Below are 144179 nucleotides of genomic sequence, written 5' to 3' on the forward strand. Positions count from 1 at the left end.
ATTATTCAAATTTTATTTTATTTTAAATAATTCCTTAATATTATTTAAATAATTAAAATAATTTCTTTAAATAAATTAGTTTAAAAAAATTATTATTTTAATTATAAAAAAATCTGATATAATTATAAAATATATATATATATATAATATTATAATTATGAAAGACATATAGGAGGAAAGAGAATCTCTCTGTAATTAAATCAAAATCACTGGAATGAGTGAAACTCATCTAGTACAAAAACTAATACAAAGCATCCTAAATTTTGTTTTATCTCATAAAATTTATTTTATTTAATTTTATTTATTAACTCTTAAAAATTATTCTTAAGGGACCAAAAGTTACTAATTCAATTCTTAGTCTAAGAGCAAAATGAAATTAATGACTTAAAAAAAATTTATTAATTTAATTAATATTTTGTTTTTCCAAAATATTTATAGTGTGATATTTTGGTCAAATTTTGTGAACGTATTTGTAGTCAAACAATAAAGATATTTTTATTTTAACTCATACAACAAAATTATTTAACTTTAATTATAGTTTTATACTTTTTGTTATCCAAATTAAGTTGATGATTAATAAAAGAAAAAAAATGACATTACTTTTTAACTTTGAATTAAGTCCAGTAAATGATTTGGAGACAAACTATTGATCTCTCAAATATTTAATTCAATAATTGTTCTAAGTCTTAATTTTTCTAATATAAGTGTTTGAAGGTTAATTACTAGCTAAGTTACTAATGAAAGGAATGTACTTCAGAATATTTGTAAAGTAAGCATGTTTGTACTTTAGAATATTTGTAAGGTGTGATAAAAAAAATTGAGATTGAATTTTAAAAGTCTTATTTATTCATTTCAGATATGGGATAATTTCAATTTTTTTTGAGTGAAAGAAAGTATAACTTGTTATAAATTTTCAAACTAAATCACTTGGATAACTTTCATATTGTTTAATTTAACTTTTATTATAATAATAAAAAAAGTAATGTATTTATGTAGCATATTAAATATTAATCTCCTTTATCATTGTGTTATGTTATTATTGTTAATGTATCTGTTGAAATCAACAGATAGAAGTGACCCAATTTATGTAAAAAAAAAAAGTATATATCAATGTTCTTATCTAAACAATGTTAGTTGAATAAAGATCATATATTTACATATTTTATATTTAATTATTTTTGTTATCTTATATAAAAATATTATATATTTATTTTCTTATTCAAAATTTGTAGATTACAATATATGAAAATTGTCAATTTATATATTATCAAGATACCTGACATGATTTTTATTTGTACTATGATATCAACATTTATTTGTGAAACTCTGAAAAACTTTTGTCTCGGAAAAATTTGAGATTCGAAAAATTTTAACATCGATTTACGTGTCAGAAATCTTTTAATAATGAAATATTATTTTAAAAGATTTTAAACATATTCATAATTTTAAAATTAATTATAATAACAATTAATCTGGGTTAAAGTTTAAATAATCTTAAAACTTGTTATAATCAAACTAAAATTTGATTTTTTTTTTTATATTTGTACTTAAATTAATTAAAAATATTATTATTTTTAAAGAGAGTCGTCAATTGATTTTTAAAATTAATAAAAGGTGTATGTGTACAAACGTATTTTTTACCAGAATTTTGTTTAGTTCGAAGTTTGTTGATACTTAGGAAACTGCTTTCGCGCTTCATTCTCCGAACCCGTTTTAAAACGGTCTCTACTTTATAAAAGTTTTGGTTTTTGAAAATTAGTTGTATAACGTTTTATTTAACCAATTTTTCTTTCGTCCTAGTCATGTACATATTTTTGTGTATTTAAAAATTGTAACAACAATATTTAAATGTTGGTACCTATCACCTATGGCTAATGACAATGACTAAAGAGAAAAATACTTAAAGAATACCAGTATTTAAAAGCATTAGGGTTTGAAATAAATCTCAAATGAATCTTTATCAAATTATTTTTATGGAAAATATTCCAAAAATATTTTGAAATCATTTTCTATTTTTTTTTGGATTTTTAGAAAATGGTTTGAAGTCCTAAAATTACAAGTAATTTTGGAAATTGAAAAATGCAACCAAACATAGCCTAGGACTAGTGTCCTTGGTCATGGGTGCATTTTCATCGGTTGAGGATTAAGACCCTCGGTCCTTTATCGGGAGTCCCTCGGTTGGGGTCAAGACTCTCGGTTGGGGTGCGGAAATCCCTCGGTCGAGGTGCGGAATCCACCGGTCTTGGGTTCGGGAGTTCTCGGTCGGGTGCAAGACTCCTCAGTCTCAAGTTCAATTTCTTGGTCAGAAGAAAAAAATCTCAGTTGGACCTCTCGGTTCTGGTTGAAAAACCTTAGTCGGACCTCTCGGTCTTGGTTGAAAAGCCTCGGTCGAACTTTTCAGTTTTGGTCGGACCTCCCGATCCTCAAGAACATCAAAATTACAGGTTTTGCAACTTTGAATGAGGCTTCGATTATTTGATCTAAGGGTTTAGGTAGCTTCACAAAGCTCCAAAGAACATTATGAACATCATCTCAAGGTTTGATTAAACCTAGATGATGTTCGATTTAATCATAACAGTTTAGGAACCAAAATCGGGTTTTTAGTTTTTAAGTTGTAATGAAGTGTAAGGAGCTTATCAATAGCCCCCTAGGATCCTCTGCTACCAATGTAGCATGCAACTCTGTGCCTTCTCACAAGTAGAGGGGCAGTATTGTAAATAAAAGAAGAGGTCTTCTTTTATTTACAATACTGCCCCTCTACTTGTGAGAAGGCATAGAGGTAGCATGCTACATTGGTAGCAGATGATCCTGTCTCATCAATAGCATTCTTATACTTCATATGATTTGTCAGAATATTATAAAGAGATTGTATTGAATGTTATATTTTAATTACATAGGTTATATCTATTATATAGACATTACATTGAATTTATAAAGAAATTAATATAATATATAATAATGATGATATAATATAATATACTAATGATATTATCACAATTTATATAATGTTGTGATAATATCTTATATATATTATCTTAAATTCTAACATGATTGATTGATACCAAAACATGAATATTAAATGTTCGTTTTATCAATTCAAGAACTAAATTTATTTATTTATTTTGATCAAACATGATCGGGATGGATCAAACACGGTCTAAATAGGAGCCCAACATCATTAGAAACATGTTGGGAAACTTTATGGGTTGTTGTTATTAAGGATTAGCTCAAGAACAGAATAGCCAATTTTGATTTTTCCAAATTTAAATTTGAGTTTTTTTGTTGTGATCGGACGGTAGTATAAGTTACACCATTTTTTTTTTTAATTATATATATGTATAATTAATTAATACTTATTTATTACAAAGATAAAAGTCTTTTTTTATATTTTTTTAATAAATAATTTTACTTGTATTAATAATTTTATGATTTTTATTATATATTGATATAATAATTTATTTAAAAATGAATTCGTAATATATTTAAATAAAAATAAATAAATTTGTTTGATTAATAGTCTATTTTTTATCTGATTTTTTAATAAATAATATATATATATATTAATAATTTTATTTGTATTAATTATTTTAAAATTATTAAAATTATATATATATAAAAACTTTTTTAAAAATTTATTCATATTAAATATTTAAATAAAAATAAATTAATTTATTTGATTAGTTGACTTTTTTATGAGTTTTTTAATAAATAATTATATATATATTAATTAATTTAAAATTATTATAATTATATATATAATAATCTATTTAAAAATTAATTCATATGATATATTTAAAGTAAAAATAATTAATTAATTTAAAATTATGAGTTTATATACGAAAAATATATATATATAAAAATTGAATTAAAGTGTTCCCATTCAATTTGAGATTAAGATTCAAGTCTCAAAGTTGATGCTGATGCAAATTTTAAAGGATATTATAAATATTAAAATGATAATAATTGTAGTTTGAGGAATGAAGAGAATGATTAGATTTTAGAAGATTATTATAAATATTAAAATAACAATGATAATGATAATATATATGGGTGCAAATTTAAACAACTAAAATAAGGGTATAATAGGACCAATAATGACATATCAGTTAAATATGTGAGTATAATTTTAGAGATTAAGAGGATGATGGTTCAAATTGGAGCAAAATGTCCAAAGTGAAAATGTGGAAAGTGAAGATAAATATGATTAATAATGTTTGAAATGATAGTAAGTGTGGTGAGTGATTAAGCGTGGTGAGTGATTAAATATCTCCGAATTATTTTTAAATATTAGATCAAAATAATGAATATATTTAAATGATATTATTAGTTCAGTTTATAGTATAAAATTCATAGTTTTAGTTTTCATAATAATAAATTTATTTGTATTAATAATTTTATAATTTATATAATTATATATTATATATATATAATATTTAAAAATTAATTTGCCATTTATTTAAATAAAAATAAATAAATTTGTTTGTTTAATTATTTGTCTTAGCTCAATATTTTTTTATTTAGATTGTTTTTTTATATTTATTAGATAACGTCACTATTTTAATTTAATTTTTTTCTAAAATCTTATATTTTTTTCTTTACTTGAATTTGTTTTAATAAATATAGTTATATATATATATCAATAATTTTATAATGTAGTTAATATTAAATTTTAAAAATATTTTTATGGTACTCTCTAATTAAATTTTTTAAATAATTTTTATACTTTTATCTCTACAAAATTAAAAATTGAATTTAATCATCGCAAATGGTATAATGATTAAAGTGTTCACATTTCAAATTTAAGACTAGAGTTTGTGTCTTAGTATTCAAAAAATTTATTATCTACTCATTTTTATGTTATAATTGTACTGTATTTAAATATCTCTTTCTCTTACTTTTGAAGGGGACTTTATTTGAAAATAATTTCAATTTTAAATAATAATTATTTTTATTTATTAAAAGAATTAATTTTTTAAAATATTTCATTTCAATATTGATTTAAATAAAATGATGGTCTAAAATATACTTAATTATATATATATATAGATAGATTCTTAAAAATTAAGCAATTTAATTAATAATTTATTTATAAATTTAATTTTAATTTGTTTGAAATTCATTAAATAATTTAAAAACATATGATATTGATTATTAATTTCAAAATGTCATTTTAAACTATAAGGTAAATAATCGATATTTAGTTGGTATTTGATTAGGACAATTATAGTGACGTGATTTCTTATTGTCTTACTCTTCATCCTAATATATATAGTTTTGCAATTTAAGCAATGTATCTATCTATGTTAGTTATTAATTTTATATATAAAATAAGATTTTGTCTTAAGATTATTTTTAACCTAAAAACTTATTTTCAAACTTAAAATGCAGTAAATGTCACATTAAATAATAATTTATTTTCAACCCAATATCAATAATTAATGTTCAAACTTAAAAGAATATTTTAAAAATATTTTCTTTTTATATTATTTTTTTAAAATTTTTTTAATAACTAGCTATATATTTATTAACTTACAAATTAAACCTAAATATTTTTTCAAATTCACTCCATTAAAAACAATTATGATAAAATTAATTATAAATTACAAATTATTTATATTCTATTTTTAATTATTGTGGAAACATAATTTTTAATTTTACGAATTTAGTTTAGTAATCTAAATATTTTTTCAATTTTGTAACTTCTAATGGATTATTATTTTTTAATTTTTATATTTTTGTGTTTTAATAAATTATTTTATTATTTTTTAGTTTCTTTATTAATATGGTTCATTATTATGAATTTATAAATTTATAATATTTAAAAGTTATTAATAAAAAAGTATATGATAAAAACAAAAAAAATAAACATAAAAAATTATATAAAATATCTAAATATATAAAATTAAGATATATGATAAATTGGCGGATCAATTTATAATTTTAAAATTATTTTGAATAGATGAAAAGTGAAACCTAAATATGGGTTTATAGGGGAGGAGGTTTAGTGTTGGAGTGAAAATACATTTTGGGGTCGATTTGGGTGTGAGTTGGAAATGTTAGGGTTTAACTTATCATTATATATATTTATAAATAAATAAAATTTAATGTCACTAAATTAATTATCGAATTTGAGTGAATTAAGAGTTTTTACTACATTCATTTCGCTGAAATTCGGTAATTAAATTAGTGACACAAATTTTTTATTTATTTGTTTATTTATAAATGTCACATAGATAATAAGTTAATGACGTTTAAAATCGTTAAGACAAAAATCACGTTTTTATAAGGTTAATAATAATAAACTCAAAAAGAGATCATTCAATTTGACAATTTAGTCTTTTATTATAAGTAGATTTGACTATAAATAAATGGTAATCATTTGTATATATTTATGTTTTTTTTTAAACTAAAAGATAACTTAAAAGACAGTCTACGACGTTTTCGTTTAAACTCAAATCGCTTTTAGATAAAATTGAACTCGTGACATTTTTGTCTCTTAAATCGATTTTTATCACTGAATTACCTTATAAATAGTTTCATATATTTCATAATTTCAAATAAAAATTTATAATAAAATATAAATAACTTGACATATTAAAAAAATTATTTTGATTTAAATTTACTCTAAAAAAAGTATTGATATGAGATTGCATTGCGGGGCTTAGATTAAGACTTAATAAAGTTCAAATTTATTAACTAAGGTCAAGAATACTTTCATGACTAATATTTCTGTTGTCTAAAATTCAATCTTATTTTTTGAATTTTATACTTTATTAATTTACTAATAAGAAAATTAATTTATATGTTTTAAAATGAAGAAATTTTAAGAATTTAAGATATTGATTAAGATAGATAAAAAATATATATATATATATATATATATCTAACGCAGCTCAAAAGTAAAATGGTGAACCTTCAAAATCATAGTTAGCACAAAAATAAATACATTTTAAATTTTATTTTTGACAATGACGAGTAATGTGAGATTTATATTTTCATGAAAATGTTATAAATTAAATATTTGCTTTTTTCTTAGTGTTACCTTATTTATTATTTTTTTATTTCTCCTAACTTTACCTAATTTTTTCATTTAATATAATCTCATCTAACAACAGTACTGGCTTTGTTTGGATATACACTTCAAATTTTGGCCACTAATTTTAGTTATTTTTTTGATATTTTTTTCGTTTTCTTGAAAATCAAGTTTATTTCCGAAGAAAGTTAACACTATCGACACCAAATTAAACTTATTTATTCTTGAATTCAATATTTATTGACAGAAAATTATTATTTGCTATACAGACTATTTTGGAGAACTTTATTTAATACAAAACTGTCAAGATAGGCTGCCTATCCCATAACTAATATCTTCATGATATATTTAATATTATTGTCGACATTCAACTACCAACATCTTTAAAGTACTAAATTAAATAGTCTCACTTTTCCCATGATTCATTTTATAAATCATTTTAGTTAAACATAATTATTTGTAACACAAATTTGATTTAATGAATCAATCACATTACTACTAATTAAGTTATGAGTTTTTTTTTAAAACATATGGGTTGAACAAAGAGATTAAGATTTCTAAGATTGTCCCAAACTAAGTTTCTATTAACAATAAATAAGTTATTTGTAATTAACACTAAACTAAAGAAATTTTGAGTAACAATCTATCCTTAAATCATTTAGACCATTCATCAAATTATTAAAATATGTTTAAAAATAATTTTGGATGAAGACAATTGGAATTTTAATAATTTTATTAGTTGCATCATTTAAATAATTGATTAAATTATGTTTTAAAACTTGATGAAGTGAACTGAAATTTTCATATCTATTTTTAATTATATAATTGGAGAAAATCATATAATTATAATTTTAAACTAGAATAATGAAATTTACACTTAACCTAAAAACATACATTTATTCCTATTAAAATTATACTTGCAAACTTTTATTTTAAGTCGCAAACAAAAAATAAAGAAAATTGCTTTACAATTAGATTACTCCTGCGATTTCAATATAATTTGTCTGGTTTGATTTATTTTTTGGTTTAACTAGTAGTTGACTTTTGATAGTAGTTATGTCTCTCGTCTCAAATACTAATAAGCATAATTAAATATATAACATTAACCATATAATATATATATATATATATATATATATATATATATTATATTTTATAAGAATTTTAAATTTATTATGATGCACTTATGCATTTACCATCATGTGTTGTTTTACTTCGGGAATAATATTTACTACCTTATTGTCTCGTTTGGTTTCAGAAAATTCTCGCGGGACACGGTTTATAATATATTTCTAAAAAAATAAAAAATTATATTATAAAATTATTTAAACGATTTTTTAAATATAATATATATAGTAATATATTAACAACTCATATTATTATTAAAAAAATAAACTTAAAACTAAATAAATATATTAGTGATTTTATACATTTAATTGTGTTTAGAGTGTTTAGGGTGAGATCAAAGCGGAGTAAGGATTGGTGACACAAATTCTATCATTGCCTCATCTCGATCAATTACGATCAAATCGAAAAAAACTCGCCCTTAACCAGACAATTTGGATCAAAAGCCACGGAGCAAATTATAATTGACACCCTTAACAACATTATCAGACATGGATTCCTAAACCGAATGGATGAGAATAATAGTAAAACAAATTATCCGAATTAGAATGAATCGAGATGGTCTCATTAACATTCATAATTTTGATTTCTAATTTCAATTTTAATTGCCTAAAACAATCAAACCTAACAATTTTAAATGATTTAAATATTTAATATAAGAAGACATAATAAATAAATAAAACAAAACAAAACAAAGGGTATTATAGAAAATTCAAACTCCATGTCTCTCTATATATTTCACTATCCATCCTTCACATTTACACAAACACTTCACAAGCAATCAATTACTCTTCTCGCCGGAAAATCAAAGATGTCGATTCAGACCGCCAATAACCACCGCGAGAACGCCGAGATTATCACCGGCGACTCTCTCCTCTGCAAGCAAAAATCAAAAGAAATCTTGGAGAAGATTCACATGCCGAAAGGTCTCCTACCTTTAGACGACATCGAAGAAATGGGTTACAATGAGACGACCGGATACGTCTGGTTAAGACAGAAGAAAGGAAAGGAACACAAATTTAAGATGATCGGAAAACAGGTCTGGTACGATACAGAAGTTACGGCATTCGTGGAGAATCAACGTTTGGGACGGCTGAAGGGAGTGAAGAGCAAGGGATTGTTGATTTGGATTACGATTAATGAGATCTATATCGATGCTAAAGATCCGGAGAAGATTACTTTTGGTACTTCGGCTGGAATTTCTAAATCTTTTCCGACCAAGGCGTTTGAGGAGGAGTGAAACAAAATGACGAAGACACGGTTATATCGATATTTTCGTTATAGATATATCGAAAATTCCGTACTATATAATATTTATAAATTAAAAATATATATTATAAAGATATGAATAATGAATAATAAAATTATAAATAACTATTTATTTATGTAGAATTAGAGATTCTTGCACTATATTATAATTTTATTTTATTTTAACAGATTTAGGATTCAACTCTCACTCTATCAATTCTTTTTTTACAATTTTTTTACTGACGATTTTATCCGATTATATTTTCGGTATGAATGGTTTAATTTTAATCCAGTACACAAATTTTGACAATAACTATTACGGTAAATTTGGAGGAGTGAAATTGACATTGAAATTTTAATTTCAATTTTATGAGAATTAATATTAAGTTATAATTCAACTTTTATTTAGAAAAAACTATAAAATTGTAATTCAATATTAATGATAAAATAATTAATTTTTTTTAATATATATTATTTATTTTATTTAAATATTGGTTTGACACAAACAATTAAAATAGCTCAAGCTCAATGTTCAATTTTTCTTTTCATTTTAATTTTTATTAAAAAAATAACAGTTTAACTTCTTAAATTAGAAAAAACAATAACATGTTAATTTCTTAAATTAAATTAATATATATATTAATTCAAAATGTTAATTTACTACACTAAAAAAAGACCTAATTCGATATTTTAACCTCCAAAATTTCAAAAAAATATTATCGTCGAAAACATTAATCATGTTTTAAATGAAAAAAGAATAAGTTATTTTGTTTGTAAAAATATAAAAAATAATAAAATTTGTAATTACAATTTAAACCTAAAAAGAATGAAATTGAGAACTTTAAAATTATACTAAATTGAATTTAATTTGAATTCTAATTCTAATTTAAATTCCAATTCTTAATATTAAATGGTCTACCAAACTTAAAAATTATAATTGGACCTTTCAATTTCAATTCAATAATAATTTCAGGGTTATCAAATACACTCTTATAAAAAATCAAGTTGTATGGATTTGGAACTTGGGAAAAAAAAATAATTGCTGGAGATGATCCCATTATGAATGATATCTTAGATTTTATTTCTTAGAGTGAAGCAATATTTCATGTCATGTCCATACCTTTAATAGAATTTGCTAGTATTGATAGGTTTAAAAAAATATTGAGAAATGATGAATAAACGTGAACTTTTGTTTTTTTCTAGGTGTGACATGAGCCCTTTAATAGATTCGTCCATAAATCTCGATAAAGCGTAATATAATTTTTTTTCTATATAAAAAGTTTCGATAAATATATAATACTGATCCATTCTAACTATATGTTTTAAATGAAAAATTGTAGCAAAGTAAAAGCTGTACTTGTATAATGATTCACACAAATAATTTAATAAGAAATTAAGTAAAAGTTTATATTATAATTTGAATCATATTAGAAAATAATTTAAATCACGAAATAAAAAAAGAATTAATATAAAATATAGTACTTTACAATCTGGCGGTTTTTTTGGTAGCCTGTGAGACTTTTTTTTTCTTTTCTAAAACTGTACAAAATAAAAAAATAAAATAAAATTTATAATGAGTAGAAAACAAGATTTTTGCATTTTGTAGCATTTTCTAGAAAAATATGGGATTGTCTAGATAATGTTTGGATATTGTTTTCAAATTTGGCTATTGTTACATTTTATGTGCACTCATTATAATTTTTGAATTTTTAAAGTTATGATCATTTTTAATCCTCACATTATTATTGTATGTTCCTAATGATTATTAGTCTACTTTTTGTCACCTGCTATCAAACTGTAGAAGCATGATTTAAAATTGGAATTAGGCCCTTTAAGTTATACGAGGAGTTGATTTTATTTCAAACATACTTCGATTTTCTTCAAATAAAGTGGTGTAAGCAGCATCTCTAAAACTAGCAATTTTGGAGTAGAATTCGAACGGTAGTACAAACACTACACCGATGTCATTCCCGCATGTAACTAATTATTTCTCGTTGTTTTCTAATTTAAATTGCTTTTCACAGAATAACATTTGCTACTATATTGTACTGACACGTACGGTTAGAGTTGCTAACAATGTTCGTCATCGTTCTGTTTTATGATTCAATATTATTTCATCGATTTACAAACGGTGAAGCCTTCAGAGTCGGCAGTAATAGAGTTCCCTTGTTTGTAAAATAATATTGTCGCACTAACGAATCATAAACAATATCATGTAATTTTTGATTAGTTTGTTCTTGAGATTTATTTCTTCTTTTAGTCCATTTAAGTATCCCTTAATCGAATACTCTTCAGTAAGATGTGGCGGTTTATATATAATATTGAGATACTTTTTACCGAAATCTTTAATTATTGTCATTTACTTCAGATCCTTCCATTCGTCCAGTGGATCATCCAATTTGCTTTTACCGAAATCCTTCAAGACTACTGCTTTTGCTCCATATTATAACTCGTCCTAGAAGTCTGTGTTGTAAAAATATTAACTGAAGCAGCAACACACTCGATTCTTCTAATGTTCAGTCTATTTGAAAAAACAACAACTTAATTCCATAAATCTAATTATCCACTTCTTCACCATTAAACTTTGAGAAATCCATTTTCGATAGTCTAGTTGGAAGTTGATACCTTTGTTCTCGTTGTTCATACTCTTCGTTATGAAATCCTCGATATCTGACATCTTCGCTTCGCCTACGATCACTAGAAATGATAATAGAAACCTGTATACTCGATACCCGTGGGTGCCCAATGATTGGGGTTGAAGTCGTGGATGAGGAGTGAAGAGGATCAACTAGTCAGGTTCTAGGACGGGGATGGGGAATGTGCGATACCCGGACCCGATATACGAAATGTTAATATTAAAAAATATATATTTGTTAAAGCTTAAAATGACTTTTCATATTCCACATCATTACAAATTTACAATAAGAGTAATTATATGTAACGCGAATATGTTAAAGTTTAAATATATTATCTATTTTACTTATACTTACACGCCAACATTATTTTAATTTCTCTTTTCCGTGACACTTAATATTCACTTTCTTTAATAACAAAATGTTTTTCTCTCTAATAATTCCTTACTTTTTATCTTCAAATTCAACATTACTTTAACTTACTCTCTAGTTTTTGTTGAAATCTAAATATGTAATAACAACAAAATTGTTATATTTTTAAAATTTTACAGTATAAATATGTAATCAAATAATATTTGCATTTATATTTTTTAATATTTAGTATATTTAGAAAATAATAAATTTATATTTATATTTTAATCGTGTAATGGGGTACCCGTCAGACCGGGTATCCCATGAATCAGAGATGAGATACAAATAGAGATATTTATGGGTTCAGGTTAAGTAGTAAAATGAAAATCAGGTGTAGGGATGAATACTTTATTACGTGACAGGTAGTGTACTCATTGTCATTCCTACGCATATAAGCATGAAAATTTGACATACCTTAATTTTATAATAATATTAAAATAATATATTGAATTTTTTAATTCAAAATATCTAAAAAGGAGATTAAGAGTAAATTTGGGTTAATTATTGTGATAATTAAACCATAATTAGTGGTAGATAGTCGCGTCTCCTAGAAGATCTTGGCATTAAAGATCTGCGCTTTCCCGAGTGCACTTTCTTTTTGTTGAGCTTATAATATTATATTTATTTTACTCAAATTAAGCCTAAAAAGGATTGAAATTATTTAATTATGATTTTAAACATAAGTTATGTATAATTTATGGATTAAAAACAATAAAATAAATATCTCAAAATATTCAAAAATATCCAAACATAAAATTAATAAACATAATTTTTATTATGTTTCTAAATATATTTTGTGTTTTATTTGGTGAAGAAAAACACAAGAAGTGGTTAAAAATTCAATTTCAAATAACTCTTTTATTAAGAATATAAACTGATAATCTTATGTGTCATAAATATATTTAAATTTTACAGTAGGATCTAGAGTAATTGGATCAGTGCGGGATGAAGCGCCCATGAACACGCCACACATCCAGCTGTAACAGAAATAGTGCACGCCCGGGTCCACACAAGATTGACTAACGGGATCGCTAACCTCGTTAGCCCAAACGCCCAGAAGCCAGACGAAACGTGAGGCGACGGACAGAACATCAATGACGCGTTTAAATAAACAAAACGATGTCATTTTATTCGTCTCCTTCTTGAACTTCGGAAGCCCGCGCTCGACGCCCACGAGTTTCTAGAAGGTCTATCTACGCCTTTACTCATCCTTATTCCTCCATTATTTTACCAACGTGCACGTGTCTACCTCACCTTCAATTCCCTTAGGATCAATAGTCAAAATCTATACCCTAACTAGGCTGCCAAAGACGAAAAAGAATTCAAATGATAGGATTTTATAAGAGAAGTTGAAGTGAATTCGTCTATGATAACCGACCTAGTTGAGTATAAATACTGCCTAGGTGTTAAGCTTCCAATCCATCAAACAAAATCCTAATATCACAACTTGATTGAAGATCTACCAAAAATTTTGGTGACTAATTTTTTGAAAAGATTCTGCTCCGGCGATCTAGACTTCGATCTAGGGCTTAGGAAAACTTCATACATATCATTTGAGTGTTCTCCAATCAATTGTAAGCTTCTAGACCTGCTATAATAAAAGTTGGGATTTGAAATTGGATTTTTCCAAGTTTGATCGAGTTGATCTTTGTTTAGGGCAATTTTGTGTTTTCTTTGTTTGGAATTATTCCCTAGAAAATCTAAATTTTTTTGAATTTTGTGTTTTTGAACTTTAAGCTTGAACTTTTGATTCAAATAGTTGTCAAACATGTTATTAAACATGTTAAGATGATTTCAAAAACATAAAATTAATAACTCGGTCATGTTTGATCAAACTGAAATTATTAAAATATAATTTTGAACTTCAGTTTTAAAAATTGTTATAGAGCTTGATTGATATTCTTGTTTTGGTTGTGTTCGACTATAAACGTCATTTAAAAGATGTTGGAACAAGAATTAGGTCATGAGATGGCCTAAATTAAAAGTTCTCAATTCTTTCCCTATAAATCGGGTTGAGAAATTGATGATCTTAGAGCTCGATTGATCGAGTTTAGGGTTAGGGATTATGATAGCTATATCCATATGAGTTGTTTGCAACTTACAGATTATGATTTCATGATCTTTATCAAAAGTTATAAACCTAAAATTTTTCATACCAATTGAAGAACATTCAATCATCGACGACCGAGTCCTTTAGGACCGGGAAAGAGAAGTAGGACAGAGAACTCTTTGTCCTGATCGAGACTAAGGACCAAGAAAATTGACCTAGGACCGAGACCAATGACTGGTGTTCTTGAGTTAGGACCGAGCCCGATGACCGGTGTTCTTGAGCAATGACCAATGAATCTGACCGAGGATTCTAACCTATGACCAAGAGGTCTGACCTGGGACCGAGACTCCCAGACCTAGGACCGAACAACTTGAGTTCAGGACTAGGCCTTTTGAACTCCAAGGCTGAACCGACTGGTCCCTTAACCGAGTGTCCCGAGCCCCGATCTAGACCACCCTCGGTCTAGATCGAGTCCGTCCGACCCCAAATTGGTGTAAATGAAACCAAGCCCTATGACTCTAGTCCTAAGACCTGTTTGATTCCTCTTTCCAAAATTCAAAATTATTTTTGTAATTTTGGAACTTAGATCCATTTTCAAATATTCCCGAGAGGTCAAAAAATGTTATTTAAATATTTTCGGAATATTTTCAAACAAATATTTTGATTAAGGCCATGTTTGGAATTTATTTTTAAACTCCTAATACTTTTCTAATATTTTCAAGGTTTTTACTCAATCTTATATCAACACAATTGTAGGTACGCCCTTCTAAATATATTTTTACATTTATTTACGTAATCTAAATTTATCCTTGTTTAGGACCCCCGAACTACTAATTAAAAGAAATAAATATAATAAATAAAAATAAAACTATTTTCAACCGGCGTAGAGGACATGGCGCGAAAACTTTTCTCGAGTCTAACCAAATAATGAACCACTTATGGAAACTTTGGTATAAATTACATTAATGTGCGTACATTTTACTGATTTTTCTAAAATTATTTGGCGATTTTATTTTCAAATAAATAATCTCTGTACTAATTATGTTTGATTAATTTAAATTGGATTTCAATCAAATTATTATTTGATTACAACAAATTCTTAAATTATTAAAATTTGAATAAAATTAATTATTTTTACATAGTTAATTTCAAAAGCTTCCAAGTACTTTCAAATTCTTTCAAAATAATGTTTCATTTTAAAAAGATATCTGACACGTAAATCAATGTTAAAACGCATCGAATCTCGAGCCACCCCGGGATTCTCCCTGTATTTCCACGCGTCCCTCGACACGTGCTAAGTTATAGGGACGCCTCAAAAGAGGAACTATTTTTTCGGGGGTTACAACGTTGATTATCACCTTGGAGGTTTAAACCATCATTTCGTTGTTTGTGGTTATTAATTCTAGTTGTTCGACTTAATCGATGGATCGCGTCTTTCATTGAACCTCTATCCTCTCAAATTGAGCCTCTTGAGTGACTACGGCTACGAGTTTCATTCAACTCCCAATCGATACGTATTTCACCATATTTCTAATAACGTCTATCAATGATATAGCTCGAACAAGATTTTAACTTATAACCTAGTTAGAAAGTGAAAAGTAGATTGATTTTATGGTAAATAGTAGAATAGAATGGAGGTTAAGAAGATTCACAATTGCAAATGAAGTGAATGACGTAAGGAATGACGATTAAGGAAGAAGAAGATATAGAAATTAACCTTTGAGAGAATTATGAAAATAATGTCTTGTCTTCTTTACATATTTTTTTCTATTTCTTATATACTTGACATTTGTCATAACTAATTTCTTAGCAAAATAGCATTGCACTTTTGAGTAAGAACCATTTTTTAGCCAACATCAACTACCCAAGATATTGACTAACTATTTTATTAACAATTATTTATTGTGATGAATTGAAAAGTAATTGTCGGCCTTATTTAAGTTGTGATGAATTGAAAAGTAATTGTCGGCCTTTTTAAGTCTACCCATCCGCTTATGGGTTAGGAAACCTAACACTAACGATCACTCATATCACATTTTTTTTCATCACTAAGGTTTGAGTTGGTGTTGTATTTTGTTCGGTTTAACATCTTGTTTTATCGGATCGATTTTTCGTCTCGAAATTTTATAATCTGAGTAATACTCTCAATTGTTGGTGGGTTGTTTGTTGTTCATACCATCTGATTGTGTTGGTGATAATTTTCAATTCCATGTCAGTCCTCTTCTGAGGCGAAATAATCGAATTTGGAGTTATTTTTCATTTTTCAATAAAGATTTAGTGGATTTGATTTTCATATGAAGAACCTTTTCTAAATATCCTCTTATTATTTGTATGAATTTCTCGTTATTTACGCCATAAATGTACGGGTCAATTATCATTTGGTAAGACCTTTTACAGCGTTATTTATCTACCACCATTTAAAGAAACTTTTAACCGTCGCTTAGAATATTTGGTAGAAATTATTCTGATATTGTTTTAATGGTTCGTTCAACTTTCTCTATTTCAATATTTATCGTTTAGGAACTTAAAAGAGTTTGTCTTTGAAGAAAGCCTTAACAAATTGAATGATCGTTGAATCTTTTTCATTGAGAATTTTATTTTATAAATTATTTATATAATACGATATATAAACCATCAATTATTTATTTTAATTTGTTATTTTTATTATTTTAATTAATTTTTTATATTTAATTACAATTGAATTGAATGAGAATTAATTATTACTCAAAAAATTCTCAATATTAATTAAAAAAATTTAAAATATAAAATAAATAAGGATAACTATAATTAAATATTTGTATAGAACATTGAGTTTTCATCTTCTTATTCGAAGTCCAACTAACTCACGCGAGTTAAGTACATAGTTCGCAATCACACTTAACAAATTAATTAGCATGTGTTGTCTGATGGGTTTGAACCAGGAGCTTAGAGCCATTAAGGAAATGCACATCTTTTTAACATTAGACTAGAAATGGAGATACTACAATTAAATTTTATTCTGTATGCTTTTGGGAAAGGGGTTCGCTATTGTAGATTTTTTACGACATTTATTTTTCTAATTTTTAACCCTTTTTAAAAATAATATAAAGATATAAAATATTTTAACGTTAAAATTAATAAAAGAAAATTATAATTAATTTAATTTAAGTTAGAAAAGTGTAATGTATTCTATTTCTTTTGATTAATAAACTTTAAAAAAATGGTATTATAATTAGTATTTGAATGGTTTTTAATTAAGAAATAATTGATAATTAAATTATAAAATATTTAATCTCAAATAACTTAAATCAAAGCATGATTGATGTTAATTTCAAATAAAAGTTCATAATAAAATATAAAAATTTGAATATATTAAAAGATTAAGGGGGTGCTTGGTTCAAATAAAGGAATGAGAATAGGATTGAGATTGATAGATGTGTGGAATGAGATTGGGTATGATCGATAGAAGTGTAGTGTTTGGTTAAAAGTTTTAATCATTCTCATTCCATTGATAACGTTTAGATTTATAAGAAAAAAATTATAAATATAATTTTGTTATTAAAATTATGATTAATTTTAATTTTATTTTATTAAATTAAAAATATAAAATATTTTTATTTTTATAACATAATTGTTTAAAATCTATAAAATATTTAAGCCACATAATTTAATAAAATATAAACATTTAATATTTTTTCATATTAATTATATTTTTTTCAAAATAAAAATAAAAATACCAAACGTTGAATGTTTCAATTTTTTACTAATTATAAATAAATAATTATTTATTAAATATAAATAATATAAGACAAAGTCTTTCAAATATTATATATTTTAAATTAAATATAATATTTTATTTAATAATATATTATAACATGGTATAATTTTTTTAATAATAATTTTTATTAAAATATTTCATATTTAATTTTTTAATATTTTTTATATAAAATTTTTATTTTATTTTTAGTTTTATATTTTAATTAATTTATTTTAATTTTATTATTAATATATAATATTTAAATTTAATTATATAAAATTAGTTAATATAATTATTACTAAAATTTTATTTTAAATGATTCCTTAATATTATTTAAATAATTGAAATTATTTATTCATAAATAAAAAAAATATTATTATTATGTTAATTATAAAATAACGTATAATATAATTATAAAATATATATAATATTATAATTATAATTATGATTGAGAAAATAGGAGAGTGGAGATAATGGGAGAGAAAGTGTATGGCTACGGAATGGGATTCATTCCTCCCAATTTAGAGAGGATTGGATGATTCCTGAGTATTCGGGAATCAAATCAATATCCTGGAATCAAAATCACCAACCAAACATTTCATTTCATTCCCTTTCCAATTCATGAGTACAAAAACCACGTACCAAGCATCGTAAAGATCAATTTTTACTTGAGGTCATATTAGTCCTAATAATAATAAGCATAGTTCAAATTTTGTTTTGGAAATCATAGGCAATGTGAGATTTATATTTTTATCAAAATGTTATAAAATAAAATTTACTGTGCCACATTGTTTTCTTATTTATTGTTTTCTTCTACTCCTAACTTTACTTAATTTTCCATTTAATATAATCTTATCTACCAACTGGCCTTGTTTGGATGTACACTTCAAAATTTTGGCTATTGATCGGGTTATTTCTAAGTGACAACTCAGGTCGGGTTTGGGCTGACAATTTAGATTGACGGTTTAGTACGATACTAATATAAATCTTGCATGTTTAGTATTTGAGTTAAAATCTCTAACTTGAACCTAACATATTTATCTGTAATTGACTCGAACCTCACCTCACCTGATTGACTCAATTCGAATTCAACCCGATTTAACCTGATGTTATTAATATCACATCTTTTATTTCATATTAAAATGAGATAATAATAATAATAAAGTTCAATTATAAATCCGCTAATATAAAATAGGAAAAAACAAACCTAAAATCTTCCAACATAAATTTATAAACGGGTTGGCGGATGAATTATTTCAAGTCAACTCGATTTTAATTTGTTTATTAATCAGGTTAAACGAGTTGACATGAGAACATAAAATTAAATTATCATGATATTTTTTACGTGTTCGGTTTAATTTGTGTTTTCATGTCTAGATAGAAATGGTTGACCCAATTTATTTAGGTAATTAATTGTGATTGTGAAGATGGATGGATGGAGGGATTACATGTCAAATTAATCCAATTTTACTTCTCTGAACTTTTTTTTCCTTTTCTTTAAAATCAAGCTTATTTTGAAGAAAGTTAATATTATATATAGACACCAAATTAAGCATATTTATCCTTGAATTGAATTTTTATTGACACCAAATTAGTATTAATAGGCTATTTTGGAAAACTTTATTTAATACAAAACTATCATATAAAATTACATTTAAATGGTAAACTATGGCTGCCTATCCCATAACCAATATCCTCATGATGATACATTTAATATATCTGTAACCATTCAACTACTTTAAAGTACTACATTAAATAGGCTCTACACTTTTCCCATGATTCATTTTAGTTAAATATAATTTTTTAACACGAATTTGATTTATTGAACCAATGACATTAATACTCAGTTATGTGTTTTCCTTTTTCTATTTTCTTTTTTTTTGAAACATTTGGGTTGAACGAAAGAGATTAAGATTGCTAAGATTGTCCCAAACTAATATAAATTCTATTTAACAATAAATAAGTTATTTGTAATAAACACTAAATATATAATTTTTTGCACAAATATATAATTTTTTGCTAATCAATCTATCCTTACATCATTTAGATCATTCATCAAACTTGTAAAATAGTTTTGGAAGAAAATAATTGAAATTTTAATATATAATTCATTCATTCACATCATTTAAATAATTTATTAAATTATGTTTTAAATCTTGGATGGAGTGAAATGAAAATTTCACATCTAAATTTAGTTTTAGTTCTACAATTGGAGAAAATGTAATTTTAAAGTATAAATAATGAAATTGACACTTAACCTAAAAACTGAGTACATTCATCCCTACATCCCTAATAGAATTAGAATTTCTAATTTTCATTTTAATATATATATCCCTAATAGAATTAGAATTTCTAATTTTCATTTTAATATATATATATATATATATATATATATATATATATATATATATATATATATATATATATATATAATTTTGCCTTACAATTATATTATATTATATCACGCGATTTTCATCCGAATTTTCTTGTTTGAACAATTTTTCTTTATTTTGATCGGTAATGGAATGATGATAATATTTGTGTCTCTCACCCTAATAAATATATAATATTGTCAATATCTTTTTTATTTTTCATATCTTATAAGAATTTTATATTTATTTCTTTAGAATAAAATGAATTTAATAAATTACATAAAAAATTAAATAATTTTATCATGTAATTTTTTATTATTCTTTTATAAAAAAATATGATGTTTAAAAATGAATATGAGAGACATTATTCTAAACCCGGTTATGAATAAAGGAGGAGATAGAAGAATGGATTGCCAAACCACTCGAATAAAGCCCTCATCTTCTGGCTTCATTCAACCTAGAATTTAGGATTTGCTTTCGAGTTCATTTGAATTTTGTCGAATTAGAACCAATCATCACTACTTTGTGCTCAACAAATTCAGTGTTTCCCTAATATCTCGAATAACTGTCCCAAATTCAAATTAATTGTATTTTGCCTTTTTTTTCATGGCAAATCTTTTCAATGAGAGAAAAAAATGTGTTAAGAGATCCTCCTGGCTCCGCCTTAGACGACTGTCTAGTCCGATCGTTTAACAACTCTTTCTAAGAGACGAGAATGTAAATAAGTATACGTCTAGTAATTTCATATTTAACAATAAGTGTATGGGCGTATGAAAGACTTTGTCGAGTTAACCGTCCCATGTGAACCTTTTTAGGTCGTCTGCTAATACCCGTAGGCTGATGAGCAAAAGGAGTAATTCATCCGAATAGAGGCTCGCATTTACCGTCCACTTTAATAATAAGGGAAAGAAAGTCTCAGCCAGAACCACCCTATTGTTGACTCAAATTTCCCAAAATTGAACCGTACAAGAATTGTAATAAACACATTCCTAATCCGATCCGTCTTATTGTTATCCCTAATTTTGAGTTTTAATTTCAATTCAATTTCACCCAAACCAAACCAAACCAAACCAAACCAAACCAAAATGGATTTAAATTATATAAATATTTAATAAGGAAACATAATAAATAAATAAATAAAAACAAAACCAAGGGTATTATAGTAAATTCAAACTCCATGTCTAAGGCCACAAAGTTCCCTATCTCTCTATATATGTCAACTATCCATCTTCATCCTCATTTACACAAACACCTCACAAGCAATCAAATACTCTTCTCGCCGGAAAATCAAAGATGTCGATTCAGACCGCCATTAACCACCGCGAGAACGCCGAGATTATCACCGGCGACTCTCTCCTCTGCAAGCAGAAATCAAAAGAACTCTTGGAGAAGATTCACATGCCAAAAGGTCTCCTTCCTTTAGACGATATCGAAGAAGTGGGTTACAATGAGAAGACCGGATTCGTCTGGCTAAGGCAGAAGAAAGGAAAGGAACACAAGTTTAAGAAGATCGGAAAACAGGTGTGGTACGATACAGAGGTTACGGCATTTGTGGAGAATCAACGTATGCGAAAGCTGAAAGGAGTGAAGAGCAAGGAATTGTTGATCTGGATTACGATCAATGAGATCTATATTGATGCTGAAGATCCGGAGAAGATTACTTTTGGTACTCCGACTGGAATTTCTAGATCTTTTCCGGCCACGGCGTTTGCGGAAGGGGAGTGAAATTAAATGATGGTGGTGCAGAGTTCATGGATGGGCATCTTTTCTTTCTCTTTTTCTTTAATTAATGGTTTCGATAAAATGTATTATCTATATGTTTACTATTCGGGGGGGGGACGAGAGACGGTTTTAAATTGTAATCCTGATGAAAATTATCTATTTTTTCGCTATATTAAAAATGAATCTGATCTGTATGGGATGTTCTTAATTTCGATTGACCTATCTTTATCAGAATTTTAATCGTTTAAATATGAATTTTTTAAATAGATTTAACGTACTATTTTTTTTGTCTTTTAATTAATTTGTAACAATTTTAAATGAAATAATATTTAAAAATATTTTGACATATTTTTTAAAAATTAAGTATTATTTTTGAAATTGAAATTTATATATTCTAATTTGTGTAAGTTGGGTAAGGTTATTAAAAAAAAGTGTAATTTAATAAAATTTTTGAATATAAATAAAAAAATTATTTATTTTTTAAAAAGTTTTGTAATGACATAACTTCTTTAACTTTGTGTATAATCTCCTTGACGTATTTATATTTTAAATTGTGTATTTTTTTTTTTGAGATATACACGTTAGAAGTAATATAGTTTGAAGGGTTTAAAAAATTTATTAGTTTGTGAAAAAACTTAAATAACTAAAATTGTGATAATTTTAACATGACATGACATGACACCGTTTAAAACAGAGTCTCAATAATAATAATAATAATAATAATAATAAAAGCAAGTTGGAGCTTCAAATAGAAATTGAGTTTCATTTCTAATTTTTCGGAAATTAATTAATGCACCCTATCATATTCATTTTATTTTGTAAAAAGTTTCAAGGCTGAATTCAATATATTCATGGTTCTCTTACAATTTTTGTACCATTTTGTTCTAGGACGATTTTATTCCAACTGAATATTTTTGGTATCAACGGTATAATATTAATACCGTACTGTATACCGTAAATATTCGGTATGATCGATAAGTTACTTATATAATATCAAACTTTTAGTAGGATGTCAAGTTTACTTGTACCGAAATTTATGATATAATACAACAATTTAGATTAGAAAATATGTATACACTACAAGCTCACAACAGACCAGCTATATATTTTAAATTGATAATAATAAAGAAGTAGAAGCAGTCCTTGTATAAATGACTCAACAAATAATTTAATAAGAAATTAAATAAAATTTTATATTATAATTTGAATAGTATTAAAATATAATTCAAATAAAAAAATCATTATTTTACGTTACAATCTGGCTTGAGAGATGAGATTTTGTTTGGTAGTTTGGAGAATTTTTTTTTTTTATATCATAAAAGAATAAATAAATTAAATAATAATATTAATAATAAATTAACATTTATAATGAGTAGGAAACAAGATATTTGCATTTTGTAGCATTTTCTAGAAAGATATTGGGATTTTTAGATAATGTTAGAGATATTGTTTTCAAAATTTTCTTTTAGCTTTTTAATGGGAGAATGATTATTACATTTTAACCGTCAAATTATTAAACTAACATAATTGATTGTCCGTTTATATTTAAACTTTAATTTTGTTATGATCTTATAATTTATGATTAAGAATATTTTGTGTTTTAGTTTTAAATTCAATAAATAGGGTAGAATAGTAAAATAGTAATTAAAAGTTTAAACTACCAAATTCAGATTCTCTTTATAATCAATTTTAATTATAATAAATAGGATAGAAAAATTAAAATGATTTCAATATTTAATTCCCCGTCGGATATAAAATCATAATAAAAATCAATATATTAGGATCAAATATAAAATTTATTCAAATATGAGATATGAATAAAAAAATTAGACTTTTTATTGTTCATGAAAATTGTAATTAAATGTTATATTTGTTTATTAATTTAATTAATTTTATTCAATCGAGTGCTATATTTTTTTAGTTATTTTTTATTGTTTTTATGTTCATTTAGCATAATTTATTTATTTATAAATTTGATATTTGCATCAATATTTAATAAGAATTTAAAATGTTATTATGATTATATTTTTATATTGAATATAAATTATTAAATGTATAAGAGAATATAGAATCTTATAAAGCTAAATTTAAATTTATTAAAAAATATGGATCCAACTTAATTATTCAAAATAGTATTTCAAAATAGTATTTCCCTAAAGAATAGGAATGGCATAAGATGTCAATACTCTACTCTAAATCTAACTATAACCTATCAAGAAGAAAATAAAATGTTATTAGTTGACTTTTAATAATAAAACAAAAATAATTAATGAAATGAATTTATAATCTTGAATATTTATATGGATTATTGAATCCACGTGTATCATTCGAACATAATAAAGTTTCTTCTGCCGACTGGTAGATAACCTACAACTTGAGCTATTAATTAATAGCATGTACCAAAATGAATAACAACCACATCTTACACATGTTCAACCACAAGGTTAGCATATGAACTTCATAATTATGTAAATTTTTAATAACAATCAACATTTTTTTTTATTCGAGTTAATCACGTAAACTAATAACAATAGAGAAAACAAAAAGAGAGAACACGAGATATAACGTGACCAAACTGCTTACGTCCTCGGGAGTATCGTCAAATATATTATTTCACTCTTAGAGTTAAAACCATATATTACATGGTATTTATAGAGTAATACATTAAGTCACAAAGGATAAACTATTCTAGACACAACACATTACTCTAAACTTAATTAACATGTGTATATAAGTCACATACACAATCATCTCCATCTTGACGAATATTCCATCTCGTACGAGATAAATCACATACCTCCATTTTCGAGAAACTCAAGCATTCTTAGAAGATAAGAATAAAGAGTTTTAGACACTCCAAGTGGATTGGCCTACCACCATTCCTTTAACAACTTGAGACATTCAACAAACTCAAACAATGTCTGAACTTGTCGGTAGTAACTGGCTTTGTCAATATATCAACTGCATTTTCACTAATATAAACTTTCTGTAAAGTATCTCACCAATTTCGATCAACTCTTTGATCTTGTGAAATATCACATTAATATGCTTCGTTCTAGAATTGTACACCTGATTCTTTGCTAAAGTAATTGAACACCGCATTGCTCAATATCCATTTCCTTTACTAGCTCATTAAGTCATAACACCTCTTTAAGAACTTCAACTATTGCCATATATTCTGTTTCAGTTGTTGATAATGCTATAGTAGACTGAAGTATTAATTTCCAATATATAGGTCCCCACAAAGAGTAAATTCAAACCCAATAGTAGACCTTATGTCATCTATATCACTAGTATAGTCTAAATCCACATATCCAGCAACTACAAAAACGACTCATTGACCACCAAAAATAATACTATAACTTGAAGTGCCCTTCAGATACTTGAAGATTCATTTGATTTCTTCCCAATATTTCTTACCCAATTTTGTCATAAACTTACTAACTTGACTCACAATTTGAGCCAAATCCGGTGTGCACAAACCATCACATACATCAAACAACCAATTGCACTTGCATATGGAACATTTGTCATGTCTTCAATATCCTTGTCCGTCTTCGAACATTGTTTAGAAGAAAGCTTAAAATGATTTGCCAAAGTATTTGAACACTAGATTCGAATTTCTCATCCCAAATATGTCTATTACTTTCGCAACATAGTCCCGTTGAGATTACCACAATTTTCTTGAGCTTCTATACCTGTGAATTTCCATTTCAAGAATTCTCTTCGCGGTACCTAAGTCTTTCATATCAAACTTCTAGTCCAATAAAGTTTTTAAGCTAACAATATCATGCATATATTGTGCAACAATCAACATATCATCCACATAAAATAACAGAAAAATAAAATACCCATCATCAAGGCTTTTGACATAAACACAACAATCATACTCGTGTCGCCTATAACCAATATTAATCATGTAGCAATCAAACCGTTTGTACCACTATCTTGGAGACTATTTTAACTTGTACAATGATTTCTTTAACATGCACACTAGATGTTCACGATCAAGTTGAGTGAACTCTTTTGGTTTCTTCATATAAATTTGCTCCTACAAATCACTATGCAAAAACGTAATTTTTGCATTGATCTGCTTTAAATGTAAATCACAATTGTCTACTAACGTAAGCACGACATTAAATTATGTATAACCACCAGAGAAAAGATTTCATCATTATCTATCTCATTCTATTGCGAAAACTCTTTTGTAACAAGTCGAGCCTTAAATTTTTCTATTTTTTATGATACTATTAATTTATTCTTATAGATCCATTTGCACCCAATCATCTTCTTAACCTTAGAAAGCTCAACTAGCTCCCACGTATTGTTCTTCTACAAAGACTTCATCTCATCAACCATCGTACCCATCCATTTATCTTTCACCTGACTCGTAATAGTTTACTGGAAGCTTATCGGATCATCATCATTGATAATTAGTGCGGACGAGACCATGTCTTCAAAATCAAATCTATTATGAGACTTCATAGTAGTGTATATTTGTCTATCTTTAACTAGATTATCTTTAACTAGATTGTATTCTTTTAAACTATTTGTATCACGATATTCAGAAGCTGAATTTAAACTCTCACCCCTATCAGATTTCACTAAAGGTTGTTCTAAATTCATCTCAACCTTATTAGATTCTACCAAAGGTTCTTCTGAATTCATTTGTACTGCATCTGAAACAGAATAAGTTTTCACAATGTTGTCTTTTCTCTTCTGCAACATAGATTGTTCATCAAATATCGCATCTCTGTTGATCACAGTTATCACTACAGTTGGATCCCAAAACTTGTATCCTTTAATCCCTTTCTTATAACCTTGAAAGATGCATTTCTTGGACTTTAGATTAAGTTTTGATCTTTCATCACCAAGTACAAGAAAATAAGTTGGAGAACAAAATATCTTTAAATTATTAAAGTCAATAAAATTAACTGTCCAAACATCTTCAACAACTTTACATCCCAAGGATGTCCGTGATGATCTATTAATGAAGTAACTCGCCATATTCACAACTTCTGTCCATAAACTTTTATGAAGCCCCACATCCAGTCTCAAGCACCCTGCCTTCTCATCAATGAATTTGTTCATCATTTCCGCCACACCATTTTTTGTGGTGTCTAACATACGGTAAAATATCTTTGAATACCATGCTCCTCACAAAGTTTCTTAACTTGTGTATTTATGTACTTTATACCATTATCAGACCTCAGATACTTAATTTTTCTACTTGTCTGGTTCTCTACCTCTATTTCCATAGTTAGAATTTGGCCAAGACTTTGAATTTTTGTTTTAAGAAATAAACCGAGACCTTTCTAGAATAGTCATCAATAAAAGTCAGGTAGTACAAAACTCAATAATGATTCTCTTGTAGGACCCATACGTTGGAATGCACATAATCAATAATTCCTTATGTAGCATGCTTACCAGTTACAAAGCTAACTTTATTAAGTTTTTCAAGAACACATATTTGCAAAAGTCTAACTTACAACTCTTTACACCTTTCAACAAAGCTCTTTTATCCATTTCAATCATTCCACGCTCGCTCATATGCCCAAGACGCTATGCCATTATTTTGTGCTATCAATATTTGACTCAACATAATGGACTCCACCTACAATTATACTCCCCAATAATGTGTAGATATTCTCTTTGGTTCACTTTCCTTTCATAATAATCAATGCACATTTATGAGTTTTAATTATTTCTCAATCCTCATTCGTTGTATGAGAATACCCAGTTTCATGTAAAGTACCTAACGAGATTGGATTCTTCTTCACTTCAGGTATATGTCTAACATTATAAATAATTCTAACAGTGACATCAGACATCTTAATATGTACTTTACCCATACCAATAATATTAAAACACTTATTTTCACCTAAGTGAACATAACCAAAATTATCTGACTTATATGAACTGAATCATTCTTTGTTATGCGTTATGTGATGAGAACATCTCGAATTAAGAATATGTGCATCCTTGAATTAACTTTTTGTAATTAAAATTACATCACTATAATTTTGTTTTGAGTCTTCTTTTTAGAAAACATTCACCGACTTGGAAGATTAAACTCATTAATCTTCTTTGGACAATTTTTCTTTATATGTCCCGACTTTTTGTAATTATAAAAACAAAATGTATTTTTGTTCATTGACTTGGTTATGGATTTTCCTCTTTCAAAACACTCTTTTTCTTGCATTCTTTCACGACCTTGATTTCCCGTAATATATAAACTGTCGGATTTAAAATTTTCTCCTACATTATGCTTCTATAAATTTTAGGCCAACAATGCTTGCATAATTTCTTCAACTTTGATAGTTTTTCCCATATGTCAGAATAGTCACTATGTGTTCATAAGAAGATGGTAATGAGCATAAAATAATCATTTCTCTATCTTTATCATCAATATTTGCATCAAGCTTTGCTAGATCCGTAATTATCTAATTGAAGACATTCACATGATGAGTCAAATTTAAACCATCGTGCATCTTCAGTCCATATAACATCTAATTCAAATACAACTTGGTTGTCAACAATTTGGACATAAACTGACCTTCTAACTTTTCCATATTTTAATTGGAGATTGTAGATTCATCACATGATACATAATTTCATCTGCCAAACAAAGTCGTATGGTCCCCGATACCCGTTGTTGCAACTCTTCACAATATCCGTCCTCCATTCCTGTTCATTTTGCTAGTCTAGGACCGATAGGATTTTACACCTAGACTGGTAATTTTAGTCAAGGACTGGGAGTCCTTGGCACCCTAACTTAGGGACTCCATGTTGAAGTGTTCCTTGCCATTGCGGGTGGTTTTAAATTCCGAGTAAACAAGTCAGGGTTTTCTGTTATGAAAATGGGTTAGAGTATAATATTTTTTTATGTATTTTTCTCATAACACAGTAAGGTTGTGAGAGAGTGAACAGATCTAGGTTTTCTGGTTTCCTTCTTGTTCTTTGGCTGATTTAGAGAGAAAGATTGGGGGAGCTTTTGATTGTGGAGTATTCTAATCATTCCTAATGTAATCACTTATTTCATTTGAGAGTAGGGCATGTAAGTTTCTACTATTGATATTTCTTTGATCTAGTAAAACTTATCCCTCCTGTGGACGTAAGTCAATTTTGACTGAACCACGTATAGTGTGTTGTCATTTATTTTGTGTTATTTCAATTCTTGGTAAATTGTTTGTTCGTCATAGACGATTTGGAAACTGATTTGTTACGGGTTTGATTTTTAAGAAGATCTATAGTTTTGTTGTTGCAAAACCTAACAGTGATATTAGAGCAATATTGATTGGTTATCTGTTTTAACATTGGAGCACAGTGCTCTCCTAGTTACTCGACAAAATTCAAAGAGGAGATCAACTAGTTTCTTTGGTGGGGTTTTTGTCAGTTGTTAAGGCAATAATAATGGAGAAATCTAAACCTGATATGGTGAGTCTGAATGGTACAAACTATAGGCAATAGAAACTGATGATTAATGATCTATTAGTTTCAGATGATTTGAATGAAGCAATTGAAAATAAGGCTTAGAGTACAAAAGAAGCTGATTAGAAAAAGATAGATAGAAAGGCGTGTAACTTTATTCGTTGCTGAGTTGGTGTAAATGGTGTACACCATATTGAGAACGAGACTACGACGTATGGTGTGTGGAGTAAACTTGAAGCTCTTGACGCTGGAAGGTCAGCAAGGAATAAAGCAGCACTGGTACAAAGCTCGTGAATCTAAAGTACATTGATAATAAATCAATTGTTGAGCACTTGAATGAATTTCAAAATATTTTGAATCAGCTGAGTAATATGAAGATAAACTTTGATGATGAGGTGCAAACACTTTTAGTACTTTGATCTTTGCCTACAAGTTGGGAGACACTTATTATTACTCTTAGCAACTCAACACCAAATGGTCAAGTCAACATAGCATTTGTCACCAGTTCCTTATTTGATGAGGAGAATTGAAAGGGGGATAAACCCTCTAAGTCTGATATGTTGGTGACTGATAGAGGAAGATCAAGAGATAATAGAATTGGTTCGAGTAGGGGAAAGTCTAGAAGAAAATCTAGAGCTCCAAAGAAGGATTGTGCTGGTCATTACTATGGCAAAATGGGTCATTGGAAAAACGAGTGCTGAAAATTTAAAAATAATAATGCGAAGGGTACGGTGAAGCCTAGAGAAAAGAAAGAACAAAGTGTAAATACATCTACTTATGCTTCAGATGGTGAACTGATATATGCTTCTAACTGTCAAAACTCATGTCTTAGCACATCTTCAAATGAAACATCATGAATTGTTGACACAGGTGCCTCATTCCATATTACTCCACATAAAGGTTACTTCTAGTCCTACAAAGCCGATGATTATGGTGAGATTCGCATGGGTAACAGTGGTGTGTCCAATATAGTTGGTCTTGATGATGTTAGAATCGAGACAAGCATGGGTTGTTTCCTGACATTGAGAGATGTAAGACATGTTCCTGATTTGAGAATTAATTTGATTTCAGTAGGTAAGCTCGACAATGAAGGCTACCATAATGTTTTCAGTGGTGGAGCATGAAAGCTAAACAAGGGTTCTTTGGTTTTTGCACGAGGTAAGAAATGTTGTTACTTATACAAGACAAATTTGAAAATTGTCTATGATGCAGCCTATTCTGTTGTGATGGAGTCATCCTCTGGTCCATACAGATGTTTTTGGTCCTATGAAGATTAAATACATAGGTGTGCTTCTTATTTTGTAACCTTTATAGACGACACATCTAGGATGGTTTGAGCATGTGCTATAAAGTCCAAGGATGAGGTTGCAACAATGTTTGAGGTCTTTCACAAGCTGGTTGAAAGAGAGACAAGAAGAAAACGTATGAGGGTGCAGTTAGATAATAAGAGAGAGTACATAAGCTCATTTGGTGATTATTGCAAAGAATAGGGTATTCGACATGAACAAATTGTACCCAAGACTCCACAACAAAATAGAGTGGTAGAAAGGATGAACAGAACAATGTTAGAACGGATGAGGAGTATGCTCTCCCATGCTAAGTTGGCTAAGCATTTCTGGGTTGAAGCCATGAGCACTACAGTGTATGTGATCAACTGTTCTCCCTCCAAGGCATTGAATAATAAGTGTGTAGAAAGCGTATGGTTAGGTAAAGATGTTAATTATGACTATTTACGTGTTTTTGGTTGCAGAGCTTTTGTTAATGTTCCAAAAGATGAGAGGTTTAAGTTAGATGCAAAAACCAGGCAATGCATATTTTTGGGTTATGGTGATAAAAAGTGGGGATACATGTGTTATGACCCAATTGACAAGAAGGTTTTGAGAAGTCGAGATGTGGTATTCCTTGAAGATCAGGCTATTGAGAATTTTGAAGATGGTGAAAAGCTTAATGCATACATATGTGATCTTTCTCGTCTTGAGTTGTCTCATGATGTTGAGGAGACAAGGCCGCATATAGCTTCAGACTCAGATTGATGATGATGTTCCTCAGGGTCAAATTGTAGGCCATGGAAATGATACAAAAACTGACCTTGGTGATAATATTGAGGCTAATTTTGAAGTTCAACAAGAAGATAGAAATCAACAGAATCAACAAACAGAGGTACTTAGGAGGTCTACTAGGAAGAAAAGATCAAGTTCTAAGTATCCTACTATAGAGTATGTCCTTCTAACTGATTGTGGGGAGCCTATATGCTATAAGGAGACTCTAAAGGATGCTCATAAAGAAGAATGGCTAGCTGTCATGGATGAAGAGATGAAGTCATTGCTGAAAAATGGCACATATGAACTAGTTGAAAGACCAAAGAATAGAAAAGTATTACAAAATAAATGGGTGTACAAGATCAAGCAAGAAGGTGATGATAGCAAGCCAAGATACAAGGTTAGGCTGGTTGTCAAGGTTTTGGCCAGAGGCATGGAATCGATTATGATGAGATTTTCTCACTAGTAGTGAAGATGACTTTCATCCGGGTCGTGTTAGGTCTAGTTGTTTGTATGGATCTTGAGGTTGAAAAGCTTGATGTCAAGACTGCATTTCTCCACAGTGATTTGGGTGAAGATGTTTATATGGAGCAACCTAAAGGTTACAATAAGAAAGGTGATGAAAGCAAGGTGTGCAAACTTGTTAAAAGTCTGTACGGTTTGAATCAAGCACCAAAGCAGTGGTATCTTACGTTTGAGTCATTCATGATCATCCATGGGTACATGAAGACATCTACAAATCATTATCTTTATGAAAAAATTTACATCTAATAATTTTATTATACTTCTCCTATATGTTGATGACATGTTGATTATTGGGAGAGACAAACTCAAGATTGCCAAGTTGAAAAAAGATTTTGCTAAGTCTTTTGAGATGAAAGACTTGGGTCAAGCAAGACAAATTCTTGGAATGCATGTCATTCGTGATCGGGTGAAGAAAAGTCTATAGTTGTCTCAAGAAAGATATATTGAGAAGATTTAAAACGATTTTGTATGGACAAGGTAAAGTAGTTGCTTGTCCATTGGCTACACACTTGAAAATAAACAAGTCAATGTCTCCCAAGGATGAAGAGGAAAGACAAGAAATGTACAGTGTTCCATATGCTTCAGTAGTAGGCAGTTTGATGTATGCATTGGTCTGTACAAGACCGGATATAGCTCATGCGGTTGGAGTAGTTAGTCGTTTCCTTTCAAATCTCAGTAAGACACACTGGGAAGCGGTTAAGTGGCTAATGAGATATCTTCGAGGGACCTCCAAATACGTTTTGTATTATGGTAATTGGTGATATTGACATAATGAGATCAACTTTAGGGTATTTGTTAAAATGACAGTCTCGTCTACAAAAATGTGTTGCTTTGTCTACTACAGAAGCTGAATATATTGTCATTACTGAATGTTGTAAGGAAATAAGATGGATGAAAGAATTGTTGAAAAAAATAGGCATTGCACAAGACAAGTTTGTGGTGTTTAATGACTCACAAAGTGCTATACATGTGAGCAAGAATCCAATTTTTCATTCACGTTCAAAACACATCTAAAGAAGGTACCATTGGATCTGTGAAGTGCTCGAGAAGAAGGAGTTATACTTAGAGAAAATGCATACAAATGAGAACGGATCAAATATGATGACAAAGGGTTTGCCAAGAAACAAGCATGAGATATGTTGTGCCAAAGCCGGAATGGTTCTGGAAGGAGCGTCATGATGATGAATGTTTATAGCAACATTCTCACATGGCTCGGAAGGGGGAGAATTATTGAGGTGTTCCATGCCATTGCGGGCGGGTTTTAAATTCCGGGTAAATGGGTCATGGTTTTCTGTAATGAAAACGTGTTAGAGTATAAATATTTTTTGGGTATTTTTCTCATAACACAGTAAGGTTGAGAGAGAGTGAACATATTTATGATTTTTTGCTTTCCTTCTTGTTATATAGTTGATCGAGAGAGAAAGATTGTGGGAGCTTTTGATTGTGGAGTATTCCAATCATTCTTAATGTAATCACTTATTTCATTTGAGAGTAGGGCATGTAAGTTTCTACTATTGATATTTATTTGATTTAGTAAAACTTATCCCTCCCGTGGATGTAGGTCAATTTTGACCGAACCACGTATATTGTGTTGCCATTTATTTTGTGCTGTTTCAGTTCTTGGTAAATCTGTTGTTCGTCATAAACGATTTAGAAACTGATTTGTTAGAGGTTTGATTTCTAATTAGATCCGTAGTTTTTCTGTTGCAAAACCCAACACTCTAGTCCTTCGACGAGTATCCCGAACCCTGATCGAGAACTCCCTCGGTTTAGACCGAGTCTCTCCGGTCCCAAACTGACAAAACCAGACCTAACTCTTAGGACTCCGATCCTAAGGCCTATTTGGTTCCACTTTTCAAACCCAATTTTTTTTTGTAATTTTGGAACCCCAATCCATTTTCAAATAATCCCGAGAGGTCAGAAAATGATTTCAAAATATTTTCGGGGATATTTTCCATACAAATATTTCGACTAAGACTCTATTTGGAGTTTATTTTTAAATTATAATACTTTCTTGATATTTTTCAAGTCTTGTACCCAATCTTTCATAACCGCAATCGCAGGTACGCACTTCTAAATAATTTTATTCAATTATTTATGTAATCTAATTTATCTTTGTTTATGACCTCCAAACTAATAATTAAAGGAAATAAATGTTATAAATAAATCTTTTGATAGTCATACTTTAAAAAAATAAAATTGTTTTCAAACGGGCGCGGAGGACATAGCGCGAAAGTCCTTTCCTGAGCGTAACTAAATAATGAATCCTTTATGAAAACTCTAGTATAAACTACGTTTACACACGTATATTTTATTGATTTTTCTAAAATCAATTGCCCACTATGTTTTTCAAATAAATAATTTTTTTCTTAAATTAATTATACTTGATTAATTTAAATCTGATTTCAAATCAAATTGTCATTTGGTTACAACAAATCTCCATATTATTAAAATTTAAATAATATTAATTATTTTTACATAATTAATTTTAAAACTTGATAGATACTGTCAAAATCTTTAAAAATAATGTTTTTATTAAAAAAAGATGTCTGACACATAAACCAAGGTTGAAACCATTGAACTTCGAGCCACCTCGAATCTCCCCGTATTGTCACGTGTCATCCGACACGTATTAAGCTACATACTAGAAATTTCCCGAGGTTACAATAAGGTATTTTGAATTAATTAATTGAGTGATATAATAAAAAAAAAAGAGTGAAATAATATTTTTTGAATTTGGGTTACTTAAATAATAAGACAAACCGAACTAGGCCACTATTTTAATAATAATTATGCGTGTGATCGAACAAAATTTCATTTATTTATTTATTTATTTCTTTTTTTTTATTTTTTTTTTACAAATCAAAAAATGCTATTGAGCCAATACTTTATATTTTCATTTCTTATTCACTATTTCATATTCCCATGAACAACCCACCATAAAAAAAATGTGAAATATTTTTGAAATAAATAAGATAATGTCGTAATGATGTATAAAAGTCCGAAAGTGAGGGTGGTAATTACATTAAAAAAAATCTTCTATTAAAGTTATGTTTCTAGTATGAACCGTTCTTTCTTGTTTTATGGTCAGAATTACAAAAGTATTTTTTATATTTTTATTTGAATAATGATAATTCAAATTAATTTAATAGGTTATCTGAATTAGTAATTCGAATTCAACGAAGAAACTAACTTCCTAGTATGAACCATTCTTGTTTTAGGGTAAATTTTGAACTTTTAAATATTTAATTTAAACTATTAAAGTTTTAATTAGGTTTTTGTTTCTCATATTTAGATTAGAGTTTATTTTAATTAATAAACTTATTGTGTCTCCAAATCAAATTATATTCGTTCTCACTAAATGGATACACGTCATTTTGGTGTAAGTATTCTTGTTTAGTGGACCAATTCAAACATATTACGAGTTTAATTTGTATTACGGTATCATATTTTATATTTCGTAATCTCTATCGTATTATTCATATTTTAAATATATGACTATCGAACATTTTACTTTTCTCTAACATCAATATTCTTTATTTCTTAGAGATTGTTTTTGGGGCACAACACAAATACACCATATCTAAATATGGAGGACATGAACGAGTAACATTCTCGTTGTCACATTAGTCTGTAATATCGTTGTCTGTAAATGAAACAGAATAAATGCGTCATCATTTGAGAATGAAATTAAAAAGTCATCTCAAGACGAATGTAAAAACTGTCCGTAATAAGAATTAGAAAAATAAATATATTACGTATAAGAGTAATTTATGCATATTTTAATACAAATTAATGATTTTATAACATTTTAAATGGTTTTAAATATTTAGGTAATAAATTTAAATAAAAATAAATATATAAGGAATTTTTCAAACAAAAATAAATGTATAAAGAGTAATTTTTAAAAAATATATAAAAAATAATTTATAATGATATTTCAAATTTAATTAAATGTATAAAAATCTTATTTCCAAATAAATATGTATAAATATTGATAATGATTTTTATATTACATATTAATGATTACTTATAGGTTTTTTTAAATTCTGAATATGGAAATGATTAATGTGTATACATAATATTTCATTTCATATTAGTTAGTTATGTTTAAATTTTCCGTGCTTAATTTTTAACCCGTTTTATTATAAATTAAAACGTTTTTAAAGTGAAAATCAAATTTAAGATCTTTGATATTTTAAGTGAGATTTTTGACATTGAGCTATTCGAATAAATTTGATATATATAACATAATTAGAGATAAATTTATCAAAGTTTACTCATTACATTAAAAAAAAAGTGTTTAAAAATGGGCATCCACAAGTATTTTGATAAAAAGGTGAAAGTCTTGCTGGTTACACATGATAATGGATTTATCATTGCCCACTTCAGCACAAACCATGTTCTTTTCAAGAATTACCTCTCCAAAAGGAGACTATTTCATGGCCTAGTTGAATATGAATATGATTTCACATTGAAAAATGATATTTGAAAATGAATGTTCTTAAGAACATGGACCCACGAAGTGTCACCCAATGAATTAAGGATCCATCATATCCATTTAACTAATTATGAAATATTCAAAGCTTTAAACTCATTGAACCCTAAACTAATTATTATTTTTCATCAACCATTTCAAAGCTTCACATTTTGATCTTCCTATTACAAAACAACACAATATATGCATAGCTAGGCTAATCATTCCCATGGCATTTGCATTTGTTAAGAAAGGGATGTCTAATGATCAATGGACTGTTTTTTAAAGAATGACATATATCTATGGGCAATCTATCTGTTTTTATTATAAGGAGGGAATTTGGGAGAGTGAATGAGAAAGGAAATGACGTGTTCCTATATAACTTGCTGGAAAAAGAATAAAGAGTGATGAGAGAATATGGAGAAATTTCATTATTTTTTCAGCCAATTAGATTGCGCGAATTACGTCAATCTTTCCCAAATTTTCTCCTCCAATCATTTTTTTTTATTATATTCATATTAAATTTTTAAAAAAAAGTAATCCATTTGTAATTCAGATCATCTTATTGATTACTATCTAATATGGGTATGATAATTAACGAATTTTATATGATTTGGACAAGTGAATAAAAATGGTGTGATAATATTAAGATATTGAATGGATATGATCCTATCTAATTAGGATCAAAATAATTAATTTTCTTTTTTTTTGTTCTTACTAAATAAAATAAGAGGAATGTGATGAGGTAAAACTGAATTTGAATTAATATTGAAATTATAATATTCTATCATAATTAATTATAATTGAAATTTTAAAATTCCCATATTTACTTCCAAATGTTCTAATTTTCTAAAAATAATAGATATAAATTTATTAAAATGTTTAAAAATAACATATTATACAAAAAAAAAAATAGACATTATTTATTTTTATAAATTTAAATAGTTTAATGAATAGTTTAAAAAATAAATCATATATAGTTATTGTGGGAAAAATCTATTTTTAAATAATTATTGATTTAATTAATGTGGTGTGTTTGCCAATAACTTGAAGAAAGCATTTATATTAAAAAAAAAGTTTTTTTATTTGAATAATGATAATTCAATTTAATTTAATAGCTTATCTGATTTAGTAATTTGAATTCAATTTCATTTAAATTGCAGAAATTCCTTCAATACACTAAGCCTTTTTAATTAGATAACAATAATTCAAAAAACAAAATCTTCCTAAAAAAAGGAAGATAATTGATTTGTCCTTGCAAGTTTAATATCCTCAATATAGACCACATTTTTTTTTTCTAAGCTCTCATTTTTCTCATAATATTTAATATATGAGATGATTGATCTTCTCATCATATATAAGCATATAGTATTACATAAAAGTTATAAAAAAAACATTATTATTTTCACCACCAATAAATAATAATGGACCAATTCTTAGAATTAATATTCAAATTATTGACCTAAACTTTTTTTTCTCACACTTAATGAATTATACAAAACTATTGACATGATCAATTATCTATTAATATGGATTAGGATTATAAAATCCATTAATTAACTCAACCCACTTATCATATGCCTTGTTCTTGTAGTAATATATATTATTAATATAAAAGTTTTTCAAATGTAATTTAAAAATAAATACTAAATATTCTTAAGATAATAATCTCACACTTCAATTTAATGATTTTTTAGTGCCAATTCTACCTAGTCATCACTAGCTCATAATATGAATTGAAATAATAAAAAAAAAACTTTGATTGACTATAATTCATATGCTAATAAATAAAAAGTTATAATTATCAAGAAAAAAACGCCCCATGATATATGGAAACTAATTAAAACTATGATCCTAAATAATTATATGCTAAAACATATATATTTTCTTTCTTTTATTCATTGCAAATATATTAATATTCATATAAGTTAAATGGTATAAAAATTGGAGTTCAATCCTAAATTTTCTGTCTCTCTTTATTGTTAGAGTTATATTAAACGAAGTTTTATCTTAACAATTTTAAACGTCGTTAATTTATTATGTACATGATATTTATAGATAAATAAATAAAAGATTAATTCTGTTGACTACCATTTTTTTAGTCAAAAATCTAAATTTCGATAATTAAATTAATGATATAAATTTATTTATTTATAAATATCATTTTTATAATAAGTTAACAACGTTTGAAATCGTTAAAACAAAATATTGTCTAGTATAATTTTAACATTAAAAAGACCCAAATTGTGAGATTGAAAGAAGGGTTCCGAAATCTAAATCGACCTCAATAAGAAGTCTCAATTTGACATTTTCACCATTAATATGAAAGTGTAAATTGTAAAATAAGTTAAAAATAAATTAAAAAAATGTAATTCAAAATTATTATAACCAAACAAGGCCTAAGATGAATTGAACAGTTTTAGTTTTGTATTTTTTTTTCTTCTCTATATTGTCTTTGTTGTCTTGATTATAAATAAACCGGCCCTAAGAAATTGACAGAAGAGAGAGCAGGAAGAGAAATGAAGGCGGGAAGGGTTTAGGCATTCTTCTCCGACGAACCTCCTTTCTCTCTCCTCTCTCCTCCGTTACCATCCTCTCTCATGGAGGTCGAGGATCATCTTCTACTTGTTGCCGATACCACTTCCTTTCCCACACCCACCTCTCCTTTTCCCGATCCCGATCCATCACCACCTCACGGTTCTCCTGAGGTAACAGAGATCGTCTTGGAAGATGAGGAGGAGGAGGAAGAAGAAGACGAAGTTGGGTTGTCTCCAAATGATCACCAACCTTCTCAAATCTCTGTTCTAACAGATGAAATCCGCAATAAAATCATTAAGCAGGCATTCTTCAATCTTCAATCTTCAATCTTCATTCTTTATCCACCAATCTATCTTTTTTTTGTGTATACAAATCAAAAAATATGAAAATAATGTATTTTATTCTTGCTTGAGATGCACCCACATTTTAATTTTTGAAAAATGGATCATTGATTGATTGTTTTCCTAATCAAAGATGACATTTTTACTCTCATAGAGTGTAGGGATAGAAACAATGGAAGGGTTCTTATAGGTTAAGTATTAAACTCTTATTGGTTAGTAGCTAGATTGAGAACAAGCCTTACTGTTTTTTCTGTCATGTGTTACAATACATTTCTTTGTTTTTAATCAGTTTTAGTGAAACTAATGGAGAGAATGTATTCTATGGATTGTTGTAGGACTAGTGCAAGAATGATGTTTGTATAGTTTCATTCTTGTGATTATGCTGCACAATGTCTGTGCAGATTCTTTTCTCAAATTTTAGTTTCAAATCTATTGGTACACTTTAGTTTTGCAGGTCTTAGCTTTTTTGTGCTTGCCAATATAACCTTTTACATGGACATTCATGTAAGAACTGTATTTGCAAATGGTTGTTATGGTAGTATCCCTCTATCCTATTTTCTTAACAATCATGGGTTTTTTTGAAGAGTCTTAGTCTAAAGTAAATTAAGAGTTTGTGTGACCAACTATTGCCTTTTGGATTGAGTGTATGGATATTGTGGGGGTTTTTAGATATACACTTAAACTAAGAATGTACTTTATGTATTTAGCTTTACAGACATTAATAGTGATTTTGTCCATAGGTAAAATTAACATAACACAAATGGAGTTTTTGTTCAAAAGTTGAGTTCAATGTCTTCTGTGTTATAAAATCAATAGTTAATGAAGCCATTATGCAAGATGTCACTCTTCAATTTTTTTTCTCTAGAGCTAAAAGCTCTCAAATATTAATATCAGATTGTAGCCCCTTTCAAATTGGGTGATTAGCTGATAGAATACAAGATGGAAGAAAAGATATATTCTCAAACTACTACTATAATTGAGTATTTATTATTACTTTTCACAATGGCAATGAAGAATACAATACCTTGTCAGCTGAGTATGTATGAAACTCAAAAGCTTCTTAGACTTGTGATAACAATAGCATGTTCTCTGATCTAGCATGTCTATATCCATGTAGGTTTGTTAAAATGAAAACATACTTCAGAAAAGTGGACAGTCCACAAGACTGACTTTTTTTAGAGGTTGTTAGGATAATGTCAGCAGTCAGATACATCTGGTAGATCATATCTACTCATGTATTATGTGTAATTCCCTCTATAGCTAGAGCTGGAAGTCTGAAATATGTGATCATTTATGGTTTTGAATGTGTATGTATGAATCCATCTAGCACTAAGTCATTGATCAAAGTTCTGTGAACTTTGTTTTGTCTTATAAATTTTGGAGAGAAGAGGTGCACCCCCTTTAGCATATCTATTGATCTTTCTAAACAATAATGAAGTGAGAGGAGCCTTATGGTATGGGAGGCTTCCTCACTTTTTAATTCTGAAACAGCTTGGAACTTTAGTGAAGGAAAAGTATATATACTTTATATTGAGATAGCCTCTGGTGTACAACATTACTTTTTTTCTAAATAAAAAATCGCCCTTATCTTGATTGCTGTCATAATTCATTAATATGTTTTCCTAGACTATATTTTCTCCAGAATAAGAGACTATTCTTTTGACTAAAACCACAAATCTTAGATCCAAACTATGTTTTTGTGAAGACAAAAATATAATTAATATGTAAAATGGAGATTACACACAGAGTTTAAATTTGTGTGTGCATTTAATAATATGCCATCTAGCTATCTCGACAGTTTTCATATTCTGTTTAGATCGACAGTTGCCATCCTCATATTATGGTCTCTACAAGATGGTGTATCATTTTTATTATATGTACTAAGCTTGAGATCTAGGCCTCCAAGCCATATTGGCAGATAAACAATAAAAGAATTGAGCAGTAGATCCCTGAATTGAATTGTTTTTTGAGCTGGTTGAATTTGTTCTGCAGTAAATTGATTTGGATTTATTTTATTACATATCCTACTCTTTTATGATGCTGCATAGATTCAAGTTCCTGTATGTCACATCATAATTTGGTTTATTTACGGTTTTGGTGTTATGCAGGTGGAGTACTATTTCAGTGACGAGAATCTCCCGAATGACAAATTTCTTTTGAAATATGTGACTAAAGATAAGGATGGATATGGTAAGCTTACTCCCCTTCCTTTTCCTATATAATTTACTATAATTTATTCTCTTAGCATTTTACTAGAATTACTTTCCGCATTGATTCATTTATATTAAGATACATTAGCAGTTAACTTGAAATGATTGTTGATATTCTCTGGTAACTAACATGTATTGTTAAAAAACTTTTTTTTTAATTGTTGGAGATATTCCTATTGATAAAAAAGACGAGGTACACTGATTTTGAGCTAATGGTGCACATATACAGGATTTTGAGTTGAATAGAGGCTATTGAATAAATCCTTGGTGACTTTTGTTGTAACTCTTTGTTCAGATTTGAATCTGCATTGGTGTCTATTTCATTTTTGTAGCTTTAGGGTGTTAGACAGATGGGTCTATATGTATCTATGAAATATGAAATACAGAATAGGAGTTTTATTTCAGATGTATGATGGTGTATATCATATCAAGTAAAGTTCAATGGACTTACCTTGTTCTTGTGGTCTATTCTTGTCTTAATTTTCATAGGAACTAGGGTTTTTACTTTCATTTATTTGTTAGCTTCCTGTTAAGTTGTTTTCTACGTTAGTTACAGAAAGACTTGGAATGAAAAAAGTGGCTTGTTTTTTTACAGTTCCAGTTGGAGTTATTGCTTCGTTTAGGAAAATGAAAAAACTTACGACAGAACGGTCATGGATTGTAACTGCACTCAAGGAATCCTCATTTTTGGTAAGTTGCAGAATTGCCTTAAAAGCTCTAGTCTTCTTTTATCGCCTGATCGAATGTGTTCTGTTTAATTTTGCCTGAACCATATATTTAATTTTGTTCTTAGGTTTTAAGCTCAAATGGGAAAAGGGTTAGGAGGCTTCAGCCACTGCCAGTTGCAGGTGCTGCTAAGGATGCACAGGTATCTATTTAAGTGAAACTTTTATGATTAACTCTCTTTTTGTCTTAGAGCTTGTTTGATCTTGTGTAATTTCAAAAAAATATCTTTATCACATTACCTATCATTTCAACCATCAAATCACTTAATTCATCAATCAAAATACCCTTACTTTACTCTTTTAAAATTTTAAATAAAATGGACATTTTAGTAAATTAACCTATATAATCCCAAAAAACTCACTTTTCATCAATCAAGATTTTCAATTCATAACCTAGACTTTGTTTCCAATTAACTCCACATCAAACAAGCTCTTGTTTAAAGATTGTGATATCTAAGTGGTGAGGTTCAGTCATACCTCGTTGTAGCTGAAAATTTACCAGAAGATCATTCAGTGGAGAATATTCAAAGAATTTTTGGTGAAGCTGGAAAGTAAGTTTTTTTTACTTTCCTCTAATTACCACACTCTCTTTGTCTGCTTTATCATCTTCTCCTGGGTATCATTATTGCTGCCTAACAAGCGTTGAAATTCTAGGATAAAGAATGTTTCTATTAATGATCCACATGATGCAAAAGGATCAAAGAAGCTCACAATTGCTGAAAAGCTGCTAAGTAACAAGGTTACTAACCTCTTTCTACATTATAAGAATTTTGACCATATCTTGCACAGAATTGCTTCTTACATTTATCTCATTTATTTACGTAACAAGCGAATAAGAAATTGCAAATCTAAACTCAAATAACCGTTTTTCTGTTGTTTTAGTATTTGAATTTATATTTAAAAATTGTAATAATATATTTGGTTGGTTTCTGTTTTTAGCTACATGCCGTTGTGGAGTATGAAACCATAGAGGATGCTGAGAAAGCCGTGAGTTTTATTTTTTTCCTTGGAATTATACTGGTCAATGTTCAAATTGCTTATGATACTTGACGGGATGATATCACGATCTCTTTTTTTTATCAGGTGACTATGTTAAACAATGAACAAGATTGGAGGTTTGGCATGAGGGTCAAACTTGTTAAGCGAGTGGTAATCACCTGCGAAAATGCATCATATATTTTGTCCTTCCACAACTTTATTAGAAACGCTTTTTTCTGTCAAATATGTTATCTGGATGTGGATCTTGATGAGATTACGTTGGAAAACACAAATTGAGATGATTTCTCATATAGATTCGGATTCAAACCCACATCTAGAAATTCTTTTCAAATGAGCCCATAGTATCTATTATTTAATGTTTGTTGTATCTTTTATATGATATAGGAGAAACAGACGCAAAAAAAGAAGGCATGGAAAGAGGCGGAAACAGAGAGTCACAACAATACTAACCGAGCATCTGGTCTACTGCCAATACCAGCAGTAGTCCATGAAGATAACCATAGTGATCACCTTGATGGCACACATCATGAGGAGGAGATTAATAATGTAAATAAAATTAAAATACTCCGCACTCTCATTTTCTTGTCAAATTCTGTTATTTTTTTTATACAACGAGGCCTGTCAATTTGTGATTATAGGATCAGGAGCACTCTTCAAAGGAGAAGAATGAGCATAAAGGGCCAAACCGAAGGCGAGGAAGGGGCCAGAAATACCGTGGGGCGAATGGGCATGGTACTTTTTTCTTTTTTTGTATACTATTTTTTTAGGGTAATATCGTTTTTAAAATGATGGGGTTTTTTTCTAGGTCATGGAACAGTTTCATCATCATCAATCCATGTGAATGAACCATCAAAGCCACCACCTGGCCCGAAAATGCCAGATGGGACAAAAGGGTTTACTATGGGAAGAGGTCGTCCACTCCCTCTAAATTAGTTGAAGTTTGATGTTTGTTTCTCCACGATGAAAAGAATATCGACGTTCTTTTGTCGTTGCTACTCCTTTTCATCTAAAAACAACGATATTTTGAAATGCTTCCAAAGTCATGTGAGCTATGCATATCACTTTCCAATTGAATTGTGAGAGGGTATATGTATGTAAAGTTTGATGTTGTGTGGAGTAACTTTATTTATTAGTTAGGGTTTTAAACATGCGTTATGTTGTATACTTTTGGATCGAGTCCTCTGGGCACTATTTATGTGGATATTTTTTAAACTTTATCTATTTTGAACTTAGAACATAAGATGTGAAATTCTTAGCTTTTTATACTAGCTTGTTTGTATATCAAATCATTCTTTATCTAATTTTTAAAACATGCTTAGGGGATTTCCATATTTTGTGCTCATATTGTTTGATTTTATTGACAAACTTAAACAATAAGTAATAGTTTCAATTCATGTGTTCATAACTTTGATTGTTACAATATTACAACAAATTATTTTTATTTTTCATGATTCTTAAAGCACAACAGAGTTCTAATGATTAGAGGTTGGAGTGTTTTTCTTGTTAATTTATTATTCTTATGCTTGATGGTTTTGTTCTCATTCATTCATGGGAATATTGTACTTGTCATTAGATATTCAAGGCAAGTTCTATTTTGAATTGCCATTTGCTTCTGTAATGACAATTGGAGTTTTTTATGGAGCCTAACTTAGTGGATTATGTTAGGTTTTGATTGACTTAATTAGATTCATGTGTTTGTTTTAATAGACTTTTATTTGATTGTAAAAGGATAGCCAAATTTTCAATGGTTGTAATGATCATTGCAATCATCATAATAAAAAAAAAACAAATCGACTCTGCTGGGGATCGAACCCAGAATCTCTGGTTTCGTAGACCAGCGCCTTATCCATTGGGCCACAGAGTCAATTGACTGTGTAACTTTAGTTCAAGTAAATCACAAATATATAAAATTCAAAATCCACAAATATTTGTATGTTTCATTTTTTTCATTGATGTTTTTAGAGGAAACAAACATAAGAATTATATTTTTCATGATTGAAAATAATAATAAATCATATGTAGGTGTGATTGTCAAATTGCTCACCTATTTAAAAAAAAAACATGACAATCCAATTGAATGAATTTGTGAAATTAAAATGTGTTAAATACCAAGGGATTGTGGACCTTTTTTTGGATTTTGAGTAGCATAGACCATGAAATGTGGTTCCTAGAGCTCGTCAAGACATACAACTTAACAAATAATTATATAAAAATAATGGGTGAGAGAAGTATATTCCATTTAAATTATATTAAATAGTTAGCATAAAATAAAAATAAATAAATATACTATAATGATACTACATGTGTATTTAATCTTTCATTTTTAATGGGAGACATGAAATTCTCCACTTGAATATATTTGGATTTATTATATATTTTAGGGGCACATTAACACCTAAAGATCCACTATTCCACTACATACATTTTCTTTATAAATTGTAAAAAAGCATGTTGTATAACTTGAAAAGGAGATAAATGGTGAAATGAAGGAAGTTCTAGAATACTGAAGAATCAAAATTTGAAAATTGCCAATGAAATAAGGAATAAAGTCGAAAGCTTGAGTGCTATTAAAACAACTTAATTAAAAAGGAAGATTGTAACATAGAACTTGAGGAGAGGCAACAATGGTCGGAGCTTGTTGGGTTATTTTAAAAAAACAATATTTTTTTATTATTTGAAAATATAAAGCTTTTGGTTACTCACTCCCTAGTGGGTTTCTTCAAGACATTATGAAAAATATTAGAAAATTGATACAAATCAATAACAAAATAAATTATGGTATAAATTGTCCTAAGTTAATAAAAATAAAAAAAATAAAAAAAATTCATGTCAAGATGACTCTTATTAGAAGAGTTGAAATCAAAGATGTCTTATTTTCAAGCTTATATTTATATTGTGAAAATATTTTTTTATATTTAAATTTCATAAAAAAAAATGTATGAGTATTTAATATTTTAATCAATAATAGAATATTAAAATAATAGAATATAAAAAACAAACTATAATTTGATGAGTAGTTTGTCAGTCATACTTCAATATTAATTTGGAAAAATATGGGGGAAAACATGGCTATTTGGAGTATGAATTATTGAACTAAATTAGTCAAAATCAATATGAACCTTTTTTGATTTCATGAATAAGATGTTTAACTTGGTTGAGATAGAATAAGTTGGTGTTAAATCAAATGAATTAAAGTTGGTGTTCGATTTTGACAAATAAATTAAGAAAAATATTAAATAAATGATAGTGGTTAAGTATATGAAATACTCCAATATAAATAAGCTAATTAAATTGGAAGAAAGCTATATTACATCATTTAAAGACAATTTTATTATACTACTGTAAAATTATTCAAGAATAATTAAAAATAGTTTATATCACTCTTTCTATCTTTTAATTACACTAGTTTGATAGATTTATTTTGTTTTATTAAATCTTTTTAAAAATCCAAATTAGATTGAATTTAATTAGGAGCATCCAAATTATCCCAACATTAACCTTTTTTCAGTTTCTTTTACTATATTATACATCACTATCTTATATAAAAAAAATACTTTTCTTTTTGCCTCACTTAAAAATTTAAATAAAATATTTTATTAATTGTATTATTTTTAACAAAAATAAATAAATAAATACTTATTATTGGACAAATAAAAAATAATTTATTAACTTCATCATCTTATAATTATTATAAACAAAAATAATTAACAACAATTTTATTATTATTGAATAAGTGATCTATAATAATAAAAATAAGAAGAAGAACATATTTAACATCAATTATAAAACAAAAAATGATAAAAATAATAATAAGCAAATGAGATTAAAATTGGATTATCTAAATCATAACCCAATCCATGTAATATGTATTAATAATATAATGACTTAGATTACAATTGGATAAGAATGAGTATGGTACATAGATCAAGTAAAACCTAGACCAGTATCCATATCTATCACTCTATAGTTTAAATTTTAAGTAAGAATAAAATCGATAACCTTTATTCTATTAGACAATGGAGGATCTATATCCAACCCGAATATTTCAAAATAGTTTGAATGTAAATAATAATAACAACAACACGAAAATACAGTCGTTATTAATAATTTTTAAAAATAAATTAAATATATTTTGTTTGTTGGTATTATTATTATTTAGCCGGGTAAATTTTAAGTAATAGTTCTATCATTGCTCTTAAACACAGAAATTAATTCATGAAGACCCATTAACTCATAAGAACCAAACCATAAACACTGGAAACCTTATAACTAGAATATAATAACTTCAATTAAATCCCTCTTCTAGTGTGGCACTAACAAAAATCGGATATATCGTTAGTCTCCTTGAAGGTTCTAGGTTCGAGCCCATTCGACGTCAAATTTTGCGTTTAGTTAAATGATTAAAAGTGTTTGCGGGGATTAGTCGCACTCGAAATGCGAACCCAATAAAAAAAACTCAATTGAACTAGGCCCATAGTTTTACTTGTGGAAAGTGAAGAAGATCCTATAAATTTAAAGAGAGGGAGTGTTGTTAGTTTCATCCTCATAATTTCAAACCTCTAAGAATGGCAATTAAGAAGATCTAGGATGGGTATAACCGCTCCTTCCCCAAAACCTTTTTCATCCTCATAATTACAGCCGACATAGCCTCCATTCCCTTTCATCCCTTCAATTTCTCTTTTTTCACAAAATTTCTCTTTCTCTCTCTGTATATAGAATTCATACTTCCTAATCCAATCACTGTTCGTAATGCAATTGCATTACGATCAACCGGTCCCTTCCATTTGATTTTTCATCTTCTTCTTCGTTTCCCTCCTTTCTTCTTTCTAGATCCATCCATGCATGTATCTAGAAAGTTGAGTCCAATCTTTCGTCTTCTATTTTGTGGTTTTTTCTTTTCCTTTCGATCTCCTTGTTGGGTTTTCTTTTGGGTAATTTGATCACCATCATCATCATCATGCCTCCTCCTCCATGGAAGAAGGCCAGATTATCTCGGATGATGTCCGATCACTTGAATTCACCGACCCACGGCGGTTCTCTCGTCGTCGAGACTGGTTTCCCAACATCACTCGTCGATCTATTTGTCAAGAATCGCCATCGCATGAAGAAAAGTTCATCCAAGAAGAATAATTGGACCACTGAAATTGAATCGGAACCGGCCGATTCCTCTAACTTTTTAGGGGAAGTATTCGAGACGGAGTCTATTTCTTCTTCATCGTCCCCTCGCCGGAATGAATCAATCGATCAGGAAATAACCGGCGAAAGTGCAGGAGCCAGGGGATATTTCTGGTCCTGGTGGTGGTGGATCTTCAAGGTTTTCTTCGTTGTGGTAATGGCGATGGGGACGAAGCAACTCGCTGTTGGGATTACAGTTTCGGCTTTCTCTCTTCTTGTAATGGAACTTTTCGGAAAATATATTTCCAAACCATGGCAATCCAAACGGAAGTTTATCAAGAACAGTAATCATTCGAGTTCAGATGAATCTCAATCCAAAGAAGTTCAAATTGATGAACATAATCGCAATGCAGAGGTTGCGGATTCGGATTTGGATTTGGATTCGAAAGTGAACGAAACTCCAAATCCGAAACCTAATAATCATTTGAGGCTTCCTAGCGGAGAAATTAGGGTGATGAAATCAATCTTAAGCTCACCTAGATTTCATAGACGATCTGCATCTGACGATATGGGAACAACTAAAGATTTGCATGCTTTTAAGAGTTTCAACTGGAGTTGGTTCTCGGAAGAGGAAATGAAAGAAGGTGTAAAAAAGGAAGATGCAGATAAAGATACAGATAAAGATAATCACAGTGAGTTAGATCAGAATCAGATCTCTAAACCTCTAGATCATGATCATGATTGTGTTACCAATCAGATCGTTCATAAAAGCAACAGTAGAAAGATAAAATCGAAGATAAAGAAGTTCGTTAAGAAACTTAAGAGTTCAAAGAAAGAACGTACCGATCGGAGGAATGACGCATCATGTTCTGTCTCGGCCGAAGAATCTGAATCCATTACCGCATCGAACAATTTGAACGAGAACAATCATCAACCGATAACTGATAGTGCAAAATCGATTTTGACGGAGAATTTACAGGTGACAGAAAAGGAGGATAACCTAGGGTTAGAAATTAATAACGATGCGAAGATTGTTGAAGCGAAGAGGAAAGGATGGAGAAGGAGGAAATCGACTTACTGTGTGGCGATGCTCGCCGTCATTCTAGCAGGATTAGTTGGAGGTCGATTCTGTGGCATTGCGTTTACATTGATTTGGTGCGCGGCGATGAAATTGATCGGCAGTCACAAGGAAGGCTCAGTTTCCGGTTGATCAGTTTCACCGGCGACGGCGACGGTAACTGCTTTGCGGATCTGTGGATTCTCTCTCTTACTTTATCAATGGTGTTTTTGTTTTCATACTTCAAATTTTTTTAGTGATCTATGTATGTATTCAGAAATTAAACTTGTAAAAATGTTTTTAAAGTGAATTTGATAAAAGATTAACTATTATATATTATTATTGGCTAATAGATATATTTTCTTGCCCAAATTAAATGATTTTTATTAGATCAAATTATAATTGAATATATATTGATATAAATTTCTAAATGAAAATTATTGATTTATAAGATATCTATGATTGTCTGCTTTCTATCAACAAATTTATCTACTAGTCTATTTAGAAATACTTTTTGAAGTTTAATCTTAGATTGAGTAGTATGAGTTTGGAAAAATAAAAAGTGAATAAATATCTTAATATGTGGTTAGTTAAATTAAATTTAATAATATTAGTTCATATAAATTCAAATTTAGATTCATAAATTATTTCTTAATAGAATACATTGATAAAAATTATATACAACCATTATATATAATTCTAAAAGGAAATAAAAATAATAATAATAATAATAATATAAAAGGAAATGGATTAGATATATAAAAATTATGAGAAATGATTGGATTGGAGGATGAATTTGTTAGAAAAATATGGAAAAAAAATGATGTGAAAAGTTCGAGATTTAGGGAAAACAAGTTTTTGTTAAAAATGAATAAACAAACAAAATGAAAATTGAAAAACAAAACAACTAAAATGAGAACAAAAATGAAGGACACAAACAAACGTCTTGAAATCAAAAGTAATGGTGATTTTCTCATACACAATGCTCAATCTTTGACAAATCAACAAATTCTTTTCATAAGTGAGAATTTGTCTCCACGTTCGAATAAGTAAGTTTTCATCACAGATAATTAATGTCAAACAAACTCCACATTATTTCGAACCATTGAAAATGCTTTTACGTTACTCTCAATCCAAATATAATAAACAATTAATGTTTTGCAAAGATGGCAACATTTGAACTAAAGTGTTAAAAAGAGAATATAGAAATATTTTTTTTTTTTATAATTGTAGCAATATATATATATATATATATATATATATATATATATATATATATATATATATATATATATATATATATATATATATATATATTGTATTTACACGTAAGAGCATATTAATAGACAGAGAGTTAACAATTAGGTATAAATCTTTAAGCTTCCCAATTGTTAAGTTTATCTATGAGCTTCCTAACTTGAACTTATCTATAATACAAGACTAATAATTATAAATTGTTAGGTTAATTTCATACATTTTTAACACTCTCCCTCAAGTTAGAGTAAAGAGATTGATTACTCCTAACTTGTCCTATTAAAGTTTCTTTTATCTAGAGTCTTTTTGAAAATATCAGCAAGTTGATCTTTGCTAGGTACTAAGGGGTTATGTTGCACGGATACGGAGATATAACAAATTTTGAAAATATATGATACAATACGTTTAGGATAAGTAAATTATATATATAATATTTATATAAATTTAATATTAAAATAAATAAAAATAAAAACTCATATTCATTTTTCATAATATCCATTACAATGGATGTTTACTAAAAATAGAAAGTAAGAAAATGAATTACAAGGGTAAAATGTTTTAATTAGGTCAAATATTGAAGTCCTTCAAATTCTCTTTTTTATTTATTTTGATACTTAACTTTTTATTTTTTAATTTTTTTTACCCAAAATGTATTCAAAAATATATCCAAGTCGTATCGGATTGGTCAACCCTACGAAAAGTCAACGATACGTGTTTTTCCATATCCAATACTCCAATTTTTTTTTGAAGTATTCGTGCACCAGATTGAACCTTCTCACGAACAAAGTGACAATCAACTTCAATGTGTTTGATGCGCTCATGAAATACTAGATTTGATACAATATATCTAGCAGCATTGTTGTCGCAATACATTTTTATGGTTTTGAGCTCAACTCCCAAGTTTTTAAGAATATATTTAATCCAAATTAGTTTTCCGGTAGTGGTTGTCATAACACGATATCCAACTTCGTCGCTTGAACGAACAACAATAGTTTGTTTCTTACTTCTCCACGTCACTAGATTTCCTTTAACGAATGTACAAAAGTCAGTAGTCGACTTTGTGTCAAAGTTGCCTGCCCAATTAGCATCAGTATAACCAATGAAGTCCATGAAGTCCATGCAGTTGTTTCGCTTCATCCATATGCCTACTCTAGGAATAGTTTTAAGATAATGTAGAATCTTGTAAACAACAGAAATGTGTGAAGTTCTTGGAGAATGCATTAATTGACTTACATTGCTAACTGCAAAGATTATATCGGGACGAGTAACTGTTAGATAGATAAGTTTACTTACAAGTCTTTGATACATACAAATGTCATGAAGAGATGTACATTCTTCAGTGTTTAATTTAACAGTTGTTTCAATAAAAGTCTTTGCGGGTTTTTCATGAAGTTTACCAGTTTCTTTTCTAAAATCCAAGCCATATTTTCTTTGAGAAAGAAATAAACTTTTCTTAGAATGAGCAATTTCTATCCCCAAAGAAATACTTGAGACTGCCAAGGTCTTTAATGTCAAACTGTTTATGCAGATACTTTTTAACCTTGAGGATATCACTTGAGCTATTACCTGTTACTATAATATCATCTACATACATAAGTACAATAGTATTAGTAAGCTGGCCCTAGGGTAAGTCCGACAAGTCCTTGGGCTAGGGCAGCCCAATTATTAAAATTAGTAAGATATTTTATTAAATTTGTTTTAATTAAAAAAAAAAAGTGTTGTAGCTTAGTGGTGGAAGATAAATATGTAAATCTTTTAGTTGATCATGAGTTCAAATCTCGCCCAAAGCTATTTTTTTAATCCATTTTTTAAATTAGACTTAGGGCAACAACAAAAATATCGTTTTTTTTCTACCCGAGGCTGGGGCAGCCCAAATCTCAGGGCCGACACTGAGTAGTATTGTCAGTAGTTTTAATAAAAAGAGAAGAATCGACAAAGCTTTTTCAAAAGTTGTGATGAACAAGAGCGCTGCTAAGTTTATCATACCATTCCCTTGGAGATTGTTTGAGTCCGTAAATAGCTTTATTCAACCTACAAACAAATTTTGTGTTAAGATTTTTCTTATACCCTTGTGGGATACATATATACTTCTTCTTACAGATCGCCTTAAATAAAATCATTATTACATCCATTTGATGTAAATCTCATTTTTGATTTGCAACAATAGATAATAATATCATTATAATGCTCATTTTTGCTACGGGTGCAAAGGTTTTCTCATAGTCTAATCCATAAGTATTGGTGTATCCTTTGGCAACAAGTCGGGCTTTATATCTTATTTTTTCTAAGCTATCATACTTAATTTTGTATATTAATTTACAACCAACCACTTTCTTAACTTTAGGAAGAGGGACAAGTGTCCAGGCATTATTCTTTTCTGGAACCTCTAATTCGTTATTCATGACAACACACCAAGTAAAGCTGAACTTGACTTCTTGAAATATTTTTAACTCTATTTGATCAAGAGATGTGATAAAAGCATGATATTCATTAGAGACATTTTCTTAAGATAAATATATTTGAATAAGATACTTTACCGAATAAAGATGATAATCTTTAAGCTTTTTAGATGGTTGAACAACTATTGAGAACCTTCGAACATTGTCAATTACAAACGAATAAACGATAAACCGACTTAATATAAATTGAAACCAACTATTTCAATTACATAACTTAGTTTATAAATATACTTAACCAATATATTTTATCGGGCCGAAAGGTCACAGATGAATGTTTTTATTGGAAGTCAATTGAAATTTTGGACATCTTTTTTTCAAATCTTATAATTTGATCATATTTATTGTTAAAATTATACAATGTTTTAACAGTTTTTATCAATTCTTTATTTATTAATTGAAACTCTCATTTCTTTAAAATTTAGTAATTAATAAATCAGTTACATGAATATTTATTTATTTATAAATATCACGTAAATATTAAGTTAACGTCATCAAAACCGTTAAAACAAAATTCATTTTATATAACTTTAACACTGAGAAGCTTAAATTAAAATGGTGAGTTTTAAAAAGAAAATAGTTTCAAATTTCAATTGGCTCCAAATAAGAGGCTCTCCATTTACACATTTTTGCATTTTTATTATATATATATATATAAATTAAAGTAAACAATTTTTTTAAAAACTTAAATAATTTTTTTATAATATATATAGTTGATATTTTTTTAATAATATTTATATTAAATGTTATTAGAGATAAATCTAATAAATTTAAGTATATATTTATTTAGATTTTAAATTATATTTATACTATACAAATTAAATATTTTATATTTTAAAGAGGAGTAATATAGAGAATGACGAGAGAGAAAATTTGTTATTTTTTTTTGACCAGAGCACGTCATTCTCTATTAAATTCCCTCATATTTCCCTATTTAAAATAATATAAGAAGTAGTTAGATGATATAAAAAAAAGTGTGAAGAGAGTGAGAGAAAAAATATATTTTTATATTTTTTCAGTGAATTGTTGATTATTATTTCTTCCAAATCTCTCTATTATTTCTCTTAATAATAATAATTTATTTAAAATAAATCCAAATAAATAATTTTTTCTTAATGAAACGATATTTAAAAAAGAAAATCAGTTTACATGCAAATTTGAAAAATAAAAAATAAATCAAACAAGATATAAGAAGGTTTACACTTCACGGCGTTAATCCTGAACAGAATCAGGGTTTTGGGTTGCAGAAAGAAGGCAAGGGGGTTTGAAGATTTGAAGAAGGGGCACTTGATTATGAACTATCAATTGCGCGCGATAATGATTTGATGTTTTAGAGGAAAGATAAACGAAGCTCCATAAACTGTCTTATATATGTTGAATCGATTTCTTAACTATAGATTCTCCAGTCTGAAAGTGCTTTCGAGGCAGCGGCGCTGCTCCCATAGCCATCGTCAACAACTTCTTCAGCTGTGACACATTATCCAAAGGTGCGACGAGTGAAGAATCCACAGAAATTTTGAACAAATACATGCGTTTATGGGCGCCATTGGCTGAACTGTTTCCAAATTCTTAGAATTCTGATTGTTTGATTGAAATCAATTTATTTATATCTGTTGTTGATAAATATTGAACTTTTTGGTAGCAGGGAGTTGAATAGCTGGGATTCGCTTTGAAGATAGTTAAAAATGTAAGGATTCATGCTTTATATGGATACACTTGATGTGAAAAGTAAAAAAGCCTTAGAATTTTATTTCCAATTCATATTATTCCTCTTTCAATTGAGCTACTGCTGTTAATTTTCATAGCGTATTCATCTCTTTAGGTTAGCAAAAGAGAATGTGTTAAGCTCTTAAGGTTACCTGTATTTTTGTTGAATGTGAAAATATGTTGGAGATAATCACTGACTGTTGGTGGAACTACTGTTCTTTTCATATTTCGAGTTGGAGTTTTGGAGACAGAAATATTTTTTATACATAGGTTTAGTCTTAAAGGTGTTTTAACTTTCATTACTGTTGGCTGCTGTTTATACTTCCTGAATTTATTCTCATGATATCGTTTCATAATCCTTATTCATCGGTTATTTTTCTTTTGTCAACTTAAGTGAAGTGACATTGCTTAATAAAAGAGCTCTTATTTCATTCCTTTATGTTTCACTAAGTTCTTTTTAACTTGTTATGCTGACAAACAATGAATGATGACATGTCACAGTTCAGCTATGGCTGAGGATTTGGTGGTCAAGACTCAGATGGTAAACCCATGTTGTGCAACGGTACTACTTTTTATTCAGATTCACATTCCATTTTTCTTTTCCTTTATGTCAAATGTCCTTCCTTTATCAGGAAGTTTATGATTTGAATTGAATTGCAGTTAAAAGAGAAGAATTCTAAGCTGGAAGCATCGCGGACAGCCCTTCGACAAGGTGTGAAGATGCAGAGTGAAATGATTGATAAGCTTCAAAATGAGAATCAGATTCTTAAGTTAGGTAAATATTTAAGCTTAAGTTTTTTGTGAATGACTTTGAGCTTGTTTGATCTATGTTTTTTTGCAAGGAAAAATGTTCTTATAAAAAAAGGAAAAAATGTTTGATGAAAAAAGTTGTTTATTTCTTTTATTTGGGTCAAATGACTAAAATATCATTAGTATTTAATATTTTAAAATGTTACATAGAATAAAGTAAGGGTATTTTTAGTATTTTGATGGAAGAAGTGATTGATGATGATACAGTGGTTTATTTGAATTAAATCCAAGTAAACCACATCAAACGAGCCCTTTGATTCTCTATCTGGATTGATACAAATTGTTTGGGGATTTTTCTCAAAGGAGTCATATTAACACTTTAAACGGGTTAACTTACCAGGAGAAAAAATATGTGCACATGTTATTCTTAAAGTTTATTTTTTTAAAAAAGGTCAACTTTTCATTACATCGAATAAAAATGATCGCGAGTGGCGGTCAAGTTATTCATAAAGTTTCATTTCCCCTAAATAGTAATCATTAGCTTAATGTAATTATCATTTTACCCAAAAGGAAGAAATCATGTTTTTTCTTAAGAAAATTTAAATATACAATTTATTCTGGGAGAATGAACCTTCATTGCCTTTCTGTTTTTGTGGTTATCCAGCACACAAAGAAGAGAAGGCGAAGGCTGATAACGAAAGAAACGAGAAAGAAAAACAGTCAGCTCTTCAGGTTTCTTTGGAGAATGAAATATGTTCATTAAAGGCAGAGATCTTGGCATTGCAGGAAAATACTACATGTAAGGAAGCTCAGGATTCCAACAAGGAGGAAGTAATATTCCTTCAAACACGAATATCTGAGGGACTAAAGGAAATAAATCTGCTGAAGGAGCAATTGGAGAAAGAAACAAGCAAGGCAGAATATGAGTCTAAAAGAGCATTGGAGGGAAAGAAGGAAGCAAGAGAAACGTTGAAATTGGTGGAGGCTGAAAAAAGAAGGGCTGATGAAGAGAAGAGATTGGCAAATGCTGAGAGGGAGAAGGCCAGAGCGAATCTACTTCTACTGGAAAAGCTGAAGGTTGAAGCTAATGAATTAAGATCAAAATTAGTCTCTGAGGGAGTTAAATATGGAGAGTTAAAAAATAAGCTGGAGGTAGAAAAGCAGAAGGCAATGAAGGAGAAAACATGTTCATTAAAGGCCGAGATCTTGTCATCGCAGGAAAATACTGCATGTAAGGAAGCTCAGGACTCCAACAAGGACGAAGTAATATTCCTTCAAACACGAATATCTGAGGGGCTAGCGGAAATAAATCTGCTGAAGGAGCGTTTGGAGAAAGAAACAAGCAAGGCAGAATATGAGTCTAAAAGAGCAATGGAGGGAAAGAATGAAGCACGAGAAACGTTAAAATTGGTGGAGGCTGAAAAAAGAAGGGCTGATGAAGAGAAGAGATTGACAAATGCTGAGAGGGAGAAGGCCAGAGAGAATCTACTTCTACTGGAAAAACTGAAGATTGAAGCTAATGAATTAAGATCAAAATTGGTCTCTGAGGGAGTTAAATATGGAGAGTTTAAAAAAAAGCTGGAGGTAGAGAAGCAGAAGGCATCGAAGGAGAAAAAACGTGCAGACATGGCAACTGCAAAAGCAGAAGAGCACAGGAAGCTAACAGAAATTAACCAGAATAAAGTTGCTGAGGTTAATTCACAAGCCAATCAGCTTAATCAGCAGCTGGAAGAGCATAAAAGAAGGATGGAGAAATTGGAAAAAGAGAGAAATGAGCTTCTATCCTTTAAAAGAAAGGTTGGAGCTTCTGCTAAACGGTCTTGTAAATGCATGACTGCTGAAACTACCAAAAGAGATGTTGGCCTTCAGGTCAGTATGGGTGAAACAGAAAATGTTTCAAATAAACTACTAAAGAAAGACAGACACAAGAATCATGGGGAAAAAGTGCATAAAGATATGTCAAGTAAAAAATCAGAAGAGAGGACTATGGTTGCTGATATAAACTTTAAGAAGCCAAAAGAAACAAATCATCATGCAGATAAGTTAACTCTTCAGTTAAAAGACTACATGCAGATGGTGGAAGGGCTAATGAAGGAGGTGAAACTTGTTGCTTCTATGAAATCTGTTGAGGCTTCTAGTTTTCCTTCAGAAAGAAATGTGACAGGAGAAGATGCAGAAATGAAGTTCCTGAAGAAAAAGCTGAAGTTTGAAAAGATGCAAGTAAAGCATTTTAAACATGCTGCTAAGTTAGAAACTCTTCGCAATAATATACTTCAACAAGAGATATGTTGCCTAAAGCAGGATCTTGTAAGTTTTACAGGTCGTCTGAATGTACTGAATAACTGCTTCACATCTACTGAAGGTACACACAATTTGGAAAAGGTCAGCATTTCTTTGCTTGGGTTTTTATTTATTTTGGAATCATAGAGTTTTTTTTTCTACATGTCTTGTATGAATGGATTATTTTCTTTCTATTTGCCATGAATTGTTCTTTTGGAAATTGCCATGGTAGGCAACTTCTTAGTTGGTAACAGATGTACCACAATATCAAGTGTATTGTCCTGTGTTAAGACTTGTTTTATTTGCTGGGAGTTACTGTTGTTCTACTCTTCCAAGTGCATAATTACATTTGTTTTTACATTTTCCTTCAATTGATTGTAAACATACAAGCTTCAATTCATGATTGCATGCTCATTGGTACATATTGAATACTGATTAAGGGATCACCAAATATGTTTAAATAACCTTTAATCTGTTATTGATTTTATAGTCTTATTGACTTGCTTTTTCTTTGGCTTTTCAGACTTGTAGTAGGGTCTTGGATATGCCAAGCGCTGGAATGCCAAAATTCTTCAGAAAAGAATCCAGCCATTTGAATTCCCATAATACTCATGATCATTTAAAGGGAAACACCCAGGGTTGCATGCAACTTCTCAAGCATTCCTTAGAAAGTAGTCACCTAATGGTTCCTATGGATGAAGGATTACCAACTGAATCCATAACAGGTATTACTTCTCAGTTGGAGTCTCTACCCAGAGGCTGCAATAAAAGTATGCAGTCTGCAGTAAATTCCAGTACAGCATCTTTTTCTAACAGACAATTTATCGGCTCACAGGAAAGAGTTTCTCCTTCTGCATGTACCTCACTTAAGTTGACTGAATCAAATCCAGAAGCAAACATGTCTAGATTGTCTGGTCAAGATACTAGAATAGAGAATAACAAACAGCTTGCAGTTGTGGTAGAAAAACTTGATGTTGTTGGAAAAGGGCATGAACATAAGAAGAGAAAAAGAGTCCATGATGGTATTGACTCCATTGGATATAATCAGCCTCACAATAATCAGTGGCAGATGCAGATAGAGCAGAAACTGTCTATGCTTCATGATATGCTAAGTCAAATAAAAAGCCCTCCAGACGAGACATTGTCAGTGCCTGGTCTTGTGTGCAAACCCAATTCAAACCCAAAAGCTCACAAGAAAAGAAAGGTTTGTATTGGGCATGAAGAGCATCCAAAGAAGTTGCTTGTCTCTAATGATAATGAGAACATACATGATGGACTTAATAACTCTATCAAAAGGAGCTCGGAAAGTATGGGAAAGTTTGAAGACGTGTCAGAATATAACTATATGCGTGTGCTCGACTTGGATAATCATGCGGATGAGGAATACTACCGCAGTGCTATAGAAGAGCCGTTGTCTCCGATTATAACAAGTTTTCTGTTAAGTGGAAGAAGAATCGATGAATGTGTTGGGGGTGAGATCTCCCGTGAGAGGTGTTCAGTGGAAAATGAAAGATCAATATCAGATTGCACTCTTCATATAGACAATACATTGGTTGATTCATGCAAATTTAATAAGGATACTTTATGTGTGCCTGATGGGATCAAGATTCCAGATTCACATAGTCTGAGTGATAAAGATGCAATTATTTCATTTCATAGAATGGAGATGCCTCCCTGCAAACTTCTTCCGAAATACTGCATAATCTTCTCAGATATTGATGATAGCCGCAGCATTTCAAGAATACTTCATGCTATCGGATCCTGTATGGCTATGTGCGAAAAAGCTGATTTAACGGGTTTGACCTTGCAAAAGATTCTGATGTCATTTGTGAAGACTGAAGACCTGTCACACAAGTAAGTGACCTCTTGGCCTACTTGTTAGTTATTCTATATTGCTTCAAAATTAATAAAAAGACAAAATCTGTGTATTTCTCTAACGGTTTTCCTTTATTGTGCTCTTTCCAGGGAAAAATCTTGTGTGTTGTTGTCACTTGAATTGCATATTTTCTCTGGATTTTCTTTGGGAAAATTGGAAAATTTGAATGAGCATCTTATGCTCCTTTTTCATTCCATCGCTGAACAAATGCAATCAGGTGAGTGTTATTCAACGTATTTGTTGTCTACTGTAAACTGTTGATTCCCTATGGAAGTTTTAAAATACTTTTAATATTTTCTTTGTGCAGTTATATCTGATGCTGTAACACGGAACAGTTTTGTAGAATTATGCCTGTTTGGCGAATTGCTTATACTAATTGAAGAATTTATTTTAGACTGGAGAGTTATGGAGCTAAATGATGAATTATTATTGGATGGAGTCAACCCTGTCAGTTGTAGTCCTAGCATCAATGTTGTTCTTAATGGTGCAGAGAGAATTCTGAAATATAGAACGGCTTCTTCTAATGAATTCATGGCTGGGGGTATATTGTTAGCATCAATATGTGTAGCTACTAATAACATTGGTTTCTTGTGCATGACATCCTACAACATGTTGAGAGTTTCGAAAATCGATTCATCATTGAGATTGACTATCCTTCACATTTTTGCTTGTATCTGTGGACCTAAATATTTCAAGCTTGAACATTACCATTTAGTGACGACCCTGATTAAATCTTTAGTCACTTTTCACGAGAAAGCAAGTTTGTCAGCCACAAAATGCCCTCTGAATGGAGGTGAGGTTTTTTCAGGGTTCTCTTCCACAAAATGCCCATTTTCTGAGGATGCAATTTCAGTCGAATCAGTCAATTCATTGCTCTTGGAAGAGCTTCAGAAATTTGGCTTGTCTGATGCCCTACATCAAAATCTGCTGGAATTGGTAGCTTTAGAATATATGGATAAAGGAGGCTCAAAATCGTTCTCAAGGAACTTGATACCATCAATATCTGAATCTGATGATGCAACTTTATGTCGCTTTACTGACGTTTTGTCCTTACTGGAGCTGATGTCATTCAACATGGTAAACTCGTATTTTCATATTTGCACCATTCTATGTGGGTTATATGGAAAGTCATTTGCTATTTCTTTCTTTTCTGTGTCGTTATGTATGTGTGATAAGTTTGCATCTGGACGACAATATTCTTGGGCCTTGTTTGACGTGGACTATTTGAGATTAATTTCAAATAACCCACTATACAATCAACAATCTACTCGTTATTCAAAATACCCTCTATTTAATTAATTTATTTTTCATTACATATTTATACCCCAAACATTTTTACCCAAATAGTCTAATTTCAAATAATCCTAGTTTGACCATCTATTATTTTTGACCTGTTATTGAGATGAACGATTTGTTTGAATTGGAAAATGTTCCAATTTCCCTTGTTTTAGGGTTGGGATGGGTGGTTGTTCTCTGTGAGTCACGAAATGGCTGAAGTGAAATTCATTTATTGGGGTCATGGCGGTAGAATGCTATGCTTGCCTTCTCCAGGGAGAAAAAGCCCTGGTCTAAAAAAAGGAACAATTATTGATTTTTTCATGAACATAATCTGAGAGTTTTCCTTTCTGGTGGAATACATTTGAATTCTATGCAAAACTGTTGTACTAATTACAAATACTTGTGTTGATGAGCAGAGCTGGGAATGGACATGCAAAAATACCATCAGCCGACTTCTGGAAATCTTGGATTCGTCTGTGGAGAAGAACTTTTCTGTTATCATTATTGTTCTTCTCGGTAAACTTGGGAGGTAGTTTCTAACTTGGGGAAGTTTGTTTTCCAACACTTGCTATTAATTGAAATTGTTTGTTGGATACTTGACAAGTGCTGATTATTTTTTTGCCTACTTTATCAGGTTTGGAATTGATGCTTGTGGATACGAACACACTAGCATTGCAAATATAAGAAACCGTTTATCTAACTTCCTCAGTCAACCAAAAATTGGGTTCCCTATCCAGATTTCTGCTTTCAACTCTTTGCTTGGTCTGCTCTGCATCCCTTACGAAGAACTAATGAATAGCGATCTCCAGTCACCTACGATTTCCCTAAGCAAAATTGGAAATGTTGATTGTTTAAGGAAATGGTACTCCGTCCTGAGAAATGAACAACAGTCTTTAGTTACTGATCTCAACTGTGCGGGCCGCTGACTGTTTTTCTTTTTACCCAAGCTGGCATATGAAACAGGTTTCATTTCTAACTCTGTTGTATATTCCGTCTTAAATATCTTTTTGGTTTTTTCTCGAGGAAAGATATGAGGTTACTGAAGAACGGGTATTCAAGATTCTTGTTCTTTATCAATTTTGCTTGCTGTCTTCTTTTGGGAAGTCAGTCAACTGTTAGAATTCAGCAAGAATTTTGTTGTTTCATTTAGAAAAAAACAGTGCATATTAGAGGTTTTTTAGTAGAAATATTGTGATGATACCTTCAAAGTTTCTCATTCTGATGAGTTAGGCCTTGTTTGATGTGAGTTTCATTGTATATTTCTATCACTAATGTTGTTTTTATCCAAATAATCTGGTTTATAATAACTTGCCTCCAAGGTTATTTGAAATAAGCAATTAGTTATTCAAATAACCCTTTGATTATATTCATCTCCCTCCATGAATCCTTTAACCTCTTACTCTTCTGCCCCTAACTCTGAAGAATTGGAATACTTGTTCACTCTGAAAGAAGTTATCAAGGGCAAAATATGAAAATGGAAATTCCAATAAAAGAACAAAAATTGACCTAGATTACAGGTAGGGAATGAACCAATATTCATTTCACAAAAAAAGGATGTGTGTCGAGGAACACTTTGGCGGACACTTTCCACATTATTGATGGGACACGCGCCCCCAACTCATAATAGAAAAAGAAATGGCAAGAATGAAAGGAAAACACACATTTGAAAGCAAAACCGAAACAAAGACATGCCAAAGACTAAAGTAAAAACAATCCCAAGGAGAGAGATGAGCCAGGATATCCTCGATTAATTCCACGATATACCTATGAGCAAGGCATGCCTCCATGAGCGTTGTAAAAATCTAGAAATTAACTGGGTTGGTTGTGCCTTATTCTTGAAACTCCTCATATTTCTCCCTAATCAAATCAAGTTTTTACTAGTGAAGCTGAAGTGCCCTCCCAACAACCCATTATGTCCCAATATAATTTCAAAGAGAGCTCCAAAATATAGGCAGTGGAGGAGAATGTGTTGGGCAGTCTCAACATTGATAAGACAGAGTACACATTGAACATCGAGATAAGCTGAAAAAGCTACACTAAGAGAGCCCTCAACCTCGTAAAATCATTCTTTCTGAATGGTACTCTCCACTTGCTAAGTAGAGAGATCCATTTTTTCTAATAAGAGGTCAGTGTTTGCGATTTTGCTTTTTTTGGGAAAAGAATGGAGCATCTGCTTCACTCTGTGCTATCTGGGTCAGTTGGGAATTCTTTTCTATTTTATTTTTATTCTTATCTTTGTTCTTTCTGGTGAATGTATTAGCAAATTGCTATCAAAGTCTTTTTTGTCAATGATCTTGCCACTGGGCAGAGATGAAAGAGATCAAACATGAGAATAAAAGTTTGTGATGGTTTCCACTGTAAGACAAACTAATATGAAGATACGATGGCTATCGTTTCTGTTGGCTAACTGGATTTTCCAAACTCGTTCATTCGTTTCTTTCAGTACTGGGCCGTTAGTTAAGTTCCCTTTTGTCCTATAGGTTTGTTGGTGATTAGGTTTGTTGGTGATGACACCTATCACGACAGTGAGAATGGCCTCGTGAAGGGCATACCACCCAAAGAATGTCCATACAAAAAAAAACTGCCAGAGAACATTTCGGGCCGCGACACATACTTTCTGCATTAATGAAAGATAAAACACAGCGGAAAGCAAAACCGAAACAAAGAGATGCCAAAGACTAAATCAAGAGTAAACTTCACCAAGAGTTGTCCCGTTTCAATGTCAACCTCATTTTTCGAAGATTGGTCATGTCTAGGACAAATATCAGGTCTAGATTTATATGCATTTCATACTGAGACTTATATCTGAAAATTCTAGCTTTAGCAACCCCCAAAACATGGCATGTTTGATGTTGGGAAAACCTGACTGGAATTCTTGTAGGCAAACTATAATTCTTCCTATTGAATGGACCTATAAATGGAGAGAAACGAAGAAGTGAGTTTAAATAGGTCAATTCAGCTAAATTATAATTTAACAGCTTTTATATACTCTTTATAACTCATACTGTCCAACTTCAGCTAATTTATTTTTTAGTGGCATTTTAGCATTATTCTAAAGTTTGACTAACAATTACAGTACAGGTAGTTTTTTCTTTATTTTTGCGAAATTTCAAAGAAGCACAGACATTTTTCTATATGGAATAGCTAGGGATAAGTCATATTATTAAACCAAGAACTGTATATAGAGCCATTGTTTCTTAATTAGTCACCTTTATTCTTGATCATACTTGGGAAGAGCTGGAATGCTTTGCTCATTCCAAAATAAGTTTGATGGGTCAACCCTACTCTTAATCTTCACCAGCCTCTTAAAGTTGTTCTTGAAGTACTTCATCCCCCAAACACTTGCTTGTGCATAGCTTGCGTTCCTTCCATTGTTTGCTCCTATGTCGAGATCTCTATAGTTTAGATACGCAGCTCTCGGGTTCTTTGAAACATAAGGTTTCATGTAGCTATAAAGTCTTCGGATCCAACTTATGCGATTGGTGGCCAAGACTTCGCTTGCGTTGTACCAATCAGCCACGTATTGTATTTTGTACAAGTTTCCGGCCCTATGTGGGAAGGGAATCGTCGATTCTGATATTTCATCCATTATGCCGCCGTATGGGGTGAAGATCATAACAGAATTATTAGCACCATCCTCCGATAATATGTTCCAAATCCCTTCCAATCCAGATATGGGGATTGGCTCTTGCACGTAATCGGATTTTGCTTTGAAATATGGTGTGGTGGGTTGAGTTCGCTTTAGCAAAATCTCGAGTGGTTCCTTGTTAAAATTCTCAAAGGAAAGGATAGATTTGACCCAACTCTTTTCGGAGATATCTGTTTTCGTCAACCCAAGCTCTGGGAAACTTTCTTTCATTACACGGAGAAGGTCATCAACTCCTCCGAGGTACAAGGAACTGAAATAAACATTTATCGTCGAGTTTACCCTAACGATAACTATTCTAACGAGTAGCTCTTTAGGAAACTTGTGCGCAACATATTGCCACCGATGAATAAGATTTGTTGTGTTTTTATCTAAAGTTTTCCGAATGGAGAAATTTGGAAAGGTAGGTGGAACGCTAACCAATTTTACTTTCCATGCAAGAATGACACCAAAACTTCCTCCGCCTCCTCTTATGGCCCAAAACAAATCCTCACCCATCGTTTTTCTATTCAAAATATTTCCATTTGCATCAATCATACGAGCGTCGACAACGTTATCAGCAGCAAGACCATATTTACGCAACAACATCCCATATCCTCCACCACTAAAATGTCCACCAACACCGACTGTGGGGCAAAATCCAGCAGGAAATGCTAGAGTCTTACTTTTCTCGGCTATTTTATAATAAAGTTGACCAATAGTCGCTCCCGATTGGACCCAAGCAGTGCTACTTTTAAGGTTAACTTCAATAGACTGAAAATTAATGAGATCAAGAACCACAAAAGGGACGTGAGAAACATAAGAGAGACCCTCGTAATCATGACCCCCACTCCGGAACCTAATATGTATCCCATGAATTTTGGAACAACGAATGGCCGCTTGTACATGAGAATCATACAAGGGTGTGAAAACCAATAGAGGCTTCGGAGTAGAGGGCAACTCGAAATATAGGTTATGTATAGAGGAGTTCAAGACCGATAAATACAAAGGATTTGTAGGTGTAAAGGCAATTTTCGAAATTATAGAAGAATTTGGTGAATGATTTGAGATACAGTCAAGAAATTTTTGACAGTTTTCTCCAGAAGCAACACATAAAAATGAAAGCAAAGTGAATGCAGTGAACAAAGGCTTCATTGTTTCAAATTGCAATTTTGGTACATGAGAGATGTATATGTATGTTAAGCTATTTATATCCTTCAAATGAACACGTTTGATAAATTAAATTAAATTAAATTAAATTTATAAAATATAAAGTGTTATCACATTTCTTAAAGAACACATCTTCTCTCAATTATAGTATCAATTCATCAATTTTGTGAGATTACATTGGACAAGGAAAAGATAATTATTGCCTCATAAAATATATTGGATATCCCAAAAAAATGTAATTCTATCTTTAAATAATTAAATAAAGGGATCTTTGGATATCCCAAAAAATGTAATTCTATCTTAAAATAATTAATTAAAGGATCTTTTGATCTTACTTTAATTCTTAATAACAAAAGAGCCTTGATCTGAATTATTTAACTAACTTTAATTGATTGAGATTTTTAAAAGGTGTTTGAATAAATGATCATTGGAAAAAAAGTATTCTTACTTTAGATGTTAATTTTTTTTAAGAAATAATTGATATTTTTAAATTGTTTATTAAAATATATAGTATTTTATTTTATTTCATACAAAAATAAGTATTAAATAAATTTCTTACTAATTTAAAATTTAATATATATTTTGATTTAAATATTTTTTTTTATCTTTATAATTATTCATTTTTTTCAGAAAAGTTTATAGGTTTATTTATATTATGATAAAATTTTAATTTTATATAATTTAATATTATTATTGAATATAAAAGATAAATAAATATATTAATAATATTATATATTTATTCATTATTATTAAAAGTAAAATTTGCATACACAAAATAGAGGAGAAACAATACCATAATGTTGTGTTGGACTTTTTTTTTTTTAATAATATAAGGTCCAATTTTTTTCTAAATATTTTGTAAGGCAACCACAATTTATTAAAATGTGATTAATTGACTATGTTCTTAATTTTATAATTATAAATTACAATAAACAGCTGTAACCCGTTTATAAAATAAAGTAATCACTAGTTTCTCTGACACCATGTGTATGAACGTGCATATATATATATATATATATATATATATATATATATATATATATATATATATATATATATATATATATATATATATATATATAAATAAAAGATAAAATTTATTATTATTATAACCAAAAAAAAATAATTATTCTTGAAAAAAAAGGTGTTTGATGTTTTTTTTTTTGTTATTTAAGTTTATTTTAAATTATATAATAATTAAATATAATAGAAATATGGAACCAGTGTTATATTTACAAATCAGTTAAAAAATGAAGAAAAAAAAAATAATTATAAAAAATTAATATTTTTTTCATTTATCCAATTTTGCTTCTAGAATAATATAATTTTCATTTTATACTAATAAAGAAAAATTTTAAAATATATTAAGCAATTTTTTATTATAGAAAAGTAGTATGAAGCTTTCAAATCACTTTTTAAAAGTAAAATTAATTATCAATGTCATATTTTTTAAACTTTATTTTAATTAATTTTTATTTATAATAGAAATATAAAAAATAGGTTAAAAAAGAATATGATATAAATTTAGTTATTGTGATTTTTTCTAAAAAAAATATAATTAATGTTTTTTTGAGAAAAAACATTATAATAATTATATTTTTTATACTATAAAATTAGGTTACTTTATTTTACAGTGATTAAAAATTTTTGTAGAGAAAGAAAAATTAAATGATAAAATAAATAATAATTATGATACTTTTTACAATTTCAAATTAAAAAAAAAATATTATTGAGATATATTTTTGTTTAAAAAAAATTAAACAGAACATAATAATTTGTATTTTTTAGATTAGGATTTGGTTAAATTCCTTAAATAATTAGTTAAAACAATTTTACAATAAAAATAAAACTTGTATATAATTGTATTTTGAATTAATATATACCTTAAAAAAACATTTATATATATTGTTAGCTGCTACCATGGAAAAACTTGTTTACAAAGTTGGAGGTCAAAATAATATTTTTCATATATAGTAAATTTAAAATATAAAAATAAAAAATCTAAATTTATAGACTTTTAATAATAAATATGAAGATACACATTATAAATAGTAACCAATTTATCTTGAAAGAGAAAAATAAACAAATATTTTCATTTTAGTGTTATTAATATTAAATCGATCATCACATTTCTCTAAACTAAAAATATGTAAAATTGGTAGTGCATAATTAAGTTAGCTAGGAAGTTCTTAAATGACTAGTTTGTTATTGCGACACAGTAGTTGAGTCACCATGAGTTTTTTCTTTTCTTTTCTATTTCGTTTATCCGCTTAATCTCTCGAATTTTTGTTATGAATCGTTAAATTATCCTTTTAACACAAATAGTTGTTGTCACAATACACGTTTTTTCTTTATTTTTGCATAAAAGCTCAACGAAACAAAATTTTTTGCATATGGAATAGCTAGAGATAAGACATGTTAGGCTACAAGTGTGTCTATCAAGTCCTAGTTTCTTATTAATTAGACAACTTTCTTCTTGGTTGATTAAGGAAGAGTTGGAATGCTTTGTTCATTCCAAAACAAGTTTGATGGGTCAACCCTCCTCTTAATCTCCACCAGCCTTTTAAAGTTGTTCTTGAAGTACTTCATCCCCCAAACACTTGCTTGTGCATAGCTTGCATTCCTTCCATCGTTTGCTCCGATGTCGAGATCTCTATAGTTTAGATACGCAGCTCTCGGATTCTTTGAAACATAGGGTGTCATGTAGCTATAAAGTCTTCGGATCCAACTTATACGATTGGTGGCCAAGACTTCGCTTGCGTTGTACCAATCAGCCACGTATTGGATTTTGTACAAGTTTCCGGCCCTATGTGGGAACGGAATCGTCGATTCTGATATTTCGTCCATCATGCCGCCGTATGGGGTGAAGATCATAACAGACTTATTAGCACCATCCTCCGATAATATGTTCCAAATCCCTTCCAATCCAGATATGGGGATTGGCTCTTGCACGTAATCGGATTTTGCTTTGAAATATGGTGTGGTGGGTTGAGTTCGCTTTAGCAAAATCTCGAGTGGTTCCTTGTTAAAATTCTCAAAGGAAAGGATAGATTCAACCCAACTCTTCTCGGAGATATCTGTTTTGGTCAACCCAAGCTCTGGGAAACTTTCTTTCATCACACGGAGGAGGTCACCAACTCCTCCGAGGTACAAGGAACTGAAATAAACATTTATCGTCGAGTTTACCCTAACAAAAACTATTCTAACGAGTAGCTCTTTAGGAAACTTGTGCGCAACATATTGCCACCGATGAATAAGATTTGTTGTGTTTTTATCTAAAGTTTTCCGAATGGAGAAATTTGGAAAGGTAGGTGGAACGCTAACCAATTTTACTTTCCATGCAAGAATGACACCAAAACTTTCGCCGCCTCCTCTTATGGCCCAAAACAAATCCTCACCCATCGTTTTTCTTTCAGAATATTTCCATTTGCATCAATCATACGAGCGTCGACAACGTTATCAGCAGCAAGACCATATTTACGCAACAACATCCCATATCCTCCACCACTAAAATGTCCACCAACACCGACTGTGGGGCAAAATCCAGCAGGAAATGCTAGAGTCTTACTTTTCTCGGCTATTTTATAATAAAGTTGACCAATAGTCGCTCCCGATTGGACCCAAGCAGTGCTACTTTTAAGGTTAACTTCAACTGACCGAAAATTAATGAGATCAAGAACCACGAAAGGAACGCAAGAAACATAAGAGAGACCCTCGTAATCATGGCCCCCACTCCGGAACCTAATATGTATCCCATGAATTTTGGAACAATGAATGGCCGCTTGTACATGAGAATCATACAAGGGTGTGAAAACCAATAGAGGCTTCGGAGTAGAGGGCAACACGAAATATAGGTTATGTATAGATGAGTTCAAGACCGATAAATACAAAGGATTTGTAGGTGTAAAGGCAATTTTCGAAATTATAGAAGAATTTGGTGAATGATTTGAGATACAGTCAAGAAAATTTTGAAAATTTTCTCCAAAAGCAACACATACAAATGAAAGCAAAGTGAATGCAGTGAACAAAGGCTTCATTGTTTCAAATTGCAATTTTGGTACATGAGAGATGCATATGTATGTTAAGCTATTTATATCCTTCAAATGAACACGTTTGATAAATTAAATATATAAAATATAAAATGTTATCATATTTATTAAACAACACATCTTCTCTCAATTATAGTATCAATTCATCAATTTTGTGAGATTACATTGGACAAGGAAAAGATAATTGTTGCCTCATAAAATATCTTGGATATCCCAAAAAAAAATGTAATAAGGGATATCCCAAAAAATGTAATTCTATATAGTATTTTTTTTAAATAATTGATATTTAAAAATTGTTTATTAAAATATATAGTATTTTATTTTATTTCATTCAAAAATAAGTATTAAATAAATTTCTTACTAATTTAAAATTTAATATATATTTTGATTTTAATATCTAAATATTTTTTTTTTATCTTTATAATTATTCATTCTTTTCAGAAAAGTTTATAGCTTTATTTATATTATGATAAAATTATTATTTTTATATAATTTAATATTATTATTGAATATAAAAGATAAATAAATATATTAATAATATTATATATTTATTCATTATTATTAAAAGTAAAATTTGCATACACAAAATAGAGGAGAAACAATACGATAATGTTGTGTTGGACTTTTTTTTAATAATATAAGGTCCAAATTAATCTGTAAAGTGTAATTTTTAATTAATATAAAATATTTACTTAATTTTTTTTTCTAAATATTTTGTAAGGCAACCACAATTTATTAAAACTAGCATGTATCCCGTGTATTTTTACGAGTAATAATATAAAAAATCGTGAAAAAATATTACAAAGATAAAAATTTTATAGGCGGGTCAACCTACAATCCGACCCAAATATCCATTTACTCTCACATATATCCAAATTAACCATAACTCTCGACCCGCCAATCCAGACACTTTAAAAATTAAGCATTATATAGAGTGATTAATTGATTATGTAAGAATTCTAAAAAGGTGAACTAACACCACGAAGAAGGCCCAACCATGTGTGAACTAAAATTGGCGGAATGACATTAATGTATACTATCGTTGACTCTAGAACATTTCTAACTTTTTTTTTTTTTTTTTTTTACTTGTATGTGGTAATGGGCTAGCCAATCAATTGAAAGGAATTGTGGTCAAAGGAGGAGAAATGAAACATGGTTATGGCTATGGAAATTAAATGTCAGGCCACTTTGTTCTTATTCTATTAATTCAACATGACAAGTAAGAAACCTATTTAATTTAAACCAAGAAAATGTGTATATATCAATATAATTATAAATTTTATAATATTTAAAATGATTTTGCCTTTTTGGGTGAATTCAATATTAAAAAAATAATAATAAATAACAATTGAGACATCCCATATGTATAAGTAAATCACATTTGAAAATAATATCAAATTTATTTAAATATATAACAACTTGATAAGTTTTCAGTTTTTACCATTGCTAACTTGTAAGGTCAAGCTATATAAGTCATTATATTTTTCTATAATAAATAATAGGCTTTGTTTGATTTTTAGATTAAGCAATTTTTTATTATAGAAAAGTAGTATGAAGCTTTCAAATTACTTTTTAAAAGTAAAATTAATTATCAATGTCATATTTTTTAAACTTTATTTTAATTAATTTTTATTTATAATAGAAATATAAAAAATATGTTAAAAAAGAATATAATATAAATTTAGTTATTGTGATTTTTTCTCAAAAAAATATAATTAATGTTTTTTGAGAAAAACATTATAATAATTATATTTTTTATACTATAAAATAAGGTTACTTTATTTTACAGTGATTAAAAATTTTGTAGAGAAAGAAAAATTAAATGATAAAATAAATAATAATTATGATACTTTTTACAATTTCAAATTAAAAAATTTTTTTATTGAGATATATTTTTGTTTAAAAAAAATTAAACAGAACATAATAATTTATATTTTTTAGATTAGGATTTGGTTAAATTCCTTAAATATTTAGTTAAAACAATTTTACAATAAAAATAAAACTTGTATCTAATTGTATTTTGAATTAATATATACCTTAAAAAAACATTTATATATATTGTTAGCTGCTACCATGGAAAAACTTGTTTACAAAGTTGGAGGTCAAAATAATATTTTTCATATATAGTAAATTTAAAATATAAAAATAAAAAATCTAAATTTATAGACTTTTAATAATAAATATGAAGATACACATTATAAATAGTAACCAATTTATCTTGAAAGAAAAAAATAAACAAATATTTTCATTTTAGTGTTATTAATATTAAATCGATCGTCACATTTCTCTAAACTAAAAATATGTAAAATTGGTAGTGCATAATTAAGTTAGCTAGGAAGTTCTTAAATGACTAGTTTGTTATTGCCACAAAATAGTTGAGTCACCATGAGTTTTTTTCTTTTCTTTTCTATTTCGTTCATCCGCCTAATCTCTTGAATTTTTGTTATGGATCGATAAATTATCCTTTAACACAAATAGTTGTTGTCACAATACACGTTTTTTCTTTATTTTTGCATAAAAGCTCAACGAAACAAAATTTTTTGCATATGGAATAGCTAGAGATAAGACATGTTAGGCTATAAGTATGTCTATCAAGTCCTAGTTTCTTATTAATTAGACAACTTTCTTCTTGGTTGATTAAGGAAGAGTTGGAATACTTTGTTCATTCCAAAACAAGTTTGATGGGTCAACCCTCCTCTTAATCTCCACCAGCCTCTTAAAGTTGTTCTTGAAGTACTTCATCCCCCAAACACTTGCTTGTGCATAGCTTGCATTCCTTCCATCGTTTGCTCCGATGTCGAGATCTCTATAGTTTAGATACGCAGCTCTCGGATTCTTTGAAACATAGGGTGTCATGTAGCTATAAAGTCTTCGGATCCAACTTATACGATTGGTGGCCAAGACTTCGCTTGCATTGTACCAATCAGCCAAGTATTGGATCTTGTACAAGTTCCCGGCCCTATGTGGGAAGGGAATTGTGGATTCTGATATTTCATCCATTATGCCACCATATGGGGTGAAAATCATATAAGAATTGTTAGCTACATCCTCCAAGAGTATGTTCCAAATTCCTTCCAATCCAGATATGGGAATTGGCTCTTGAATGTAATCAGATTTTGCTTTGAAATATGGTGTGATGGGTTGAGATCGGTTTAGCAAATTCTCGAGGGGTTCGTCGTCACTGGTAAGGGTGGATTCAATCCAACTCTTCTCGGTGAGATCATCTTTTGTCAACCCAAGCTCAGGGAAGCCTTCTTGCATAATATGGAGAAGTTCGTCGACTCCTCCAAGGTATGTGGAACTGAAATAAACATTTATCGTCGAATTTACACTAGTGATGACTATTCTAACAAGTAGTTCTTTGGGAAACTTGTGCGCAACATATTGCCACCTATGAACAAGATTTGTAGCGTTTTGTTCTAAGGTTTTTTGAATGGAAAAATCTACGATGGTAGATGGAACCCTAACTAGGTTTACTTTCCATGCAAGAATGACACCAAAACTTCCGCCACCTCCTCTTATGGCCCAAAACAAATCTTCACCCATCGTTTTTCTATCCAGAATATTTCCATTTGCATCGATTATGCGAGCGTCGATGACATTATCAGCCGCAAGACCATATTTACGCAACAACATCCCGTATCCTCCACCACTAAAATGTCCACCAACACCAACTGTGGGGCAAAATCCAGCGGGAAAGGCTAGAGTCTTACTTTTCTCAGCTATTCTATAAAAAAGTTGACCAACAGTCGCACCCGATTGGACCCAAGCAGTGCTATTTTCAACGTCAACTTCAATAGAATGCATGTTAACGAGATCAAGAAGTACAAAAGGAAGAGGTGAAACATATGAGAGACCTTCATAGTCATGCCCACCACTCCTAAACCTAATTTGTATCCCATGAATTTTGGAACACTTAATGAAAGCTTGTATTTGTGAATCGTACAAGGGTGTGAAGATCAAAAGAGGTTTCGAAGTAGAGGGCGATGTAAAACGTAAGTTTTGTATAGAAGAGTTCAAGACAGATAAATACGAAGAATCGGTAGGCGTATAGATAATATTAGAAAGTATAGTCGAAGAATTTGGTGAATGATAGAGACAATCAAGAAAATTTTGAGGAATTTGTGCAAAAACATTCCCTAAAAATGAAATCAAAATGAATAAAATGATTAAAGGCCTCATTTCTTTTAATTGCAATTTTGGTACATGAGACATTGTATCAATGTTAAGCTATTTATAACTTCTAAGCAATGAATTCCACTCCCATTTTTTAAAAAACGCTTAATCAATTAATTACAAACAAATTTTTTTTTTTTATAAATATAAAGTGTTCATATTTTTTCCTTATTAAAGAATTCATATAATTCTCTGTAATAGTATCAATAAATCAATTTTGGACAAATATTGTATTTTATCTTAAATTTTTTACTAAAACAACTTTGTGTGATCTTAATTTAATTTAAATAACAAAATAGCCTTGTTCTAATTCAGATTATTCAAATAATTTAATCTATGATTGAGATAACTTTCCTTTTATTTGGATTCAGTTTATTTGAATAATTTAAAAGATTATCGAATTAATTTTGTACAAATTTTTAAAATTCATTTTTTAATAATATGTATTTAGAAAATATAAGAAAATATTTTAATAATTTTGTTTGAATTACTAGGATTCGTGCTATTTAAAGAATAAATGGATAATTTAAGTAACTTGTTTTTGGTGGGGTAATAAACTTATTTGAATAATTTACTAATATATTATTAAAATAGTATTGTATTTATTGAGATTTTTGAATAGTGAGGTTTTATTTAAAATAAAATGATTTAAAAAGTATTATAATATATAATAAAAAAAGTAGGTTATTTAAAAATAAATTTTAATATTTTATGTGATACGATTAACAATGATAATGAGTGAGATAAGTAATTGTATTTTTGTTTCTATCTCTATTATTTTCAGTTTCAAAAGATTTATGTATATTGTATAATTTTTTATAGTATATATATAATTTCATATACTAAAACTTAATATTATTATAAAAAAAATAATCTTACTTTTATAGAATATGAATATAAAAGATAAATAAATATATTAATAATATTATATAATTATTTATTTTTAATATTGTATTGATACATGGATAAATTCTTCAAAATATAATATTTATATCAAATAATCAAGGTGAAATTAAGCTATTTCATTATATAAATGATAATATGAATAGTAAGATAAATGTAACTCATATATTCCAAAAAATAATATAACTTAGTCTTGCCTAAGAAATCAAATGTTTTAGGGAATTAGAGTTGATAAAAAGATGTAAATGAAATGATTTATTTTGAATTCAAACAGGACTTTAACTGATGGTATAAATGCTTTGCTAAATACTTATTAATATATGACTACGTTAAAAGCAATTGATTTGCTAATTTATGGCTTCGTTGAAGCAATTGAATTCGAAAGATAACCTTGTTTTCTTCTTAATTTTGCCATTAATACACTGTGATGCATTGACATATAATAAAACTGATATTCAAATGAAAATAATTGATTGCATTTAAAAGATAAAATTATTATTATGTTAAGAGAGACCTCTAATATGCTCAATGGTAAAATGAATAGACTATAGCTACGGTTGAATTATTTGTTACGGTTGAATAAACCATAAATGAATTGTTAGTGTAACGCAAAATCGACCATTCATGAGAAAGAGTTTTAGTTACTCGATCCGTAACTCACATTGCTCTCGAGTGAGACGAGAAATTAAAATGGTAGATTTGAATAGGGTGTAATTAAAAAATATCGATTTAGACTAGTTTTGACTTTTTTAGAGTCACAACCTAATCTACTACTCGAGAAATAATGAAAGAAAAATATTTTGCGTGTTCAAATGTATTTTAGAGATTATATTCTTAGTTCGGTGCTTGATTACATGTTAGAAATGACACCATCACTATTGTAACCCCTAGGAAACTTCCTTGTTCCGTAGCTTAACACGTTTCAAATAACACGTGGCAGTACAGGGGATTCAGGGTGTCTCGAGGTTTAGTGGTTTCAACCTTGGTTTGCATGCCATACATTTTTTAAAATAAAATATTATTTTTAAAGATTTTGACAATACATGACTGCTTTTGAAATTAATTATAATTTAAATTTTAATAATATGAGGATTTGTTATAATCAAATGATAATTTGATTAAAATCTGGTTTAAATTAATCAAACATAATTAATTTAATAAAAAATTATTTATTTGAATATAGAGTTGCCAAATAATTTTAGAAAAATCAGTAAAATGTACGTGTATAAACGTACTTTATACCGGAGTTTCCATAAGGAGTTCGTTATTTGATTACACTCATAAAAAGGTTTTCACGCTATGTCCTTCGTGCCCGTTGAAAACGGTTTATTTTTTAAAAGTCTGGCTATCAAAAGATTTATTTATAATATTTATTTCCTTTAATTAGTAGTCCGGGGTCCTAAACAATGATAAATTTAGATTACGTAAATAATTGTACAAAATTATTTAGAGTGCGTACTTATGATTGCAATTATGTAAGATTAAGTGCAAGACCTAAAAATTATCAGAAAAATATTAGAATTTAAAAATAAATTCCAAACGGAGCCTTAGTCAAAATATTTTTTTGGAAAATATCCCGAAAATATTTTGAAATTATTTTCTGACCTCTCAGGATTATTTGAAAATGGATTAGAGTTCAAAAATTACAAAAATAAATTTGGGTTCTGAAAAGTGGAACCAATAGGCCTTAGAACCAGAGTCCTAGGGATTGGGTCCATTTTTTCCGGTCGGAGACCGAACGGACTCGATCTAGACCGAGGGTGCTCTAGATCGGGGCTCGGGATTCTCAGTTTGAGGAATGGAGTGTTCGGTCATGGGGTTCGGGAGGCTCGGTCCTAAACTTGGATTGTTCGGTCCTATGTCTAGGAGTCTCGGTCCCAGATCTAGATTTCTCGATCGTAGGTTCTAGGAGTCTTGGTCCCAAGTCAGACCTCTCGGTCCTAGGTGAAAATCCTTGGTCAGATTTCTCGGTCCTTGCTCAAGAACACCGGTTCTAGGACTTAGTCCTATCTCAAGAACATTAGTCCTTGGTCTCGGTCAGGACCGAAGATTCTCGGTCCTCGTTCCTACAAGACTCGGTCCAAGAATACCCAATGTTCTTCATTTGGTATGAAAATTGCAGGGTTTTATCTTTTGATACAGATCATGAAAATATTATATGTAAGTTGCTATCAACTCCTGTAGGGATCCTAACACTTAATTTTAAAATCGATCAATTGAACCCTAAGACAATTGATTTTTCAAAACGATTTTTAGGGAAAATTTTGGGATCTTTTGAATTAGGCCATCTCATGGCCTAATTTTTGTTCCAACAGTTTTGAAATGATGTTTACTATCGAACACGACCAAAACAAGAACATCAAGTGAGCTCTGTAACAAATTTAAAAACTAAAATTAAAATTTTTTATTTAAAAAATTTCAGTTTGATCAAACATGGCCGGGATACATGTTTTAAGATATAAAAATCACCGCAACTATTTGAATCAAAATTCAAGCTTAAAAGCTCAAGAACACAAATTTAAAATTTTCAATAAAATTTGGGTTTTTTCGATTGAAGGTTGAATTGATGAAATCTTTTTCAATAGAAAACTTGTACATCATCTAAGGATTGATTTCTACTATAGAAAGCAGGATATTGAACACTAAATAAGATCAACCCTGTATATCTAATAATCGATACACTTATACTCTTGTATTTAACAATCAGAACGAGAGTTTAAGTTATGAATAAACGACAACTTCAATATCTTCACCATGAGGGAAACTCCATTTTTTAGTAGCTTGGGTATATCTAACCAAATCGATACACTCACATTTTTACTATTAGACAATAAAGACAAGAGTCTAGATGAACATGCAATGGTAATTTCAATGTTTCAACATTGATGACTACTTTGACTTATTTTTGTTTTCTCAAGCCTCTAATTTTGAGTCATCTCTTATTTTTTGAAATATGTTTTAGGAAGTAGAACAATTTTCTTTATTCACGTGGTTTAAGCTTAGATATTTATCTTTTCCCCAAGTTAAAAAAAATGAGTCGCAAGAACACGAGAAAAATACAATCGAATATCTTTTGTTTGAATCGTTGAAGAAGTTATCGAGTTTTGAAACGTACGTCGAAGGAACACTTTCAACTTGACTTCTACTCGGTTTCAAATATCCGTTTTAATTTTCTTTCTCTTTTTTTAGAGATAAGGATCTTGTTGACATTTCCTCACATTTTTATAAAAACAAATAATTATAACAGAGTCTTAAGACAATACTACCTATGTATCCTCTTGGAAGAATAATAAGTTCAAAACATAGTTCAAGGTGTAAAGTGATAGTTTTATTTTGGAAATGACACAAGTTTGAACTAGAGTTTTATTTATTTGTTTTTTTTCATTTTTTAGAATGCCCTAAAGTGAACTAGTTTTTTTCCGTTTTCCTTAATGGTTTATAATGCGCTACTTCCGGTAAACACCTTATGTTTCATGACCATTTTTTTTATATTTTAAGATGCCTTACAATGCGTTATCGAGGATATACGTCTTACATCGCATATTTTTCCTTTTTCTTTTTTTGTTTGGATAATTTAGAATGCGCTATCGGTGATAAATGTCTTACATCACATCTTTTTTTTCTTTTTTGTTCGGATGACTTAGAATGCACTATTTGTGATATACGTCTTACATCTCATCTTTAGTTTTTTTTTATTTTCTTGATGACTTAGAATGCGCTATCTAGGATAAACATTATATGTCGTATCATTTTTTTCCCCTTTTTTAAGGTTAGACTTTTTATTCGTGTTTTTCGAAGAATGCCATTAGTCTTGACATAAGAGATTTTTTTTATAATTAGGATATCATGTCTTTTGGAGTGACAACTCTTCAATTCCTATATGCAATACAAATGTTGTGTATTTGAGCCTAATCAACTATGTGAATTTTATGATGCTTTCAATTAATGGATCTTATTTTTGGTTTGTCAAGAACAACCTGTAGATCTCGAAAGACGGTTAAGTAGAGAAGTAACATCAATTATATGATGACCCATGTCATCATTTATACATATTTAAAGTGAAATAGGCGCACACTTTCCAACTCTTCATTTTTATTTAAAATGAAAGTATTTAAAAGTGAGGGTTAATAGTAAAAAAGATAAATCGTTACAAGAGTTCAACACTCGTCCTCGCCTTATAATGTACATAATGTTTTGCAAAGTATAAGAAATATTTTACGTTCATAGGATAAATAAAACCAAGTCTTCTCTTAGCTCCTAATTTTGTCTTTCGTCTTCTTCATTCATCTTGGCTTGCCCCTTATAGAAATTTAGCCATAAAGATAAAACCTTTTTGTCGAGACCGTCATCATCTTTGTGTCGCTCCACTTGGAAGAGTTAAAGCATGTGCTTGCTCATAACCTTTGTGACTAAGTCATTTCCTTAAAGGGAACTATTTCGCTTAACTTGAACATCTCGCGGTGAAACCCAAAACACTTTCAATGGGAAGTCTGAATGACTCACATTGTGGCGTCAATCATAGACCTACCTACAACACAAACACCAAAGACAAACAAGTTTTTTTTTAAAAAATGGTAGAATGTACTCATTAACGCCTATTTTATCTATAATGCATACACGTATTTACATAAGTATAGTAGACACATAAATACTTCTGACGTGTTTCTATTGATCGGAACGATGATTAATGAGTCATGGGAGTAGTGTTCGATTTTTGTGTCTAAGTGAAATCATAAGAGAGTGTTAGCTCCCCGAAATATCAAGCGAAGCTGTCTATGTAAGAGAGCATATCTTCAATCGAGAATTTCTCCTCCCTTCTAGTGTTCCCTTTAAAAGGCAAACTCACTAAAAATGTGGAAGAGGGGATCGATCCCAAGACCTAAGTCAAAATCAATGGCTAATATTTGCACATATTACTATAGGTGTACAGATGACATCGCACAACGCACATCGTGTACTATCTCAAAACAAATGAGAGATGTGCCAAGATTAAAACCAATGCACGTAGAAAGGCGAAGTTATGTGATGTACCATTTTTCGCCTTAATTTTTATTTTTGTCTTTTAGATTTTTTACTTTTCATATTTTTTTTGTTGGAGGTATAAAATATTATTCTTAAAATGGCTAAAAGTTATTTCAAGATAAGCATCAATTATTCTTCCGAACAGTTTCGGTAGAAAAGCTGTAATTCCAAAAATAGACCTTCCTAAGAAAGGTTTTCGTTACTCGATAATCACGCCCCATAATTTACTTGGCACTCGAGTTTCAAGTGAGATGATGAAATAAAATAGTAGGCTTGAATAAAGTGTATTTAAAAAACGTTGATTTAAACTAGTGTAGACACTCATTTTCACTCCCCAATTATATTGTTTATATATTTTGATAATTTTCGTGTTTATTGTTATACAAAATTTTATACGAGTTCATTGCATAGATTATTAAATGAATAAATACTTTTGGAGCCATTGATGTATCAATCGGGATCCAAAATATTTGATTTCAAATTTTTATAAACAATAAGGTGATACAGTTTAAATTGAAATAATTTGAGCTATTATTATAACTAGCATTTAGCTCGTGCAAATGCACGAGTAATAATATAAAAAATCGTGAAAAACAATTACGGATAACATTTTTTATTTTATTTTTAACCGTTTTAAGTTTATGGGTGGGTCAACTCATAATCCGACCCAAGTATCCATTTACTCAACATCATTATATATATATATATATATATATATATATATATATATATATATATATATATATATATATATATATAGATTAGTTAGTTAAACAGTTGAACTTATATTAATGTTAAAATATTCTGCGTTCATCAAATTTGGTGTTGAATTTAAAATATAAAGTTTTAGTAGCTTAGTTGGTTAAAGGGTTGTACTTATTTTGTTAGGTTGCAAATTCGAAACATACCTCTAGCATTTTTAATTTTATTTTTAACCGTTTTAAGTTTATGGGCGGGTCAACTCATAATCCGACCCAAGTATCCCAATTAACCACAGCTCTCAACCCGACAATCCGGACACTTTAAAAATTAAGCATAATTATATATATAGATTAAGATCTTTTTAAAGAAATGTAATTAGTTTTAGAGAAAATTATTTTACCATTAAACTCTAAGATTGATTTAAGATTTTAAATAGATTTTAGGTGAAATAAATAAGTCATTAGTTTGTAAATTAGTTTAGGAAAAATTAATTAATAACTAATGTTGACGGGGTTCTTTTTCTCTTACATTAAGTAATTTAATTTTGAAGTTAATTATGTGTCAACGAAAACTCTTAACAAAACAAAGTTAGTAACGGTTTTAGGAAAATACCAAGTCTTTTTGAAATAAATGGTTATGTTAATTATAAATATTTTGAAATAATTAATTTTATGATTAATATATATATATATATTTTTTTTTGTAGGTGTTTTGACCATGCAAGAATTAAAAAAAGGATTGGAGGACCCGAGAATTCAAGTGAGGGTTGTTCTTGAACAAATTTAGCAAGACTCATTCAAAAAGATTTTTTGAAATCTTTAATTTTGTAAAAACAGTTTTTCTCCCTCAATTTTAATCCAAATTCTACATGATCAAGGGATGCGAAAACCTATGAGAGTGTATTATTTGAATTTATCAATGTATTTAAGAAATCACAAACTCAGTAAATGCCAACTATGTTCCAACGTGGCAAGGTCAAGATATATTAAAACAGAAATTCCAATGGGCTTAGGCTTTCAACCTAAGTTTTTACAGTATCCTATAAATACCCTATCCTAGCTATTGTAAATGAGACAACCTAAAGAACCCTTTAAATATTTAATTTTGATTTTTCTAAATTGAAATCTCAAATTTGCACTAGTAAATAAAGACATTGTAGCGACCGGTAAATCAATCGCTATTAATTTCCAAACCAATCGCTATAGGCCTATAGTGATTGGTCATATACTAATCGCTCTTAATCGGCAGAAGTCTCCTTGCAGTTGCTTTAATTGGCAACAACGATTGTGCGATAATCAATCGCAACTACCCAATAACGATTGGTTAATAACCAATCGCTTTCTTGGGGTTGTAATTCGGTCATCTGGTGTTGAAACTTTGCTATGAAGTCCCTAACTTGTAATTGTTTCATTTCAATTTATAATAAAATTACAATTCACATTTCTAAGTTTCTTGAATTATAATGTTGGCTAAATTATTGATTTGAGTTTATATTATTGAAATTGAATAGGCTTAGAAGATTTTTATCTTATCTTTTTGCTTAAATTCATTTTAAAACAAAAATCCTAAATTTGCATGAATTATATAAATTTGTAGGATTGTGTTCTTGAATTGGTTAATTAAAAGAAAAGGGTTGAAAAGATACCCATTATTGTATATTAATTTAGTAAAATAATGTAATGTATTACAGAACATGTTTTTGATATGATTAAAAAATTAAAAGTAATAGATTTGAAGGATTTTGGTTGAATTTCTTCAATATTTATGGGTAATTGTTGTTGTGTTTGGTCATTTGATTGTGAATTGTTGATATTAAAGTTAATAAAAAAATAAAGCTCAAAAAGATTTTTGTATTTTTAGCTATTGGTTACTTTGTTTGGTTTGTTTTTATTTTAGGGTGACCGATTGAAAAAACTAGCCATGTGTTCTTGGATGCCGACAGAAGGAGAGACCGAAGAGCGTAGAAAGCCGACTGAGAATTGAAGGAAGATTCCATGCACTTGATTGATAAATCAAGCCATCCGATCGCATTTTTGGTTTTGGCTAAGTTTTCGACGGATAAAATTTAGCCAACAACCGATATTTATTTTTCTTAGTTTATTTTCGTTTTTGAGATTTTTGGCTTGCTTTGTGTAAGTTTGGGTTTGTTTTATTTTGTGTTTTATGCTTTAATTGATTGATAAAAACATTCAAAAATATAAAAGTAACCAAAACATAAGAAACTAACTTTCCTTCACTTTTTTTTTAGAACGCTGGGTTCCGCTTCTCCTATGAAGTGCGATCCCCGCAGATTAAGCACATAGTCTGAAAACACACTTAACTATTTAACCAGACACACAATTTGCCGCCTGACAGACTCGAACCCAGGACCTCATGGAGACCTGGGGGATATCCACCTCTTGTTGCCTCTAGACTAGAAGAAGGATAACTTTCCTTCACTTTGCATGATCACATCTTTTAAGTCACTTGTCTAACATTCTAAACTTGAGATTACCGAAATATTTCCAACTTAACCCATTGATTTAATAAATTTTCTAAAACACTTTGAAGGAATCTCTCTTTTCTAGTCTTTTATATACTTGTATATTTTCATTCTTTTATTTTATTTACTTATACATATATGTTTATCTGCTGGTTCATTCTTTGTAAACAAAATATCAAGAAAACAAACAAAACATCAAGAAAATCAATGTCCACACAAAAGTGGATGATCATAACTAACCTCAATGTTAAAAAGAAAACTATAAAAAATAAAGCGTAATATGTTTTAAAATGCCAAAATTGTTAGAAGAGCAAAGAAGCAGGAAACAGAGTTAGAAGACAATGCATCAAATACTCATTCAGAGACGTCTATGAAAGTAAATGTGATTCATTTCTGAGGCGTATTTCAGAAGGTGATAGAATTCTAAACTTAATGAGGCAGAAACAACCCAATGAAAGAAATTATGAAATGTGTTGGAAAATATAAAGCAACGTGAAGTTCATTATAGGAAAGACATGGAAAATGGTTAGAACAAGACGATAGAAGGTAAATTGACATAATGTGGTATGGTCTCCAAAACTTATTCCTCGTCACCAATTTATTCTCTGGCTGATATATAAGAAAAGGTTGGAAACAAAATACATAATTTGAAAATACATAAATATTTCTAATATATGTGTCCTATGCAGGGCCGGCCCTGAGAAGCCCTGAGATTTTGGGGGCCCTATACAAATTTAAATTTTGGGCCCTTAAAATAGTAATTTTTTTTTAATTTTAATTAATAAATTAAAATATAAATAATTAATATATTATAATACGAGATAAAAACTTATTTTTATAATATATATTTAATATTAAAGGAGAAAAAAGAGGAAAAAATAATATTAATAATATAATATTATTAAATATAAAAAATGGGGCCCCTATAAAAGTGGGGGCCCTATGCAAGTGCATTGGTTGCCTTACCCTAGAGCCGACCATGGTCCTATGTTCGGGAGTTGAGAAAAACATAAACCATTTATTTAGGGAATACTCTTTTGTAATAAAAATATGGAGAAGATATGCTGCAAACATGAACATCATCAACTTTCAAGGAACATGTGAAAAAATTTAAGAGTGGATGAAGAATAAAGCAAAAGGAAGATCCTTCTATGTAGTATACTGAAATGCTACTTTGGAGCAGTAATATTTGGAAATAAATAAATTCAAGAACTCACAGTGGAAGAAGTAGAACTGCTAAAAATATTTGGGGAGATATAACTTCAGATAGAAATGCACTCATTCAATCTTGGAGAGGAATAAAAAAAAATGAAGATAATAGAAAGCTCTGCTAGATATGGGATATTTCTTTTGAGAAAGTCACAAGTAGAATCAAAGTGAAAACGCTATAGGCGCTAATTGATTGTTGTTGATGTCTGTAATTTAGTTCTTATTTCACTGTCAAATCTAGAAATTGTTTAAATCTAATCTTAAACTTTTGTATTTTTTTCCTTATTTTGAGTTTTTTAATAAAATGGCACTAAGATATTTTCCAAAAAAAATGTCAAAATTGTTATAGTTGAGACGCTCGGGGTGTTTTGGGAAAATACGAAAACTTGCATTAAACAAGACTATATTAATTGAGATACTGAAATCACCAATTGTTATTCACTTTAGACTCTTATCCGGATTACTAAACGCAAGAACAAAAGTGTATCGATTCTAATAGATATACCTCGGTCACAGGAAAAGAGATGATGAAAGAGACACTCATAGTGGTTGAGATATATAAATTACCACTTGTTGTTTGCCTAGACTTTTGTCTGGTTTGTTAAACGTAAGAACAAAAATGTATCGATTCTATTAGATATATCCCGAGTATGTCTCGAATGGAAACGGAGGGAAAGAACTTCGAGGCATAGAGTTTGAAGCACATAAATTCCAAAAGAGAAGCAAGATCCCTCATGGTATGTGGTTGAAAGATTAAACTTGATGTGAACTTCAAATAATGATGTTTGAGCTTCTAATGTTTCTTCAAGTAAAATCTACGATATCGTTCATACTAGAGTCTGAATTCGTAATTGATAAACTCTGTAGTGAAGAAATGTGCTTACGATTAGTCTTTTTCTAAACAATCAAAAAGATAATATACTGAACCAATTCTTAAAGATGTTTTTGATCAAACGTCACAAAAACGTGAGAACGTAGAGGCGCACTAAAATACCTAGGATGTTAAGAAGGTGTATATTCCGTTTCTAAAATGTGGTTGACTAACTAAATGATAAAAAATTAAGGAGGATAAAAACGAAGGAGGAGAACGTAGAGGCGCACTCAAATACCTAGGATGTTAAGAAGGTGTATAATAGGGACATTTTTATTAAAATAAAAATGAGAAAGTATTTTAGTTACGTAATTTAAGAGGATAAGTTAAGCCCTAGTTTAAGTGAACGAATTACGAAGAGTGTCACAAACTATGTTTAAGTGAACAAGTTGGAAATGTTATGTCCTCTTCGGGCATTGAATGATGAAGGTTAATTTGAACATGTCATGCCCTCAACTTAGTGTATTGACAGCATAGACCTAGAACTAATTATTGCAGGCAAAACATAAACGAAAATTCTATAATTAAATTATAATAGTTGGATGTTAAACACGCGTATATCTGAACATATGTATCTAGTAAACACGGTTGAATTCTAAAGGCAATTTTTAATCGGAATATTAACATTTAATTTTACTAATGTTTGTTTGAACATGTTAACGATTAAGTAAATATATTTTATTGATATTTCATTGAAACTAACATTTATAACCAAAATACAGTGACACTATGGTCACATACAAGTATTATTATTTATTTTGCAGTAAATTACAAAGAGCAAGACCTCTTTATTTATATGGAATAGGACTAAATCATATTATAAATGAAGTGTATATATATTTAACCCTTGTTTATTAATTAGTGCCCTTTCTTCTTGGTCCATTTGTTAAGAACCGGAATGCTTTGCTCATTCCAAAAGAAGTTGGATGGATCAACCATACTTTTTACCTTCACCAGCCTTTTAAAGTTGTTCTTGAAGTATTTCATCCCCCAAATGCTTGCTTGTGCATAACTTGTATTCCCTTGTCTATTTACTCCGATATCGAGATCTCTATAGTTTAAATACGCGGCTCTAGGATGTTTTGAAACATATGGTGTCATGTAGCTGTAAAGTCTTCGGATCCAATCTATACGCTTGATGGCCACGACTTCGCTCGCGTTGTTCCAATTGGCCAAGTGTTGGATCTTGTACAAGTTCCCAGCTCTATGTGGGAATGGAATCGAAGATTCTGGTATTTCGTCCATTATGCCACCATATGGGCTCAAGATTATGATAGAATTCTCAGCACCATCCTCCAATATTATGTCCCAAATCCCTTCCAATCCAGATTGGGGGATCGGCTCTTGCACGTAATCTGATTTTGCTTTGAAATATGGTGTGGTGGGCTGAGCTCGGTTTAGCAAAATCTCGAGTGGTTGTCCTCTAAAACCCGCAAAGTAAAGGATGGATTCAATCCAATTCATCTCGATGAGATCATCTTTGGTCAAGCCAAGCTCGGGGAAGCCATCTTGCATCACGTTGACGAGGTCGTCGGCTCTTCCTAGATACAAGGAATTGAATGAAGCCTCTATTGTCAACTTCCCCGTTACTCTAGAGTTTGCCCTACCGATGATAATTCTAATGAATAGTTCTTTGGGAAACTTGTGTGCAACATACTGCCACCGATTAATGATACTTGTAGCGTTTTGTTCTAAAGTTTTCGAAATGGTGAAAACTGTTACGATAGAAGGAACGCTAACTAAGTTGACCTTCCATGCAAGAATGACACCAAAACTTCCTCCCCCGCCCCCTCTTATGGCCCAAAACATATCCTCACCCATCGTTTTTCTATCCAAAATATTTCCATTTACATCGACCATGCGAGCATCAATGACGTTATCAGCTGCAAGACCATATTTACGTAGCAACGTTCCATATCCTCCACCGCTAAAATGTCCACCAACACCGACGGTGGGACAAACTCCGGCGGGAAATGCTAAGTTTATACTATTTTGGGCTACACTATAATAAAGTTGACCAATAGTTGCACCGGATTGGATCCAAGCAGTGTTGCTTCCAATGTCAACTTCAATAGACCGAATGTTAATAAGATCGAGGATTATAAAAGTAACGGGAGAAACATAAGAGAGACCCTCGTAGTCATGTCCCCCGCTCCTAAACCTAATTTGTATCCCATGAATTTTGGAACAACTAATGGCCGCTTGTATTTGATAATCATACAAAGGTCTTATGATCAAGAGGGGTTTCGGAGTAGAAGGCGACGTGAAACGCAAGTTTTGTATGGAAGAGTTCAATACAGACAAATACGAAGATTCGTCGGGTGTATAGATAATTTCAGAAATGGAAGAATTTGGAAAATGATTTGAGAGACAATCAATAAAATCTTGATGACTATGTGCCGATACAATCCATGACAATGAAATAAAGGAAATGATAAATGCAATGAATAAAGTGGCTAAAGACATCATTTTCTTTTTCAAATTTGTGAAGTTTTGGTATATGAGATGTTGTGTATCATGTGTTAAGCTATTTATAGCTTTCAAATGGGAACACTTTTCAATTTTTGTCTAACAAAATATGAACAAGTTTTTGATTAATGAAATAATCAACCTTCTCATATTTCTGAATTCTGACTTATCTATTTATCTTCTCTATAGAAAAGTATGAATAGATTATTGATGGAGATCAAATTGGACAAGCAAAAATAATGCTTAAAATAAAAGTAAAACTACTTCACTAAGTCAATGTCATGACTTTATTTAAATTGTTTATAACTCAATTAACACACATTAAGGTAAATCAAATATCAAAAGTTAGATTATTCTTAAAACACTTTAAATTAAAACGAGGATATGATTTTGTAAGATCATATTACTATTCTAAATTCAGAAAAAAAAAATATTTATAACTTAGTTAACGACGTTATGGCTTATATTTTAATTTTCATACATGTCATTTTTAGTAAAATATTATTTAAAAAATTGAATTTCAACCAAATTCAAGGATAATACACCAAAGAACTCTTGGAGTTAGTTCAAACAAGTAAATAAACCTTTAAAATTTAAAAAATGTACACATGGAATAAGTCAATTTTATAACAATTATACAACTATACATAGTAACCAATCTATTATATAGGAGGGAAAGTGATCTGGATTTTCTGGTAATTTGTTTTTACCCCAAAGATAGTATTTCCAAATTTCATGAAATAATTGAACAAATAATTAGATTTTAAATGTTATTGACAAATTTACTATTATTTTTTCTACTACATCTTTTTATATATGGTGTTCACATTTATTAAAAATGATCAAAAACACACCGGGAACACCTAATATTTTATCTGATTTTAATTTTAATAATAATTATAGAAAATGTTTAATATATCATAAGCTCATAATCTAATAATATTATGAAAGAATTATCATTACAAGGTTGTTTAACCTGAAATTGTAACAATGGTCAAGTTGTTTTTGTTTAAATTTTGTTATAATTTGTTTTTAATTAGTGATTTGTTTGCTTTAATAGATGATTATTTATTTTGAATTAGGAAAACATTTTTTTTTTAATTATTGTTACTTAAAATTGACATGTCATATTGTCACGTTATACTACCAAAATTTGGTCAGAGAAAAACACATTTATTTATTTTTGTGTATTTTTTTTTTAAATATAGAGTAAATTGTCTATTTTATAAAACATAAGAGATTCAAGTCACTAGTAGAAAAAGGGGCATTAGTAAGGGCTAAAACCGTTACTGAAAGCATCTAACGCCGTTACTGAAACTTATTTGTAACGGCAAATAAAACCGTTACCAATCGTTACTAAAAATTACGTTACAGAAAATGAACTAGTATCAGTAACGGCGTTCGAACGCCGTTACTGATAGTCATGTAATAACAGTAACGGTTCTAGCCGTCTAAAAACCGTCACAGAAACATCACAAGCATTTGTAACGGTTTTCGAAAACCGTTACAGATAGTAATGGGACAACAGTAACGGTTTTAGCCGGCTAAAAACCGTTACTGAAAGACTTTAGTATCTGTAACGGTTTTCGAAAACCGTTACAGATGCTTGTGATGTTTCTGTGACGGTTTTTTGTTTCTTAAACCGTTACAGTTAGATTTATAGTAACGGTATTTGAAATTATTTAACCGTTACTAAACCCTAATAGATTTTTTTTTTTTACAAATTTTTACCTATTTAAAACCTCAATCAATAACCAATAACCAAAAACCAAAAAGCACACAATCATCAATAACCCAAAACCCAAAACTACAATCATTAATTCAAAACAATAATCATCCACAAACTACAATCCATCCAAAAACTATAATCCATCCAAAAACTACAATCGTATCACAAATTCACAAAAACCATTAATTAATGTAATTCAAATTACATTCAACTAACCAGAAGCGACGATCACGAGGAAGGGGATCATCTCTAAGTAGGAGGGGCATCATCTCGAGTGGGAGGGGCAGGTGGAAGTTGATCACGGGGAATCCTGGCTAATAAGAAGTTCATCGTCGATCTCAGCTCAAGCATCTCATCCCGCATTCTCTCACGCTCCCTTCGAGCTTCTTCACGTTCATCCTCACGCTGCATCAATAACTCTTCGCGTTCCATTTCACGCTGCCTTTGTGCTTCCTCACGCTCCATTTGACGCTCCATTAAGGCTTCTTCGCGCTCTCTCCGTGACTGAAGCTTCTCAGCTTCACGCTCCTCTCGCATCCTCTGTATCTCCTCAAGTAAAAGGGCGTTTTGCGTGTCACCGCGCTGTGTGCTAGTACCACCCCGAGCATCAGGTCTAAAAGATCTAGGTGTGACACCGGAGCCCAAACCCACAACTCGCCCATGTCCCTGAGACCCGAATGCGCACTCAGCCAACTGCAATTCATTTCTATTCGGGTCTTCTTCTATAGCAGTTCGCAAGGCAGTCTACAAACACAAATTACATTCGATTACATACATACATAAAAGAAATAAAAGAAATATAACTAATAAACACGACTTACCACTTTTTCTTGAATAATAGGGGGAACCTCCGGATTTGGATCTTGCAGAGTCGGTTTCTTTGTATGAGTGTGCAGAAATAATTCTGCAAAATTAGGCGACGTACCCGCAGTCTTCTCCTGTACAAATTGTATTATTAATAAAAACGTAATAACATTATAAACTTTGTTATTCAATGATAAAACGAACCATTTGCTTCTCCACTTGCGAAAATGAGATGTTGCCCGCATGATTCTTGTAAACAACATGCGACCTATTTTGCGCATTCACAACACTTGTTTTCTGCAAATAAGAAAACATTTGTGTTTAATGAATGATTAATGTAAGAGCTATTTATAAACACATTAATTTACCTTGAATTCCGGCGTGAGAAAGCGACGATCAAGTAGATAATTCCAATCACTAATTTCGATCTCGGGAGGGGGATTTGCCCTAATCGCTTGCTCGTCACCTTCACGGGATTTAATGTACATGGTGTTCCAATGACATCTCCATCTATCCCATAATTTGTTGGCTTGAAATAAACTTTGTCTTCGATATTTGTTGATGTCATCCCCCACAGCCACGAAAGGATCCTAAATAGTTAACATTAAAATACGATTATAGATTGTGTTGAATACATAATGGACTTAATAATATAAAAAGTTATATACCGTGATAGCCATCCATATGTGATCTAGCTGTGTGGAGCTCAGGTCCGACCAACGCAAAGTCCTATGGGGTAGTGCATTGGAGTCTCGAATGACACTCCCAATATGCCTCGACCAAGCTGTCCTATTCTCGCACATTAGTTTACCATCAACAGGGTTAAAGTGAAGAGTCATCTTTTGCCCCGCTTGCAATCTACCAACAGCTTTATTCTTGTTCTTGCCCCGTCTCCTTCTCGAAATAGATCCTAAAATTAAACAAAAAATTATATAGGATCACAACAACTAACTTAAGCAAAAACACAAGTACCTCCATCTTGCTCCTCATACGGGGGCTGTGTCTCATCATCATCATCATCACCGGGGATAGTGTTGGGTACACTATCAACATTCATAATATCATCAAGGTCCAAATCAATTTCCCCGACAGAGTTACACAATTGCACGGGATCTTCTGAATGCTCCTCGGTCCTTCGTACAAGCTCGTGTAGCGCGCTGCTTAAACTCTTACCTTGCATTCTTTTAGGAGCCATGATAGCTGCAAATATTGAATGTAATGTTTATAAGACAAATTTACAAGTAACCCTTCATAGAAATTAATTCAACCTTAATTAGAATAACGAGGATTTATTGGTGTCACAATTTTCCATTCAAGCCTTGATGCCATATCTGTAGAGTAAAACACTTGTTGTGCTTGGCTTGCCATTATGAATGGTTCATTTAATTGAGTCTGTAGAATCCTGTTGATATTTATACTAACATAACCATACTTATCAACTTTAATGCCCCGATCTTTGTGATAAACATCAAACCATTTGCATTTGAAGAGAATCACTCGTCTTCCACAAAAGAATATCACTTCTATGATTTCATTGATCACTCCATAGTAGTTAATATTCTCGGTCCCATTATTACCAACAACCAAAACCCCGCTATTTTGGGTAGTCAAGCTCTCGTCATGTTTTTCAGTGTTAAACTTGTACCCATTTATTTTGCACGAGTTATATTTCTTTGCATACAATGTAGGCCCACGTCCTAAAATCTTAAGATTCGTTGTCCTATCGGATTGATCGGTTAGTTGCTCCACCTATATATTCATTACAAATTATTGTTAAACTTATGGTCATATACTAAAAAAAGAAAATTTTTGAGACGATTACTTACTCTTTCTTGGAAATATCTAACGTATTGTTTATCCCGAGCCTCATTGGAAATATTAGGAGGGCATGATTGAACGAAATCGCTGCGCAAATGACAGATTAAATTATTACTTTCTTAAATCATACCTCATAATGACATTAATGGACTTACTTATAATATTCTTCAGCTTCGCGACAATTTTTTAAAATGTACCAATGAGCACGCTCACGATCACCCGGTTCATATGTGTAGGATGTGCCATTAGATAAGTCTTCCATAGTGATGAAAATGGAGAATGTTGTACTTGTATTTATGGATTCATCATTTGACTCTTGATCGTCCAAATATCGGGCACACATGCTCATACTCTCATTCAAAAGGTAACTCTCACTGATTGAACCTTCTGGAAAGTTCCTGTTTCGAAGGTATTTCTTGAGTGTGCTCATATATTGTTCAACTGGATACATCCATCGATACTGAACGGGCCCTCCAAGACAAGCTTCAAAAGCTAAATGAACTGGCAAATGCACCATTATATCAAAAAAAGAAGGTGGAAAGATCTTCTCCAATTTGCAAAGTGTCAAGACAATGTCGTCATGTAATGTTTCCAATTGCCCGCGTTGTAAACTTTTTTGACAAAGCAACCGAAAGAACTTTGCTAAATTCACCACGGCATCGTACACATCATCGGGAAGTAGGCCACGTGTAGCTAGTGGAAGGAGATATTGTAATAGAATGTGACAATCGTGACTCTTCAATCCTGATATTTTTTTCTCCTCCATGTTTACACACGCCCCAATATTTGAACAAAAACCGTCGGGCATTTTAATATCTTTCAAAAACTGACATAAACGTTTCTTATGTTCTGAGGACAATGCATAGGGGGCCGGCGGACACCGAAGAACACCATCAACTTCAACCGGATGTAAGGAATGTTTTATGTTCATTATGACCAAATCTTTCCTTGCTTTAATTCCATCCTTGGTCTTTTCTTTGAAATTCATTAAAGTTCCCAACAAACTATCACATATATTCTTCTCAATATGCATTACATCCAAATTATGTCTCAACATCAAAGATTTCCAGTAAGGCAATTGAAAGAATATACTGAATTTGTTCCAATTATCACCTCGGGATTCATGTATAACTTTCGTTTTCTTAGGCAGGTACTTTGTCAAACAAATTTCCTTTAGATCTCGCGCTTGCAATTGAATTTCGAAACCCGATAATAGTACAGGAGGATCTCTATGCTCCGTATGCCCGTCAAACGTATCGGTCTCTTTGCGCCATCGATGATTAGACGGGAGGAATCGTCGATGATTCATGTAACACTCCTTCTGACAATTTGTTAACCTCAAAGACGTGGTGTTCTGATTACAAGACGGACATGCCAATTTACCCTTTGTACTCCATCCAGACAAATTTGCATAAGCCGGAAAATCATTAATAGTCCACATAAGAGCTGCCCGTAGATTAAAATATTGTTTTCTGCTTGCATCGTATGTCTTCACACCGGTATTCCACAATTCCGTCAACTCTTCAATAAGTGGCTCTAGAAATACGTCAATACAATCACCGGGACTTTTTGGTCCTGGAATGAGCATTGAAAGAAGAAAATTGTTTTTATCCATACATGTGGTAGGAGAGACGTTGTAAGGGATGAGAATCACTGGCCAAATGCTGTACGATGTTTTTCCGCTAGCAAAAGGTTGAAAACCATCACTAGCCAAACCAAGTCGTACATTTCGAGGTTCTGTTGAGAAATTTGGGTACAAGTTATCAAAGGTCTTCCATGTCATTGAATTAGCAGGATGCCTCAACACATCATCTTCGGAATTGTTATCTTTATGCCAAGTCATGTGTGGAGCAGTTTTGGAACACATGTATAATCTTTGCAACCTCGGTTTTAATGGAAAATAGCGCAGAGACTTGTTGGGTATATACTTACCATTCACCTTCGTTCGAATTGCACCATTAGATTTATTGACATTCCACCTAGAAAGCCCACAAACTTTACATTGCTGCAAATCCTTATCCTCTTTACGAAAAAGCATGCAATCATTCTTACACGCGTCAATTGTTTCGTACGATAGGCCCATGTCTTTAATGAATTTCTTGCACTCATAATACGAATTTGGTAGTTGATTATGAATTGGCAGTATTTCCTCCTTCAATAAACTCAACAATAAATCAAATGACGTGTTTGTCCACTGACCTACATTCTTTATGTGAAGAAGTTTAAGAAGAGTTGAGGCTTTGGAAATGCGAGAACCTTCATACAAAGGTAGTTTCGAATCGTCCAACAATTTGTAAAACGTATTAGCATCATCAACGGGAGGCTCATTTTCACTCGGCCGTTCATTATCAATGTTGACATTATGGTACAAATCACCAATAATATCTTCCATTAGATGATCCTCAACAATAATATCTTCCATTAGATGATCCTCACAAACTTCATCAGGTTCGTCTTCCATGATATTAGTCTCGTTATTTGGTGGTTCATTGATCGGTTCGTCTTCAATTTCATCATCTGATTCATCTTCCTCCACATTCTCGGTAACATCATTTACAAGTTGACGTCCAATTGATCTCTTTTCACCGTGAAAATACCAAAAACCATAATTTTGTCTTATGCCGTATACAATCAGATGGGATCTAACCACACTCTTATTCTCATATACTCGATTTGCACACCTTACACAAGGACATGCAATCGATGATCTACCCATAGATCTTTCAGCAAATTCTATGAATTTGTCTACCCCCTCACTATATTTAGGATCGGTACGAAGTGTAGTCATCCATGTTTTGTCCGGGATTTCCATCTAACATAACATACAAATTAATCTAACTTAATCTACCAATCCAATAATCTAACATACAATTAATCTAATAATCCAAACATGCAATAATCTAACATGCAAATTAATCTAACTTAATCTACCAATCCAATAATCTAACATACAATTAATCTAATAATCCAAACATGCAATAATCTAGCTAACATACAAATTAATCTAACTTAATCTACCAATCCAATAATCTAACATACAATTAATCTAATAATCCAAACATGCAATAATCTAGCTAAAATACAAATTAATCTAACTTAATCTACCTAAATCCAATAATATAACATTCAAATAACTTACCTAAATCTAACATCAAATAATCTAACTTAGCATTCATTATTATATAACCTAACATACAAATTATCCACTAACGTAACATCAATAATCTACTAACAAGCTAACATTGATTGTAAATAAGAACTAACCTGAATTTTGAAGTGCAAACTACAATCTGCGGCAGCAAAGACAATGGCAAATTCAAACTAGAATTGAAATGGATGCAACCTAATTCAACAGTTCAAACGCAAAAAATGATAATGAAAACCTGATTCAATAGTTCAACATATATAAGAAGTTAACATTATTGAATACCTGATTATACCGTTCAAACGGTAGTGAAGAACGAATTCAACAGTTCAAACGGGAAATTCAGAATTTCTGCAAAACCAAAAATTGGATTATGTTGACAGGAGGATTGGATATACAGCTAGATTTTGTATACCCCAAATCAAAAATCTTAGCAACAAAACAATTAACTTTTAATCTCAAGATTCTCAATTATAAAACAAGTGTTAGTGTAACTAGGATTTATCAATGTATTATTCAGGATTCCTTCAATTGAACTGTATTATTAATTTCACATAATATTAGAATATGTAACTAGGATTTATCAACATCCACTATATATATTTCCTTGTAATAATCTAGATCCAAAGAAAGTAGAGCAGAAATACCATCACACTCTAAATATTTCTTCAAACTCTCCATAACAAACAATATCAGAATCAGTATCTAAATAAACTATGAGAAATCAATCTCAACCTATCAACCTATCATATGTATTCAACAAAATCCTATTTGATTCCATCCTAATAAAACATCCTAATATCAAACTGTAAATCCTATCTAGAACCATATATATATATAAACTGTAAATCCATAAATAACAAACAATCCAGGGATTACCTGTATTCAAACTGTAAAGTCATTACAAAGAACAAAAATTGACCTAATATAGTCTAACGATCAAAGAATGCAGTATGCTTACCTGGCGTGATTGATGAATGCAGGATGATTAATGGAATCTTCTATCGGCGGGGCAAGCGGCGGCGGCTTCCGATGATTGAATGAATGTGGGCGGCCGGCGGATTGGGGGTAGAGAAGAGGGAAGAAGAATAGGGAAGAGAGAACTTACCTGCAGATCGATTGCATCTTGGATGATCGGAAGAAAACGGCGGATTAAAGGAGTCTTCAATCGTCGGCAGCGGCAGCGGATGATCGGAAAACGAGAGCGCGGAAGAAAACGGAAGAAGAAAGAAAAGAAGAAGGAAAAAAGAACTCGGCGCGGGAGTTATTATAGGATATCTGTAACGGTTTTTACAAAACCGTTACAGATATTAGTAAAGAAGTTAAAAAGTCGGCTCGATATCTGTAACGGTTTACTGATTAACCGTTACAGATACTCTATTTGTAACGGCTTATATAAACACCGTTACTGATATTCTTTATTGGACCGTTAAAAGGGAAGCAGTATCTGTAACGGTTAATCGTAAAACCGTTACAGATACCAGCGAACAAATTAAAAGACGGTTCAACATTTGTAACGGTTGATTTAAACCGTTACAAATACTATATTAGTAACGGTTTTGATAGAAAACCGTTACAGATATCCTCACTGAAAACGTAAAGAGACACCATATCTGTAACGGTTTATATAACCGTTACAGATTCACTTATAATAGTAACGGTTTAATATAACCGTTACTGATACCAAATATTAGTAAGGGCTTTCGAGCGCCGTTACTAGGAATCGTTACAGATAACCTCTTTTCTACTAGTGAGTGTCTTTTCCCCATATTATTAAAAGAATTATTGTCACTTTAAATAACCCAAAATTGTAACAAGATGTCAACTTGTTTTGTTTAAATTGTGTTATAATGTGTTTTTTTTTATTAGTGATTTTTTTTTGCCTTATAATTATGTTTTATTGGACCGAATTCGTGTAAACCAGAAATGAATTAACAAATATGAAATAATACCTACTCATAAAAGTTTTGTATTGTTAAAAAAAATATATAATTCTAATAATAAAAAATTTACATTTAAAATACATATATATTCCTTTCAAATGAGACTAGTAGATGATAATCCACAAATGATCTTCCAGGATATTATTGCATTTATTTCATACAGAAGAAAAATATATATCATGTAAAAATAATATATAAGAATTAGTCCCTTAGGTTGTTTTAGAAAAAAATTAAAATGAATGATCTAAAAAAGTCTATTCTTTTCGTTGAATTTATTAAATGAACAATTGAACATAGGAGAGAAAGCGTTTTAATCAAACAAATGCGATCAATAATGCCAAGAACAAAAAACACTTAATAAAAAGTGAAATTCAAAATAATAAATTTTAATTAATTTTAATTACTAATATAATTATGAAAACTTAATAATTATAATAATCTTTAGGAAGATGAAAAGATACATTAATTTATACTACTTGTTAGCATAATTAGGAATATTCTAGTGCGATGCACACCCATAAAAATATAAGCAAAATAAATTACTAAAATAATTTATAATAATATGTATTTCAATGTTATTTTTTTTTTAATAAATTACAAATAATATATTAAAATAAAAATAAAACATTCTCATTCAACATTTTATTCATTTCGATAAAACAACTCATCTTGTCATATATCTCATCACATATTTTTTCTCAATGAATCTTTCATCTCGTGACCTTACACTTTCACTTTAGTCAAATAAAAAATTTCAAACATTACCAATCTCTATTTTTACATTCACTTTAGTCTATCAATGTTCAACCGACCTCTAAACAATTGACCTTAAAACACTTAGACGACCAACCATCTCATTCCATATTTATCTACCAATTCAAATCGGATTTCTCATTTAGTAACCTTAACTTTTACTTCGGTCAAACAACTAATCTTCTCGCATATTTTAACCACCAATATCAATTTCTTTCTCAATCAACCTCTATATCTTTACCTTACTTTCACTTCAACTAATCAAAAATTACTTCATTCCATATTTGTCCACCAATCACAATCGATATCTATTCTCTCGAAGACTTTACTTTCACTTTATCAAATAACTCATCGTCTCACATATTTTATAATATACAACATGACATTATTATCCTTATTTCGGTTAACCATACATCTCAATCCACATTTATCCACCTCAATTGAATTCTCATCTCGTTACCTTAATTTCACTTTTACTAATTAACCATCTCATTTCATATTTATCCACCAATTCACAATCGACCTAATATCTCGAGACTTTGCTTTCACTTCGTTAAACAACCCATCTTTTAACATATTTTACAATATACAACCGACATTCTTTATCCTCAATTCGGCTCACAATCAATCTCATTCCACATTTATCCACACAAATAATTGACCTCTCATATGTGACCTTACACTTTCACTTCGGTCAAATCAATCATCTCCAACATTACCAATCTCTTTTACTCTTTACTTTAGTCAACAATCCCCAACTGACCTCCTATATCGTGACCCAACTCCTTGCATATTTTACAATATACAACATGACTTTTTTATCCTCACTTCTGATAACTAACCATCTCATTCCATATTTATTCACCCCATAATCAATCTCTCATATTGTGTGACCTTACATAATTTCATTTTGATCAAATCAACAATCTTCAACGTTAGCAATCTCTTTTACCCTCACTTTGACTCCCCAATCCCCCAATCGACCTCTCATAGTTTGACCTTACTTATTCGATTAATCAAAACAATCTCATTTTAATTTTTTTTATCACACTAATCTCAATGACCTCTCATCTCGAGACTTTACTTTCATTTTGGTTAAACAATCTCATCTACTCACATATTTTACATTAAACAACTCGACCTACTTATCTTCATTTTGACCGACCAACCTATCTCATTTATCCACTCTAATCGGACATTTCATTGATCTTAATTTATATAACTAACAATTAATATATATATATATATATAATATTTATATATTTAAAATATTTAATAAATACTTATTATTTTAATATATTTAATATAAATTTTATTTTTAAACTTTATTATTTTCACTAAAGTTTATTATATATATATATATAAATATAAATATAAATATAAATATAAATATAAATATAAATATAAATATAAATATATAAATATTTATATATATATTTATTTTATTATTATTATTTTAAGTAAAATTTAAATTTTATTTATTTAAATTTATTATTAAAATGAAAGATAAAAAAATGTGTCAATTTCTTTCTTAATTAACTAAATTCTTTTTTAATATATATATATATATATATATATATATAAATAAATTAAGGAGCTTGTTAAATAGTTTATTTATTTTTATTATGTTGTAAGTTCGAAGCATACATATAACATATATGTTAGGATCGGTGTTGACAATAAAGACTAGGGTCTGCCTATTGTAAACAATTTACACACTTTAATTCAATTTTAATCTTGTGAGGGATTAAGATCTGTTTCTATTATTCACAAATCTTATCAGTAAACATGGCAGATCTTGGTTAGGATGAACAAAAAAGAAATTGTTTTTTATACGGTAAAGTGTAACCTAAGCCTCTATTTTTTTTAATTAACTATTATTGTTTTATTCAATTCTAAAAAATATGACAAAATTTACGTTATTCACTCTTTTTATCCATAATTTTGATTTATTTTTTCAGCTTATCTTAATTCTAATTTCTGAATTTTTTAGGTAGAAAACTAGCATTACTCTCAAGGCCGCGACCTCTACACCAACTTAAGAACCTTTAAGTTTAAATCGAATTCTTCATCTTTCATCTTTTAGGTACGCACGGATTATTGTCACTTGAGATATCCTAAAGAGTTATCAACCTGCATTATTTTGCTTATTTGAACAAGTTTTTGACTTTTTTTAAAGAATGTATAAAAGCGCTTTTCCTAGCTTGAAGGAATCAAGTCGATTATTGTTATTGTTATAGAGAGGTTGTTGTCCATCATTGATAAAAGTGGAAATTTGATATATATATATATATATATATATATATATATATATATATATATATATATATATATATATATATATATATATATATATATATATATTAATTAGATATTGACAAAATGAAGAGGTATCACTAGATATTGATTGTAATATTTTTTTTATTGAGATATTCAGAGATCAAATTGATTTACTAAATGAGAGTTATTATTAAAATAATTAAAATTATAATACTTCATAAACGACATTTTAAATAAGCAAATACATTGCATTATACCTATAGAATATTTCTTTTTATAAAAAATAATTAATTTTAAATTCAAATAAGTTATGTATAAAAAATCAAATAATATCTACAAAATCAAATAAATAATTGATAATTTACCTATCAAATCGTATAAACAATTTACAAAAGTAAAATTTTCAATAAGAATTTTAACTAACGATCATCTAGTTTGTAGAGTCATTTTATTCTATAGACGAATTTATTTGAGTTCCTAAACGATAAGTATTGAAATAGAGAAAGTCAAACGAACTAATAAAAATGTGTCGAAAAAATTTATATCAAATATTTTGGGCGATAGATAAAATTATCCTTAACCGTTGGTTGGTAAAAACGCCGAAAAAATCTTGTCAAATAATACTTAACCATCTATATATGATTAAAATATTGAAAAACTCATACAAATAATGAATGATCCGTTCTTTATTGAAAAAAAAGAAAAATAATTATAGATCTGATTATTTTACATCATTTATTTCTAAGAAAATGATAAATATGGACTCAAAAAATACCACCAACACAATCAGATCAGATGGTATAAGCAAACACGACTCACCAACGATTTAGAGTATTTTTCGAATTATAAAAATTTGAGATAAAACATCTGATTCAACTAAATAGAATGTGAAACTGATTAAAACATAACATAAACTCAAATATTGAATGGTTGGAAAAAATAATACACCCTCCAATGTTAAAAAAAGCTTGAAGCCATGAAAAATAAATTTTCAACTTCACTCATTTGTTTTTTTATGGAGAAATGAGAAACGGTTGTAATCAATTTTTTTAACTAATAAAGAGAAAATAAAATATATTAGTTTAAATGTTATATGGTAATAATTTTAATTTTGGAGAATCAATTGTTTTCAAACAAATTTTCACAACTTGTTGATGATCAGTAAAATTATATAAACTTAAATATTTTATTTATTCATTTTCCTTTAGTTAGAAAAATGAGCTTTCCTAGTTTAGGGTATGAAGATACACCCAAAACCAATGGCCTTCATTTAAAATGGTTTTCATAATAAATTTAATTTTTTTTGGAAATTAAAAAAAACTAACATGACATTTCTCATAAATAGTTTATCATTTAAACTCAAAGCACTTTAAGATAAAATCGAATCCGTGACATTTTGGTCTATTAAGCCGACTCTACCACTGTGCTACTTTAGTGGAGTTCAGTCTAGATATTTTTTTTTATTTATTATCGTTAATTTTTTTAATTAAATACTAATATTTATTTATTTATTATTATATTTTAATATAGAAAGCTATCATAATATTCACTGAATCACTTCTATTTTTATTTAAAAAATCTCATACTTTTCATTTTTTTTAAACTTGCAAAAATTATAATATTATTATTATAAGAATGTTATGCTTAATATAAAATAACCATAATTTGTACATAAAAATCGAATCTACAACTCATACAAATAAATCATTCACCTACCTTTTCCATTAAAATATAATGATCAATTAAAATCTCTACCTCAACATGTGATAACTTCATTTTATTTTTGTTAAAATAGATTTTTATTTGAGTTTAGTTACTTATTCTTTTATTATTGAGATATTAATTTTGACAACGAAATAAAATCACTTGAAGGACATCAACGGTTTGATTCCATTCCACGTTCTTAAATTTAAAGCTCTAGAGTCTAGCCTTGTTTTTTATTTTGTAAAAAATATTTTTCTTATTTTTATTTAACTTATTATATTAAAAATATTAATAATTTTGTAATATATTTAATATAAATAATTTAATTTAATTGGTTAAATATTATTATAATTTAGTTTTATGTTCAAATCTTAGGTATTTTTCTTGTAAGGTGCATTGTGAAGGGTGGTGCCCTTAAATGGCTGCCTAACTTTCCTCAACCAGCTTCTTTGGTTTTCTCTCTATCCGATTCATTTAATGATGACATTATTTCAATTTCTACACAACTAACATCACATTTAAATATAAAATTTGACCGAATCAAACCATCCCTTAATAATAATATTGTAGGTATCCTAAATTTTAAAAATATTAACCCATTCTAAATCTAATCTAATTAGATATCATTCACACACACATTTGTTAATCTAATTAGATAACACTTGGTGTCTAAGCTCCATTTGTTATATTTGGTATAGGTTAAAGTCAATCATTGAAATTTAAAATGTGAAGGAATTTTCAGGTTTGAATTAAAATACAATAATATTTCAATCTGTTGAATTTTTATTTTTATTTTTATAATGAACACACAGGTCAAATATCTATTCGATGACTTCAAATTAAAATTGTTCATTTTCAAAGAGGAGATGTCAGCATATGATTTATTGTCAACTATCATAATGAACAGTTCAATTTTAAATTAATTTTACAATTTTTTTTTTTGTTTGTGAGAGTATTTAATACCTATCTCACACGTTACTTTTCAAATCAGATAATTATTAATAGACTGTAATATATATGTTTTCAATTTGTATGAATTATTAATTTATGATATGTTGGGACCGAAAATTATAAAAAGATCTCCTGAATTTATTTTATCTTATTATTTTATCGAGTTTTTTAATTTTTTAAATTTACCTAATTCGGAACCGGACAAATTTATTATTTTAGATAGTTATTAATTTACCGAATATTAATTTAAAGAGTTTCTATAATGATAATAATAATAATAATAATGCTTGTGTCGATCGTGGGTTGACCCACCCATAAATTTAAAATGGTTAAAAATGAAATTAAAAATGTTATATGTATGTTTCAAACTTACAACCTAACAAAATAAGTACAACTCATTTAACCAACTAGACTAATATGACTTTATATTTTAAATTCAACACAAAATTTGATGAACGCGTGACATTTTTAACCGTATAAGTTTAACTTTTTAACTGACTAATATAAATATATGTTTAATTTGAATTTGTTTGGTTTGCCGAGTCGAGAGATGTGGTTAATTTGAATATATATATATATATATATATATATATATATATATATATATATATATAAATGTAAATTGATACTTGAATCGTATTGTGGGTTGAACCGCCTGTAACCCTCGGAAAAACCCCTTTGTATCAGTTTCTGTGAAAAGCTCGAGGTTCGAGAATTCAATCTCAGTTTGTATGTCAAAAAATTTCTTTTAAAATAAAACATTTATTTTAAAAGATTTCATTGATTCCTAACAACTTTTGAAATTAATTAATAATAATTAACTTCGGAGTTCAATTTTAAATAATTCGGGGATTTATTACAATTTAATTTTTTAGAAATCTTTCAGTTTAAATTAATTAAACATAATTAATTTAAAAGATTTTTTTTGGGGAAAACGGTTAAAACTATTTCATTAAATTCCCAAAAGTGGGAGGTCAAGAATCAAAGTTAGACAAGTCTTAACTAGGATTATAAGATGACAATCAAACGACCCTAAAAAACCTAATTAGTAGCAATCAAACATACAAGAAATCGAGATTACAAACAAAGATTACAAACTGTATCAAATCCTAATTATCCCAATCAGAATTTTTATTTCCATACCAACCTGATGTTTCAACATATTGTCTGTCTCTTCCCCTTCCCATTCCTCTTACAATGAACGGGGGATGAACTGAAGAGGTTGATGAATACTGCATATTCTCATCTTGATTTCTTTCTTTATATGAACTTGTTTTTATTTGATAGAAAGAATTATTCTTCAGAATTTCTGAGCTCTTCACCTTGTTATTTTCAACTTGAATTTTGAGATCATTGTCTTTAATTCCTCCAACTTCATCTTTGAAATTCTCAACAACATTAAATTCCTTTGTATCAACATTGGAATTCTCTTCTTTCTCTTGATTAACCTGAGTATCTTTCTCTCTGTTTTCATCAGCAACCACTTCAACTTGATTTTATTGAGAATCATCAACTATCTCTTCAACATGATTAGGTTGAGGATTCACCTCCTTCTTTGTATTGCTTTCTTCTTGTACATAATTTTTCTTTATCTTCTGTTTCTTGTTCTTTAACCACATTTTCTCTTTAAAAATAGGCACATCTGTATTATTTTCCTGCATCTTTACTTTTTGACCATTATGAATTTTCTGATCTTCTTCCTTAGCCAAATCACATTTTGGGCTTGCATGTTGGAAAGTATTACAGAAAGTGCATCTGTCTGGCCTTCACTCATAAGTGATTTCCATGACAGTAGGTTTTCCTTTTTTGTCTACTACTTTCATACTTTTCGGCAGTGTGCTTCTAGGATGCACCTCAATGTTAATTCTAGCAAATGTTAGGTGCTCTCCTCCTTCAGTAATTGGATCCATGTATAATGGTCTACCCAATAAACCTGCAAAATGACTAAGGGCTTCAGAATTGTACATATGTGCAGGTATATTCTAGAGCTTGAACCATATCTGTGCAATTTCTTTTGGCTTAATCAATAAGTTCAAGTCTTCGAACCATTTTTCTAACTTCATACAATTGGATCCTATATATGTATGTCCATTTTTTAGAATTTCCACTAGATTAGATCCCTTCTTGAATTTAAGGAAATATAAATCATGGACATTTGCTGAAATCTTCTTCAGTCTTTTTCCTTCCCATTGTTTCAACAATGCATCTTTAGTAATTGGGAAAGATACTCTATTTTTCCCTATGTAGTTTCCCACAACTATATTTTCCCATTCTTTTATATAGTTTTCCTCTACTTCAGTAGGTAATTTAAATTCAAATGAAGAATTCAGTACCTCCACTTTTGTTTGTGTATTGCCCAAGTAGATTTTCCCTTTATAAGAATGATATTCTGACTTTTTTGCATTGTTGTTCTTCCAGACTTATTAGTTTTTCATGTTGTGTTACTCATGATAGTATATGACTTAGATTTGAGAGCCTTCATTAGTTCCTTCATTGTAGCAACTGACCATTAAACAATTTCTTCATATTCTTCTTTTTTCAACAGATTCCAGTCTTGAAGATAGTGGGTGTTGAGTTGAATTGTAATATATTGTGCTTTCTCCTTATTGATGACAATTTCTCCCCTTTTGGCATGCATAAGGAGCTTTGTAATCTGATTCTTGAGCCCAAACAGATTAACTCTTTCATTATAGCGTATCTTCCAAGCTCCTTCATTATCCCCTTATTTTTTTGCATTATTTTCAATAGGAATTTTCCCAGCAGTAGTTGGAGCAGATTGCTTAATTGTGTATTTCTTTGATAGTTTTTTCAGAAATTCTTTCAAATTCTTTGACTATTACTTCCTTAATTCCTTCCAGTACAAAATCTCTAACTTCTTTTGATTTATTACTTTTGTTCTTCCCCTTCACCATAATGGTAGAGAGACAGAGTAATAGAACAAATTAATTACAGAAACCCTAAGAGATGATAAAAAGTAAACCGCAATCGAGGGCAAAATCTAACGGCGTTTACAAATGTACAAGAAACCCTAGACTAGCAACACTTAATGAACGACGCAAGACAATACCGGGATGCCCGTGTTGATCGTCCCGTGCCGCCTGTGCCTATTGTGTCGCTTGTGCCGATCGTGTCGTGCCGATTGTACCGATGGCGCTTCCTTTGATTAATGGTAATTCCGATGTCGATTTGATGACTTACCGTGCAGGACAATAACGTGTCGTCCGTACCTATCGTGTCGCTATACCAATCGTGCCGTCTGTGCCGATCGTGTCGCTCGTGCCGTCTGTGCCGATCGTGTCGCCCGTTCCGATCGTGCTGCATGTGCCGATCGCGAATCAAATCTCCAGAGCCTTTTGTATGTGACTTCTTTTGCCTATGATTTATAAAAATTTTGATTTTAAAAGATAATCTATTTATTTTGGAACAAAGTCGTCAATTGATTTATGAAAATCAATACAAGTTGACATACGTATACAAACGTATTGCCCAACGTTTTCTTTTAGTTTGTAATTTGGTGATACTCAGGAAAGGGCTTTCGAGCTTTATCTTCCTTACCTATTCTAAAAACGGTCTCTAATTATAAAGTTGGATTTTGAAAATGGGTTTTGTAACATTTTGAGTTTTAACCGATTATTCTTTGGTCCTAACCATGGTTTTAGCGTTATTTAAAATATTGAAACAAAAATATTTAAAATGTTGGTACCTGTTACGGATGATAACTAAGGAGAAAATATCTAAAGAATATCAGTCATTTTTAAACATTAAGGTTTAGAGATAAACACCAAACAAGCATTTGTCAAAATATTTTTGTGAAAATATTCAAAAAAATATTTTAAAAGCATTTTTAATTTTTTGGGATTTTTAGAAAATGATTTGAAGTTCCAAAATTATGAAAATTATTTTGGATTTTAAAAAGTGGAACCAAATAGCTCTTAGGACCAAGTCTTACGCCTAGGGTTCGTTTGTATCGGTCGAGGTCAAAAGACCCTTAGTCCGGATCGAGGAGCCTCTCGGTCAAGGCTCAGATCTTCGGTCCAAGTATCGAAGTACCTTAATCGAGGTGCTAAGGACTCTTAATCATTGGCTAAACCTACCAGTATAGGTGTATAAACATATTGGTCTTGGGTTAGCCTAGGCTAAGTCCCTCAGTCTTGGGTGCGGGAGCTCTTGGTCCCAAACTTGAGATTATTGGGCCCAAAGTCAGACCTCTCGGTCATGGGGTTTTGGATTCTCGATCCCAAACTGGGGATTCTCGGTCCCAAGGTCAGACTTGTCGGTCTTAGGGTTTAGAATTCTTGGTCCCATGGTCGGACTTGTCAGTCCTAGGGTTTGGGATATTTGGTCCTAAGGTCGGACCTCTCGATCCTAGGTTAAACCTCTCGATCCTATGTGAGAATCCTCGGTCGAACCTCTCAGTCCCAAATAAAGAAAATCGGTCGAACATCTCGGTCCTCATTAAAGAATATCGGTCGGTCCTCTCGGTCTTGGCTAACAAGCCTCAGTCGGACCTAGCGGTCCTAGGTTAAGTTTTTTGGTCGGATCTTTAGGTCCCAGATTGAGGATCCTCGGTCGGATCTCTCGGTCCTCGGTCGGACCTACTAGTCCTTAAGAGCACCAAAATTGTAGGTTTTTAATTTTGATGGGGGCTTGGATTCTTCGATCCAAGGGCTTGGGTAGCTTCACAAAGCTCCCAAGAACCTTTAGATCATCATCCCAATGTATCAATCGACCTGGATGATGATCAATTCGTTTAAAATAGTTTGTAGCCAAAATTTAGATTATTGGTTTTAAAGCTGTTTTGAGGTAAAGGAGCTAGCCAGTAGCTTCATTATACCTCATAGACTCGATTGATACCAAAACAAGAACACTAGCGATTTATTTGAACTAAATGAAAAACTAAAACATATCAATAATTTTGAACATTTTAGTTTTTATCAAACAAGATCGGGATGTATCAAACATGATTCAAATAGTTTCCTAGCATGATTACAATATATTGGGAAGCTTTCTGAGCTATGATCTTCAAAGATTGGCCCAAGAATAACAAACCCATTTTTTTATTTTTAAAATTCAAATTTGGGGTTTTCTTTTAAGATCGATTAATCGGTTCTAGCTTTCACAGAAGCTCATAAATTATCCTATGATCTATTTCCAATCAAAAAATCCAACAACCAGCCAATATACAAGCTTATGAAAACTAAAATATAAAAAATTAATATTTAAACTGGAAGTCTGAAAGTATGAATTAAAGAGTAATTGAAAACATACAATGGATTGAAGAACACTTATTAAACCTTAGGGAAGATTTAAGGATGCTCAGATCCAAGTTTTAAGACCTTATGTAGAAATTTTGAAAAATCCGAAAACTTGAAACTTTAATGGCGAAATTCTGGTTTTTTTTCTGATTTGAAGCTTGAGAGTTGATCTCTTGGCTTAAAAAATGTTGAGGGGGATATTTATAGCCTTCCAAATTCGGTTGAGAGCTCTAAGTGGATCGAATCAGCCAAAAGCCATTAATGGTGTTTTAATTATTCTTCATCCCACTTAGCGGAATAGAGATGTATCATCCCTATTGAAGCAGTAGAAATGATCACCGAAGTAAGGTAATAATTTTAGTTTTCGAATCAGTCGCAAAGGTGGACTGTGGAGAAAGTTATATCTTTAAAAAATAAAAGATGGGACTTCATGTCTATCCCTCTAGCGATTGCGATGAATACAACGGTGGCTGTCATAACGATCTCGTTTCTAGTGAATTTTGGTGTTCACGGGGAGTTCCGTCAAAAATCGGGCGTTACGTTTTAATGGACGTCCGCGTTAGGTTATATAGTGCAATGCGGGCGCGCGTTTCCTCGGCTACATCGGGCTACGCAGGAGTGTCTAGAGCGTTGGATGAAAATCCACCGCACATCCGCTAGACATGCTTTCTACAGTAGCCATTCTACAGAATTTTGGCTACACTTGATTATGAATTTTATTTTTTATTTAAAACCTTAATGAGTTGTTTTAAATTGATTTTTCTTTCACCCTTTTGTCTTTAATTTTGATCTTTTTAAATACACAAAATATTAAATAAATATGACAAATATTTTACCAATTGATTTTATTTTATTTAGAATATTTTAGGGTTAAATAAATAATTTTTGTGGATGAAATGAGTATCTCATTTCATCCTTAATTATTTATTTTAATCCCTTGATTTTTTTCTAAAATTATTTTAAGATTAAATAAGTACAACATTTATTCAAAATATTTTTTTTTTTAAGTTTGGCAATTTTCCTGAATTAATTAGACTTTAATGATCACAATAATTATTCTAATTAATTGTTTTAATTGAGTTTTGGTCTTAAAGTTAATTATTTTGATTTTATTTATTCAAAAATAACTCAAAATAATTATTTTAATTTTATAAATTGGTGTGTAGATTTTTAGTGCTTACAATTATGACTGGTGGTTGGTTTGCCAAGTAATAAAGATGTCGGTAACAAAGAATTGTAAAGTTACTAGATTATAGGTCAATTGAGATTGGTGGTTGGTTTGGTAAGGGATCAATGACATTTAAGAATGAAAGTGTGAGGTTACGAGATGAGATGTTGATTGAGATTGGTAATTAGTTTACCAATGAATAAAAGGCTAGTAACATTTGAATTTATAGTTAGTTTGTCGAGGGATAAGAAATCGATTTAGATTTGTGGTTGGTTGGTTTGTCAAAAGATAAGAGAAGTGTGTGAGTGTGATTAGGATTGGTAGTTAGTGATTGGTTTACCGAGGAATAAGAGACATGTGAAAGTGTGATGTAACAAGATGGAGAGGTTCATTGGGATTGGTTGTTGGTTTGGCGAGAGATAAAAGGCGTGTGAAAGTAATGAGGTCACAAGATGAGTGATCAATTGGAATTGGTGGTTGGTTTATTGTGGGATAAGAGTCCGGTAACAAAGGATCGTAAGGTCACGATATTATACGTCAATTGTGATTGAAATTTTGTTTATCGAGGAATTAGAAACATGTAAAAGTATAAGGTCACGAGATGAGAGGTCAATGAGATTAGTGGCTGATTTTTCAAGGGATAAGAGGTTAGTAAGATTGAGATTGGTGGTTGGTTTGCTGAGGGATAAGAGACCGGTAATGAAGGACTGTAAGATCATGAGATTAGAGGTCAATTGTGATTGGTGGTTAAAAATATATGTGAATGAGATGTTAATTGATCAAATTGTGAGGTCACGATATTAGAGATCGATTGAGATTAGGGGTTGATTTTCCAAGGGATAAGAATCGTATAAAAGTGTGAGGTCACGAGATGGAGAGGTCAATTGAGATTTTGGTGGTTGATTTGATAAGGGATGAGAGACGTGTGAAAGTGTGTGAGGTCACAATATTAGTAATGATAGTTGTCATTTGGGAAAAAGAATATTGGTGGTTAAATGTGTGGTTTAGATGGTTGGTTGATCGAAGTGTGAAAATGAGGTTACGCGATGAGAGGTCGATTGAATTAGTGGTTGGTTTGCTGAATTGTGGGTAAAGAGGTCGCGATAATGATATGAGATGGTTTATGTAGAAAATACTCGAAGTGAGGTCACAAGATTATTATTGAGATGTTCGTTGGAGAGCAAAAAAATATTGGTGGTTAAATATATGAATGAATTTGTTGGTTTATCGAAAAAGTGAGGGTAAAGAGGTTGGTGATATGATGAGAGGTTGGTTTGCCAAAAGAGATGGTAAAAGATGTTGGTAATGTTGAGATGGTTGAGTACAGCAGTGAGATAACGAGATTAGTAAAATGAGAAGTCTATTAGGTGAGAAATGATATTGTTGGTTAATCGAGAAATAAGAATAAGAGGTCGAAGAGAAAAATGTTAGTGTTGATGAGAAAAAATTATAATGAATATCTTCTTATCAAATTTGTTATCTTTTTTTTTTATGAATAATGAAAGCTGCGATGAATGAGAGGAGGAAGACGATCACTACGATGTCCCATCCATTGAAGCCCTCATTTTCAGACCATAAATATTGACGACGAAAAAAATAATGAAAACGATGAAAACGATGATGATGACGACGACGACGACGACCACAAAGATGTGAATATTGTTTATTTCAACTTTATAAATGTAATTTTTTATTTATCCTTACAATGCAAGAGCATTATGCTAGTTGAATTAAAGATTTTATTTTATTTGACAATTATATGTGTAAATTGAATGAAGAAAATAGCAATATTTTGATGGTTTTATTTTAAATTATATTAGATTAATTACAAGGTTATTATTGAAATTTTACTATTACAAAAGTAATCTAAAAAATAATTTAGAATTTCATCAATTCAAATAACCACAACAATTATTTCATCAATTCAAATAACCACAACACTTATTCTTTGTCATATTTGTTTAAACATATATTTATTGTCTATCGATGCTAATAATTTAATTACTAGTTGAAATTCATGAATGTTATTAGAGCGCTCAATCACTTCTAAATTTATTATATCTTACGAGACAACTCACTTAAGAGAAACTTTAACACAAAAATGAGACCATAGACAGTGTTTTAAGAAGTGATAAATTCTCATGGGCTCAAATCAAATTTGTTTTCCTTAATTTTGTTTGATTGTACTTAACAGTTTTTATTTTATTATATTATAACATTATAGTTGTCTTTATAACTTACGTACAAATTTTATGTAACTTCAAAACAAATAGATTAAATTTAGTCACAAAAGCAGGCTTATTTGTTATAAGAAAAAATATTTTGTTAAAAATTTACACCAAACATAGTGGTTAATGTTAGGATTTGTATCTCTCAAATTCTACCTGCTTGAAAACAATCTTTAACAACATAAGAAAGAAGAACACAAGAACACACAGATTTATAGTGGTTCACTCAAATTGAGCTACATCCACTTCAGCCACCACTAGATTTACTATGAAGAAGAAAGAATACAGAGTTTTTGCCTCACACTTTATCTCTCTAGAATTCAGTCTTCAACAATGTAAACCTTAATAATCACATATTTATAGGGTAAACATTCAGGTAATAAACCTAAATAACTTTCGTCAGGCCCAAGCCCAAAACCAAAAAGAAAACTCAATAAACTCTAATTAACAATGTAGAGTTTATTATAAGTGTAAGCTACATAACTCAACAATCTCCCACTTGGAGACTAACTTCATCATCTCTCGATCGGTAGTGGCTTTCTATTCGGTGTCTTAATGAAGAAGACCAACTGAAGTTGCACACAACTTCAGTTTCTCATTTGTCACAGCTTTCGTCAACATATTAGCTGGATTCTCACTCCCGGGAATCTTCTCAAGAGCTAATACTCCATCTTCTAAAGCTGACCGGATGAAATGATAACGAACATGTATATGCTTCGTCTTGCCATGATAAACAGGATTCTTTGCCAAATGAATGGCACTCTGACTGTCGCATCGCAACACACTTCCCTCGTAGTTTTGACCCAATTCTCGCAAAAAGAGTTATAACCACATCATCTCCTTAGCAGCTTCTGTCACAGCAACATACTCTACCTCACAACTAGAAAGAGTAACAATCTTCTGCAATTTTGAAACTTAACTGATTGCAATACCTCCCAAAGTATAAATGTACCATGTTGTGCTCTTCCTACTATCAACATCACCACCATTGTCAGCATCAACATATCCTTCCAAACCCATATTAGACTTTCGAAAACACAAAGCGAGACCCGTACTTCCTCTTAAGTATCGTAGTATCCACATTACTGCTTCCCAATGTTGTCTACCCGGATTGCTCATGAATCTGCTAACAACTCCCACTGAATGTGCTATGTCTGGTCTTGTGCAAACCATCGCATACATAATACAACCAATGACAGAGGCATACAGAACAATTGTCATGTAATTTTTCTCCTCCTCTGTTGAAGGCGACTGATCTTTAGATAGTCTGAAGTGACTAGCTAAGGGGGTAGTAACTGGTTTTGCATCATATAAGTTGAACCTGCTAAGAACTTTCTTCACATATTCTTCTTGTGAAAGCTTGAGAGCTTCTTCATCCCTGAAAATTCTCATCCCAAGGATTTGTTTAGCAGCACCCAAATCCTTCATTGCGAACTTTTCAGACAACTCTTTCTTGAGCTTGTTAATCTCATACAAGATTGCTCCAACAATCAACATGTCATCAACGTAGAGAAGAAGAATAATGTATGATTTATCAAACCTCTTGATATAGCAACAATGGTCAGCTTCACACCTCAAAAAATTGTTACTTTTTATGAAGCTATTGAACTTCTTGTACCATTGCCTTGGAGTCTGTTTCAAACCATACAGACTCTTCTGAAGCTTACACACAAGCTCATCTTTTCATTTGATTTCAAATCTTTCTGGTTGTCGCATATAAATCTCATCATCTAAATCACCATGAAGAAAGAAGTTTTGACATCCATTTGTTGAAGATGAAGGTCTTCTTTCACAACCAAACTCAAAATAATTCTGATTGTCATCAATTTAACTATTGAAGAGAAGATTTCATTGTAGTCAATACCTCTTTCTGTTGAAATCCTTTCACAACCAACCTTGCCTTGTACCTCATGGTTTTATCATGTTCTTTAATCTTGAAGATCCATTTGTTGTGAAGTGCTTTCTTTCCCTTTGGTAGCTCAGTGAGCTCCTAAGTCTGATTCAACATCAAAGAGTCCATCTCATCTTTCATAGCAGACTCCCACTTAGTCGATTCATCAGATTGTATTGCTTCCTCATAACATTCAGGTTCACCTCTATCTGTCAACAAGATATAGTTCAGAGATGGAGACCACTTCTCAATTGGTTTTCGATTCCTTGAAGATCTTCTCAACTGTATAATTGGTGTTTGCTAATTTACCTCTGGGGCCACATTCTCAACAATTTCATCTTCAACAACACATTGTTCTTCTTTGATAGTCGATATATATATTTAGTTGAAAAATCTCTCAAATCGGCTGTACCAGTCTCTTCCAACTTGGAATCACCATCTGATGTCTTCCCAACACAATCTTTGTAGAGAACTTATTCATTGAAGATAACATTTCTTCTACGAATGATCTTCCGATTTTGATTATCCCAGAATCGATAACCAAACTCGATATCACCATAACCAATGAAAAAACATTTATTAGACTTTGGATCAAGCTTGCTTCTATCACATTCATTAATATGAACATATGATAAACAACCAAACACTTTCAAATAAAAAGGTTTACCTTTTTATTGCTCCAGACTTCTTCAGGAATTCTGAATTCAAGAGGAATAGAGGGTCCCTTGTTTATCAAATAGGCAGCAGTATTGATAGCTTCTGCCCAGAAAGTTTTAGGAAGTCTTGCATGTAATCTCATGCTCCTAGCACGTTCGTTCAATGTTCGATTCATTCGTTCAGCTACTCCATTCTCTTGAGGCGTTCAGGGAACAGTCTTCACCATATTGATCCCATTCAAAACACAATACTCTTTGAAATCTAAATTGATCATATAAGTTGAACCTGCTAAGAACTTTCTTCACATATTCTTCTTGTGAAAGCTTGAGAACTTCTTCATACCTGAAAATTCTCATCCCAAGGATTTGTTTAGCAGCACCCAAATCCTTCATTGCGAACTTTTCAGACAACTCTTTCTTGAGCTTGTTAATCTCATAAAAGCTTACTCCAACAATCAACTGTCATCAACGTAGAGAAGAAGAATAATGTATGATTTATCAAACCTCTTGATATAGCAACAATAGTCAGCTTCACACCTCAGAAAATTGTTACTTTTTATGAAGCTATTGAACTTCTTGTACCATTGCCTTGGAGCCTGTTTTAAACCATACAGACTCTTCTGAAGCTTACACACAAGCTCATCTTTTCCTTTGATTTCAAATTCTTCTGGTTGTCGCATATAAATCTCATCATCTAAATTACCATGAAGAAAAGCAGTTTTGACATCCATTTGTTGAAGATGAAGGTCTTCTTTCACAACCAAACTCAAAATAGTTCTGATTGTCATCAATTTAACTACTGAAGAGAAGATTTCATTGTAGTCAATACCTCTTTCTGTTGAAATCCTTTCACAACCAACCTTGCCTTGTACCTCATGGTTTTATCATGTTCTTTAATCCTGAAGATTCATTTGTTGTGAAGTGCTTTCTTTCCTTTTGGTAGCTCAGTGAGCTCCCAAGTCTAATTCAACATCAAAGAGTCCATCTCATCTTTCATAGCAGACTCCCACTTAGTCGATTCATCAGATTGTATTGCTTTCTCATAACATTCAGGTTCACCTCTATCTGTCAACAAGATATAGTTCAGAGATGGAGACCACTTCTCAATTGGTTTTCGATTCTTTGACGATCTTCTCAACTGTATAACTGGTGTTTGCTAATTTACCTCTGGGGCCACATTCTCAACAATTTCATCTTCAACAACACATTGTTCTTCTTTGACAGTCGATATATATATTTAGTTGAAAAATCTCTCAAATCGGCTGTACCAGTCTCTTCCAACTTGGAATCACCATCTGATGTCTTCCCAACACAATCTTTATAGAGAACTTGTTCATTGAAGATAACATTTCTTCTACGAATGATCTTCCGATTTTGATTATCCAGAAACGATAATCAAACTCGATATCACCATAACCAATAAAAAAACATTTATTAGACTTTGGATCAAGCTTGCTTCTATCACATTAATTAATATGAACATATGATAAACAACCAAACACTTTCAAATAAGAAAGGTTTACCTTTTTATTTCTCCAGACTTCTTCAGGAATTCAGAATTCAAGAGGAACAGAGGGTCCCTTATTTATCAAATAGGCAGCAGTATTGATAGCTTCTGCCCAGAAAGTTTTAGGAAGTCCTGCATGTAATCTAATGCTCCTAGCACGTTCGTTCAATGTTCGATTCATTCGTTCAGCTACTCCATTCTCTTGAGGCGTTCGGGGAACAGTCTTCACCATATTGATCCCATTCACAATACAATACTCTTTGAAATCTAAATTGATATATTCACCTTCGTTGTCGGATCTCAAGTACTTAACTTTCTAATTTGTTTCATTTTCAATCAAAGCCTTCCACTTCTTGAAAATAGCAAATACTTCAGACTTGTGCTTCATAAAGTAAACTCATACTTTTCTTGTTGAATCATCTATAAAAGTCACATAGTAGTATGATCCGCCAATAGAAGAAACATGTGCAGGTCCCCACACATCAGTATATACCAACTCTAGCCTTTCTTTCTGGAGCTCCTTCCCAATCTTTAAGAAACTCACCCGTTTCTGTTTTCAAAGAATGCTGTTTTCACATAACTGATGTTCAACAGACTTCAGTTCTGAAATCTGTCCATTCTTTACAAGAATTTTCATCCCTTTTTCGCTCATATGGCCCAACCTGCAATGCCACAGCTCACTGTTCTTCGAGTCATCAACTACAGCAGCAACTATTTCTCTACAAGTTGAAGTCGTGTATAACGTTCTAGTTTTGTGACCTCGAGCATCAACAATTGCACCTTTAGTCACCTTCTACGCACCATTTCCACAACTGAAATTGTGACCGTCTTCATCAAGTTGTGTAACAGAAATCAGATTGCGCATTAAACTTGGAATGTGTCTCACCTTAATAATCTTCCAAACATAACCATTTGCCATCTTCAATTTGATGTCACCAATGCCAACAATATCTAGTGGCTCACCATCTGCGAGATAAACTTTCCCACAGTTTCCAGCCACATAATTCTCCATTAATTCTTTGTGAGCAGTGGTGTGGAAAGACGCTCCTAAATCCAAAACCCATGAATCTATCGGGCTATCAATAGAAAGAAGTAACGCATCAGTGATTCAAATGACCATTGTTTACCACAATTCCAGCACTCAAATGTCCGCCCAGACTTGGACTGACTCCTCTTGCTCCTCGACATAGATCTGCTCTTACCTCGGTTGAAATATCTATCATTACATATGCCCCTGTTTTCCACAGTTAGAGCAAAACCTTTGAACGTTTCACTAGAATCCATTTTACGAACCTCTTCAGCAAGAATACGATCTTTAACTTCAACAAATTTTAGTTTAGCATTTCCAATTGAATTACTAATTGCTGCCCTCATAGGTTCCCAACTATTTCGTAGATATGCTAACAAAATCAGGGCACTAACTTCATCCCAAAATTAATCACAACAGATAACAATTGATTCACAATTGTATTGAATTCATTCAAATGAGTAGTGACAGAAGTACCATCAACCATTCTTAAGTAAAAGAGTCTTTTCATTAAGTGTACATTATTGTTAATAGATGGGTTCTCATACATATCAGAAAGATCTTTCATCAAACCCATGGTGGTCTTCTCCTTTGCTACATTGTGAGCAAACGTCTTGGCTAGCGTCAATCAGACAACTCCCAAAACCTGTCTATCAAGGAGTTTCTATTCAGCTTCATCCATCTTCTCTAGTTTCTCACTCAAAGGAACATGAAGCTTCTTTCCATAGAGATAATCTTCAATCTGCATTCTCCAGAAGGCATAATCTGTCCCATCAAATCTTTCAATCCCATGTCCTATATTGTTCTCACTTGCCATTGTTTTCAATGCTCAGAGCTAGCCTAGCTGCTCTGATACCAGTTGTTAGGATTTGTATTCCCAAATTCGACCTGCTTGAAAACAATCTGTAACAACACAAGAAAGAAGAACACAAGAACTCACAAATTTATAGTGGTTCACTCAAATTGAGCTACATCCACTTCAGCCACCACCAGATTTACTATGAAGAAGAAGAAGGAATACAGAGTTTTTGTCTCACATTTTATCTCTCTAGAATTCAGTATTCAACAATGTAAACCCTTAATAATCACATATTTATAGGGTAAACATTCAGATAATAAACCTAAATAACTTTGGTCAGGCTCAAACCCAAAACCAAAAAAAAAACTCAATAAAATCTAATTAACAATGTAGAGTTTATTATAAGTGTAGGCTCCATAACTCAACAGTTAAAAGATTAAATAAAATTTCAGCAGCTTCAACTAAAAGTTTATCCAAAAGTTAATTTTTTCATCCATTTATTAGCTAAAAATATTTCATTATTTATATCACATCTTTTATACAAAATGAAAAACAAAAATATTTTCCCCTTCTATATATTTTAACAATTTAAAAAAATGATTGTGACGAAGACAAACTACTAATTTAGAAACAACTTCAAGTATAGTCTAACAATTCTATGCCCTCCATAATCAAATACTACACCAACATCAAAGATTCAAAGGCTTGAAATTAGATTGACTGAGCCCCAAAATCCAACTGGCTCCTACATGTGTCTCAACCCTAGTATCGCCTACAATTAAAAATTGCCTCCAATTAAAAGTAACCCGACATTTTCTCTCTAAAAGTTATTTTATAAATAAATTTCTTTCAATATTGAAAAATTCTTTAGCATGTGCCCACAACCTAAAGAAGGGCAACAACCCACCTAACCGTATTACTACATTCCCCATACCCCCAATAAGTTCATTTGTTTCTTTGTAAGTTAACAATCCACCAAGTACCCCAATCTATCGAGTTTTCTAATAGTAAAATCCTATTATGTTGTTTTTTCTTGTTATTTATGTTATCTTGCTCACTTTGTAATTCCCTCATAAAAATTTGCATAGCACAAATGGAACAAAATAGTAAAGGGTCATACACAATTTTTATTACTTTAAGATTTTGTTCTATTGATTAAGTAGTAAACTTACACAATTTTCAATATAAGGTAGCTCATTTATTACATTTTCTACTTCCTAAACATAAGAGATAATATTTAGACTCCTACTTAGCGCGTTTGCAATATTAACATAAAAAGTTAGAGTGAAAATGCAAATTCAAACAAAAATATGGTAAACCTTATGGTATTTATCGGCATGTGGCTACTATGTATCATGTTGGTTTTGTACCCTACCCGAGTCCTCCAACCTACCTCAATTAGATTATTATTATTATACTTTTCACTCATAAAGAAATGAATACAATATTTTTTGTATGATAGTTAACGCGTCCACTAAAATTTTGACATTTATTTTGATCAATATCTTCATCTTCATCTGATTCCGCTTCAGCCTTTCTCTTTTCACCCATCAGTAACTCCCTCAAAAAAATCATCGAATGAATTGTCAATTTGTCCAAAATCCTACCCACTGTACAATCTCTTCTCCGTGGAGGACTCTTCCATCGTAGACAACACAGAGCTATTAAGGGCAGATTGTACCTCCTGAAATGTGTTCTTTCTTTTGGATTGATACAATAGTATCCTTGGGCGAAAATTGTCATCAACATTCTTTCTTGTGGCGAATCTAGGGACAAAGTTTTCAATAACCTCATAGGTCCACACTTGTAGTGCTAGTACAAACCCATAAACGTTATAAGCAAAAGAATTAGTAACTCCACTCCCTTTCCTGAACATATATAAGGACCTGTGGCGTTTCATGTCCTAGTTAAGACCCCTCATCTTGGTGAATCTAAAGGACAACTTTCCCCATGGAAATCGGAATAAATCTTCAACATCTTCAACCATATGGATGATTTAGACATTTCAAATCTGTCTTGGGTCAAATTAGAAGAGGTACTGACAAATCAAGCATATCAGCCCGATCTTCCATGCGTTTTCTTTATCAGTGCATGTCATAAAATAAGATTCCAACTCCTGCATTCGAACTGTCTATTCCTTTTGAAATATTTTATCAACAAGGGTGGACAACCTCGACATTCATCTTTGTATTTAGGCAATCTGTCGAAGTTGAGGCCTGTAATCAAGGCGTACTCTTTCATACCAAAAGTATGTTCCTCCCCATTCAAGTTGAAAATCATCCTATTTGAATTGGCCTTAATCTTTCGAAACAGCATCTGATGTAAAATTATTCCCGAGAACAACAAGTCTGAGACTCCTTTCAATAAATACTTAAATTGGGAATTTAGAGCCCTCACTATAAGATCCATTGCTTCAAACCTATCAGATATTTTTTTATGGCTAGGACAGATTTCAATGAAATTCTATCATGAAAATCAAAAACCATGTAGTCTTCCATCTACAAAAGGGAAAACAAAAACAACAATGTTTGTGAAAACCTTTCACAACAATATAAACAAAGGAGAAGCAACCGTCAATAGCTAGAAACAACCATCACTCGCGTGACGAAGCCGCGCGAGACGCAACCGCAAGACGCAATCCTAAAACCTAACATAAACCATGAACCATTTGCATGACGCAACCCTAAACCCTAACATAAACCCTAAACCATTCGGAAGACGTAAAAGACGTAACAAAGTTAAACTCTAAAACAAAACCAACAAAACTAACACTAACCTGATTACTGATGAAGTCGATCAATGAACGAGAAGACGAAGACGAGCAGGAAGAGTCGTCGAGGTAGGTGCGAGAGAGAGAGAGAGTAGGAAGAATCGTCGAGGCTTATTTGGGTTTTATAAAACCCAAGAAATATGAAATGAATTTTGACACGTGCCAGCGTGACGCAACGCAAATGTGTGACGCAACTGCGTGATGCAACGCAAGTGTGTGACATAACTGCGTGACGCAACCAACCTGAGAGCCCATCAATAGTCATATACGAATCCACCAACCAACCAACCAACATGCATTCAACGAATTAGGACGAATCAATGTCGTTCTATAAACGAAATAAACACAAACAGTCATATATAAATAAAATAAACACAAAATATAAACGAATATAGTGGAAAATTTATCTTCCGCCGTCGTAGTTCGCCGTTGGAGCCACAGTTCGTCGTTGGAAGTTCTTTGCCGCTCTACGCCATTGAATATAATGGAATGGTGCCTCTTCAATGTGTTCTTCGCCGATGAAAAGAAGAGAAAGTCTTCTCCGCCATTAAGGTTTACAGCGGAGAAGACTGAGATGAGAGAGAAAATGAATCAAAAATGAAAAAATATATATATATATGATTTTATAAGGTTTCGGGTGCGTCACGCAACTTCAGTTGCGTGACGCAAAGGGTATAATTGTCATTAAAAAAATAGAGTTACCAGTGCTATTTAAATTATGGGGTGACACTTTACTCATTTAATGGTTAATTAGGGTCATTTCGTCAAATTTCCCGATTGAAGGAGGGGAGGCATTAGATGTATTTTAATTAGGAAAATAACGATTGGTGTGGGAACCAATCGCTACTATGTTAAAGCAATAGTACACTTCAAAAAACGCGGTAAAATACAGCGCCTCTTTTTCGCGGTTAATTAGGTTTATGGCGATTGATTTTGTAACCAATCGCCGTTATGAATGTAGTAGCTAGTGGATTTAAACTCAATCGCCACTAAATTGATAATAGCGATTGGCCTTTAGACCAATCGCTATGTTTACTCGCTAAAGAGCCTTTTTTTACTAGTCTCTTAACAAACAAATTATAAGACTCTTCCACATTATAACTATCAATGTCTTGTTAACGCATAATATCTTATTTAAACGGAAATAGTGTCTTGTGCCCTATCAAATTAAACTATACTCTCTCAAATTATTTTATTAAGAATTAATTGAACATCTAAATTACTCAATTTTTTTTATGTCTCAAAGTTTGATAAACAAAAAATATAACATATAATGGTGGAGAAATCAAACAGATAAATAAAAATAATATAATTGAATGTGTACAAAAGACTATCTAAAAGGATAGTGAGATGCCGGACTGAATCTATCGGTTCCATATCAAACTTCATATAAGTAAAAAAACAAAAACAAATCTACAGTCATTGCAACTTTAAAGATAGTTGATTCGCAATGGGCATAATGAACCAATTGCTCATTTTGTAGCAAATTTTTAAAATAATATTTCTACATGTTATATTTATATGCAACATATATAAAAGAGATCAACCAAGCTAACAGTGTTTTTAGAACTAAACAATAAAGTGAATACATTAATAAAAATACCAACATATACATTAAACATGAATTTGATGGGTGACACCAAAATAAAATGAGATTCCATACAGAAGAAATTGAAACAAATTATGCATTAATCATACGAATCCGTGAGTTGGATTATTAAAAACGAACTAACTATAATCCAAAAATTAATTCGGTAACTAGATAAATTTGAACATGTTATGGCCGTAACTTCGGGTATTGACAACATGGATCTAGAAATAATGATCTTAGACAAAACCTAAATGAAAATTCTATAGTTAAATGATAATAGAGTTGGATGTTAAACACATATATGAACATATATATATATATATATATATATATATATATATATATATATATATATATATATATATATATATATATATATATATATATATATATATATATATATATATATATATATATATATATATATATATATATATATATATATATATATATATATATATATATATATAGTAAGTAGTAAACACTATGGAATTCCAAACACAATTTTTAATAGGAATTTTAGCATTTAATTTTCCTAATGTTTGTTTCTAACATGTTAATAATTAACTAAATATATTTTATTGATATTTCATTAACACTAAACTCTTATAACCAAAATACAGTGACACTTGGTCACATACAAGTATTATTATTTATTTTTCAGTAAATTACAAAGAACAAGACATCTTTTTATATGGAATAGGACTAAATTATATTAGGAAAGAAGTCATGTATAAATATTTAACCCTTATTTATCAATTAGTACCCTTTCTTCTTGGTCCATTTGGCAAGAACCGGAATGCCTTGCTCATTCCAAAAGAAGTTTGATGGATCAACCACACTTTTTACCTTCACCAGCCTTTTAAAGTTGTTCTTGAAGTATTTCATCCCCCAAATGCTTGCTTGTGCATAACTTGTATTCCCTTGTTTATTTACTCCGATATCGAGATCTCTATAGTTTAAATACGCAGCTCTGGGGTGTTTTGAAACATAGGGTGTCATGTAGCTGTAAAGTCTTCGGATCCAATCTATACGCTTGATGGCTACGACTTGGCTCGCGTTGTTCCAACTGGCCAAGTGTTGGATCTTGTACAAGTTCCCAGCTCTATGTGGGAATGGAATGGACGATTCTGATATTTCATCCATTATGCCACCGTATGGACTCAAGATTAAAATAGAATTCTCAGCACCATTCTCCAAGATTATTTCCCAAATCCCTTTCAATCCAGATTGGGGGATTGGTTTTTGCACATAATCGGATTTTGCTTTGAAATATGGTGTACTGGGCTGAGCTCGGTTTAGCAAAATCTCGAGTGGTTGCCCTCTAAAACCCGCAAAGTAAAGGATGGATTCTATCCAACTCATCTCGATGAGATCATCTTTGGTCAAGCCAAGCTCGGGGAAGCCATCTTGCATCACGTTGATGAGGTCGTCGGCTCTTCCTAGATACAAGGAATTGAATGAAGCCTCTATTGTCAACTTCCCGGTTTCTCTAGAGTTTGCCCTACCAATGATTATTCTAATGAATAGCTCTTTGGGAAACTTGTGTGCAACATGTTGCCACCGATAAATGAGACTTGTAGCATTTTGTTCTAAAGATTTTGAAATGGTGAAAACTGTGACGGTAGATGGAACTCTAACTAGGTTTATTTTCCATGCAAGAATGACACCAAAACTTCCGCCTCCGCCCCCTCTTATGGCCCAAAACATGTCCTCACCCATCGTTTTTCTATCCAAAATATTTCCATTTACATCTACCATGCGAGCATCAATGACGTTATCAGCTGCAAGACCATATTTACGTAGCATCGTCCCATATCCTCCACCGCTAAAATGTCCACCGACACCGATGGTGGGACAAACACCTGCGGGAAATGCTAGGTTTATACTTTTTTGGGCTACACTATAATAAAGTTGACCGACAGTCGCACCCGATTGGACCCAAGCAGTGTTGCTTCCAATGTCAACTTCAATGGACCGAATGTTAATTAGATCGAGGATTATAAAAGTAACTTGAGAAACATAAGAGAGACCCTCGTAGTCATGTCCTCCGCTCCTAAACCTAATTTGTATCCCATGAATTTTGGAACAACTAATGGCCGCTTGTATTTGAGAATCATACAAGGGTCTAATGATCAAGAGGGGTTTCGGAGTAGAAGGTAGCGTGAAACGCAAGTTTTGTATGGAGGAGTTCAAGACAGACAAATACGAAGATTCGTCAGGTGTATAGATAATTTCAGAAATTGTTGACGAAGATGAATTTGGAAAATGATTTGAGAGACAATCAATAAAATCTTGATGACTATGTGCCGATACAACCCATGCCAATGAAATGAAGGAAATGATAAATGCAAAGAATAAAGTGGCTAAAGACTTCATTTTTTCTTTCAAATTAAAGTTTTTGTATATGAGAGATTGCATGTCATGTGTTAAGCTATTTATAGGTTTCAAATGGGAAAACTTTTCAATTTTTTGCTAACAAAATGTGGACAAGTTTTTGATTAATTAAATAATAAACCTTCTCATATTTCTGAATTCTGACTTATCTATTTCATATTCTCAATAGAAAAGTATGATTCTCAATTATTTGGTGAAGATAGATAATGCTTAAAGCAAATATTATAAGAAAAATGATTGGAAGCACTACTTTAGAAGAGCGACTCGTATAGCAAAAGTTATCTCGCTGTTATACGAAAGTGACATCGTTGTTATACAAAATAGACCTCGTTGTTATACAAAAGGGACGAGGTCTCTTTTGTATAATAGTGATGTCATTTTCGTATAACAACGAGGTCAATTTCGTTGTACGAGTCATTCCCCAAAGTAGTGCTCTCTATCATTCCTTATATTATAATATCAAAAACAAAAAAAAAAAAAATCTTATTTTAAATATTTATTACACAGTTTAAAATTTTAATTATTTATGATTTAATCCAAAATAGTTCAAATGAAAAAAAAAATTATTCTAAAATAAATAATAATAAATTTTATTCCTACTCAAAATGCAATACATTGAAGTAGGGCGGGGTTATGATTATGTTGGTCAAACATTTTAAATTAAAAAAATAATATATAAAGATTATGTGTGACATGCATGCTTATATTTTAATTTCATACAGGTTGTCATTTTTACTAAAATATTATTTCAAAAATTGAATTCAACCAAATTCAAGGATAATATACCAAAGAATTCTTGAAGTTTGGTCAAACAACTAAATAAACCTGTAAAGTTTTTAAAAATATATATATGGAATAACTCAATTTTATAACAATTATTCAACTGCATAGTAACCAATCTATTATATAGGAGGGAAAGTCATCCGGATTTTCTGGTAAAAACAATTTGACCCAAAAGGTAAATTTCCAAATTTGCATGACATAATTAAACAAAAATATAGATTTTAAATGTTACTGACAAAGTTGCTATTATTTTTCTACTATATCTTTTTAAATATGGTGTTCACATTAATTAAGATTACATAAAATCAAGCATTCCTGCGTGATCATAAGATTTTAACTGATTTTAATTTTAATAACATTGGATATTAATGTTTAAATGATAATATATCATAAGCTCTTAATCCAATACTATTATTAATAGAAACTAGGAAGATCCCTGTGCGATGCACACAAATAGAAATATATTGTTATAGCGTCCCGCATTCATCAAATTTGGTGTTGAATTTAAAATATAAAGTGTTATTAGCTTAGTTAGTTAAAAAATTACTTGTTTGGTTAGGTTGCGAGTTCGAAACATACATATAACATTTATAATTTAATTTTTAACCGTTTTAAGTTTATGGGTGGGTCAACCCAGAATCCGACCCAAGTATTCATTTACTCTCATATATATATATATATATATATATATATCCAAATTAACCACCGTTCTCAACCCGACAATCCGAACACTTTCAAAATTAAAGAATTATTTAAACAATTAACTGGTTATTTAAATAATCCGAAAATTGTAACAAGGCCTCAATTTGTTTGTTTTTCAATTTTTTGTTCTTAGTAATTTTTTATTATACAAGTTTTTTATTGTTTAAAAAAACATCACTCTAATTAATACTAATAATTTTACATTTAAAATACATATTCTTTTCAAATGGGACTTGTAGTTTTATATTGTTTTAAAAAAATGTTCTAAAAAAAGTCTACTCTTTTGGTTGAATTATTAAAAGTACACGTAACACGATTTGAAAGGGACTATGAACAATTGAACAAATGCGATCAATAATGCACAAGAAATAAATAACACTTATCCTTATACTAATAAAAAGTGAAATTCAAAATAATAGATTTTAATTTAATTATAAAAAATTAATAATTATAATAATCTTTATAAATGCTTAATTATATCACTTGTCACAAGTGATTTTAATTTAAATTATACTTGTTACCATAATAATATAATAATATAATAATATGAGTCTCTTAGTCCAAATTTGTTGTCATTTGCGCCATTTATAGAATTTTTCCATTTAATTATCGTTCCATTTTATTGTAACATAAATTTACTCATTAAAAACACTTATATTCAAATTTGAGGCAATACAAGCTAAATGTCAACATCTACTAAAACCTTCAAAAAGAAAAAAAAAAATCTATGCACAAGAAAAATAGAAATCAACCAAAACAATTCATCAATCTCTAATAATACATATTGTTGAAAAAGACTAACCTACCAAAAATAATTAATGGAGATTTTTCACTCAAACATTACAAGAATATAAACATATTGCTGAAAGATAAACGAAATAAATAATGGTTTTGTTTTATGAGTTTTTATAAGTTTTCGGTATTTTTCTAGAACCGATTAAATGTTATGCTATAGTAAGCCAATTAAAACGTGTTTTATAGCTTTAGGGCTCAAGTCAATAATTGTTATAGGCAGGTTGTTGTTAGTCATTGATAAATGAAATTTTTAATAGTTTTTGTTAGTCCAATGTTAGATTATAATAATTTTAATTTTGAGGAATCAAATGTTTTAAATCAATTTATACACATCTTGTTTATGAACAGTAAAAAAAACATATACACATTAAATGGTATAAATGTTATTATGTTGACTAAGCATTCATTTTAAAAAAAATCTCATTTCTCTTCTGAGAAATATAAACTTTAGAGCAGCAAGTAAATCATGCATTTTGGACTCTTTCGATAACTTTTTTAGCATGTGAATGCGCATCATTTCTCTTTACCTCACTCATATTTGAGTTGGTGTTACGTTTTGTTCGATTCAGTATCTTGTTTAGTCGGATCAGTTTTTTGTCTTAAATTTTTGTAATCCAAATAATACTCTTAAACGGTTTGTGAGTCATTTGCAGCTCATGCTTTTCGATTGTGGTGTTAATCCTTTCTTGAGTCGGTCTCATTCCATTCTTAACAACAAATATGAAATCAAATAGCTAGGAATATTGATGCTTGAATATAAAAATAACCATAATCTGTACAATTTTTTTATAAAACATTCATTTACCTTATCCATTAAAATATAAAATATAATGATCAATTAAAATCTCTCTCCCTCAATATGTGATCACTTCGTTTTTTTTCTTGTTGTAGTCAAAATAAATTTTTATTTGATTTTAGCTATATGCTCTCTTTTCTATTACATATATTAATTTTGACAACAAAATAAAATCACCCCGAACAAATATTTTCATCAATCAATCGTACAATAAAATAAGTTTTAAATAATAGTTATTTTATAACTATTACTAATTTCAATAACTATCTCCCACAACCATCATATATAAACTCCATTTAAAGTATAGAGTATATCTAGTCCCGAAATAATTTGGTGTGTCCGACAGAAACAATTAATATATATATATATATATATATATATATATATATATATATATATATATATATATATATATATATATATATGAGGAGAGATAGAGGAAGGAAATTTGAGGAAGAAAATGAGAGAGAGAATGACTTGACATCACTGGAAAAGTGGGAAGAAAGAGAGAAGAAAGAGAAATTATTTGATTTTTTCAGCTAATCAGATTATGTCACGTCATTTCCTTTCTTATTCCCTCACCCAAATTCCCTCTCAAATCATTTCTCTCTATATATATTAATTTTTTATATTAAAATATTAATATTTTTAAATTACATTTATCTTAAATAATTTACTTTTTGACCAAATATTATAATAATTTATGTTAGGTCTTAAGATCAAATTTAAGGTAATTATTTTTTTTTGAGAAATAATAGAGAGAAAGAATTTGGAAGATCCAATGATATGGCACAATTCAATTGGCTAAATTATTTTTTTCTTCTTTTTTTCACCATTTATTATTTTTTCAGTCAATGTGATGTCACATTATTTATTCTCACATTTCCTCACCCCAATTTTCTCTCCTATCACTCATTTTATATTTTGTAGAGTATGAAGAAGAGGTCCCTAGACGGTTGCATATCTTCTGAACTCAGCTCAATACTGCTTTCAAATATAAAATTGACCAAATCAAACCTCTTCTCCCTTATTAATAATATTTTAGGTATCCTAAGGCTTAACAAGATCTCCTTCTTTAATAGCAGTATCACTACCAAAAACATCCAAAAATATTAACCTATTATAATTCTAATCTAATTAGAAATCATATTTATATAATGGAAGAGATAATTAACTTGGAAGGTTATCAATTCAGTTTTTGGGTTATTTGAGTTCCTCGGTTTGGTTTCTTTGAATTTTTATTTTTTTAGCTAATTCGAAAATCGAACCGAATTGGAATAAAATTTTAATAAAATCGAACCAGAATTCGAATTTGATGTTTGGTTCGAATTTGAATAATTCAATTTCGAACCGAATTTGATTTTGTTTTTTCTTTTATTGCCAAATCTTGAATTCAAATTATTCTAATTCAAAACAAATCAAGACTTAAGATTCTTGATAAAGAAGAAACTCTAAACATAGCAAGATTAGATAAATCGAAGCTTTAGAGGACAAATATAGCAAGATTAGATTAATATTCTTATTTTTTAGGTGGACGACAGATGGTTTATGAAGGATTTTTTATATTAAAATTGAGATGAAAGAAGGAGGTGACGACTGTAAAATTATATTTAAAAGAATAGAGATGAGGGAGGGGGTGGCAGCAGGAGACCGATTAAGTTAAGAAAATAAAGATGAGGGAGACTAAAGAGATTATTTGATTAAGTTCATATAATATATATATGAGGTGCGCGATTGAAGAATTAAATTTAGAAAATAAAAATAAGGTGGGCAGGCTGAAATAAGTTTATAGAATATAGATAAGAAGAATGATGGATTATATTATTTATTATATATAATATATAATAAAATAAATAATAAAAAATAAATTTGGTTTTCGGTTTCATTTTTTTGAATTGATCAAACTCTAACTCGAAACCAATTCGAAAACAGTATTTGAATTTGAATTAGTTTAAAATTCGATTCGAAACCAAAAATAAAATTCGAATTCGGTCGGATATGTGGTTCAGACCCATTATTAAACATTCTTAGAGATAACCAACTTTTTGATTTTTATTTGTTACGTGGTTATAGGAAACTCAATCATTTATTCTCATTTAAAATTCTTTAAATGGAAGTAATTAATTAAAGTATTGATGGTACAGTGTTATGTTAGATTAAAAAACAAAATAATTGAAATTTAAAATGTTAAGAAATTTTCAGGTTTGAATTAATTCAGAATGCAACAATATTTAAATTTGTTGTTTTTTTTATTTATTTTATATAATGAACGCAGGTCAAATATTCATTCGATGACTTCAAATTAAAATTGTTCGTTTTCAAAGAGGAGATGTCATCATATGATTGTCAACTATCATAATGAACAGTAATTTGTAAAAAAATTACAAAAAACAAATTGTCATGAGTTAATTGTGGGGATTTGAACAATGTAAATGATTTTATTAGTGTGAACAAAAACGAAAATAAAAATTATTTTATTTAAAGCAAGCCATAAAGGTTTTAATTATTTGATTTTATTGTATTTCAAATAAAAACATGGTCAATGCAATTGAATTTTATTCAAACGCATTGCAAACTCACAGTGATAATTTTGATTAAGAAAACAAATGCAAAAGATACCACTGGTAAAAAAAGGACCTTACCGACGGTTTTTCTCGAAGGTTTTAAAAACTCTCCTAAATACTCCCGAGAGGAACAAATCTTTCGCTATTAAAAATAAATTCCGAGAGGGGTGTAAAACCTTCGGGTTTTTTCATTATTACCGAAAGTTTTACAAAGAACTTTCGGTTTTTACCTTCCCAAAAAACCCAAAAAAATTCTAAGTGTTGGATGTGGGTTATTTGCGAAGGTTTTTGGAAAAACCTTCGGTTTTGAAATCCCTTGGTTTTTTAATTGCGAAGGTTATTCAAAGACCCTTCGGGTTTGCCTTTTTTGCAAATTTCATTTCCGAAAGTTTTACAAAGAACCTTCGGTTTTGCTCATTAAAAAAAAATTCTAATTTTTGAAATTGGTTTTTCCGAAGGTTTTTTAATAAACCCTCGGTTTTATGAAAACCTTCGGCCTCAACCTCTATAAATATAAACCCTAACCCTTCTCTTTTTCATTCCGCTCCTCTCTCCTTTCTCTCTCTTCCGCCGCCGCCTGCCTCCTCCAAGCCGCGGGTTCTTCTAATCTCTTCAGGTAATTTGTTTGATTTGGTTTTTTTGTTTTGTTTATTGTAAGATTTAGATTTCTTAAGTTTATATATATATATATATTATAGATCTAGATTTATGTTAGTTTACGTTATTTTGTTTGATTAATATATATATATACATATATCTGAAATGCATTTAGGATATGGGTGATTCGACATGGAAGAGACTTCGGCGTACACCGGAGAAACTGCATCCGTGTTACCAGAATCTGATAACACAATCAGAAATTGCGGCACGTGAGGAAGAGGTCAGAAAGATGACGCTGGAAATGGAACAAATCCGATTAAGGGATGCCGAAAGAGGTCGTTTGCTCAGTGAAATCAAAGCGGACCGGGCCGAAATGTCTCAGAGATTAGAGAATCTCGAACAGGAACTTGTCTTGTTGAGGAGTCGACTGAATCAACCACCCCCTCCTTCCACCCCATTTAATAATTAATTTCTAGATTTATTATGGGTTTATGACAATTAATATTTAATTTTATGCGTTATGTTTTAATATTTATGAATTATTGTTATTTTGTTTGTTTAGTTTGGTTTAATATGTTTTAAATAATTATGTTGATTTTTCACCTTTTTTTAAAAAAAAACCGCATCGCCAAAACCGAAGGTTTTTTTGAAAACCTTCGGTTTTGACCCATTTTTTTTAAAATTTTAAGGTAAAAACCGAAGGTTTATATGAAAACCTTCGGTTTTGACCTTACACTAAAAAAATCAGATTTTTTTCTAAGTATGGGGAAGGGTAAAAACCGAAGGTTTTCAAATAAACCTTCGGTTTTGACCTTACACTAAAAAAATCAGATTTTTTTCTAAATATGGGGAAGGGTAAAAACCGAAGGTTTTCAAATAAACCTTCGGTTTTGACCTTACACTAAAAAAATCAGATTTTTTTCTAAGTGTGGGGAAGTGTAAAAACCGAAGGTTTTCAAATAAACCTTCGGTTTTGACCTTACACTAAAAAAATCAGATTTTTTTCTAAGTGTGGGGAAGGGTAAAAACCGAAGGTTTTCAAATAAACCTTCGGTTTTGACCTTACACTAAAAAAATCAGATTTTTTTCTAAGTATGGGGAAGGGTAAAAACCGAAGGTTTTCAAATAAACCTTCGGTTTTGACCTTACAATAAAAAAATCAGATTTTTTTCTAAGTATGGGGAAGGGTAAAAACCGAAGGTTTTCAAATAAACCTTCGGTTTTGACCTTACACTAAAAAAATCAGATTTTTTTCTAAGTGTGGGGAAGGGTAAAAACCGAAGGTTTTCAAATAAACCTTCGGTTTTGACCTTACACTAAAAATATCAGAGGGTAAAAACCGAAAGTTATATTATTAACTTTCGGTTTTACCACTACCTGATTTGTTAAATTATTTTGTTTTAAACCTACTAATATAGACTCTTAACTAATATAATCAAGTGTGTGTTATATTTTGAAAATGAAGATTGTGTTTGATGTTAAAATCTTTATTATTGTGTTTGATTATATAAAGAAGTGTATATGTATGTTTGTGTTTGATGATCATATGAATGTGTACAAATTTTGATCATTTATATTGTGTGTTGTTTTAAGGATATCAAATAACTTAAAATAATGACCTTCAAAGTCATTAGAAGGTTAAAGACCTATTAATTTAGCAATTTTTGAAATTGTAATTCCGAAAGTTAATTGTATAACTTTCGGAAATAACCATCATAACCGAAAGTTATACAATTAACTTTCGTTTTTATCTAATTAAATTAAATTGTACACATTTCAAAACCGAGAGATTTAGACATATCTCTCGGAATTTAATTGATCAAAACCGAGAGGTTTATTCAAAACCTTCGCAAATACCAATAAAAACCGAAAGTTATACTCTTAACTTTCGGTTTTACCACTACCTAATTTGTTAATTTATTTTGTTTTAAACCTACTAATCTAGAGTCCTAACTAATATAATCAATTGTGTGTGGTATTTTAAAAATTATTATTTTATTTAATGTTAAAATGTTTATGATTGTGTTTGATTATATAAAGAAGTGTATATGTATGTTTGTGTTTGATGATCCTATGTATTTGTGTAATGTTTGATTATATGGATTGAGGAATGTTTTAAGGATATCCAATGTGTTAAATTAATGTTGTTCTAGGTTATTAGAAAGTGATAAACCAATTAATTTTCAAATTTGTGAAGTTGTAAACCCGAAAGTTTATTATATAACTTTCGGAAATAATTTTCAAAACCGAGAATTTGAATATAACTTTCGGTTTTTATATTGAGAAAAACCGAAGGTTATAGTAAAACTCTCGGTTTTATCAATGTAAAAACCGAAGGTTATATTAAAACTCTCGGTTTTTATCAATGAAAAAACCGAAAGTTTTATTAAAACTCTCGGTTTTTACATTGATAAAAAACGAGAGTTTTAATAAAACCTTCGGTTTTTTCATTGATAAAAACCGAAAGTTTGACTAAAACTTTCGGTAAATAAGTTAAATAAAAAATAAAACACCCTCTTTTTCCCCTTTCTTCTTCCCCGTTTTCTTCTTACCCGTTTTCCCCTTTCTTCTCTCCTCCGCGCCGCCTTGAATCAAAGGAAGTTTGACGCCGCCCGAAGACGACGTCCGACAGAAGACGCCGCCGCCGCCGATTGAAGACAGCCGCGACGCCGATTGAAGACTTCCGCCAGACGCCGATTGAAGAATCTCGCTGCCTCCTCTCTGATCGACGACGCCGTTCGCTGCCCACGCTTGGATCGACGACGCCGGTGATTGAAGACTGCAACCGTCGATTGAAGACAGTCGCCTCCTGCTGCCGCCGCCTGCTGCCTCCCTACAAAGGTTAGTTTATTTTTTAGGTTTAAGTTATATTTGCTTAATTTTAGGTTAAATTTGTTTCATTTTAGGTTATATTAGGTTGATTTTGGTTAGTTTAGGTGATATTAGTTTGATTTTAGTTAGATTCATGATTTTGTAGTTGGATTTTGGTTTTTTTGTTTGATATTAGGTTATTTGTTTGATTTTAGGTTATTTGATTGATTTTAGGTTATATTTGTTTGATTGGGTTGAAAATTTGGTTGATTTTGGTTAGTTTAGGTGATATTAGTTTGATTTTAGTTAGATTCATGATTTGGTAGTTTGATTTTGGGTTTTCTGTTTGATATTAGGTTATTTGTTTGATTAGGTTGAAAATATGGTTGGTTTTTTGTAATTGGTTGTTGGATTTGGTTTTAGGTTATATTGAGTTTGGTTGTATGATTTTGTTAGATAATGTTAGATTAGGTTGAAAATATGTTTGATTTTGGTTAGTTTAGGTTTTGGATTGATTATTTTCTTGGATTGATTTGATATATGTTTGCTTGAATGTTTGTTGGTTTGATTGTTGTTTAATTGATGTTTGATTTAGGTTAGATATGATTGAAGTTTAGGTTAGAATTTTAGGTTAAAATTTTGATTTTGGTTAGATTGAAGTTTGATTGGAGTATGATTTGGTTAGATTTATTGGTTTGAATATTTGGTTATATTAATGTTGGTTATTGTTATTAGGTTTGGATTAGAAATTTCAGCCGCCCGCTGCCCGCCCGTCGATCTACATCCGCTGCTCTTCTTCGTCGCTCTGTTTGTGCAAGGTTAGTTCTTGTTGGTTTATTATATGGTTAGGTTAGTTTCATGTTAGATTTATGTTAGATTTTCATGTTAGATTTAAGTCGAGATTTATGTTTGATTTGAAGTATGTTAGATTAGGTATTATGTTTGATTTATGTTAGATTATGTTAGATTAGGTTTGAAATGTGTATGAATGAAATAATGTTGAATTATAATTTATTGTTTTGAAATGTGTATGAATGAAATAATGTTAGAATATATGTATGTTAGATTTAAGTTAGATTTATGTTAGGTTTTATTATTGTTTGTTTATGTGGAATTTTGGTTATAATATTAGATTAAATTGAATTTTTGTTGGATAATGATAGATTAGTTAGAAATTATGTTAACATTATGTAAGCCTAATTAATTTAGACAAATTTAAGTAATTAATAATGCGGGTTTTTTTTCCATTTTATTAGAAATATGGAAGTACCCGATAAAAGCTGGATGACCTTACGTCGAGATCATCCAGATTACGAGGAAGGTGTTGACAAATTCCTCGAGTTTGCTGTTAGGAGTACATCCCGACAAAAAGTGAAATGTCCTTGCGTGAAATGTTTGAACACGCCGTTTATGGAAATAGACGAAGTGAAGACTCACCTCATCATTTATGGAATAAATGTGCATTATGAGTACTGGTATTGTCATGGAGAAAAAAGACGTACTACTCAAGTGGTTAATGAAGATGTCGATGAAGATGGCGATGACTACGATGATGATGATGATGATCAGTCAGAGGATGCCGTACCAGAATTCAACGATCCGAGAACGGAGACGAATAATACAGTTAACGAAGAGGTCAATGAAGAACGTTATATGCACAATTTCGTAAACGATATGTTCTCCAACGTTAATGATGTCCCGAACAACCATGAACCAGTCGAAGATGCGCAGAGATTTTATAAATTGTTTGATGATTCCAAACGACCATTGTATGAAGGTGCTCGAATAACGAAATCATCGGCACTGTTGAAACTACTTCACATAAAGAATGTCTGTCAATGGACAAATTCTTCGTTCGATATGTTGTTGCGTCTACTTAAAGACTACATATTACCGATTGACGCTCAATTGCCAAACTCCTACTACGAAAGTAAAAAATTCATTACTGATATCGGGCTTAAGTATGACAAGATAGACGCATGTAGGAACAACTGTATGCTATTTTGGAAAGACGACATAAATGAAGATTCTTGTAGAGTTTGTGGTCTTTCAAGATGGAAAGTCGACCAAACAAGTGGGACAGTTCGAGAGAAGCAAAATGGAAAATTCATTCCAAAGAAGGTGTTGAGATATTTCCCTCTAATACCAAGACTGCAAAGACTATACATGTCCTCAAAAACGGCTCCAATGATGAGATGGCATAAAGAAGGAAGAGTTAATAGTGATACGTTGAGACATCCCGCTGATTCCTTAACCTGGAAAACGTTCGATGAAAATTATAAAGATTTTGCGTCTGAATCTCGAAACGTAAGACTAGGTTTATCAAGCGATGGGTTTCAACCATTTGCAAATGGAAAAAAGTCATATAGTGTTTGGCCGGTTATTCTCGTTCCTTATAATGTGTCACCCTCTACTTGCATGGATTCTAGCAATTTTATTTTATCTATGTTAATTCCGGGTCCAAAGAGTCCGGGAGATGCGATTGACATATTTCTCCAGCCATTGATCGACGAGTTGACTGAACTGTGGCAAACTGGTGTGAGAACGTTTGATGCACACACCTCGCAATACTTTAACATGCGAGCGGCATTGTTGTGGACCATTAACGACTTTCCCGCATACGCGAATTTATCGGGCTGGAGTACGAAAGGTAAATTTTCTTGTCCTTGTTGTAACAACGACACAGTATCTCTTCGATTGGTTCATGGTTCCAAACAATGTTACATGGGTCATAGACGCTTCCTTCCACCGAAGCACAAATACAGAAGGGATGAAGAGTCGTTTGATGGTCGAACTGATTATGGAGAGCCCCCTAGATTGTTAACGGGTCAAGAAAGTTACGAGCAAGCACGAGACCTAGAAGACATAATTCTTAGTACGGATCTAAGCAAGAAAACCAAGATATATCATGAAACGCGGGGAGACAATTGGAACAAATTGAGCATTTTCTTCCGCTTGCCTTATTGGAAATCATTATTATTGAGACATAATTTGGATGTGATGCATATTGAGAAAAATGTTTGTGATAGCGTGTTGGGAACAATAATGAATGTGAAAGAGAAGACGAAGGATGGTCCTAAAGCGCGTAAAGACTTACAACTATTAGGCATAAAGTCATGGTTACATCCTATAAATGATGAAGGAGTGGTTCATTATCCAGAAGCGCCTTTCACTTTGACATCCGATAATAAAAAACGTTTTTGGAAATTCTTGAAAGATCTCAAGTTGCCTGATGGTTTTTGCTCAAATATCAGTGGTTGTGTAAATTTGGAAGAGAAAAAGATTTCGGGATTAAAGAGTCATGATTGTCACATTTTGTTGGAATATCTTATTCCTTTAGCAACCCGTGGATTACTTCCAGATAATGTGTATGATGCGTTAGTAAATTTGTCTCGGTTCTTTCGGTTGTTGTGTTTCAAAGAGTTGATTCAAGCGGACCTCGAACAATTGTACATGGATATTACATTGACACTCTGCAAATTTGAAATGATTTTTCCGCCGTCAATTTTCGACATCATGATGCATCTCCCGGTTCACTTATCATTTGAGGCTTTGCTTGGGGGACCTGTTCAGTATCGATGGATGTATCCGTTTGAACATTACATGGGTACAATGAAAAGATATTTGCGGAATAATAACCACCCAGAAGCCTCTATAAGCGAGAGCTATCTTGTAAATGAGAGTATTAGTTTATGTGCAAGGTATATGGAGGAAGAAGAGCAAGAAAATGCACAAACTGAAATCTCGGGCATTTCTATATTTTCATCGTTGGAAGACCTTTCTAACGGAAAAATATACAACTTGGATTATATCGATCGAGTGACAGCTCATTCATACATTTTGAAAAATTGCCCCGAAGCTGAACCTTTTTACATGTAAGATTTTATATTGCTGTTATTAATTAGCATTAAAAAGTATGTTATTTAATATTCGATCTATTTGCAGAGATTACATGCAGTATTGCAATAACAACGAGTCTCGTGGAGAAACGTTTGCCGCATATTTCAAACATAGAGTGAGTTCATTATAAACCATATATTCTAACTCTTTATATTTATTTTAACAACTACATGTCGGGTAAATGTATGTATAGGTTGCTCAATTAACCGAATTTAACGACATATCAAGATACCTCAAGATCTTAGGAGAAGGTCCAAGTATGTACTCGTCTATGTATGTTTGGTGTAAAGTAAACGGATACAAATTATGTACAGAAAAACACGACGAAGGTTTGACAACTCAAAATAGTGGGGTGGTTGTTGAAGGGTTCAATGGGTCTGAAACTATGTCATACTACGGAGTTTTAACAGATATAATCGAAGTGCAATACTTTTCTCACAAACGAGTTGTTTTATTCAAGTGTAAGTGGTTTGATACACACTCGGGTGAACTAGGAGTGAAAGTGGATAAATATGGCTTCGTAAGTATAAATGTAAACCGATTTTTAAAAACCCAAAGTCAAGACCCGTATATATTGGCGAGTCAAGCAAAACAAGTCTTCTACGCCCTTGATATGTCAGCCCGACCCGGTTGGAAGATTGTGACAAAAATAAAACCGCGGTTTACAAATATATAGATCAGATTAATTAGGTAGATTATATGTTATTTACTTTATATTATTTCTTATTACTACTTTATTTCAATTAGTCGCTCATTTATTAATGGTATGCATTAAGAATGTCTAAAGGTAGTAAAGAACCTTGGTGGAGTATGAGGAAAACACCCAGCAAACTCTTAAAGCCGTACCAGAACCTCATTGCACAATCAGAAAACTTAAGGCTCCGAGAATCGTCTACTAGAGATGCACCACCTATTGCTGTAGTCCCGATATCTACTGCTCCCCCAGCAGACGAGGATGTTGAGGCTGCTGAGGCAGAAGAGTTTGTAGAGAGTACGTTTGCTAATGTGGGGGATGAGGACGATGAGGCTGACGACGAGGGTCACGAGGACCCTCAGGACGTGGATGAAGAGGAGGAGCATGGATCGACTCCCGACCCATCATCGACAGGTAACTTGTTTACAATTAGTTATAGTTTGAATTGATTCACATATCTGATTATGAATTTGATCTATTTTGAAGAATCTTGTGCCCGCAAGAGACGAGGGAAAAACAAGAATATTGCGTTATCTAAGAGACCAGCGGGGACAAGGATTCCTCTCACTTTTAGAGAGGTAGATGGGAGGCCGGGCGGTGTTGACGTTGGAAGAACAAGGTGGTCTAGACATGTGGGGTCGGTTGTGCGGGATCCCTCAGCCGTCTCGCACCGTCTTTTGAAGTGGAAGGCATTAAGTGCTGACCAATTGGATTACATTTGGAATGCTGTGAAGGTAAAGATTAATTAATTATACATTGATCATTCAATAATTATTTTAAAACATTTGAATGTTTTTATTTTCAGGATCCGTTCGAGGCTACTAATGGTCCTATTGATTCTTTTCGAAAGACCGCAATGGGACACGTCAGACAGATATGGGATAGATGGCGCTCGGATTTGCACAAGGAATATATCCGCATCCATAAAGGAGACGAGGCCGCGGTACTTGACAATCCTCCACCAGACTACGATCGAGATGATTGGGAGTTTGTGTGTCGCAACCATTTCTTTACGGAGAAATTTAAGGTACGGTTTCATAATTCAAATAAAATATGATATTAGTTATTCTAACTTCAATTTTTTTATTTGAATTTCAGAAAAATAGTAGCACAAATATAGCTAACAGAAAGCAGCTGAAATTCCCGCATCATACGGGAAGTAGACCGTTTGCTCAAATTGAAGAAGAGTTGGTAAGATTGTTATGAGTTATATAATAACTTAATATAAAGATTGTTACGAGTTATATAATTTTTTTTTTCAACAGGCGATTGAAATGGGACGGGCTCCATCTGTCGTTGAAGTGTTCAAGAGGACCCGTACCCCAAAACCGACAAAAGAAAACCCAACTCCCGTCCCGGACGACCGCGTTCAAGAGAAAATTGTAAGTGAATTGAATTTAATTAAATTACTTATAACTAGTTTATAAATTATTATATAATTGACAAATTATTTCAAATTTGCAGGTTGAGATGGAGGAAGTTCTAAGTAACGAACCGGAAATATCAGACTTTGAGTTGACGGAGAGAGTATTCGGACCCCAAAAACATGGGGGAGTATTCGGTATGGGATCAGGCGTCCGACCCACACACTTTCGTCAAGATCTACGGAGTTCTAACAATTCTCAACGAGCCACTGATCGATTGTTTGAGGAGAATCAAAGAATGGCGATGGAACTTGAGGAATTGAAGAAAAGGGATGAAGAAAAAACACAAAAGATTAATCAAATCCAAGCGGAAAGGTAGAATTGATTTCAAGAATGGATAGGGAAAGTGAAAAACAAGAGAAGGAAAGGTTAGAATTGAATGTAAGATTAAAGAGTTTTGAAATTTTTATGCGGCAATATCAACCACCCCCTCCCCCCACCAGCTAGTTCTAAGACGTTTCGACTATATGAATTGATTGAATATGTTTAATGGTTTAATGTAAAACTTGTTGTTGGGATGATTGATTGGAGAATTTTGGAATGATGATTTTGTTTTATGAATTGATTGGTTTGGCTGGCTGAACAGGTTTAGGTTTCGGTATGGGGTTTCGGTTGAGCACAAATCAGTACGGCTATTTTGTAAATTTTTAAGAGAAACCCCGAAAGTTAAATGGAAGCTTTCGGTTTTTCTTTAAAGGGAAAAACCGAAGGTTAAGCTAATAACTCTCGGTTTTTCTTTAAAGGGAAAAACCGAAGGTTAAGCTAATAACTCTCGGTTTTTCTTTAAAGGGAAAAACCGAAGGTTAAGCTAATAACTCTCGGTTTTTCTTTAAAGGGAAAAGCCGAAGGTTAAGCTAATAACTCTCGGTTTTTCTTCAAAGGAAAAACCGAAGGTTATGCTAATAACTCTCGGTTTTTCTTCAAAGGAAAAACCGAAGGTTATGCTAATAACTCTCGGTTTTTCTTCAAAGGAAAAACCGAAGGTTATGCTAATAACTCTCGGTTTTTCTTCAAAGGAAAAACCGAAGGTTCATTCAATAACTCTCGGTTTTTCTTTCGAGGGAAAAACCGAAGGTTAAGCTAATAACTCTCGGTTTTTCTCATTGAAGAAAACCCGAGAACTAGAGGACATCTTTCGGTAAATACACAATTATTTTTAACGACGGAGTTAATACCGAGGGATGGCGACAGTTACCTTAACTCTCGGATTTTGGTCTATACCGAAAGTTATGGGCTCAAAACCGAGAGTTTTAACTCTCGGTTTTGACCATTTTTTTACCAGTGTACTACATTTAAGTAGTGGCATTAAAATGCATTAAAGATTTTATTTTATTTGCAATTAGCAATATTTGATGGTTTTGTTTTAAATTATAATGAAATTAATTACAAGGTTATTATAAAAAATTTACGATTACAAAAGTAATCTACAAGTAATTTTGAATTTCAATCAATTCAAATAACCACAATAACTAATCTTGTCTTATTTGTTTAACCATCAATTCAATTTCTTTCATCTATTTTTCACCTAAAAATGTTTCATTAATTTCAATTACATCTTTTTATACCAAATGAAAACATAATTACTTTCACTTTTTAATTTAATAAATTTTAAAAGTTATTATAATCATGACAAAATATTAATTTACAAACAATTTTAATTATAGTTCAACAATTCAATTGACGATCCTCCGTCATCAAATACTACACCAACATTAAACAGAGGCTTGAATAAGATCGACGAGCTCCAAAATCCAGTTCCTACATGTGTCTCAACCCTAGTATCGCATCTAGTTAAAAAGTAACCCATTTTCTCACACGTGATTTTAAAAATAAATTACCTTCAATATATGAAAATTTCATTAGCAAGTGCCCCTAACCTAAGGGATGACAATAACCCCTTCTAACAGTTTTAGGACATGTCCCCAGCCCCAATAAGTGCATTGTTTCTTCCTACGTTCATGATCAACCAAGTACCCTAATTTATCGAGTAGTTAGGTTGTTTTTTCTTGTTATTTATGTCATCTTCGTCACTTTGAAAATCTCTTCTCAAAAAATTGCATAAAAGCTCAAATGGAAAAAAATAGTAAAGGCCCATATACAATTTTATTACTTTAATATTTTGTTCTATTTTAGCAAGGATACACTATTGTCAATCTTCAATGTAAGGTAGCTTATTTATTACGTTGTCTACTTCCTAAATATAAGAGGTCAATTTTTTTACTCCTACTTGACATGAAAATGCATATACAAACAATAATATGTGAAACCTTATTTGACGGGCATGGGGTAACCATGTATTATGTTGGTTTTGTACCCTACCCGAGTCCTCCAAACTTCCTCATAACGAAATGAATACATTTTTTTTGTATGATAGTTAATGCGTCGACTTAAGTTTTGATATCTATTTTGAATTGTAAAGTGGCGTATAAGGACACATTAGGGACTAAGAATTGTACTAATAATCTAGACTAAGATTATATAGTTATTGATCTTGACGAGTTCAATTTAGTTTATTAATATAATTAGTTTTGAAATAACTTTTCAAATCTCATATTCATGGACAATCTAATAGAAAATTAATACATTTTCTAAGTCAATGTTATGATTTTCCATGATCTCCATCATTGCCTGAGTAATACTACTACTGACATAAGCATGATGAAACATTTTGTTTTCTTTTTATATAAAAAAATAAAGAGAGAGAGAGAGAGAGTCTATTTTAGGTTTTTTTTTTCCAAAAAAAAAATTAGTTGCACAACTTAAACTAACAAAATAGTATATGCAGATAAGGTTGCCAGACACAACAAATTCTCGATATTTTAAAATATTTCTTCAATAAGGTGATAGTTCCTAAGAATGAACAAATAGAATAGTTAAAGGATTTCTTTAATATGAATAAGGTGGTAATTTTAACTTTTAGATTCACTTTAAAAGTATTTGACCATCTTGTTCTAAGCAACAATTATTAAATATATATTTTATATTTTATATAAAAACAAGAAAATGGGGCTTTTTACCAACTCGCCCCTGCCCTTTTAGACATTTATTATTTTTTTATCCCATTATTTTCATTTAATTTGTATCCTATACAAAAGTATTCAATTAATTCAAAATTAATGACCATAAAATCCATTATAATATATAACGTTTATATCTCCTCTTTTAGTCTAGTGGTAACAAGAGAGATATCCACCGTCTCCTTAAAATCCTGAGTTCGAGCCCATCACACGAATATTTTGTGCCTGATTAAATAGTTAAATGTGTTTTATAACGTTTATAGTAAATAAGTATATTATAGTTGTTCTATCTAATACAATTCCATAGATTTAAAATAAGTGACTATATTATTTGAAATCTCAATTCAATGTGAGATTATCTTGCATCAAATAAGTACTGTATAGTTGATTTATCTAATACAATTTCATAGATTTAAAGAAAAAAGAATCAAATCTAGCCCAAGCACAAAACAATGATCAAATTCAACACCTCCTCTGTGAACTTCAAACAAAATGAGTTAAATCCAACTTCTCAAAAGATGATTTGTAAATCTTTAAAAAGAATCAATTTGTCTTAAAGATATGATATTTATTATTAGCATGCAGTTCCTACCTTGAGGATCGGGTATAGTTAAGGGCTTTATGCAAGTACTCTTTTTTTTCTTAACCCTCTATGTTACATCACCTTAGGGTAGGCTTATGCATAAGTAGGGTGAGCATTAGTTGGATTAATTCGAAATTCAATCCAATTCGAATCCTAAATACTAATTCGAATTGAATATTTCAGATTGGATTGAGATCGAATTTGATTGAGTTCGGATTGAATTAAATCAGATTGGATTAGGATTATCCAAATTATCCAAACAATCTAAATAAAAATTTATTTTTTAATTTATTTTTCTTTAAATTAAATTTATCTCAATATAATATATATATTTTACTTATCATTACTTTGATAACGATATTTATTTTTTTTTATTATTTTTTTAAATTCAAATTTAATAATAATAAAAAAAATCGGATAAAAATTGCTGACTAGTTTCAAGTTGATATATATAAATGTGTTTTTAGTTTGGATTATCCAAACCATTTTCAATTCAATCCGTATCCGATCCGTTTTAATTAGTAAAATGGTTTGGATTATGAATTGGATAAATTTAATTCGGATTTAATACGGATCGGACAAAACGGATTGATTTTACCCATTTGTTCACCCCTATGCATAGGTTTGATCACCCACCGGTCAAGAATCCCATGTGAAGTAATTTGAGGATGTAAGCTTGATTAATTTGAAAATACACCATCTTTAATAATTAATCATTTTAATACATAATAGATCCTCAATCTTCAAAAAAGCATTATTCAAAGTTCATTGTAAAAAAATTCCCCCAACCACAATGAATATAGAAGAAAAAACAAATAAAAAACATTCAATCAACAAGCGCTCTTCTTCAACTTGTATCGGTACAAAACCTTCTTCTTCTTGCTCGACGCATTCTCTATCGTCAACACAAATTTCCCAGCCTCGTTGTTCTTGAAAGTGTTCCAAATCGACCACTCGTTCATGTTCACCTTCTTTTCTTTTTGTACTAACACGCTATAAGAACCCTCATCACTTGGCACAAATTCCTC

The 144179-nt window shown here is 30.5% G+C and overlaps 10 protein-coding genes, 1 non-coding gene and 1 pseudogene across 11 annotated transcripts; 5 read left to right on the forward strand and 7 right to left on the reverse strand.

The window, feature by feature from the left end:
* Nucleotides 1-8915: 8915 nt before the first annotated feature.
* On the forward strand, nt 8916-9520 carry LOC124942921. Its single transcript, XM_047483493.1, has one exon. The coding sequence runs from the start codon at nt 8970-8972 to the stop codon at nt 9396-9398; it is 429 nt and encodes a 142-aa protein (XP_047339449.1). The 5' UTR covers nt 8916-8969; the 3' UTR covers nt 9399-9520.
* Nucleotides 9521-21841: 12321 nt separating this feature from the next.
* On the forward strand, nt 21842-22524 carry LOC124942114. Its single transcript, XM_047482539.1, has one exon. The coding sequence runs from the start codon at nt 21902-21904 to the stop codon at nt 22331-22333; it is 432 nt and encodes a 143-aa protein (XP_047338495.1). The 5' UTR covers nt 21842-21901; the 3' UTR covers nt 22334-22524.
* Nucleotides 22525-39281: 16757 nt separating this feature from the next.
* Nucleotides 39282-44832, forward strand: LOC124943974 (la-related protein 6A). The gene is made up of 11 exons (XM_047484425.1): nt 39282-39642; nt 41790-41871; nt 42487-42581; nt 42685-42759; nt 43088-43167; nt 43271-43355; nt 43556-43603; nt 43700-43765; nt 44000-44161; nt 44254-44347; nt 44421-44832. Exons 1-11 carry the CDS (start codon nt 39403-39405, stop codon nt 44546-44548), a joined length of 1155 nt encoding a protein of 384 aa, XP_047340381.1. The 5' UTR covers nt 39282-39402; the 3' UTR covers nt 44549-44832.
* A 574-nt stretch (nt 44833-45406) lies between these two features.
* Nucleotides 45407-45479, reverse strand: TRNAR-ACG. The gene has a single exon. It is a non-coding gene; the product is annotated as a tRNA-Arg (tRNA).
* Nucleotides 45480-48182: 2703 nt separating this feature from the next.
* Nucleotides 48183-50139, forward strand: LOC124942015. Its single transcript, XM_047482421.1, has one exon. It carries the CDS (start codon nt 48573-48575, stop codon nt 49938-49940), a length of 1368 nt encoding a protein of 455 aa, XP_047338377.1. The 5' UTR covers nt 48183-48572; the 3' UTR covers nt 49941-50139.
* Nucleotides 50140-54731: 4592 nt separating this feature from the next.
* Nucleotides 54732-62656, forward strand: LOC124944116. Its single transcript, XM_047484589.1, has 10 exons — nt 54732-54984; nt 55143-55184; nt 55706-55766; nt 55865-55979; nt 56619-58336; nt 58758-60088; nt 60200-60327; nt 60418-61187; nt 61805-61917; nt 62023-62656. The coding sequence occupies exons 3-10, from the start codon at nt 55713-55715 to the stop codon at nt 62312-62314; spliced, it is 4521 nt and encodes a 1506-aa protein (XP_047340545.1). The 5' UTR covers nt 54732-54984; nt 55143-55184; nt 55706-55712; the 3' UTR covers nt 62315-62656.
* Nucleotides 62657-64509: 1853 nt separating this feature from the next.
* LOC124943235 (berberine bridge enzyme-like 18) lies at nt 64510-66315 on the reverse strand. The gene is made up of 2 exons (XM_047483778.1): nt 66278-66315; nt 64510-66151 (listed from the first exon to the last, which is right to left on the reverse strand). Exons 1-2 carry the CDS (start codon nt 66313-66315, stop codon nt 64600-64602), a joined length of 1590 nt encoding a protein of 529 aa, XP_047339734.1. The 3' UTR covers nt 64510-64599.
* Nucleotides 66316-68667: 2352 nt separating this feature from the next.
* LOC124943236 (cannabidiolic acid synthase-like) lies at nt 68668-70220 on the reverse strand. Its single transcript, XM_047483779.1, is given in 2 exon segments — nt 68668-69599; nt 69602-70220. Coding segments are annotated over 2 exon segments (1551 nt in total).
* Nucleotides 70221-72869: 2649 nt separating this feature from the next.
* LOC124942762 (berberine bridge enzyme-like 18) lies at nt 72870-74414 on the reverse strand. Its single transcript, XM_047483317.1, has one exon. It carries the CDS (start codon nt 74412-74414, stop codon nt 72870-72872), a length of 1545 nt encoding a protein of 514 aa, XP_047339273.1.
* A 12033-nt stretch (nt 74415-86447) lies between these two features.
* Nucleotides 86448-88066, reverse strand: LOC124942539 (berberine bridge enzyme-like 8). Its single transcript, XM_047483066.1, has one exon. The coding sequence runs from the start codon at nt 88064-88066 to the stop codon at nt 86456-86458; it is 1611 nt and encodes a 536-aa protein (XP_047339022.1). The 3' UTR covers nt 86448-86455.
* Nucleotides 88067-122758: 34692 nt separating this feature from the next.
* Nucleotides 122759-124464, reverse strand: LOC124942513 (berberine bridge enzyme-like 18). Its single transcript, XM_047483034.1, has one exon. The coding sequence runs from the start codon at nt 124462-124464 to the stop codon at nt 122845-122847; it is 1620 nt and encodes a 539-aa protein (XP_047338990.1). The 3' UTR covers nt 122759-122844.
* A 19502-nt stretch (nt 124465-143966) lies between these two features.
* Nucleotides 143967-144179, reverse strand: part of LOC124943237 — a 1048-nt pseudogene continuing 835 nt past the window's right edge.

Source organism: Impatiens glandulifera, chromosome 6 (assembly GCF_907164915.1).
Source record: "Impatiens glandulifera chromosome 6, dImpGla2.1, whole genome shotgun sequence".
Classification (NCBI taxonomy): domain Eukaryota; kingdom Viridiplantae; phylum Streptophyta; class Magnoliopsida; order Ericales; family Balsaminaceae; genus Impatiens; species Impatiens glandulifera.

Excerpts from the sequence above, each read along its gene's own strand:
- LOC124942921 (XM_047483493.1), top strand. The coding sequence starts at position 8,970 with ATGTCGATTCAGACCGCCAATAACCACCGCGAGAACGCCGAGATTATC.
- LOC124942114 (XM_047482539.1), top strand. The coding sequence starts at position 21,902 with ATGTCGATTCAGACCGCCATTAACCACCGCGAGAACGCCGAGATTATC.
- LOC124943974 (XM_047484425.1), top strand. The coding sequence starts at position 39,403 with ATGGAGGTCGAGGATCATCTTCTACTTGTTGCCGATACCACTTCCTTT. Across the intron at positions 42,582-42,684 it reads TCAAGGAATCCTCATTTTTG|GTTTTAAGCTCAAATGGGAA; the intron begins GTAAGTTGCAGA and ends TTTTGTTCTTAG. Across the intron at positions 43,356-43,555 it reads AAAAGCTGCTAAGTAACAAG|CTACATGCCGTTGTGGAGTA; the intron begins GTTACTAACCTC and ends TTCTGTTTTTAG.
- LOC124942015 (XM_047482421.1), top strand. The coding sequence starts at position 48,573 with ATGCCTCCTCCTCCATGGAAGAAGGCCAGATTATCTCGGATGATGTCC.
- LOC124944116 (XM_047484589.1), top strand. The coding sequence starts at position 55,713 with ATGGCTGAGGATTTGGTGGTCAAGACTCAGATGGTAAACCCATGTTGT. Across the intron at positions 58,337-58,757 it reads GTACACACAATTTGGAAAAG|ACTTGTAGTAGGGTCTTGGA; the intron begins GTCAGCATTTCT and ends TTGGCTTTTCAG. Across the intron at positions 61,918-62,022 it reads CTTCTCGGTAAACTTGGGAG|GTTTGGAATTGATGCTTGTG; the intron begins GTAGTTTCTAAC and ends CTACTTTATCAG.
- LOC124943235 (XM_047483778.1), bottom strand. The coding sequence starts at position 66,315 with ATGTGTTCTTTAAGAAATGTGATAACACTTTATATTTT. Across the intron at positions 66,152-66,277 it reads GTGATAACACTTTATATTTT|TGCATTCACTTTGCTTTCAT; the intron begins ATAAATTTAATT and ends GCCTTTGTTCAC.
- LOC124942762 (XM_047483317.1), bottom strand. The coding sequence starts at position 74,414 with ATGAGGCCTTTAATCATTTTATTCATTTTGATTTCATTTTTAGGGAAT.
- LOC124942539 (XM_047483066.1), bottom strand. The coding sequence starts at position 88,066 with ATGATGTCTTTAGCCACTTTATTCATTGCATTTATCATTTCCTTTATT.
- LOC124942513 (XM_047483034.1), bottom strand. The coding sequence starts at position 124,464 with ATGAAGTCTTTAGCCACTTTATTCTTTGCATTTATCATTTCCTTCATT.